Source organism: Trematomus bernacchii, unplaced genomic scaffold, assembly GCF_902827165.1.
Source record: "Trematomus bernacchii unplaced genomic scaffold, fTreBer1.1, whole genome shotgun sequence".
In the NCBI taxonomy this organism is placed as follows: domain Eukaryota; kingdom Metazoa; phylum Chordata; class Actinopteri; order Perciformes; family Nototheniidae; genus Trematomus; species Trematomus bernacchii.
Window position 1 is genome coordinate 3,683,642 of NW_022987778.1, and position 136,350 is coordinate 3,819,991.

A 136,350-nucleotide genomic window follows, 5' to 3' on the forward strand; every position below is an offset into this window, starting at 1 on the left:
GCAGCTTGAGTTGTATATTCAATGCTAATCTCAATGCTAACCAGAGGTGGGAAGTAGTGGAGTACAAATACTTCGTTATTGTACTTAAGTACATTTTTCTGGTATCAGTACTTTACTCCACTACTTATTTTCTGACGACTTTTTACTTCTACTTCTTACATTTTCCAAACAGGCTGGTTCCTTTAGTTTGAATGTGTGTTTGGTGGCGTGATCATTATTATTTAGAGTCATTGCGTGCCTATTGATTTGAACACGATCCGTGTATCCATCATTTCCTGGTCTTCTCTAAAGAAGAGGGACCAATGAAAACGTTGTCATGTTGCCGTTGTTCAGCATGGAAACATTCATTAGCTAACAATGACATTATTGTTCTATTAATATAAAGGGAGGTCAGGTACTCTTTAAAACAGCTGCTAGTTATGGGTACTTTTTACTTAAAGTGGACCTATCATGCTATATTTGAATAATATAGTGTAGGACCATACCTATATAAGGCATATTTATACTTTTTTTTTTTCAAAATACCAAACAGATCATGCATTTTAGCCATGCCTCATTTCGCTCAATTTGAATTTTTTTAGCTCTGTTTTTGCAAGGGCTGATTCTGTGAGAACAGCACCACCTACAGGCCTGGCATATGTACTACAGTGTCTCCAGCGCTTTCGAACGGCAATGGCCGTGGCTGTCTCCTCCTGATTGGTGGAGTTGGCCCAATAGCCGTAGCGCCACTGTCCTGACGTCAGGACAGTGTTCAAATCTGGATCAGTTTTTATCAGATCCGTTGCAGCCCCTTTTTTAGAGATTTGGGTATGGAGGAAAATGGAGAGGGTTGTGTTTTCTGACACTTGGTGAGTTCCCTGGAACACCGGGGACACATATTCATGTATTCAAGACGTACAAAAGTGCATTTTGCACGATAGGTCCCCTTTAAGTACATTTCGAAGCACATAACTCTTTACTTTTACTTGAGTAAAGAAGTGTAGTCAGTACTTCTACTTTTACCAGAGTATTTTTAAACACGAGTATCTGTACTTCTACTTGAGTAAAGGGTGTGTGTACTTTTGCCATCTCTGATGCTAACCCACTTGAAGATCATTGTTGTTTGGAGAAAGGCAGAACAGATTCTAGTGTTGGCGTGATAAAATGTGTCACAGCGCCTGCCTCTCTGGTGACAGTCTGCCCTGGAGCAGCTGATGCATGCAGGCACTAATGGAGATTGATCTGTGTTTCTCTGCTCTTCTCACCTCTGTCCTCCCTGCTGTTACACCGCCGGAACAACCCCAGGATAGATCGTGTTGACAGAGCAGCTTGTAGAGTCCCAATTTGACATTTTTCCTTTTTAGTATTAGCACTGAAAAGCCCGTTATAAGATAGGTAATTGGTTTTGCAGCTTGTATTTGTTGTCCTGTCAACACTAACAAGTACATCTTCATCGTCATGATTCACCTGAGACAGATGGCCTAGTTTAGGACAGCAGCTTGATCCTGTCCTTTCAAGCATGATGGACAGTAAGAAAGGAAAAGGATATAACTGTTAACTTAATAACAAAGTAACTGATGAACAAGTCATTATTGTAAAGCATGAATGGTGAGTAGGGGGAAGCAGCAATAATGTGAAGACCTTACTCTTGTCTTTATATTTTAAATGACAGTTATTCTGTTATGCCTGACATAAAAGATGCAACATATCAAGGTAGAAATATGGACATGATAAAAGCATTATTTTTAAATTAACATTAATGCCTGCAGTGTGAACATTGCTTGGCACAGTTTCAAACAGATAAAGACAAAAGGACCAAAGATGTGCTTTAAATAGCTTCTCAAATACACCCTCTAGGTGTGGAAGAATGTCTAGTCTTAGAAATAGTCAACATTAGTCAACACATGTTATATTTGTACTTTAAGTATGAAAAGGATGCCTCCAGAAGCAGAACATCCCCCAAATCCTTTGAGGATTAAAGTATAAATATTGGCACGGAGCAGAACAACTTGATTTTTACAAGACATGTATTGAAGCCCAAAATAGTCTGCACCTTGCTGTGAGCGCTTTCTTAAAATGAGAAAATGAAATGAAATATTTTTTGTAGAAGATATACTTAGCTCTTGAAGTATTTAGAAGCAGAGTTGTCCTTGAAAGTGCTTTTAGCACCAGGAAAATTGCTACATAAATAACATGTATTATTATTATTATTATTATTGCATAATAAGTGCAACATGTACACTTTTTTGTTAATATTTGACTGCTATTTGAAGTATTAGCCTATTGTAAAAAAATATGAAACCTCAGTAACTACTCTGCAAGATATTCAAACTAACCAATTAACCAAATATCTCGACATCAGTTAGAAAACAACATCACAGCGTAGCATAAATAAACCTGCTCGTAAAATTATTGGAGCAAAAACTGCAAAACACACAAAATCTTTTCAAATGCTTTGGACTGTGACAGAGAAATAAATACTGTATCATTAAACTCCTGAGGGATGTTAAGCCTCTTCATAAAAAAGCGGGCATGAATCATATTTGGAACCAGACAACCTATTTCTCTTGGGACAAACAACTAGAAAACCCAAAACAAACACTGTCTGCATCTGAATCATATCTGTTTCCATAAAGCCTCCAGACAAAGAGACAAAACCAACAATTGCAGAGCTTCAGCCTCAAAGGAGGACTAGCGATCATAAAGCAACGGTCTGATTGTCTGTGGCAGTTCACACTGTAAGTGGGGCACATTTCCATACGATTTGCATGATCCGTTTAATTGGTTTAGTCTGAAAACACTTTAAAGGGCAAAGTCGTGTGGATTTTCTCCGGCTTCATCAGCCTGAAATAAAACGAAAAGATGACGGCACATCAGACGATTGTACTCAGTCATTTAAAGCTTGGTATTGTGGATCTTAAGGGACGCATGATTACGTTATGAAGCAGTTTCTTCTGGTTTCATCATCAACAGTTTGCAGTATGACCTACATTGATGGCCATCCTTTTGACTGTGATGCTATTACACACACATCATAGGATTTCTTTGACATGTTTACATGCCTCATCCTGTGAAAACCATAGACTTCTTTAAAAAGGTGTTTAGAGGGAATTATAAAAGCGCTTAGACTTGTAGGGTCCAGTGTGCTTCAAAAAATCTAGTCTAAATGACATCTAATGGATTGAACGGCCACATACACACCGTCTCGTCTTGCATTTCTTTGAAGCCTTAGCATTATAATTAGTACAATTGAGGACATGGTTTACACACTTTGACAATCTGTACTCAAAGGCATCCATTGCGATTGTTGTAAATGTGTATGTCGGATTATTGGCTCTAGTAGCACAATTTTAGTCCAAAATCAGTCCTCAACCTGTGCTCTTGAAACCTGATACTGGGGGTTTATGTTTGTATGTGTCTGTTACCAGTGAGACAATTCAGGAAGAACAGTTTGAGTAACAGATCTGTCAATTTGGAGGAATTTCAGATACCAACAGGTAGCAACCCTGTGAAGATAACTCTGGGGCAATTGTCTCATGTTTATTTTCTACAATCTTGAGGTACGTTAAAAAAAGTAATTCACCAAGTGCACTTTGGCAAAAATGTAACGCCTGGTTCAAATAAATTATTTGGCCAAAACAGACTGGCTTCAAACCACTACAAAATTAAGATGCACGCAACAAGTACTTGGAGCATGTTAAGGCCTCTGAGACTGACTACAGGTGTTTGTTGAAGATCTCAAACAGCTTGAAGCTAATGAAGCTAATTTAACATTTTCTTTGCCAGCTGGCTGTAATGGCTACTCACTATCATTTATCTAAAATCTACGATTATCTTTTTGTTTCCTGCAGACTTTCGGGGCAGACGATGTAGTTTGCACAAGGATTTATGCCCGGGAATGAAGCTCTGCAACTTCATCAGGCGACGAGAGAGAGACCCGGTTGGACCACAACGCCTCGACTAAACCCAACAACACTCTGTCATGCTAACATGCTAACACATTCGCAACGTATCCTGTGTAATCTCTCAGCATCAGTCTGCATAGTCTCCAAAAACAATAGCAATGTGTCTGGTTATTAATAGTGAGTATTGTGTCTGCAGTAGCAGTGTCCATATCTGCAACCCTGGTGTCGGCTGTGTGTGTAGGCTTTAGTCATGAGATGCCTTCATTAAGTATTCATGTTCAATGACAGGAAACAATAAAAAAAGGAACGAACAGCAGCAGAGCTTCTTTCTTGAAAACATGTATTCCTATTAATGTGCATGACATTGAAGTGCACATCAATCATGCTTAATAAATGCATGAACATTTCCTGGCAGATATTGTTTCCCTAGTTGTTAAGGCATTCAAATATTAGAGTATAAAGAGTAACTGTGTCCAATCTAATAGTCTGCCTTGATCTGCCTTGGTGGTGACAACATGCTATTTCTACATCCTGTACATCGGTAATGAAGCGTGTCATTAAAGTACCGGGTTCTCACCAGATCTCACCCGATAACACACAGCTGTGATGTTGGGTTGGTAAGAGGTTCAATAACTGGAGCAGCTATTGCTAGCTCCTTCCAAATTGTTTAAGTGATAAGAACAAATTGGCATAAGGTGTAAAATCCACTTACAAATACAAATCTTGTTATTTGATTGACAGCTACTTTTTTTTTCAACAAGAAAGTATTCATGCTTTGTGATAAACAACACAGAGAGTTTATCTGCAAACTGCTTAAAGTAGTAAAGATAGACATACAGTATTTATTCATTTAAATATCATCTGTTAATAGAGGACACAACTCAGTGGGTGGGGGGTGGGTGATCAACTCCTGCTTGGGATCAAAACTATCTTAGGCTAAATCGGGTCTTCACAAGTTTCCTGCTTTGGTGGTAATTTCTAGGCTGTAAGATACAATATGGAAAAGGTCATTTGGAAACCTTTTACAGACAGGTATGCTACTGAAATCTCAAAGACAATACTGGTGGTGCATGTTTTGGAGTATCCTGCACATCTCCCAGCTTCTACAGATCTCAGTGACACTTCTTAAAAACCCTAAACTGCCTCTTCAAACGAGCTTTAGCTTTCAAAACCCCACATCCCATCATGCTCCAACCTCACACTCCCTGCTGAAACTCGTCACTTTCTGTGATTTTTCCCAGACACTCCCAAGAGACACGTCTTTGTGTCTGATAGACTTCTGAGCCACAAGATGAAAGACAGAGTGGAACAGCGAGATAAGAAACAGACTGAAGAGAATACAGTTAAAGCTTCTGAGCAGTCGACTAATCACAGAGGCAGGCGACATTAAGAGCTTTCATTCTTCACGGTGAGTTTTAAATCCCAAAAGGCAAGAGGAGACGTTTGCGTGATGTATTTTAGAATTCAAACAGAAGTAAGAAATTAAGAAAGTTGTCCTCATGTGACTTCATCCCTGAGGGCCCTTCATGTGGAGGCAACTTTTATTGGAAGGAGCGGACACAGTAGTGTTGTGGTCACTTCCTCTCTCTGACCTCTTTCGCTTCACTGGTCTTTCCGACCCGATTGCCCAGCGGTCTGTGCTGCCCCTTGTTTCACCAACAAGGTGGTCAGTCAGAGACGAGGCTGCTGAATACAAAGTGCCGGGAACAGGAAGCCAGAGAAGCAGTGATGGGAGCAGAGTTTGTAAAATAAAAAATGAAAGGAAAAAATGCCATTACATCTAAAAATGGTTGGGAAGGTAAAGGATCATATAGAGCACATGTGTCAAACTCAAGGCCCGGGGGCCAAATCAGGCCCTTGGTGGATTTAATTTCGGCCGCAGGATAATTTCTAATTACTATTCGATCTGGCCCTCCGGTATATTGCACGCACACCTTCACTCAATCCTGAGGGTTTCCTCAGCTCAGAGCCTGACCCCAAACATTGATGAACTTGCACCCAAGATGAGATGCCAAGTATCTGGCTTGAACTAGCATCACAGAGCAGCACACTGAGTTTAATGGATGTTTCCTTCTGCACTTTTTTTCTTGCGACAACAGGGCATGTTTGGTTTTTTTCTTTGGGGGAAATAGTTTTTTTGAAGCTGTTGTTGGCCTGTGGAAAAATGTACTCATAATAAATGACTCCGGAAAAGCTGCAGATAGAGCCATAGCCTGATTATTTAAAGGTAGGGTAGGTAAGTTTGAGAAACCGGCTCAAGATACACTTTTTGTTATATTCCATGGAATGCTCTTAACATCCCGATAGCAATGAATATCTTAAGTTCTTTGACAAAAAATCCATAAAAAAATGTCATCTGTGGAAGCCGTAGTACTGTAAAAAGCACGACCAATCATTTTAGCCGGCCCGGCTAAAATAACTGGATGGCCTACCTGCCTGTCAGCCTTCCATCTGTGCACAAATTTATCTCGTTCCCTCATTGGTCATGTGTCGTGTGTGTTGGAGGAGGGGCTCTGTAAGGAAGTAGTAGATTTCTTCCGGTTGTATATTTTCAAATTCTAGCGCACTCGAGCTGGTTTCTCCAAAATTACCAACCCCACCTTTAATGTTTAATGTTGTTTTTATAGGCAATAATTTAAGCTTTGTTAGTTCCAGGTTTAATATGTGAAATACGTTCATTTCAATAAGTTTTGCAATAAACATTGAACCAGTCCGGCCCTCGACTAGTACCGATTTTTTAATTTTGGCCCACTGTGTATTTGAGTTTGACACCCCTGATATATATATAGAGGCAGAGTGATCTAAATGAATGGTTGGATGGGGATGAGTTACACACGTTTAAGTTTTGGTTTTATACAGTGCAATGTTAAAGGTAGGATAGGTAAGGGAGAAAACCAGCTCGAGTGCCTTGTGTTTACCTTGTGGTAAATGCTTGTATGCTGCTCATGCTCTTTCTGCATATCATGTATTTCTGTTTGCCATGTATATAAATGTTATGTTCATGAATGTTGTATGTGACGGGACTACGGATGGAAATTAGCTCAAAGCTCAAATCCGGCTCATTTACATTTCAAAGCATTATCTTGTTTAAAATGTTCATTAATGTGCATTGTCCCGGTTCAAATAAACGATTACATTTTTTTTTTTTTACTGTTTTGGTTCATGAGCCAGGCAGTGCAGTGCTACCATACCAATCTCTCAACTGGAAGACCATTGGGGATCGTATTCAAATCACTTCCCCCGGAGCAGGTGCACGATGCGTGTGATGCTCGGGGCCAACAGAGCCTCGCTGCAGTGAAACGTGTCGCAGCCTCGGTGGCGGTCAGAGGGCTTGGCTCGGACCTCAGTCTGGTCCTCGGGGTGGATATGGCGAGAAAGTGGCACAACATCAAAAACAAAAAGCAAATCTGTCTCTGTCCTCCACGGCTGCCAGGGATTAGAAGGTTTTCCTTTCAGCAAAACAGTGGAGCGGCGACTGTTCCCATTCCTCAACGCCAAGGCTGCTGGGTCGGGTCTATGCCGCCCCTGCTTTTTGACCTGGTATCCCCTGAAAGAATGAGTTTCCTCCTCAGTGCACCACAATGCACCGGGAAGCAAGGGCCAGGGCGCGCGCCTGCTGTGATGTTAATTTAATGACAAGCTGCTGTTCGGATGGCAGGTCCAAACAGCAGAATAAAGGCTTGTTGTGTTTATGCTCCATTTTGTCGAGAAGGGGCCCCTCTGCCTGTCTTACTGCTCTCTTCTGGGCACCAAACAGTGGAGCCTCTGTGACTACAGTGAAGCGCAGCGCTGCAAAAGACAAAAGTCGCCCTACTCGTCTCCACTTGGTGTCCCATTTGATCTCCTTCCTTGAGCTTGAGTGGGTTTTGGAGTTTGGGACGCGTCTCAAAAAGGCCAATTGAGTTTTCTATAAAATAAAACGTTAGACTCATTAGTGAATTCCAGTTTACAAAACAACCTTGGTCTTTATTTTCTTAGTTTTGGCCGCCATTCCTATTGGTAATAATAACATTTGTTTGCACCAAAGTTCCTTGATGACATGTGGGAACGGGGCAAAAACATGAAAAAGAGGTCAGATGCAGCGAAAAACACGAGAAACCTGTTGGTCAGACAAGTTTAAAAAAAACATCCAAGTTAACCAAATGAATTTGGAAGAGAAAATGAGGACGAAAAGTAAAATGACTACTTAAAATTGTCTTCACAGTTTACAGAAATATATAACTTTGAGACACCATACTTAGTTTAGCTGAGCTTACAGTCTTTCTATGCAATAAGAAATTATTATCGACATTTCTGCTCATACTAAGGCTCCAAAATTCAAATCGCAGAAAGCAAAATATCTGGAAAATGCAAAAAAGTGATCTGATTTAAAGGGGCCCTATTATGCTTTTTGGTGGTCATGTAAATGGTCTGCAAAGGTTAAAATCACAAAGTTCCTTCCAGAGGGAGTTTCTCTCCAACACACTCACCATACAACGTCATCTCATACCATAATGGTAAAACCAACTTTGTGTAGTCATGACGCTGCAGCTACAGTCCAGGCTTCAGAAATGTCAGAAAAATGCTAATAAGTGAACCTGTATTTGACCCTGGGCAGATGGTGCTGACTAACCCTCCACTCGGGTGTAGAAGGTGTAACAAGCAGCACATTAACGTACATGTATTGGCTATGAACACCAAGGGAGGATGGAAAAGGTCAAGTTCAGCCAAGTGTGTGTTAAATTACCCAGCATGCTTTGAGCCTCTGACGTCCCCGATGACTTTCTTCTTGTGATATATTTAGTCACGCTTAGGTCTCGATAAATGGCTTCCTCATGAGGGCACATGCACATATTCAGAGCTCTGCACACATGTCGGCTAAGAGGAGAAAAATACAGGACAAATATTATAATTATGAGAGAAAAAAATATTTAACATTTAAGGCTTTTAATATAAAACACATGATTTTGATCTTCATCTCAGTCAGTTGGGCAGAGCCACAGTAAAACAGCTATGTCAATAAATCTAAACATCAGTCACTGGTTAGTTTTTCTAATGTGATTCAGAACACATGCTTATTGGATTATAATTGTATCATGTGAGAACAGTTGGAAAACTCAAACTTTGAATGCTAATGCGGACGTCCATTAGAGTGTGAGGGATATTAACACCAACAGATTGTGTCATACTTTCTCATATATTTTCATGTACTTTAATGACACTAAGGCATTGCTGTTGGCTTAACAATACAAGAACAAGAAAAAAAAGTCTATTGACATGCTGCTGTTTTTGTTAGGCTGCATTCAGCAAGGTGCAATGTCTATCATGTTAGCAAGTTAGCATGCTAACAGCAGCGCCATATAGATAGAATATAGCTCTGGCTAACAGTTGCTAATAAGCGCTAAACAAAGCCATAAAATAAAGCTGAGGCTGATGGGAATGCAATCATTTGAGCAGGGTTTTTGTCATAAATGTATGAGCATATTCGAGCTAGTGTTGGCGCTAGATGAAATCAGCAAATTCATTCTTGGCAATCTATCCAGTAGTTGTTCAGACATTTCCCAGAAAAGAACCCATAAATGTGAACCTCATGGTGGCTCCAGAGGAAAAGTCAGAAGATTACCAAAGTTACAAGGATTTATCATCTGGGAACCATGAATTACTATACCAAATTTCTTGCCAATCCATCCAATAGTTCTCAAGATATTTCAGCAAAAGCAGCTAATACCTCTAGGAAATGTGCAGCCTGTAGGTTAATAAAGATGTAAGCACACAAGATATCCATCCAGAGCTTGGCGGATGACGCCTCAGGAGTGTAAAGCGGCCGTTAAAAGGATAAAAGAGTTGGTGGAGAGTTTTACATTTGACTGTTCAGCACAGGAGCTTGCAGCGGTTATGTAAGAGTGCCAGACTTCACTAATCCTTTTATAGCAGGAGAGGAGCCTGCAGGGTTTCTCATCATCAAGACAAATCAGCCTCTAACACATCTCCGCTGGGCTGTGCATCCAAAAAACATACAGAAACACATCCTCTCAATGAAAGGGGTAATAATCCCCCCTTGAAGTTGTGAAACAGAAGAATTATCAAGAAAGATCAGAGCTTTGTGTTATTTCTAGCTGCTCCAATTCATGCTTCTTATTCTTCTAATCCGCCAGTTTTAAAAACCTTATAACCTTTTCCAAAAATACATCATAATTTTGGATGATCTGCCCTTATTTTAAGCATCCATTGATGTCATGTGCTCACAAAGGAAAACAGTGCCATCATTCAAATGCTGTAAACGTCTAGTCAACGTTGCCAAGATGTTCAACTTCAGCAAGAAGAGCAGGACAAGTTTTGTACGTCATCTGAAAAAGAGCAAAAGCCTGTTGAATTTTGAAATAAAGCAAACACTGTAAAAAAAACCTGCCTACAAGAATAAAGAAGAGAGAGGCAGTGGCCACTCTCAGTGAGTTAATTGCTGTGGACGGTGAGTGCCAAGGCCTCCGAGCTGCAGACAATACGAGCTCTGTGGCGGAGACAATAGATCTGCTCTCTGAGTCAGAAGTTGCGGAAGTGCCGACATTAGAGAGCTGAAAGCTGTCGAAAGTTCAGGAGCGTGCACTCCAAGGAAGAAATCACGCAGAAGAGCTTTGAGAAAATAAAAAAAAAGCTTCCCCTCAGCCGGTGGTGCCTTTGAGGAACTGCTGCCAGTGGGAGGCATGGAGGTTTCTGCTGGCATGTGTCGGCCTCACTCCTCGTCAGGGCCAGCTGGGTAAAGCAGGGGTGTCCAAACCTTTTTCACCGAGGGCCACATACAGAAAAATATACGAAGGGCTGGGCCGCTTACTAGAGGTATATTGCCTCATAAGTTCAGTTATAAGTTAACAAACTCAATCAAATGTAGGTAAAGTATGCTTGTGAGTGTTGGCAGCTCATCCCTTAAAACAGAAGCCTCACATTGATTATAATAAGGAGAAATAGGAAGGGTCTATTTCAAACCAGGGTTACTAGAGGTGCGGCTAGGGGAGACTGCACCATCCCATTTAGGAAAAGTGCATTCAGCCAGGCTGTCTTTTCATTCCACGCATCCCATCAATGGAATTCAATACCACAACCTATAAGAGAATCCTCATCCTACTACACATTCAAGCACAGCATTAACAAGTGGCTAATTAATAATCAACAGTGTCAGCACTGATGTGTGGGTGTAGGTGTTAGTATGAGTGCGTATTGTGAATGTTTTATTTATTATCATGACTTGCTCTTATTTGTATTCAGTGATGTCATCTATTGTAAATATGTACAATGGTATAACAATGTCGTGGTATTTTCATTATTGCTTTTAGGATGTCTATCACCATCTGGCAAAGGGACTGTCGGTGAAAACTAGCCTTTTGGCTAATTCGAGTACTTTTACATGTTTTTAATATGTTGATTAATGTACACTGTCCCTTGTTTTAAATAAATCAATTCAAGCTTGTTATATAAATAAGTCATTGGGCTTTTTTCAACTAAGATATGTTAGAAAATGTTTGATGACTGAATTTATTTGAAAAGTGGTCTTATTAACACGTGAATACTGTATAATATATTTTTACATTTATATTTAGGAAGTACAATATATGACAAGCACAAGTTTCATTTGTGGGCCATATTCCATTATACTTTTTTAATTTGCTGAGGGCCGATTCAAAATGGTCCGCAGTTTGGACACCCTGGGGTAAAGGGTGTGTGTCTTTGGGAGTTTGGATAAGGGGCTGAAAGCTGCAGGTACTCAAAGGGGGAGTGTATGAGAGGGAGACATGTCCAGCCTCTCTCTGTACAGTATGTTGGACCACCCATGGAGGTTCCTTTGGACCCAGGCCAGATTCCCAGTGAAATGTACTTTTTGCATCACAGAGCGGATTGTCCCACACAAAGAGAGATCTGCCTCTTCCATCTGCAGCAAATTATTTTCAGAGCTTGAGTTAACGTGATGACAACAATGTGGTTCCAAATTGAAATACTACCCAATGTGCTTCTGCCATATTCTTATGACTAAAGCACATTTTGGGTAACACTGTTAGTCACATATTGTATAGAAAACCTTTCCAAATGCTAGCATCATATCTAAGCAGAAAATCTTAAATATGTTTTGATGAAAGTCTTTGTTGATTATCAAGCCACAATGTAAAAACAACAACTTGTTGATACTCTGCTTTTTCTCAGGTTAATTTAATTAATTTGGTCGTCCATAGCTTTCTGGATATCACGATGGACCCTGTAACTTTTAATGTTCATATTTTACAGACTACATAATAAAGTAGTGTCCAGGGTATTATAAGAGTATAGAGCCAATGCCTAAAAGTGAAACATTTGTTGTTTTTACACCTCATGATTTGAATCCTCCCAAAAATGATGGTATGTTTGTGTTTGTATCATGTTGCTTTTACCTCTTAGAATATTTAACACATTGTACGGTGTCCTTGGGTGTCATGAAAGGCGCCTTAAATAAAATGTATTATTAATCAAATGTAACAGGTCCTTCCTTGGGTCATGTTGCACCCTTCGACCACCTTTCAGGAAAATGAAGCCAGTAGTCTCTCAGTAATCCTGCTGACAAACAAAGCAAACTCAAAAACACAACCTCTTTGGCAGAGGGAATACATCCATTTAGACTCATGTAAAGAAAACTGAAATTAGTATAATTGCTGATGCCATTTTCCCACTTCTGCCTGGAGTGTACTGCTTCTGGCGTGATGAGACACTGATCCAATAATCATGGAGGGAAGAGACCAGAGGATCAGAAATGATGAAAGTCGAAAGATTACACATAAACATTATCAGCCCATAACCTGTGTAAATAAAGACCATACAGCTGCCATGGATTTAAGTCATCAAGTGTTTTCAATTCATGTTCAAATAAACTTAAAATTCAGCATGGTAAATCAAAAACACAGTATGTGGAAGGTGCTCTTTGTGTTGGTGGACAGTTCAATGACTCCCTCTGCAGGGCTTAAAGGGAATCGATCATTTCATTGCAGGGTTCACCAAGTTAAATTTAAAGGGGACCTATCATGCAAAATGCACTTTTGTACGTCTTTTATACATGAATATGTGTCCCCGGTGTTCCAGGGAACTCACCAAGTGTCAGAAAACACAACCCTCTCTATTTTCCTCCATACCCAAATCTCTAAAAAAGGGGCTGCAACGGATCTGATAAAAACTGATCCAGATTTGAACACTGTCCTGACGTCAGGACAGTCGCGCTACGGCTATTGGGCCAACTCCACCAATCAGGAGGAGACAGCCACGGCCATTGCCGTTCGAAAGCGCTGGAGACGCTGTAGTACATATGCCAGGCCAGTAGATGGTGCTGTTATCACAGAATCTGCCCTTGCAAAAACAGAGCTAAAAAATGTCAAATTGAGCAAAATGAGGCATGGCTAAAATGCATGATCTGTTTGGTATTTTGAAAAGAAAACAGTATAAATATGCCTTATATAGGTATGGTCCTACACTATATTATCCAAATATAGCATGATAGGTCCACTTTAAAGCTCACCTATCATGCTATTTTTAGGCAATAGCATAGGTCTCAGATGTATACAAATATATAAAAAACATGTCTATGAAGTGTTTTGCTCGAATACCAAACAGATCACCCATTCTAGCCATGCCTCATATCCCTCTATTTCACTTCCTGTTTCAAAAGTGCTGATTTTATGTATAAAGCTTGAAAAAAAATAAAGGAGGGGGCTGAGCTCATGCGGGACCCGGCAGCTACAGGCCGTTTCTCAATCGCGAGGATGCTGGCTTGGTAGCACAGCCGAGCCGAGCATCTTGCTTCAGAAGCAAGGCAAGAATACTTCCTGGCATTCGGAAAACAAAGAGTGGAACAGGCTAGCAAGTGTGCAGGTGTGCGTCATATGAGAGGCCCCGCCTTACATCTTCCGCCACAGATTTGGGGAAATTGGTCCGTGCGCAAAGCATTGTGGGGATTTTAAGGACGCAAAGTCTACCCATGTGCAGCCTCGAAATTTCCCCCAAACCAAGGACGCGGCCTCGGTGGAATTCCAAGTATGCTGGAGATTGGAACAGTCCTTCGGCGGCACTTGATGACGTAGCATCCTTGAAATATTGGCTTGGAAGCCAATATCCTCGCGATTGAGAAACGGCCAGTCTAAACTAAATACTGCGGTGATGAAACGCCATATCATGGATTATCATGGATTATTTCTGAAACAGTATGGAGCTCAAAGGCTTTCTCTCTTGCCGGTTATACCACAAGGTGAGTTCCTTTTTATTTCCTGCTTCTTCACACACATGCTCTGTACAGTACAGGTTAGCTCTGAGTGTTAGCGATGCTAATGTAAACACCGACCATATTACGTCCAAAACAGTCGGGCATTGTTTCTGATAGTAACGTTTCTGATAGGGCCGTGGGTGTAAAACCAGCCTACATTTCCGATATTACGTCATATCGGACGCAAATCTGGATCAGCTCCGTTGTAGCCCCGTTTTTAGAGATTTGGGTACGGAGGAAAAGAGAGAGGGTTTTATTTTCCGACGCTGCGTGAGTTCCCTGACACACCGGGGACACATCTTTATGTATAAAAGACATCAACAAGTGCATTTTGCATGATAGGTCCCCTTTAACACTTTTTTTAAAACCACATCGCAAAATTAATTTAAATACCCATTGTATGCTCAACCAAAAGCATAATGGAAAACCAGAAGGTAAACTAAAGCTAAGAATTGCTCATTATTATTAATTGTTTCACTACTTACCTGAAGAATATAGCATTTTATTTGAATAATACATAATACTCAATAAAATGATATGATCAATTCAATTATTTTGACCTGGATCCCGAAAGAGGGCGATATGGAAAGAGGAATTTAACAATTTACAATGGTTAACTCATTTTAATCTGGGCTAAACTCAGCCTAAAATAATAATGGAACAGCCTGCTGAAGCACAATCCACTCGAAACAATCAAACATCACAAAACCATTATATAGCATTATTAGAGAATAATCAAGACCTTTATTATACCTCCAAACGCCTTCTAGAGAAACTTAATTGTATGCAGGAGGCAGTCATTTTTGGACTATTTACCACCGTAAATGAAGGCAGCTTTAAGCTTTGGATACATTGGGGAAAAACACCATGATGCGATGCAGGTGTACGTAGGCTGTAACTGAAGGTTTAAAAGTCAAGTATCGTGTCTTACAAACTTTCAATCATGCATGGGGCTACTCACTTTAAATAGATCCTCTAAATCAGGGGTGTCAAACTCAAATACACAGTGGGCCAAAATAAAAAAATGGGTACTAGTCGAACTTATTGAAATGAACTTATTGCACATATTAAACCTGGAACTAACAAAGCTTAAATGATTGCCTATAAAAACAACATTAAATAATCAGTTGCATTCATTTGTTATGGCTCTATCTGAAGCTTTTCCCCGAGTCATTTCTTAAGATTACATTTTTCCACAGGCCAACAACAGCTTCAAAAAAACAATTTCCCTCAAAGAAAAAACCAAACATGCCCTGTTGTCTCAAGAAAAAAAGTGCAGGAAACATCTATTGAATCTCAGTTTGCTGCTCTGTGATGCTAGTTCAAGCCAGATACTTGGCATCAATGTTTGGGGTCAGGCTGAGCTGAGGAGATCCTCAGGATTGAGTGAAGGTGTGTGTGCAATATACCGGCGGGCCAGATCTAATAGTAGTTTAAAATTATCCTGCGGGCCGAAATTAAATCCACCACGGGCCTGATTTGGCTACCGGGCCATGAGTTTGACACATGTGCTCTAAATGTTTACTTAAAGTGGACCTATCATGCTATATTTGAATAATATAGTGTAGGACCATACCTATATAAAGGCATATTTATACTTTTTTTTTTTTCAAAATACCACAGAACAGATCATGCATTTTAGCCATGCCTCATTTTGCTCAATTTGACAATTTCTAGCTCTGTTTTAGCAAGGGCAGATTCTGTGAGAACAGCACCACCTACAGGCCTGGCATATGTACTACAGCGTCTCCAGCGCTTTCGAACGGCAATGGCCGTGGCTGTCTCCTCCTGATTGGTGGAGTTGGCCCAATAGCCGTAGCGCCACTGTCCTGACGTCAGGACAGTGTTCAAATCTGGATCAGTTTTGATCAGATCCGTTGCAGCCCCTTTTTTAGAGATTTGGGTATGGAGGAAAATAGAGAGGGTTGTGTTTTCTGACACTTGGTGAGTTCCCTGGAACACCGGGGACACATATTCATGTATAAAAGACGTACAAAAGTGCATTTTGCATGATAGGTCCCCTTTAAATGCAAATGAGTCTGGAATGCTTCTGTAGTCTTTAGTAACATAAAGTACAATTTAAAAACTGTTTTTGTATGTATACCCACTCAACTGTATGACAAGAAAACTAAGACTAATCTGCCTATATTTATTGGGCATTTGATCATTCTCCTTCAGCTTTTTTACCAGTTTACCACAACATGAATAACTATGAACAAATAAATCACTCAACAACTCCACCAAGGCTCCGTAGGCTACAAATGTCATTTTTATTATTACTTTAAATAATGTCTAAATAAAGGGACTAAAGACATGCTCGTGAGACTTCTTCCATTATCAAAAATATGGTGTGGGGTGAAGTTTGCAGCAGAAATCTATCCAGGAGGGAAGCGTGCGTCACAAGGTGAGAGTCCCACCATCACCACGGACGGTGTCGGTTGTCAGAAGTGGAGGCAGTGATTTTTTTTAAACCAACCAGTTGTCACATTCAGCAGAAACAGAAAAGTTATTTCTCATATATAAAAAAACCAAAAGACCTGGATACATTTCTACTTTTCCACATGTTTTTACTACAGAAATTAAAAAGAAAATACATAAAAGGAACACACAAAGGGGGGAAAACAGCTATTTTTATAATCAACTCCCTTTGGTAAAAACTGTAATAAATGGTCTTGCATTTGTCTTTTTCATATACATACTAACTTTAGCCATTTATCACTAAAGTCCACAGTAAGCTTGGAAAGTATTACTAGCACAACAACACAGATCTGTCATAAAAAGTCTGAGACTATATACAGTGTATTTACAACGTGAGCGGCATGTGGACAGTCCTCGCAGAATGAGACAAGTGTGTGTGTGAGTGTGTGTGTAGCTGGTGTATTGGCAGAGGGCGTTTTAAAAAAGGTTGACTCCCAGGGCGGCGAGGATTATTTGTGTTAATAGAACTATATATAATATATACACAACACATACACCGGAATACATGTCAGTATCTGACATTCACAAGCGATACCATTTTACAGTCTGAGACCAAACAGTGTTGTGAGGCAAATTTTTCTTTTTTCATTTTCTTTTTCTATATAAACGCAACAGTGCTTTTTGAAGTCAACCCGACAATACTGTTTGGGGCTCAGGCACAGTTTCCAATAATGCTGCCGTGTGTTTAGGAAAGTAACCCTCTTTCCGTCTAGTGATAGGTACATAATTGTGATTTGGCCGTAACGCAGGAATGTCAGAACCAGATCTCTCAGACTTTGTCGTGCTCCCTCCAAACCTTCAATCTGTGAAACAAAACTTTCTGAAACATATTCTTCTTTCTAAATAAGTGCACTTGTCTACCGTTTATTATTCCATGGATACTGTAGAATAACACTATCGTAAAGAAATCCCTGTATGATTGATGGATTTCGATGCTTTTACTCTGATGGCCTCAGTGGAAAATCTGTGGAAAATCGAAACTGAAGCTCAGTTGTGATAAAGTACAAAAAGCACCACTCTATCTCTCCCAGGCTCACCGTTAACGTCTCCAAGCCCCGTGGGAAAAGGCTCAGGGAAGTTTGAGAAGTGGCTCCGAGTGCTGGTAAGAGCTCAGGTCTGGACCGGATCGTGACGATTCCTAAGTTTTGGCACCAAAGGCCCTGCGAAAAAATGGGCCCAGCTAAAAACGCTGGTAAAATCAGTAATCCTGCCGCCCCGGGTTCAACACACGGTCGCTAGCTTAATAGTGCTCCCATGTCGGCCTTAAAAACACATTAAGAAGCCCTCGACCCTACCTCTACTCCTGACCTGTTTGACTTGAGACCCAACACCCCCAGAAATCAGTGTCTCTTCGTTTCCCCGCGGCTACGGCGACTTGCTGCGAGGGCCGTATTTGACGCGGTACTTGTTGATGTTCACATAGTGCAGGATCTCCGGCTGGCGGCTGGTGGTGCAGGGTAAGAGGCCCTCGCGAGCTTCGCCCATCAGCCACTTACTGGTCTCGGCGCCCATGTCGCGGGTCACGTGTTCTTTGGCCCACACGTCCACCCAGTCCTGGAAGCGCTGGTGCAGCCGAGTGCTCACCCTCTCGTGGGACTGCGGAGAGACCAGAGGATGTTAAACACTCAGAGGGTAGACAACTGGACCTGGACTTTAACACCCCCCCACACACACACTCAAATCCAGCACCAGACACTTTTTACGCTGCTATGGACAATCTTGCACTAATGCACATTTCTCAAAGTTATTGAAGTGACTGTTATTTTGTATGTATTGATTGTTGTGCTTAATGTGTGCATATGTATACATCAGGGTTTCCGTTTAGCTGGTCAAATGTATAGAAAAAACGGTAAATTCAAAACCAGCCGGTCAAAATGTCCGGTAATAATTAGGGATGCTCCGATCGATCCGATATTCACGGCCGATATTCACTCTTAATAGTTTGATCTGTGCTCTCTATAAAGGCTGATCAGGAGAGCTGGATCTGATCGATATGGACATAAACGCGAGTGAAGTATAACCGGACGCGAGAGAGAGATCAGATCAGCTGCTTCATAATCACCTGAAGCCCCGCCCACTGTTTAGCGCGCTGCATGAGAAACTGACGGGCTGTCAGGAGAGAGGGAGAGAGAGAGGGGAAAAGAGAGGCTCCGTTTCTCCCGTGTTATTATTCAAAGTTAATGTAAACTTTTGAATAATGTACTTCATCTACTGCAAGTAGTTTGTTTGAATGTAATAATGTTGTTTGTTGTTTGTGGAATCATTTATTGAAAAATGAATCTGAATTTTTCGATCTGTTACGATTATAAACTGAAGCAATATAAAAATGACTCCCATTAACTGAGTTTTAAACATCAGCATCCGGTCATAGTCCGGTAATTACCTGCTAACGGAAACTCTGCTACACAATTCTTATTATTCTTATTATTGAAACATGACCGGTAAGTTTAGAATTTGTCCGGTAAAATTAATTCTTTCCGGACATTTGACCGGTGAGAAAAAATCCTAGCGGAAACCCTGATATACATGCGTCTGTTGATTGTGTATATATAGGATATACATATTTGTATTCGGGATTGTAGGAAACGGTATTTCTCTCTGCCTGTACACACAAACTGAAAGATTGACAATAAAGTTGACTTTGAACAGCAATCATAGATAGGCTTCCTGAGTGACTCATTTTGTTATTGAAAAACAAAATGAGTTTTTTTCCTGACTAAGATAACATGCCTAAACTTTTCAGCAACTAAAACTTATACGACAAAAAAAAAACAGGATGAAGTTGATTTTTTATAATAACAGGGACATTTGAAAGAAGTCTTAAAAGAAAATAAATTAAGAAAATGAACTCTAAGAATACATATTTTCACTAAGCCTTGAACTGAATTTCCTGAATCATCCATTACTGTAACTAGCAGTTGAATAAGAGCGCCCCTCACTGGGGACTCAAAGGATAACACTCAGCTCAGCAGTGATATGTATGCCTTCTTTAAATCAGCCTTCTGAACAGTACAGGCCTTATTTGTAACATGGTTAAACCATACACCCCAGCACGTGCACTCCGCTCTGCATCAGCCAAACGGCTCGCTGCACCCGCACTGCGAGGGGAACCCAAGTTCCCATCAGCAAAAACACGTGGGTTTGCTATCCTGGCTCCAAAATGGTGGAATGAGCTCCCCATTGACATCAGGACAGCAGAAAGCTTACACATCTTCCGGCGCAGACTGATAACTCATCTCTTTCGACTCCACTTCGAGCAATACAATGACTAACAAAGCACTTATATACTAACAAAGGACTGGCTTATCTAAAGCCAGTTGAGTAGCACTTGAAATGTGTTGGCTCTATGAAACCTGATGTACTTATATGATTCGGTTTTCTTCAAGTTTGTATCTTCTTGGTCGAATGCACTCATTGTAAGTCGCTTTGGATAAAAGCGTCAGCTAAATGCAATGTCATATAATGTAATGTTGTACAAAGGATGTGGTCTCGCCATAAAATGATTTTAAAAAGATCGATATCACTATCTGTATGCTAAAAATCCATCCTTTTCCTGGTTTAAATCTTTATGCTAAGCAAAGTTGCTCCTGGCTAAAGCTACATATTTACATAAGACAGCAGTTCTAATCTTCTCCTGCAAGTCTCTAAAAGAAAGGTAATGAGGTTATGTTCCAGGTGCCACAAACCTGAAACCCATAGAACAGCTGTACAAGAGAGCTATTTACATTACATGTCACTTGTTAGACGCTTTTATCCAAAGCGACTTACATACTCAATACTGTGGACAATCCCCACAGGAGCAATTTGGGGTGAAGTGTCTTGCCCAGGGACACAACGACATGCTGACTGCAGTGGGGTTTGAACCTGTGCTCCCCTGATCCGAACACCAACGCACTACCCACTGTGCCACAGCCGCCCAGCTATCAAGGTGTTTGACAGAAAGCCAAATTCATACCACCACTGTACCATCCTTGATAAACACAATTTCTTGAGTTTTGACAATTTTAAGTCTTTTAAAAGTATGTCCTTTTTTTAATAAATGTTTACATGGACTGGCCCCCCCTCCCTCCCTTAGGGGAATTCATCCACAAAAAAGACACTGGACACACTAGGTCAGAAACCAGAGGAGACTGTGAGGCCCACCGTAGACGGACCACTTTCGGTCAAAATGTACTTTCCATTAAAGGCAGCTCATTGTGGAATAGCCTCCCAACTGAGATACGGGATTGTCCCACTCTCAATAGTTTCAAAGGTCAACTCAGAGAATGGTTGAGAAACAAACAGACGTGCGATCACCGCTAAATGCACTTTAACACAGGGGTATCTCCTCTTGCACTTTATATGTCGTAGCTGCTACATTGTACTGCCATGTGGTAAATACTTGTGTGAGCTGCTCATGCTCTTTCTGCACATCATGTATTTATTTTTGCCATGTATATAACTGTCATGTTCATAAATGTTGTATGTGACGGGACTACGGATGGAAATTAGCTCAAAGCAAAAAATCCGGCGCATTTGCACTTGAAAGCATTATTTTGTTTAACATGTTCACCAATGTGCATTGTCCCGGTTCAAACAAACGATTAAATGAAATGAAAATGTCAAACTATTACTTGAACTTATCAGTTTAAATAGGCAACAGCTAGATTGAACTGAAAACACCATAAACAGCTAATAAGGAACGTCGGGGCAATGCTAAATGTTACGTTCAAATACCCCTCGATTGTTTTACTACGACTATCTTATTATTTGATCGGTACAAAATCATAATCATAACTTTGTTGCAAAAATCTCCATTAATATGCACTTTTTCCGATTGTTTCATCAATCGTTATCAATTAACACAAACTCAAAGACACTGCTTCCCTTACAACGTATAAACAGAGTCAGGGAGTAAAGCAGAAATGCATTGAGCAGAGTAACAGAGTCGTTGAAAGGTAGTACCTGGTGAGCTCTCTGCAGCGCCGTGCGTCGGTACATGTAATCCTCCGACTTAAAGACATACACCATCTTGTAGGAGTTGAGTTTGAACATGCACTCCATCTTCTCCTTCTCCATGGACTTCTTGCCTCCCTCGCAGGCCTCCTTGTCCAGCTGCTCCCGGCCCTTCTGGTACTTCCTGATCCGCCTCAGATTCCTGATCACGAGTGCAAAACACAGACGTGATGAGAGTGACTAATGAGAGCCAGCGGAGAGGCAGAACAAATCCATTTGAGGTCATTTAATCAAAAAGGACAAGTGTTTTGCATTCGACTTTCATTAGGGCTGTGTTCAGATTTCTGAGCAAGATGTTATGGAGTAAAAAAGAAAGGTTCCTTACCATTAACATCACCCTATTTGTTCTGAGTCAAAAGAAATAAAACTGCATTCACAATTCAAACAGTTATTTGCAATTTTGACAAATCAAATGTTGTAAAGTGAAAACTCACCTGGTGAGAAACACGGGCTTCTGAGCGAGGTGCTCCCTCAGCTCAGGGGTGGTGGAGTCTGGGTTTAAGTAGCGGCCGACATAATCAGACCAACGCTGCGAACAGAGGACATTCAAAACTAAATTTACAGTACAGATCAGATTTAAAAACACTTACACCAGTATTACCAAAAGGTTGGCAATAGGTGGTCCTTACTAGTTTGTCCACTCCAGCTGGAAAAGTGGACCTTCTTACGAGACAAATTCAAAAACAAACTTTTATTTGCATGTATTCCCTGGATTTGTAGTTCCCTCATATAATATAAAGGTACGTTGAAAGTAGGGCTGAACGATTAATCGATTTGAAATCGAAATTTGAAATGATGCAATTATTAAATCGCAAAGCCTGCGATTCTTTTTTTTCTTGTGTGTCAGTCAGCCACACCAATCAGAAGTGCTGTGCTCCACATGTACCAGTCATTGTTAACCAATCAGAAGTGGCCCATGATAGAAGGTGATAGACAGATTGATCCAATCACCTGCCTAGTATCTTTGAAAGTGCCTGCCCTTTCCAAATGGCTTCCAATGCAGCTTTCCTAGATGGTTTGGTGAAACAAACCATCTGAGTCAGGTTAGTAATGCTCCATCACATGTTATCTATTACAGGGTGAATCTTAAACTGAAGCTTGACTTTAAAGCAACCCAACGGAAGTTTCATGTAAGTTTAGTTCTTTCACTCGTAGCTCGGGCTGCGGGGGTGCTAGAGACGGGAGCACGTCGATACGACCTTCCTAGCCGAATCGAATCGCAATATCTGTCAGAAAAATCGCCATTAGATTATTTCCCCAAATTGTGCAGCCCTAGTTGAAAGATATGACTGATTTTGATATTGAGAGCCAAATAAGAATCACTCACTCTCACTAAATAGCAGTTTGAATGTAAGACCAAATTAAAAGGAAAAAAAAGATTCTAAGTTTTCCTTATTTGGCAGATCACTGACCAGCCGTCCGATTTGTAAAGAAAAGAAAATATATATGTAAAAACATAAATGGTGTGTGGGTGGAGAGTAAAGGAGTCATTTCTTTGTATTCAAACATTTTGCTCACAAGCCAAGCCCTTGAACTGAAAGTCTCCCATTTCTTTGTTACCTCAGCCTCCATGGGCTCGTCTGAGTTGTCCTCCTCCGTGTCGAGCAGCTCCACCAGCAGCTGCACCTGCCCTCTGTTCCTCAAAAACATCACCTGAGAGAGGGACGGAGAACAAGACAGTGTAAGACAACAAGTATGTATTTAACGTGCAACATCAACGTCGTAAGTATTGACATTTGGCAGCAGACATAGGAGTTGTACATCGTAAGTTTTGTCTGTCCGAAATGAGTTTTTCCTTTTTCACCCAAAGATAAAATAAAAACAGTAAAAAGTACGAACAATACGAACATTAGGGAGTGATCAGGACTTCACAGTAAAAGACAAAATCTGACCTATGAGGTTTCAAAAGTAGTTTTTCAAATCATTCTTCAAGTGGAAACATGCAATCTCCCCAGTTTCAAAAACGGGAGGACCTGTGTGAGTTCACCTTGAAGCAGTTCTCGTCGGACCTGATCTGCTCGGCTCTCCGCTGGTACAGGGTCTCTGCAGAGCTCCTTGAAGCCTGAGTGGAGAGCGTTCCTCCGCTGGCGCTGTTAGTGCTCTCTGAGAGGTAGAGGTCCGTTACTTGGACACAGATCTCATCACTGACGATGTGCTGGAGCTGGATGGAGAGAGGGAATCGTTTTAAAAAGTGCCAGGATAATTTTACTGTACTAACGGAGGCTTAATGTGACCTAGAAATGACACACAAAAGGCGCTTTCACACCAAATACTTTTCCCAGGAATAGTTCACCGGAACTTTTCCCCAGAACTTATATTTCCTCTGAACTATTTGGTAAATCGCGTTCACACCGGAATAAATCGGCAGAAGCGCCGACACCTCCTCATCACTACACAGATCCCACGTTTTATTTTGTGTTGCCATAAGTTAGTCTCTCTCCGTTGGTGCGCTGGGCTAATGCTAATGCTAATAATGCTAATGCAAGGAAATAAAATGGCGGCTTTACAAAAACTTTTCAGAGTTTTACGGGGCGTGGTTTGCAATTCGCCCAGCCAATCAGAAATTGGATCCTTTTTCTCCCCAGGAAAGTCCCTGCTCTCTAGCAGGGACTAAAAAGGGGGGAAAGGTTCCCGAAAAAAAATATATTTTTGGTGTGAATGCAACATCCCAGGAACTATCGGAACTATTTCTGGGAAAAGTACTCCGGTGTGAAAGCGCCTAAAGGCTGGAAACTCACCTGCCGGACGATGCTTTGGATGAGCTTGTCCATAGTGAAGGCGATGTAAGCGTGAATGGTGAACATTTCCCTCAGAGAGTCCTCGTACTGAGAAGCCTCCATGTTTCCATCCAGCAGATTCTTCACCATCTCCAGGAAGGATGAGTAGTAATCTTCCACCTCAATGTCCACTGCAGAGAAGAAACAATATTTAAAAAAAGTCATATGGCTGAGTGGATCTATCTGCAAATGAAAAAAGACTAATGGCAATTCAAATCAATTATTTAAATGTGATTTCATTTTAAATCTGAATAGGCGCTTTCACACCGCAGTACTTTTCCCACAAAGGTTCATGAGAACTTAGTTCATGAGAACTCTTTAGTTTTCATGAACTAAGTACAGATCGCGTTCACACCGGAATAAATTCCCTGAGGGAGGATTACGCAAATGAAGCCGCTGACGTCACTTCTTCTTCTTCTGCTTTGGGTTTACTGGCAGGCCGCAAACAACTTCACGGCGTATACTGCCACCCGAAGTCCCCGGCCGGAAGTCCCCGGAGTTGGGGACTGGCTTCAGTAGAAGCTGCTGGGACTCCCAGCAGCTTCTACTGAAGCCTTCAGAGTAAATCGCCAGAACGCCGACACCTCCTCATCTCCACCGCTCCCATGTTTTCTTTTGTGTTGCCATAAGTTAGTCTCTCTGCGTTTCTGCGCTGGGCTAATGCTAATAATGCTAATGCGAGGATAATAAAATGGCGGCTTCACAAAACTTTTGGGGAGTTTTACGGGGCGTGGTTTGCATTCTGCCCAGCCAATCAGAAATAGGAACCTTTTTCTCCCACGAAAGTCCCTGCTCTCTAGCAGGGACGGAAAAGGGGGTCAAGAGGTTCTCATGAACTAATTTTAGTTCCGGATTTTTTTTGGTGTGAACGCGACATTTCGGAACTATATCGGAACTAAAGTGGGAAAAGTACTGTGGTGTGAACGCGCCTAATGACTCCGTGGATAAAAACAAAGTACGTTTTTGTATTTTTATCAATCTTTCGTTTATTTTCTATTAACTTTTTTTGGTTTATTTACGTTATTGTTTAATAATTAAAGACAGACAACTGATTCCCTTCTCTTGCAATATTTGTTTGCAAAAGTAGAATTTCGCAATAGGCCTGCACACATTTTATAAATACTCTTCTCCAGGATAAAAGGGATAGGAATGATGTGTTGGAGAGCAAAAATGTAAAACAAACAAATGCTTTTCTCCTGAATTAAACCAGACAGTATTGTGTTTATTCCCTATGAAGAACTGTGTGTGTGTTGTGACTCACTGGGCTCCTTCAGTCTGAGCTGGATGGCTGGGTTGTCGTTCTTCTCCTTCTTCAGTCCCAGCACCTCCTTCTCCCAGTCTCGTTCTCGCAGCTCGTCCTCGATCTGCCGCTCCGCCTGTCCGTAGAGTTTGAGCAGCCGCGAGCACAGCGTCTGGTGCAGCCGCAAGAAGATGTACCAGTTGTTGTTGACGTAGAAAAGGTTGTAGGCATCGTCGGAGCTGCGTAGCTTCTGCGCCGCCGTGTTGCTGAACAGCAGCTTGGACTTCGACGGGCTCCGGCTGCCGGGGACGCCGTTGTGCTTTTTAGACGCGCCTTCCTCAAGATCCATGTCCTCTTCCTCCTCCTCCTCCTCTTCCTCCTCCTCCACCTCGGAGAGCTCGCCCCTCTGAGAGAACACCATGTCGGGGACGAAGTGGTAGATGATCTGCTTGATCTTGTATTTGTCCTCCTTCTGGATGCCGGCCTGCCTCTTGACGTGGTGGATGATGAGCGCCGCCGCGTCCTCCAGGATCTGACTGTCCTCGTAGGCCAGGGTCAGCTGAGGGCCTGTGGGGGGGGTCGCGTTCTCCTCAGACGCCTGCTCCTGTCGCTGCAGAGCAACAACAAAAAAGTGAGGAAAATGTTTTGTTTACATACAGATCTTTAAAATGATGCATGTCACTGTTCGACTATTCTAGATATTGAAAGTAGAATCATAGAACGTGGAAAAGTGGACCTTCTTACTAGACATATGGTAAGAATAAATTGGTGATCAAATAGATATTAAATGCAACACTGTACCCAAATTCTCCGATGATGATACACTAACAAAATATACGAATACAATTCTAATCGAAGATCTGATCCAGGGTATATGCAGGAATCCTGAAGTCAAATGTAAGACCTTTTAAGACCTTTTTTAAGACCCTTTCTATACATTTTAAGACCTCATCGCCACTTCGAGTTTTAACCGGTTACATTGGCGACACACTTTACCTCACATTGACTATATACAGTATTGATTGTCCTTCCTCCTTATCTTCCAACCATTTGGACGCAAACTTGCATTTCCCCATAACGATGTTGTTTAACAACCGGCGTAAACGGGCCTTCGCGCGCTATCAAGCAGTGAGCGTGTGATGTCCTGTTCAGATGACGTCAAATCCAACGGGATGCCATAAATAAACTACACAGAATCACACTACACACCTACGCAATGATTACATTCAGGCAAACTGTAGAATACAACCTCTTTGGACCATTTATATACTTATTGAAAACAAGCTACAAAATGTAATACCTTGGAAAATGCCGTTTAAAGGTAGGGTAGGTAAGTTTGAGAAACCGGCTCGAGATACACTTTTTGTTATATTCCATGGAATGCTCTTAACATCCCGATAGCAATGAATATCTTAAGTGCTTTGACAAAAAATCCATTAAAAAATGTCATCTGTGGAAGCCGTAGTACTGTAAAAAGCACGACCAATCATCTGAGCCGGCCCGGCTAAAATAACTGGATGGCCTACCTGCCTGTCAGCCTTCCATCTGTGCACAAACTTATCTCGTGCCCTCATTGGTCATGTGCGCGTTCGTGTGTGTTGGAGGAGGGGCTCTGGAAGGAAGTGGCAGATTTCTTCCGGCTGTGTATTTTCAAATTCTAGCGATCTCGAGCCGGTTTCTCCAAAATGACCTACCCCACCTTTAATACTTTTTAATAGCCTTAATTTTCGCTAAATTGATTTATCAACTTTTAATACTTTTTAAGACCCCGCGGACACCCTGTGATCCTAGATAAGCCGGTTGAACATACGCAGAGAACATATGATTTTTAGTGATGCTGAACTCTCCCGTTTATCATTATTTGAGATAGTTTGTGGAAGTTGTTTATGTTATATAAAAACATGACATTATAAACAAAATGCTGACAAATCGGTTTCAATTTCATTTTTTTGTAATGTTCTGAGGTATAGTAGAAAGAAACGCACCTCATCATAAATGCTTTCGATTTCATTCAGCATGGACTTGGATCGAAGCACTTTGGTGTCGTTCTGTTTGAAGTTGACGCCCTGATGGTCGAGAGACTTGAGGTAATACTTCTCGTTCTGCTCCCTCCAGATCTTGTTGAAGCCTCGCTGGGCTTCCCGCCACTCCTCCTCCTTAGTCTTTAACCTGGTCAGAAGAAAAAAGTCAAGTTATTAACTCACACAATGTCTGAATTCATATTTTCAAGAAAAAATGTAGTATGAGTGCAGCGCCTTCAGCGATAGGCTGCTGCATCCCCGCTGTCTCACGGAGAGATACCGCAGGTCTTTCCTTCCTGCAGTGGTCACACACACACACACACACACACACACACACACACACACACACACACACACACACACACACACACCACACACCACACACACACACACACACACACACACACACACACACACACACACACCACACACACACACACACACACACACACACAACACACACACACACACACACACACACACACACACACACACACACACACACACACACACACACACACACACACACACACACACACACACACACACACACACACACCACACACACACACACACACACACACACACACACACACACACACACACACACACACACACACACACACACACACACACACACACACACACACACACACCTTGCTGCTAAATACCAACAAACTATGTGCAATATGTGCTAGATGTGCAATATATATAGATGCCGTTAATAACTGTGTAATATATACCTGGCTGCTAAATCCTTAGAACTGTTACAGGATGTGTATTTTGTTAAATTATGTAACTTTTTATCTTTTATTATATCATAATTTAGTACTTTAAAATAAAATGCATGTCACATATTTTACATTAAGCTGTCAGTGGCTCTTTTTCCTGCTGTAACTACGCAAATTTCCCCTCCGTGGGACTAATAAAGGGATTCTGATTCTGATGAGTGTTGCTTTTGGTGCTTCACATCATAACAATCTGCTGCAACATAATTCATCTCAGGCATCAAAATACTGCTGCAGTCTTTTTTTAAAGTCTATTCCCAGCATCGGGGAATGCAGCTTATAAAAAAGGACACAATAAATCTCAGGAGCCATTTTTAAATCCAGCATTATATTGGCTTTTCCTCCCCTGTGGATGAGTGGATTCATAAGCTGTGGCTCATAACCTCAGCCGGGTCTCTATAAGAAGCTGGTGTCAACACACTTATGGCAATATGTACACAAAGAACGTTGAAAGAAATGTCTGAAAACATGCCCCGGAATACACGATACCTAAAACTCTAGTTAAAGAACATTCGGTACCACTTTACAATAAGACTACCCTTATAAAGGGTTAACGAATAGTTTGTAATTCATTTATTAATTAGGTTGTGAACACTTCATAAATCCTTAATAAGCTTTTATAAGACATGAGATAAACAGGGCACCTGTGACCGGTTGCTTGCCAAATAGTGAGCCCACATTTATCTGTACTGCTAAGCCTTATTAGAAATGGTAGTAACTCATTAATAAATGGTGATTTGTTTTATACTTTACAACAAGGCTCCCTTTTGGCAACTATAAATGTTACTAACTCGTAAATAAATGGTCATAAAGAGATGCCAAGAAACATCAAGATGGATGGGGGGGGAATCAACAATGAAGAAGACGAAGTAGTAGCCAATATAAGGCTTAGTCATCTTGCCTGTGTTGATATTGTCCGGCAGTGTCTCAGTCAGTAGGGGCTTGGACTGGGAGCTGTAGGGTCGCCGGTTCAAGTCCCCGACCAGACCTAAATATGGAGTGTGGACTGCTACTTGGAGAGGTCCCAGTTCACCTCCTGCCCTGCCGTGGTGCCCTTGAGCAAGGCACTGGACATCCCCCTTCCCCCCCCCCACTCCACTCCCATTTCTCCCCGGGCGCTGTACAATAGCTGCCCACTGCTCCTAGTACTAGACTCCTGGTACTAGGATGGGTTAAAAGCAGAGAACACATGTCACTGTGTGTGCTGTGTGCTCTGCATGTGAGACCATTAAAGAGGGTTTCATCCCTCCCAATTCTGTCTATTCTATTCTATGTATGCAAACTATGTTAGAGCTGGTTTATAAATGGTTCTTAATGATTAATAAGGTGTTTACAACCTAATTCATAACCTAATTATAAACCCTTTATGAATCCTTTATAAGGGTAGTCTTATTGTAAAGTGGTACCCAACATTCTATGTGTGCATATGTATAAATGTGTCTGTTGATTGTGTGTATATAGGATAAACATATTTTATCCATATTTTTATATATATATTTGTATTTGGGATTGTGGGAAACGGTATTTTGATCTCTCTGTCTGTACACACAAACTGAATTGAATAAAGTTGACTTTGATTCTCTCAAAATAGCTTTTTCCACATATACAGATAGCCTTGTTACAAAGGAAACTAAACATTAGTCAGGATAAGGTTCACCCCCACCTCTTTAGCACGATGGGCACAGACACAGCCGGGTTCTTCTTGAGGCCATCCAGGATGTCGGGCGCCTTGTCTCCGTATATCCTCTGGATGGCTTTACGGTGCACGACCTCCGAGGAGCCGCCCATCGTGTTGTCCAATCGGAACTTGGCCTGCTCCTCCGCCGACATGCGGGACAACTTCCTCTGCACCGCCTCCAGCACTTTGATGGTGGCCAGGTTGGTCTCCAGCACTACGTCCAACTGTGGGGGAGAAAACACAGGGGTTTTAATATCCATTGCTGTGTGTTGCAAAGTTTCCGTTAGCCGGTAATTACCGGACTTTGACCGGTAAAATATGCTGAAGACCGGCAAATCTAAATCTCTCCGGTCAAAATAATTTCCCTTTAGCGCAATACCACATCAGTTGCGCCACTTATGTGACAGACAAGAAGAGTATGTGACAGACAAGAAGAGTCAATTCTAATGTCTAACACTTAATGTGGAGAAAGAGATGTCCTGTATGGGTTGATTGTGCGTTGATCTGTTGGTAATGCCTCAGGGTTCCGGTGGGCATGTAAACAAATGCATAATGCTGTGCTATACTTTGCGGCCTCACCCGGTTGCATAGCGACGCTTATTGTTTAGGTGTCTTTTGATAAGCAGGTAGTCATATCATTAGCTAGAACTAGCTAGATCTGATCGATATGGACATAAACGCAAGTAAAGTCTAATCTGACGGGAGAGATCAGCTGCTGCTGACGAGTCGACACGCATCTCTGCATGATCACATGCAGCGGTGAGCAGAGCAAAACACACACTTCAGGTTAGAATATCACACGTATCTATTTTAATTACCTCTCAAACTACCTAAACTAGTTATAGATATGTTTAGTTTTACTGTCGGGTCACTCATTACTGGATCAGCGAGCTGCATGATACTGGCGGGCTGTCAGGAGAGAGAGAGAGCGATCCGTTTATTATTCCCGTGTTATTATAAGTTACTGTACACTTTTGAATAATGTAGTTAATCTACTATAATTAGTTTGTTTAATATCGAATCATATCAATTTGTTTTAAAGCTCAATAAATAACAAAGAAGACCTTTGACCGGCACTTTTCTCATTTTGTCCTGAAGATTTAAACTTTAACGGACATTTTGACCGGCAAACAAAAATTCTAACGGAAACTCTGGTGTGTTGATGTGCAGTCTGGAGTTTTTAAATTCAAATGAAGTTACTAAAATGTTCCAACCATGTCTAAATTACCCTACGTCTATCAAATAAAAACAGAAACATACATTTCCCTTTCATCTCAACAACATTTATTGTCAATTTTGGAGCAGAATACTTTTTATATAGAGACACATAAAACTCGTATGGGTCACAAATACTCAGAGATTTAAGAAACTATAATAAATGATAATAATTTAATTTGAAAATGTTGTTTTAGCTCAATGAATGAAAGTAAATAATCTTTATCTTTAGAAAAGCTACAAACAGACCTTTTGCCAGTTAATTTTTTCTTATTCTCTTTATAATACTTTTGCAATACTTATGTTCTACTTTCTTTCCTAGAGACAGATAAGTCATTGCTAGTACTGTTGTTTGAATGTTTTGATATTTGCAATGTTTTGCCATTTCCCCCCCACCTGTGGTGAGATCAACCGACAAGGTGTAAATATTTGATGTCCCTGCTCACCTCAAAGCGCTCGTCCTCACATCTGTAGATATTCTCCTCGTACTGAGTCTTCTTGGAGCTGACAAACGTGGAGTCCTCAGACCAGGAGGGGAAGGAGACCCAGGTGTCATTTAAGACCTGGACACGGCAGAAACAAACACTGTCATCTTAAAGGGTCTTTATCATACGTGTGATTTGTTCAATTGTTTAATCACTAAATTGGATAAGATTGATCAAGAAAAGACAATGGGAGTTTCAGTTTACCTGTCATAGAAGTAATAACAAAACTTGAGTCATTATACAAAAGTATGGCATTAATAAATGTTCCATATTTAACTCTTAACTATAAGTTTCCCCATCAACTGTTGCCGCTCTTACCTCTTTACAAAGTGGAGTTCTGCCGGTGCATTTGGGCTGCTGGTAGCTTTTGGGCAGAGCTCTGTAACTGGAGCCTAGTCTCTTACAGGAAGCATAATCGATCTCCATGGCGATGCCCTCGGTGGCCCGTTCCTTAGGGTACGCTTCGATGTGGGACATTTCCCGATATCCCAGGAAGTTTTTAAACCAGTTGAACAGCTCTGGGAATTTTCTGCATAACATAAAAAAGGGAAAAACAAATGTATGACATATACAGTTGCACAAAATATTTTAAAGTAATATTCCAGGACTGATACTCACCCTAAAAAAGGCAGCACCAGCTGCACGAGTTCAGCCCTGGAGATCACCTCCTGGTTGAAGATGACCAGGCACCGCAGGAAGTTGTCGTAAGCCTCTGCACTTCGCAAGGCTTTGCGCACCTGAAGAGAACAATTAAATATAACAACAGTATGTAACAGAGCCGAGTGGAGGTATACAACAGAAGCTAAATAACTTAGCAAAGCTTAACTGTTGTCATATTGAAAGGTTTTACTTAACCTGTTAAGCCCCAAGCCTGTTTGTCAGGCCTCGGGCTCGAAAATGACATTACCAGAACAAATTACCATATCTTCACTTCTAAAAGGGGTAAATTAATCATCTTTTTTCTCAAAGCAATGATAAACCTGTGAGTTGGATGTAGAAAAGTCAGAATCAATATATAATTGTTTTATTGTAAAGTAAATTCAGATTGAACATAGTAAAAGAAAATGTAAATTATAGTGTCCGTCCAAACATAAACCATGACTTGATAGTGAAAACCACCCTTCAATGATGGGTAGTAGACTAAAAGCTTTAGGAATCCAAACTATAACATATAATAAGTACCATGTATCAAGATTGATGCAAAACAAGTGACATTTGACCTTTTTAGAGAGATTTAGCAACAAAAAAAACACGTCTGGGGTCATTTTGCCGTTTCTCTGGAACCCATTGGTCGATTTTGGTGATTGACATCTCTTTTTAACCGTTAGAGCCAATAGAATCAAGGGGAAGTTCCACATACACACACACACGTTACCAAATAAGGAGTGAGAGTGACGCGTAGCCAGAATACCTAAAACAGGAAGCTGTCATACACTCTGGAAGCTATCATTAGCAGCTAATATGAAAAGTCAGTTTTTGACATAAAAATTATGGATTATCAAAAAAAAAAATTGATTAACCTTCAGCCACATTTTAATGCCATTGAACACAACTTTTGATCAGAATAACAGCTAAAGGTGAGCATATCTCCGTGTTTTGCTACCCAAAGCTACGTCGTGTGTTGTCTGGTTTTGCTTCCCCTGTCGCGAGTTCTGATCGCTCAGTGATGATACTTATATTTCTAGAATCTGTGGAATCTCAGCTTGCTAGCAAAGCTTGTTTGTGCCGATCCGATAAGTAATAAAGTATTTATAACTAGAGTTCTGTGCTAAGTGCGTTAGCATTTTTTCGCTCAGGGCTCATTTAGACGCTTCTTGTGAGACTTGTGTTTGGTTTCGGTAAAAATTGTTCATACCGTCAGTTAGCTGAGTTTCTTCCCGTTAAGTGAGTATGACACATTCATAGTTTATTACATTTTAAGAAGCCCTGAGACACAGTTTCGTGAGGTTAAATCTATAATAGTAAACTGTCAATTCTTGCCAATAGAATACACCTCTCCGTCTCGCTTTTTCAAGCTTGTGCTTTATGTAAAATGCCATCTGCTCAACTTGTGATTTGCTTCCTTCCTTTACAACCTGAGTCAATATCCTATCATTTAATGACTGTTTGCTTCACATAAACAAAATGATGAAACACAGCAAACACAAAAAAGCTCACCTTCTCAAAGAACAGAGATTCTGTCCCGACTCCATGCTTGCTGGCCTCTGCCACCGAGGAATCTTTCAAGTTCAGTAACTTGGGCTTTTTCTGTAGCGTTAGCAAAACAAAAAGCAAGAGGACATTAGTACAGTCATTACAAAAACAAAAAAGGAAATTAAAAAGCAATAGAAGTGCACTATAGCTTCACCAGTAGTTGAGGATGTACCTTGATAGGGGGCGTGGCCACTGGAGTCGGATGCCGGCGGATCGGGCAGCCGTTCTGATTGGGCCGCTGTTTGTTGTTGAGCTGCAGCTTCTTAGCAGTACCGCCATGGTCGTTCCGTACAGCCTCCGCCTTCTCAGCTGTAGTCTTACTCAACAGCTAGGGGGAATAATACACAACACTGTTAAAGACCAAGGTACATGTACATGCTCTCTTACACTCTGGGAAATCTATCTAAGGTGGAATATGGAGAGTTTAATTGGTACAAAAGCTCTAAGTAGGACACCAGTGCCAGCACATCTTCCGTGAAGTAAGAGGTACAGTTCTCCGCTCACCACTGAGCTGTTGGCGTCGGGCAGGAATTGGCCAAACTCTGAGAGCAGGTCCTCTTGGTTCTTGAAGAGCCGGGCCACCTGAGCGTACACCTCCTGCTCCGTCAGCGCCGGGGTGTAGTTCCCACCGGCCTCCTTAGCGTTACGCTGCTCCTTCTGTAGTGGATGAACATAGGTTTAGTGGGATTGATTTACTCTTACTTTTTTAAAGAACTGTTTGTTTGTGTGAAACGTCCTGTATTAATAAAGTTGATCTCTAGAACTATATGAACGTTTACAGATGACTTCTCTCTAAGTTTACAAACGCACTTCCCTGTTACTTATGTCAGGACTGCATCTACAGTGGGTTGAAAAAGGTAACATTTCGGAGATTAGATTTGCCATCATGTCACTGATCCAGCAAGGCCAAACAAAGCTTAGGAAAAGTTCAAGGTAATTAAACAGCAACATTTTAAGTTTCACAAATAAGAGCAGTGTGTTGAGGGCAGCCCTTCTATATTGAGAGCTCTGCATTTTAAGCCCTGAGGAACAGAAACTATAACCATATGAAAACAACACGGTCACAGCTATGTACTGACACTTCTCTACCAAGTGTGTGAGAACCTCTCTTAGTCACAACCACAAGTCTGCAGCTCTCCATATCACTATTGCACCCTTTCATATGAGCAACAATATAATTGTATCTTTTAAAAAAGGGACAAAACACTAAAGCTCCATTTAGTTTCAGTTCAGCCCCTGACCTGGTACGTGTGGAGGATCTCCAGGAAGGCTTTGTAGATGTCGGGCTGGCCCTGAAAGCGGTTCTTGATCTTGTTGACGTAGTTGATGGCGTGGTTGAACTCCACGGGCTGGTTGTTCTGCATGGGTGGCCCGGTGGGGGTCCCGCTGAGTGGAGGGTGGAGCTGCATGGGCGGGGAGCGAGGAGAGGGGAAGGCCGGGATGGACGGATTGCTCTGACTGCTCGGTGTCAGCGCCTGGGGCTGAAGAGGCTGGAAGGACACAACAGTGAAGGTTAGAGTGGTGCAGGAATGAGTCCTAAAACCTGGAAATTAGTTAGCATTTTAGCTATCATGAATGCTTGTCTCAAAGTCAACATATTTTTGATAGTTCTTTTGGTAAGATGCCTGATATAGGGTCTGTGGTTAACACAGGTCTATGAGTTTTCATGTTTGGTTTTACAACATGAAGTATGTCAGTAAACACAGCACTCGTGAATGTCTAAGGCGTCATAAAAAGGTGGTTGTTAACTTGTGAATAAATGGGACTTCTAAACGTCCCCACGCTGGCACGAGTTCGACCTTTAGCTTAGTGCTGGTGAATTTAAGTCATGGGACCAGCTGTAGTTTGTTTATAGCGTTATACCCTCTGGCTTTTGCATTCACACTTTAACTTTTATAAAAGTTGTGTTAAAATGTGGAAATGATCCTGCCAAACAAAATGTGTAATTATCATAAACGTTTGTCTGTCATTGAACTCATTCCAAAAGCCAATGAAAAATTCCCATTGCTTTTTGTCAAGAGACCCCTTGAGATAGATAGATAAGATAGATAGTACTTTATTGATCCCAAATTGGGAAATTGTTGTTGATGCTAACTTCAGGGTCAGCCTACAAAAACACGTCATGCCTGTGAACTGCAAAACATTTGATTTGTATTTGTTTTCAAACAAGATAGTGGAGAAGGGAATAACAATTGATATGTGGGGATTGTTGTGGAAGTCGGCAGGTGTCCACTCAGAGTTTCTCACCTTGCTCATCTTGGCGGGGGTGGGCTGCGTCAGAAGGGGCGGAGCGGTGGTGGTGGCAGCAGACGGGAGCTGGGGCGGATGGAGGGGCGCTGCTCCTGTTAGTGGGATGTTTGAGACTGAAATGCCATGCGGGGTGATGTGGTGGATCTGACCAGGTGTGGTCACGTTGACCAGGTCGTTGCTCTGGACCTCGATCTTGTAGCCCGGCGGCAGGAAGGTGTTGAAGCCCATGATGAGGTCAGGGTGACCTTTGAAGAGCTGTGACACTCTGCTGATGACCCCCGGAGTGTCAATACTGGAACAACAGCAACGAAAAAGACAGAATGAATTTAAATCCACCATATCTGGTATCCTGTGAATCAAGTATTTAACTGAAGCTCCTATGTTTAAAAAAGTACAATAATTTTAAATACTGCAACATCATGAATACATGAATCCTAATAACCCTGACTCAACAAATGTAAGTTTGCAAGTTAAGTTTTGTTGGTTAAGGATCAGATTGTATCTACTAAAAAGTTGAAAGAAACCTGGCTCAATCATACTACAGTGTAGGACAGTTTTTAATGATTTAACCAGTAGGTTGTTGTGGTGTCCATAATCTGTCATTCACTTTTTCCGTTATCAATCTTTTTAACTGATGCATGTGGGATAAAACACAACCCATTAAAACTCAAATAGTTACATTTTTCAGGAAGTGCATGTCAGCTATGGCTGGACAATCTTGCAGCTATGGAGCCTCTGCATGTGAATGTTTGTACACACTCAAATAAGCAAAATGGTGCCTTTAGATCCTTCCATATCTTGTAGTTATCATGCACTCTTAGCAAAAAAATGGCCCCGTATTAATGTGCATTCACAAATGGCAAAATATTGCTATTAGCTCATAAATAGCAAATGACCAAAATAACAGATTTTGATCAATTGTTAGTTAGAGAAAATAGAGAAGTTGTTTCAAAGCGAAACCAATGCTGTCGGGGGTTTTGACTTACAAGTTGTTGTGAAAAATAATGATGTTATATTTAGTCAAAATCTCATCATAATGTATTTTCCTAATCTGACAGATGCAGCAGCGACCGTCATCCTGCTGTACTTGGGATGTGACTCGGGGTGCATTCAAAGGCTGCCAACATCGTGGGGCATTGAGAGTTTTACCAAACAAAGAGCAGAGCATACCCTTTGAACTTCAGATTGTTTTTAAACAAATGCCAGCTTTACCTACCACCTGTGACAGGGACAACAGACCGTGCAATGAGGTCAGTGAAAACATACTAATGGTCTTTGTGGAGGCCACAAAGATGGAAAGATTGAAAGGCTAGAAATTGACGGCACGTTTTTTTGGGGACATGTGAGAATGGTTCTGGTAAAATTGCTATTATGCAAAAAATAACTAGTCTATTTGAGATGTATGGCCCTTTCCTTTGGCTTCTACATTTAAAAGACCTGTTATATTAGGTGCCATGACCCTGTAGTTAAAAAGGTAGGACAGAAAAAGTAAGGACACTTAAAATATAGATTCTGGCTTAATTCCCACTACATTTCTCTCTATATTCAAACATTGGCCTCACCTTTGAGACTTGAACTCTTTCATTATGTCCAGAAAGTCGTTGTAGACCTGAGGATGGTTCCCAAACTGCAGTTTCACTTGATCCAAGTAAGACAGAGCATCTTCCACCTGAGGGACAGAGGGAAGAGGGAAAGTCAATTTCACCAACATCTGCCAATCTGTTTCCTTCTAGATTCACTGATTTTGATATATAACCCAATATTCAAGAAGTAAAAGAGCTATTAGTTCATACAACAAATCAACAGTGACAATTAACCACAGCATTGCATTTTGAAATCTTGAGTAAATAAACTAATATTTTAACCCAGGTCTTAAAGTGTTCATTATTAGCTCCACTAACTATTTCAAACAGCGTTAACCCGTTAAGCCCCAAGCCTATTTTTCAGGCCTCAGGCTCGAAAATGACATTCCCAGAACAAATTACCATAACTTCACTTCTCAAAGCAATGATAAACCTGTGAGTTGGATGTAGAAAAGTCAGAATCAATATGTAATTGTTTTATTTTAAAGTAAATTCAGATTGAACATAGTAAAAAAAAAAAAAAATTATAGTGTACGTCCAAAAAAAAAAACATGACTTATAGTGAAAACCACCCTTGAATGATGGGATAGTAGACTAAAAGCTTTAGGAATCCAAACTATAACATAGAATAAGTACCCTGTATCAAGATTGATGCAAAACTAGATAATCCATCTTCATATAGTTTGAGCCTAGGTTTCAGTTTTCAGAGCGTAACATAGCTTTCGACTGCGTGTGCGTCACTCTCACTCCTCAATGGTAACGTGTGTGTATGTGGAACTTCCCCTTCGATTCTATTGGCTCTAACGGTTCAAAAGATATACGTCACCTCCGTGAAGCTACGTGTTGTGATGTCTGTTTTCGCTTCCCCTGTCGCGAGTTTTGATCGCTCAGTGATGATACTTATATTTCTAGAATCTGTGGAATCTGATTGCTAATCGATATCTTGTTTGTGCAGATCCGATAAGTAATAAGGGTATTTTACCTTGAGTTCTGCGCTAAGTGCGTTAGCATTTTTTCGCTCAGGGCTAATTCAGAGCCTTTGTTATCACCCTTGCGTTTCATTTAGCTAAAAAATTGTTAATATCGTCAGTTAGCTGAGTTTCTTCCCGTTAAGTGGATATGACACATTCATAGTTTATTAAATGTTAAGAAGCCCTCAGACGCTGTTTCTTGCAAGATGTTGCATTTTGTCCCCGCCTGCGGGGGCATGGGGCTTAACAGGTTAAAGAGTAAACCAGCCTTTTTACCAACCATAACATTGGTCCAAAGTAGTAGAATCTAACAAATCAACATACCATTTTATGGGCTAAAAATACACAACGTTCGCTAAATTCCGGGTTTTACATGGAACGTGACAAGTGTGAGAATCTGTAAAAACTAAATGGGCTGACTGACCTTGAGCCTCTGGAACTGCTGGCCCTGTGCCGAGGCCAGGGGAGCAGCTGTGTGGCTGTGCCCTGACATCACTGAGGGCCCGTGGGACTGGACTGCTGGGCTGTGGTGGTGGGACCCCCCGTGGACCGCTGGGCTCGGAGCATGCCCATGCCCGCCACTGTTCTGGGCCACGGTGGGAACCTGGGAGAGCAGAGATACCTATGACAGGAATGGCAAGAAGTTAACTTCAGTATATCAGGTGGGTTACAACAAAAACAAGCATGTAAATCAGGGGCGTCCAAACTACGGCCCGGGGCCAAATGTGGCCCGCGGGCCATTTTGAACCTTCCCTCAGCAAAAAGTATAATGGAATATGGCCCACAAATGAAACTTGTGCTTTTCTTATATTGTACTTCTTAAATACAAATGTACAAATAAATTACAAAGTAGTATTCATGTGTTAATAAGATCACTTTTCAAATAAATTCAGTAAATTAAGTAAACATATCTTAGTTGAGAAGAAAAAAGCCCAATGACTTATTCACATAACAAGCTTGAAATACACCCTTCCTATTTCTCATTAGCCATGCTTTAGTCTCTAACAGGCAGCACAAACTGACAGTCTAATCTATGAGACACAAATGACTTAAAACTGCTGTTTGACCGAGTTTTTAACTCTTAAATCAGGAAGCTTAAAACAGATCTGCAGTGGACGGGCAGAGCCTACCTGGTATCCCTGGGGGACGGAGTACTGGACGCCTGCTGTGGGCTGCATGTTGTCGGGCACTGCCTCATACACAGCCGGGGCAGGGGCAGGTGCCAGGACCCGATGCTGGAAAGCCTCCGCGTTGCCAGCGAGGCGCCGCTGCTGGGACGCAAAAACCGTTTCCTGATCCTCCAGTCGCCGCTTCATTATGAACTCATACTCGTAAGAGCTGAGAGACCTGCGGATAAAAAGCATATGGAGATCATTTAATGCGGGAATCCATTAAATCAGCCACTTGATTTCATTTATTGCTTTTTTGTGGAGCATATGGCAGTTATTATTTGTTTTACTTCAAATGTGAATTTATGGATACACACAGTGCCAGCTAGAGGCTTCTGTTGTTAAGCTTGGGAAGACAAATATTACATAGTCTGTGACCATAAATCCAATGAAACACCCAATGCTTTTAGTGGCCTGAGGGTAAACAGAGGTCAACTACATGGGCGTGTATTGATTGACTGACATGTTATAGCCCATGTCGATGTTGGTGTGGTACTTTGAAGCATTTTCTTTTTGAAAATAGGTTTGTGTGTGTTGTCACTGATTACATTTTTGAATAAGCTAACAGACGTCACATGTTACTCAAAAAGCGTACAGAGTGCTGATCAGCTCCAACCTTGAACTGCATTATGTAAGAAAATGATTGTGGCACAGATATAAACAGTAATAACAGTACACTCAAATTGTTTACAAGTTGACCTACTTTGTCATCTTTTTAAGTTCCTCCTGTCAACTGCAGAGATATCCCTGACGTACAACTCTTGGTTATCCAAGTAATAAATAATGATACTATTCTGCATGACACAAATATTAAACATCATGCAACTTCATCCCCAAGGTCTTTCATGTACTGTACAAAAAGTGAGGCGATCACTGAGGGATAATGCGATGATTAAATGCCTCTAAATGTTACCATGCCTTGAATGTAAAGCTTGCAGTCTCCGTAGCCAATGAAACACAGACAGCCTACGTCACCGATGCAACAAACAGGTGCTCGCTGTGGGAACGTGGGGGAGCCAGCCTGCCATTCACAACTTCCTCAAGACAGCAACAACTGCACAAACACGTCAATGAATTGCGTTAAAACAAAGAGAAAGCTCAGAAACCCGACGGGGAAGAACATAAAGTACGTTTCAAACCCCCAACGTCGAGAAAAAGTCACACTGTCAAGCTAAAGTGGACTCGACAACTATAGAGTCTCGCTCTGAACAGCCGCGGCCAACGAAAACGAGGCTGTGGTGCTCGTAGATACTTCATTTTGACTTGGTTTAATATCGTTAAAGTCACAAAAAGGCAAATGCATATATGATTGCTAGACACATGCTAACAACAGCGCTTCACCATCCCCTTTATGGCCTGGCATCACAAGCACCGACCTCGAGTTACAGCCACGACGCTTTCTTGACGCCCGCCATTTAGAGCGTGGCGCAGGACAGCAGCAAATTACACTCCATTTCAAACAGGTAAGCATGAAAAGTAGCTGAATTGCTCGCCTCCTGGCTGCCTTTCTACGTAGAAGTATACGAAAGCAGTTTTTGTATTAACTACGCGGATAACTTGTTTTGTCGACAGTGGCTGTGAGCTGCCAGTTAGCTAGCTGGCTAATGTAAACAACATGAGTACCCCAGACACCGAGCACCTAGCAGGGAAGCACATGCAGCTAACCATTAGCGGCTGGTTCGCTGTTACTGTAACATCTAAAGCCAGCATTAGTTATCGATTTATTAGAGAACTCATGTCGGGTCTAGTTTGAGGTAATTGAGATTAAAAGCAACATTGATTTCCCATGTGGGGTACTTAAAACGGCTACTAACGGTAGATATAGCTAAAGCTGTGTTAGCTTGCTGAATGAACTCACCCCTCTCCCAAATAGCGAGCTGAAGAACGCAAATGATGCTTTGATTATCCGTTATTTTTCTGGTTACCTGCTTACTCCTCAGGCCGGGGAATATACCACAGTGATGTATATGCTAAAAGCAACTTATCATCGGCGTGTGATTTAAAATAAACAGTTCAAGCTGCAAAGTGAAAATCTCCCCGAGAGAGGAAAACAATCTCCGTTCGGTTGGCTCTGGGAGGAGGCGGGGTTTCCGTGTGTAGCCCCGCCCCGACACTGGCTATTGGTCGGTTCGTTCAGAGGATCCACGGAAGGGCGGAGTGATGTCCCCGGATTTGACAGCTTGAACTGTCAATCAAGGATTTCCTCGCACAGTGTCCATGCACGCCCATTTTGACTTGAAGCGCGACAATATCAGCAGTGAGAGGAGTCCCGCTTGTATGGTCAACTACAAGCTTGTTAATGAAAATAAGTCCTCGTATCTTACTTTTTGTGTTTTTTATGACAAGCCTGTCTCTTTGTCCTGCAGGACTTTCTTATCCTGCACAATATCTGCACACCGGTATTCCTACATGACTCTTCCAAGACTGCAAGTATTCATGATGGACTTGTTGTATTTGTATAATAGTGTTAATAAAAAAAGAATCAGAGGTTGCATTAAGCAATTGTTTTTGAAATGCACATGTTTTAATAAACTTGACTGGAAAAATGATCTTGCATTGCTTGCCCATGTATACACAAGCACACACTCAGTCTCACTCTCATAAATACAAATACTAATAGCTTAGAATTGTTGTCAAGGAGTATTTAGAACATTTATATTGTACATTTTAGGAAATTGTTTATATCCATTCGTCAGTTAATATGTATGTGTATGTATTTGCCTGGTTTACCTATTTTGGAGCATCTCCTTTCAGCCCACGATGGACATGTCAGCTTTATTTTTGCACAAAACTAGTGCAGTAGTAGTACTCCTTTACTAGGATATTATCTAGCCCCAGGGTTTCTGTATGTCAGTTGGTTTGTGGTAAATTGATAAAACAACATGTGAGTATAATTAAACAAAATAAATAATAAAGGTCTCAATACGTTTTTACACATGACCCCTCTGCAGGACAGAGACAGAACATGTTTACCCTGTGTGACCCTTGGTAACCAAGCCTTAAAGTGTATCTTACTATATGTAAATATAGATTCAACATATCAATACTCATTCAATCAAACATCTTGCTTTATATCTAAAATACAACATATCTAGTATTAAAATAACCAGGTAGGACACAAACATTTCATTTTATTATGTATTATTATATTCTGCACAGTGAGTCCTTTCTACATATCTAGCAAGCCTACTTCCTGGACTTTGGTAACACGTGACTCTGTATGAGGGAGTTTGCTTTTGCACTCGAGTCCCGCCTCTTTTTAAACACTTCAGCCAATCACTGCATTCAACCGTCATTACAAATCCCAAAAAGGTGGAACTTCCAAAATAAACCATCGCCCACGACAGGCGGAGCTGCAACACCAGCCCGGGATTCCTCATTCCAGCCTGGCAGGCAGAGGAGTCAGCACCGTAGGCTGCTCACACACACATTCACCACACAATACTCCACTATCCTCCCGACTGGCTTTCCCCACATTACTGCTAGCCTCTTTTGCAAAACGTATGCTCCAGACCGAGAGCAGTTTTGACCAAAAAAACCATATTTGGAAAATTTAAATTTAAATGCACTATTCGAGTATTCTTTGGCAGCTTAGCAAGTATTCTATTTTTAAGTTTTGTGCAAAAGCATGCAAGGCTGTGGAGATCCCTCTCCGAACAACACGGTGCCCACGGAGGAGGATCAGCCCCCCTGCATGCACTCCGCGTCAGTCGACGTGCGTATTTACAGTCTGCACTCTCCAAACAAAAGGCACTAAAATGCATCATCTGGTAATTGACGCTTTTGCATGTACGCTGGTGGGCACGCACGGTGAAGTAGGGCCTATAGGCGACCCGACACTGCATATTTTCAGGGCGGCAAAGATCCGATCCAGTTGCCCTTACTAAACAATGCCAAAGTCAAACGGAACGGGAACTACGGCGTCGCTGCCTGTGTGGAAACATCGGCCATTCTCCGCGATCCCAAATAACACGCAGACGCATTTCTCTGCAGAGAAAGAGGGCGACCGAGCACCAAACAAATCCTATTCTTTGTTTACTTCAATAGTGGGGAGTAAAATGTCTAACCTGCCTCACCACAACAACTCCCTCCCCCCTACGGATCCATTAGCGTTACATGCTCACACATCGCTGCAGACAAAATGTTTCCAGACAGCGAGATGCCTCACATTTACAACACAGCCCGGAAAGAGTGTTTACTAGCCCACAAAATGACGTCCTGCAGATTTGGCCATCTATCGTGTTATGTTTCTGGCTATTTTGTTGTCGTTTACGACCGTAAAAAGCCCCCTTGAATTCATTTAAAGACACAAAGACGCGCGACTGACCCCAAGACGCTTTCCGTCTCGACATAAACATCGTTCACTTGTAATAGCAGCAATAACAATGGTATTATTTAGTTTAACCAGCTGTTACATACCCAGGAAAAAGACTCCTTACTCCGGATTCGTGTTTGTAACAAAATAGTTGGAGACGCCCCCCTCCGTTTGCATTGGCGCATACTGCCATCCACGTCACTTTATTTTGAATATCACCCGCTAAAAGTGAAGCAGCAGCAGGGAAACAACAGAGTCTCCATGGCTATCATCTAACCTCACCATCTCCACAGTGAAGAGAACTCACTGGGAACTGTGGCCTTATGTTGTTAGGCTCATCTAATAAACTGATATAGGTATACTTTATTACTAGTATGCCCTCTTTATTTAGTTTTGAATACTTTACTCCACTAAAGGCTACTTCTTACTCCACTGCATTTTTGACAGAGCAAGATAGTTGACTACATATTTGGCAGATTCAGCTTTTGTTAACGTATGACTTATCTTTACAATCAAAAAGAAAGAAAAGAAAAGAGACACAAACAGTCATGGTTACAAGTGACAATAACGAGGGGCCTATACATTTTCCATTTTCAGCATTATTTTGCCATAAATTGTCATTTTTTCCCCCCAATTAAGTAACATTTCCTCTCACTCTAAGCTAAAGTTAGTTCAATAATATAAATCACCTATCTAATTCAATGAAGCCCTAACAGAACCAGCTACATCATTAACATAGTGCTAATATGTAAATGATCCGTAATGTTAAAGCTAGATCAAATAATACAACAATTTGAAACGGCTTGTATCTGCTTTAAAGCTTTCACTTTAGATACTTCGAATTTCTGTACATTTATTGCACCAGTCAAATATTATATAAATGAAAATACACTGTAAACTTTGCTTTAAATCTTCTTTTTCCAAGGCCTCTAATAAGGTAACAATGCTGTGATTATAAAAAGTATAATGTCAATTGTTTACCTTTTCTTCTGAAGATTGAAATTAAGGAAACAACTAAAATTAGTCTCTCTGGCAAGTTTGAAATGATACTATTCCCTTCTGGCCGGGAATACTATCATTTCAAACTTGCAGCAGCTCCATTCATGTATTGAAGGCTGAGTTATATGCAACAATGTGACACTTCTCCAATTTCTGAAAAACTCACAATATATTCACACAAAACTAGTAAATTATATCTCACATGGTTTACATTTGTAGTTTGTAAGATGTACTCTGCCCTACATTGTTGCAGTAAAAGGCTCAGGAGTGACAAATACAGAAACAGTCATTATTTCTACATCTTAGCTTTAGGTTTTAAATGGGATCATTAGAGGTGATGATCAGAGGTCTTTGATCTAAACGTTTATTATTTTTAGTATATCTCCAGGTGTAGGATTAAGGGCCTGTGATTCAGTGACACTTGTAAAACTGAATTACTGGCATGCCATTTAAAAGTAACTGTCACCGTGATCTTTAAAAGGCGTTCCATCTATACAAAAGGGTTCTAGCATCTGAATGTTAAGACGTGAAAATGCCGGCAACAACAAGCCAAATTAAACATCTACTCAGCTTCAGGGTAAATTAGATCAATACTAAACAAAAGGTTTCTGCTTACACTTAATACTGATCTCAGACAGCTGCTCTGTTATACTGAGCAGAGAGCGGTAATTCTGCCCCGAGGACATCATACCACACCAAAAAATAAGCATTGTTGAGAGAGAAATACCCACACACTGCTCCCAGCATGCTTCACGGCTGCAGTGTTACACAGTACTGGGAGTAGTACACGTCATTTTGTGGGTATTCCTTTTTCAACGCTGATGCTTACACTGCTCACTTTGGTGTGGTTTGAAAACCCCACAGTCTAGCTAAATTCACTGTATTTATTGAGTGTTTGCAGCAGTGTAGGAGTCTTACTGCAACCCCCAGCCCTATGTTTCAAAAGAAAATGTTTGTTTGTCCTTCAGCTGTCAGCTCAAATGAATGGTAATCTTTACCTGCCTTGTAATGAAAGAAGACTTTGGTTTAGGTTTGATTGTATGTAGGAAGTTTAGAAATCTTCAAAACCTATAGACAGGGTTCTTATGGTCATTAAAAACCTGGAAAAGTCATGGAGATTCAAAATGCTAATTCCAGGCCCTGGAAAACAATATTTTTCCCAAAGTTTTGGAAAAGTCATGGAAATGTAACTAAAGTTGCTTCAAATACAATTTATATTTTATCTAATCGCCAAAATAGTAATACTATAATGATAATAAATACTGTATCGTATAGTAATGAAACGTAAAATGGCATTTAACTGACGAGGTATTTTGCTGGTGAGAGATTTTAGTTGCTTTAGCCTGTAGAAGCTAGTAAGCCTATTTGATTTGTTTTAGATAGGCACAACATGTTTCATATGCAGACCTTATTTTCCTGTTCCATGTTAAAATAAACAATTTTCAGTGGTACCGCTGAGAAAGAGTATTTTTTTTGGTCATGGAAAATTAGGTAAAGGTCATGGAAAAGTCATTGAAAATCATTTTGTGAAAAAGTGTATGAACCCTGTATAGACCTACACCCATTAACCTAATTCTTTAAACCTGCAGCTATTGATTCCTTTGTTTGGGAGCAGTTATAATCTCGACATTAACACATGACTTTATAAAGATGTTGCTGAGATCAGTTGCCTTTTCATACAACAAGCAGCCACATTAGCATTCATTACGGTTTTGTTTCTAAAGGCTTGTGAAATGTATTAAACTCCTTTTTTGCTGTTTTGATCTCCACCAAGTCTGAAGGGAAATACGAGGCTCACTAGTGGATATGCTTCTTCTATCCTCGCAAACACTAGATGTGGTTTTCCACCGTTTATTGCCGGGCCGGTTGAGAGCAATTTTGTGAAAGGCAAAACTGAAACAACAACCAGCTGATAGACGCTATAATGCTGCGTTGAGCTAAGGGGAACTGTTCTGCATGTTTGTCATACGAGCATTGTCTTTCACATTACACTGCGTCACTTCAACGATTGTTGATATAAAAATATACATTTGTGCAGCATTAATGTTACTTTTCAACATTTTGAATTGGTTTAACATTTTTTATTTCCTCGATATCTGTGCATGTTTTCTTTTTCTTATCTTCTTTACCAGTAAAAAACGAATGCCAAATTGTAAATACCAATCGCAATATAAAACTCGTGATTCAGCTCTAAATTGTATGGGTTCTTCCTTGGACCTTGCTATGCTTTCCCACAAAGTTTAATGAAAATCTCTGCAGTAATCTTTCCATAATCCTGCTGACAAACTAACAAAACCTTGACTGAGTAAATAATCAACCTTGAAAACACAAAAATCAGTTTACAAATGTTTACGTTGACATAGTTTGTATTTAATACAGTATAGCTTGATTCAATAGTCATACGAATGGTAAAGTAATAGGTTATAATAGAACAAATATAAAATTAATGTAGATAACTGTATATCCTGGGTAATCGTATGAAAACAGTTGTTGAATACAATAGAAAAATAAAATAGGGCACATTTTGCGTCCATCATTGAAAGGAAAAAATAATTCTAAAACAAGAGTGCATGAGGATGGCAGACTTAAAAAGGCTTCACTACAAGCAAATTCAATATGAATTCTGTAGCAAAGAACAGTTTTTTTTTTTCACCCAGCAATGACATAATGCAGCGTATGAAACAGACAGTTTTTGTACATGTACTCTATAATAATGGCAAGATACTGGGACCAAATTAAAGCACTGATTACAACCACAGTCTGTAGAACTTAAAATAACACAAGAATAATGAAATATACTTCAGACAAAACTCAAGAAGGACTCTGTAGGGCGTAGGCACATATTAGTGCATGCTTATTCAGTTCTATCATTATTTTCTGGCTTCCCTGTAACAATTATTTTTGATTCGTCCCAATAAAGCTCTATGCAGACGATTACAGTAAGTCCAAAATGTCACTAAATGTTTTATATTTCAGCATTACTAAGATTAACTATCCCAGCATCACACATAGAGCTACAGAACTAAGTTGTACGCGTCATCACATCCTATCTCCACGATGACTATTCTCAGAGCACATTGGGAACAGTTATTTGAAAGTGCTAAGACATGATTTGTGAGAAGAAAAAAAAAAAGAAGTATTGCACTACTCATGAGGTCTTAACTGATGACTTTGATGGCATAGTCACTGCAGACTGCTCTAAATGTGTGCGTGTGCATGTGCGTGGGCACTTAGCGATACATTCCCACAGTCACTGAAGCATGATGGCACTGCTAGTGAGCGAAGGCGGCCACAGACACTGGTCCCTGGCTGTTTCAGAGTCAGGATATCTCAAAGGTGAGATGGAAGGTCAGTGGATACATTTAGAAAAAAAAGGCATTTAACAAGTGATCACAGGAGGGGGTGTAACGGCCATTTAGGAGTTTACAGCCCGGTCATTTTGGATGTGCTTACCCCTCTTTACTGCTGCTTTTTTCTTTACTAAGGCAAAGGAGAATGCATCATTTAACCTCAAAGGAATACAACGACTTCTTGGAAAAAGACTACATCGTTTTTTTTAAGTTGAGCAGTTTCACCTCCTTGTGTTCAGTGTGACACTCCTGAGACTGGCTCGTACCGTCTATGTGACAAATACCATGTGCTGAAAATGCACTACGCAATATTTCCTGGACATAGGAGGTGTAACGGGTGGTGACAGTGGAGCTCAAGCTCCATAATTCGGAATAGAAAATGGTTTACTTAGTTAAAGGATAGTTTCACCCCAAAATGAAAATTGGATCGTTAACACATAACTTTCCCCATGTCAATGAAAACTCCCCAAAAATCGGTTTGGAAACAAATAAGCTTAAAACTCTTTCCGTCTCAGCTAAAAAAAGTATTTTACTCAGCTTACCTTATTTGTATCACAATTATATTGTATGTGTAATTGAATTATGCAGATGTGAAAAAAAATGGCTTCGGATCAAAATGATATGACTCTTGGCACACAATGGCCATGTTTACTTTAAAGGTCATATTTATTGTTATCATTATCGTACAAACTTCTGAGGAGCTTTAACTGATATGGGAGGTGAGACAGCGTGAATGAGATACATTTTGGGGTGAACTACTCCTTTAAAGGTCCCTTAAACCATTGGTTTTAAATGGCAGATAAATAAAAAAAGGGTGAATGGACATTACCTCAATTACGTCACCCACTATGCCGACCACAGACCACAAAACTGCACAACACAGGAGCAGTTTGTTCACGCTGCCACGTATTGTCTGAGATATGTTGGGCATAAACAAAATGTCACATTGTTATCACATTGAAACATCATAATGTCAACACTCAGGCCTTCTCTTATCACCGTCTTGTCTTGGTCTGGCTTGAAGAATTACCTAGTTACAGAGGACGGATTCTGCGAGGAAGTTAACTTGCCTGGGCTCACAAATTGGTCACACAACACAGCATGGGGTTAACAGACTGACTGCAGAGATCTCAGGGCTCGTGGATTAATTTTGGGAAGTCACGGCTGAAGCTCACTGATTGGCTGGGAGCAGGCCCTGTCTTTGGGCGTGCTCCAGAATGGCATTGTAGCAGAAGTAGTACTGGTCCGGGGTTTGGATGCTGAAGGCTCTCTGTGTTCTCATGCGTCGCACCGTCTGGCAAACATTCAGCGAGCCGACATCCTGTAACTGGGACAGACAGATGTCCAGGGCACAGAAGGTACCTGCAAACAACAGGGCAGGTTAGCAGCGACACTTTTTAGGAGTGGGGTTATTGGTGTTGAAACACAATTGTTATTAATATATATATGAAAAAAAAAAGGAAGCAGATTTTTGTTTTTTAGATTTAGTCTTACCCTTAATGGTATTTTTCACACCTTTTACCTAGGCCTTAAAGATGGGGCCGCAATAAATGTTTAATTGTATTTTCTAGACTAATCGTTTGGGCTTAAAACACTAAGAAAAAGTTTGTACCGGTTTATTTCTGACTATCTTGTTTAGTCAGTCCATACCCCAAGACATTCAATTTAATAAGATATCAAAGGGAAAAGCAGTACATCTGCACATTTAAGAGAATATTCTGCCATTTTTGCATTAAGTATTACTTAAACATGAATCGAACATCAAAAATAAAAGCAGATTTAAAAAAAAAAAATTGATAAATTAATCATTGCGTCTTTTTTTTAAGGCCATAATATCATTCCAAAACTTTGTGTCTTAACATTTTAAAGTCTTGGAAATGTGTTTGTTTTCCAATAAAATCTGAATTTGTAAAACAGTCTGTTAAGGACCCAAAGAAAAAATCTAATAAAATCAGGCATCAAGTTTTTGAGGATCTCACCTGTTCTCCCGATGCCTGCGCTGCAGTGGACCACCATCGGGGGTCCCTGAGGGTGGCCCGCCCACTGAAGTCCCAAAGCGGTCACCATTTTCCTCTGTTGTCTCTTCACAGCTCCCAGGAAGTCAATGAGAGTCACTGCTGAGGTGGGAACGCCGTAATCAGGCCAGCTGAGGTACTGGAAGTGACTCACTTGTCTCTGTTCACACGTCTGAATGGATACAAAATGAGGAACACTTCAATATTTTGAGAAATATGCTTTCTTGCCATGAGTATATCAATGAGGTACAGTTTGGTTGCAGTTAGCTCACCAAATATAAACACTGGAAATAAGCTTGACTGTGTACAAAGTAAAAACAACAACCTTTAATTGTTACTATTCAACACTGTATCTACTTTGTCTTAAAAAGGGACATATAAGAGATACATTCTTTATACTATTTCCATCTGACCCTGTTGAAGAGGAGAAGACGGACCTTACTATAGAATTTTGTAGGCCATACTTCTTCACTGACTCTACGATGCACGTTTGCTAGTACTGAATAATACATTTGTTTATTGCTTTCCTGTTGCAATACATATTATTGATTACTGATATTTGTCTATGTTGATGTTATACTTGGAGCTGCTGTGAAGAAAGTCACATTTCAGACTTGATCTGACCATTAAAGTAATATTTTATTGATCGTATCGCATTAGTCCATGTCTGTACCTCAGTGTTGTGCAGTTCGAGGGTGGTGTGGTTGTAGTGGGTGTGGTTGTCCACCCTTTGGTTAACCACTGCCATGTGGCAATAGACCTCCTGCCCCCCTTCATCAAGAGGCCAATACTGTCCACACTTCCTCCGACTGCCCTCATCTGTCCTGCAGCACAGAGACACGACACACTCGATTAAATCTATTCTGTTGTAATCCTGACCTACTTGAAAAAGGAGAAACTGGCACCTTTTCTGACTAAACAAACAAGTATTAACTTGAATTGGCATTCAAATAAATAACAAGTGCAATTACCTGGTAGTCATGACGATTACAAGCACGTTTTGTTCCCAGACCATTCTCCAGAAATCACTGTAGGTCTTTTCCAGCGGTCCTTCACAAGTTCAAAAGGAGATTCAAAGCAAATTAAAAAGACTTCTTTGTAATGGAGAATGTCTATTTGATTGCATGGAATGGCAGCTTAAAGAGCTTCACTCGACCCAAACACTAATGAAGACAATCATTACTCTTTTTCTACGGTAGTAATAAAACCCTTTTCCTGCTCTAAATCGTCATTTCTATGCACACCCAGTACCTGTAAGCAGTGGCGGCTCCAGAGTATTTTTGTTGGGTAATCTATGGTAGGGCTAACCCATACAGTGGTGGGGCTCAAGTCTGTATTTGCAATGTAATTACATACACGCTACTGTATATCGCCCCCCTTGACAGTGAAACGCCACGCGTGAGGTTTAGATTATTTCCCTGTCTCAATCCAAATTGAACTGTATGAAATAAAAAGGCACATTTGTCTTGTAGTAAATAAAAAGGGCGACCTGGAGCCAATCCTGCAATTTCCCCACAGGTGAAAGAGTTGACATGCTGAAAACCCGACCCCTGCAGGGGGGTCTGGGGGGATTCTCCCCCAGGAGATTTTTTGAAATACTAACATAAAATACACATTCTGGTACTCTCTTGAGAAGAAAAATAAATAAATCTATTACTACACATTTAAAAAAATGAATGCCATTTTTGTTTTGTGTTACTTTGTTCTGAAAGCTGAACCTGCTGCTCCTCACAGAGAGAAGAGCGAAGAGGCTGTGTGAATTACTTTACATTGTGGATAAGGGTGGATAGCCCCCATTGTTCTGTGTGTCAAAATGAAAGACAGCCCACACTATCAATCATCAAACCGTGGGGTCTTATTTCATTACGTGTTGATTTCTATCAACACGTAATGTTGTATCGATGTAGCCAGATGTACTACAGCAAAATTATTCTCCGTCGCGACTTCCTGCAACAACACCACGCCGTTATCGTGATTCTGATTGGCCAGAAGACATTATCAAAGATGTTTTATTGAGAAGACGATCACGACGTGACAAAAGTTTTCAAAACCGTTTCTAGTCTTCGGTATTTCCAGACAAGTGGCTACTGAAATCAATCTTACTAACTGCTGTCTGTGCAATTTACTCCGCGCGAGTTGGCGGACTTTATTTTGCTTACTTTAACATCATTTTTCATGGTGGGGCTAAGGTGGGGCTAAGCCATTTCTTGGTATGGCTGTAGCCTACCCCAGCCATACCCTGGCGCCGCCACTGCCTGTAAGTCTGCCATGTTATTTAGTCAGTTTGAGATCTTAGGAAAATGTGTGTTTATAACATATAAACATCCTGTCTATTTGACCTGCTAGTTTAAAAAAAAAAATCTACTTTTCTGAATGCTCTAAACATTGGTGTCCCACAAGGTTCAGTGTTTGGTCCTCTGTAATTAACTTTTTTTTTACGTTACTCCCTTAGTTTAAATAATGCCTTGAATCTGAATCTAGTTTAATCTTGTGCTGATAAATATTCAGTTTTCAAGCGCAATGCCTCGAACACCGTAACCAGCCCCAACGCTCACCTAGCAAATTAAGTTTTTGAATAATTTACACTTTTGTTTTCCAAATTACCGAATGTACTGTAATGCAACTGTGTCACCCTTATGCAATAATGATTAGGGAATTGTATATTAAAGGTCCCATGTCATGCTTTTCTGGTTATTACCCATCCCCTTGTGTGTTATGTAGCTTTTTATGCATGTAAACGGTCTGCAGAGTCAAAAACCCTCAAAGTACACCCTGTAGCGAGTAAAACTCTAACACAGAAAATACCTGTCTATGCTGCCCCAGAACGCCTCGTTGGAGATTTCTCTTTTTCTTCCTGGGTACAGTGACGTATTTGGGTATAGTGACGTAATGTCCGCGGAGCCGTTACGTTAAGTCCGCGGATTGGTCCAAATGAACCAATCCGCGGACTTCCTCACACACACACACTCTCTCAATCTTTTCTCAGCTGCAGCTCCGCCGATTTCGCCGCCTGAGACAGCGGGACGCGGCGAGGCTGCGAGTCTGTGTGTGAGCACACACACACACAAACTCCCAGCCAGGCTGCGGGTGTGTGTGCTCGGGCTGGTTTCGGGCTGGTTTCGGGCTGGGTTTCGCTGTGTCTCGCTGTCTCGCAGACGGCCACTGGGCTCACAGGGAGTGAATACACATACTATACAGAGATGCTGCATGAGAAACCAATGTGAGTTTGGAAAATTGCACAATATAAATCTATTTTAGTAGACCTCAACAATGGAATTATGATCAGTAGAAATGGCCATGACATGGGACCTTTAAAACACTAGCCATCCAGAAAGCATTAAAAAAGATATGTAACAGTTGTTATACCTTGAGTACCAATGTATGCATTCCTCTGTTTGTAGCCGTCCATGAAGCTTGCATTGATGTAGTCTGTTCGCTGTGGGAACAGAGTTTTGTTATTAAGACAGAGATAACCCTGAAAAATCATGTCAGTTTAAGAAAAACACTAAAATGTGAATAGTAGTGTTCTGACATTCATGTGACAGCAAAGCCTAGTTGTCTACATAAGGCTGAAGGAGTATTCAATTATGTCAGAGGAGTAAACACAACAGAAAAAGAATACTCTGATTACACTTTCTGGATAAACATCAGAGGCAGCGTGGCAGCCTTTCAAAACGTTAAAGCTTGGCACATTTCTTGGCAGCTGAGAGATATCATGAATGGGACTGGCAGTGTTTCTCTTTTCGCATGAATGACAACTATGATATGCATATTTGAAAAGAATAGAAGCACCAACCTCATTCCTTCTGGGTTTCAAACGAACTCTTGTTTGATCAAGGCACAGCACGTCGCCGTAGCGATTCCTCTCCTGATTGTAGGCTGATCTGTAGACAAATGATAACAAAATGTATTAATGACACTATTAACACACATCAATAATACTGTAGCAGCTCACCATCTGGGTTGCTAATGTGTATACAGCAGACTACAAAATCCAAATATATTTTATTTATTTATTATCATGAATGAAAAAGATGACATTCTCATATTTGAGAAGCTGAAATTATTAGCAAATGAGTTATACATTTTCTGTTAATTGAATTATGAATGAATGGGTTTAGCTCCAACAAGAGAGCGACAACCATACACCATAAATAAAGACTGAGATTGAGATTGAACTCACTGTGCGCAGTTGAAGGTCCCGGGCGGCGGTTCTTTGCGGACCTCCTCGTACTCCAGATGGATGCCGGTGCGCTGAAGCCTGCCGAGGTGCGTCAGCAGCTCCTGCGGGCGCATGGCCTCAGCTCCAGGGACGTGGATTGAAGCGTCTTCCACGGGGATTCCCACCAGCTCGTCCACTGGGTCCACTCGGCCGTTCTGACCCGCCAGGAGCTGCTGGTTCCAGCTGAAGGACTCCAGAGGCAGCAGGCCGCCCAGGTGCTGCGGGAGGCAGTCTCTGGGGAGGTGTTGGCGCAGCTCCGCCATTCTCACCATCTGGACCTGAAGGAAGGAGAGAAACAGATCTACAGATGTGAATAAGTTCACATGGTAGTCAACTGATTGTGACGTGCTATATGTGACATGTATGTAGTAATGTGTGTTTGCATTTTATCGTTCTCTTTTATTCTTTCGCCTGTATCTACTTGTCTGTCGTCCTTTTTTTATAACTAATGCTGTTGATGTATTGTGATTGTAAGGGTGTCCATTATCATCTGACCGGGGACAACAGCTGGAAATTAGCCATGTTTGCTAAAGCTGCCCCATTTACTGTTTTTAGTGACAGTCGATCAATGGGGACTGTCCACGACAATATAAACAAATAAACTAAACTCTGGTATCCTCAGGAATTGCTGACAACAATATATTTCATTTTGCAATTTATAATTGTTGTTACTGGCTGCTACTTCTTCAGAGTGTAACACAACTGTTGATAGTAACATAACTATGTGCAGCATATACTAATACATATATAATCTTTTCTGCCCTGAGGCCATGTCTGAGCATACTGGAATTCCTCAACAGAGTGAAGAGGGACTCTGGGGTATTTCATGTAAGAGAGATAAAAGGAAAAATATGTTTTTTTTATTGCACAGCCATTTAAAAAGTGCCTGTAAGTCTACATTGACATCTGAAATGTGCTGACACACAAGTCTACAGCCATGCTAGCAGCACAGTGATGCTGTACTTTGAATTGAATGCTAATATGCTAAAGTTTAGCAGGTATAATGCTAAAACAATGTGCACCATTTCTACAATTATAATACATGATATAACTGGTGGCTGCTTAGCTTCAATTTAGTTATAATCCTGCTACTAAGTTTTATTCTTCTAATAATTACAATTTAGTTTTATCACCGTATTCTTGCCTCTTTATTTGATATTTTAGTCAACATGCCTTTTATCTGCACCGTCTCTGATTAACAATTAAAATGTCCCCGCTGTGGGACGAATAAAGGATACCCGACTCTGAACTAGTATTCAACATTATTTTCCTCTTTTTACGTCAAACTGTATTTGTTTGCATATTATTGATTAAATGAATAATCTTGAAACCGAATTTACTGTAGACCCTGGTGACTGAATAAATCCATACTAATGAAATTCTTCAGGGGCGGTAATGTAGGCAGGGTGATCGACTCCTGTGATTCAAGCATTAACATTTCAGGGATCTATGTGCGGTAAGAGAGAAGCCCCCTAATCAAATGATCACTTGCAGCATCCAATAACACTGAAGTGCTCACTCATTGAACGCCTCTCCAGATAAACTTAACAGGATTTCCCAAAACTCGTAGCTAAGTATATCATCATAAACATGGTGCAAGAATTACAAAAAGAGCGCCTCTATTTACCCTCTCCCTAAGTTTGTCCTTGAGAAGCAGGCTGAGCAGATTGTAGGGCACTCTAAACCAAACGGGGGCCCCGACAATCAGCACCTTCTTCAGCCTGGCAGGGAACGCCCCCTAGTGGAGAGAGAAAGCACAAAAAAACACAATTAATATCAGCTTCAACAGGAAGTATTTAGAAATCCTTAATTTGTCTAACCATAAGCAAAAAGACGTTGCTATAGTAAGGGGGACAGTGCAGATAAAAAAGGCAAACACAATAAGTATATTTAACATATTAAATGTAATCCTAAGAACAGATTAATAGGATAGATAAGTAAACATGCATAGTAGGATTTAAAAAAAAATATTAGCAGCAATACAAGGTATGTGTAAGCAAAGATTTAGACAATAATGTGCTAGTTAGTTTATCATGACTTGCCCTGTCTGTCTATTTTCTCTGAATGTTTTAGCTGAATTGGATGAGGCCAACAGTCCCTTTTTAGATCAACGAGGGCACAAAATACATGCCTTTGATGCAGATGTGGCCACACAAGTGTCTCTGTTATTGACTCAAGATGACATACTACTAGATCGCAAATCACTTAGAGTGGTGCTTAATTTGGCAGGTCTCTGCAAGTCTGCCTACAGCTGAGCACTGCACAGTCACGGTGTGTGGATTAAATCATTCCTATGCTTGTAAACCCAGGCTGTGAGACATGGATTTTGCCCTTTGGATGAGCACTAAATTCTGCGAAGACACCGACCCTGCTTTAATCAATCCGCTTCTCAAACGGATGAAGGACACGACTTTACAGTTATGCGTTAACTCGACCCTGGAGAGGAGTGATTAATGTTCAACAACGACAGATTATTCAACCTACCTTCTTTTACTAAAAGGTAGTAGTCTTTCAATCTTATCCTGTGAATGTTACACTGTCTATTTCTCAGAATCAAGCATCTTGTTTTCTCAGATATTTATTATTTTACTTTTTTTGGCATTTACTGTAAACATTTGATGTGTTTATGTAAAAAGACAGCACTGTAAGTCAAACCTTGAGCAGGTTGAGGATCTTCTTGCTCAGGTCCAGCTCGAAGTTTGTGTAGTTGGAGCCCGCCATGTCGTAGATGAACACCAAGCCATTCCTCTGGGTCTCAAAGCTGTGGGCAAAAAGAGGTTCACACATCACCGTTAAGATATCTAAAACATTAACAAACAGGTCAGGTAACAACTAACTTATGCAGGAACATTTAACAAAGTGTTTTCCATCACAGTAAATAAAGAACAAAGTGATAAAAACCTAAAATGTATAAAAAAAAGATACTTTACTTTGTAATTTAAGATTTTTTCATTTACATGCACAACAACCTATATAACACACATAACATAATCAGGCCTCTTTAATTAAACGTTAAGTATTACATGTAAAGGATTCCCTAAAGAAAAAAAACTAACACTTGCCAATAAATAAGGTTATATTATATCTATTTAGTTGAAGTACAAATGCTTAAATAGTAATTATTTTTCTAAGGAAAGATGGATGCCCACCATTGATCAGATAACCTTTCAATAATAATTCAAAGTGAAATGTAGCTATTATATTACAACTTATTTTTATTATTTATGCAGGGTATCCCAAACCACAGTCCTCACCTTTCCACGGCTCGATCCAGGAGGTAGAAGAGAGCCTGAAGCACCACATGGTTGCCTGTTTTGTTGGGGTGATGGAGCTTGGCAGTGTACAAGGCAATGGACGCCCCCGAAGGATCCCGTACACTCTGGAATACACACATTTATAAACAAACTAAGCATTTTCTTTGATTCCTGAAAGTCTTATTGTCCTCACTTGTCCTGTATCTTCAATAAAAACCACCTGATTTCTCATAAGATGCATGTTGTGCCGTTGTTTATGAGAAAATGTTAAAAGATGTATTTTTCCCTAGAAATCATGTGGTTTAAGGTGTGACTACAAGGCAGACAAACGGCCGCTCTGCTAAAGTGAAGGCTGAACAATGACCACAGGGGGGCACTTAAGTTCATATGCTGCTTTCTGGCACTCTGCCAAAATAAAAGGCCCGTCAACAATTCTTGTTAATAAAGATGCAGGTCTCACAGGTCTCACAGCTCTCCCCCCCCCCCCCCCCCCCACCCCCCCCCCCCCCCCCCCCTCCACCCTCCACCAATGAGAGTGACACAGAACATATTTTTCACGTCAAACCTGATGAGTGTTAAGGCTGCTGGTGTCAGGAGAACTGGAGGCCTCTCACTTGAAGGAAGCCACAGGAGAAAGATTACAGGGAGCCGTCCTTTGTAAGCAAATAAGACCGTGTTCCCGGGCATGGCGGCTAAAAATACCCTCAGGCAGGATATGAAGCCCGCTGCTGAGCAGGAGACCTCCGACGTCACACAGGAGGATGTGCAGCATCAATGCCACTGTGGCACGTCAGCGGGGAAGGAAGAAGGGAAACGCAGGAGTGTGTGTGTGTGGAAAGGGGGCATCATTTACGGTTTTGATTTGGCTGACAAAAGGCTAAATATATCGGATACAGGAAATGCACTTCACTCAATCAATATCTTGCACGCCAAAATACCTCTTAATTTCCCATTATGAGAACTTCAGCTCTCATACTCTGATACACCTTTTTTGGTGAATGGAAAATAGGCTCATAACATTCGGGAACCTTTAAGGTGCCAGTTATTGATTGATTGATTGACCTTCGAGCTTAGCTATTTCATTGACAAGTTTAGAAGAGCTTACATTTCTAAAAAGGTATCACATAAGAAAGAAAGAAGACTACACGGTGAGACCATGCAACTATAAGGGTACTTCTTTTATTAGCTATTTCTAAACCTGAACTATGTTATTCAATACAGAACCAAAGTCCTTCTGTCCGTCTGGAAATCAAGAGCAGAGTAGCAGCATGAATCCCCCAAAAGTGATAAGCATGCAACATCTTCATTTGAACATCAAATTGTAAAGCTTTGTGTTTTTCCATTATTTTTTCTTATCAACAAATTCCATAAAAATACCAAAACCAGCCATGTATGTCTTTTCATTTCTCACTCTATTCCTACTAGAGATGTGAATCCTTTAAAAAGCAGATCACAAGTATCCTTTAAGTTTGAATAGAGGCCTCATTACTTCCACTATATCACTACAACATGTACATTTGTTGAGGACTATTTTCAGTAACACACATTTGGTGCTCTAGTAAGCGTATATGACACCAAGACGGTGTGTGTGGGATCAAGAGGAAAATAGCTAAAGAAGCCATTCAACATAATAATGACAGAACATGTGACAGAGCAGTAATCTGTCTCATTGGTCATGTGTTTTCAATCGTGTTTGAACAACAATGGATGATCATGGGAGGGAGGAGTAAGCTATAGGAGGATACACAGACAGTACTTTTACTTGTAGTAGGATACGCGCTTTCACACTTTGCCGTACTTAGTTTCTGTTATATGATCCGTTTCTCTTAAGGGATACAAAATAGAGGATATTTAAATGACTCTCTTACCAACACTGTGAACTTTCCACTGAGCAGCTCCGAGCGCAGAGGTTCTTCCTGAGGCTGGAGTCGGACGATTCCTTCTTTAAGACGCGTTTCCTGAAGAAAACAGATCACAGCAGGTGAAGTCAGGCTGTACAACAGGCCGTCACTTTGAGGTAAATTCCTCTGCTTGAACAATGGAGCGCTACCCGCCTGACTTTCCTGCAGGAGGATCCCTCTCCACAAGGTTTCCATTCCTTTTTTCCATCCCCCGAGGAGGCGGTGTGGGAGTTTTTTTCAACTTATTCTTACAGGCCAAGAATGGGAGGTGCCATTTTCATTCACCATTTCCTTCTTTTAGAAATGATGTGGGGCCTTAACTTAGTTCACTGGTAAAACGTATTTATATACGTCTTGATAACTGTTATAAATATTGGATTAACTCAATTTAATAAATTCCCTATCATTTCACTGAATAGATATTAACAGAGGGTTTGGTTTTTAAAGAGGCTTTCCTATTTAAAATCTAAATAACTACATTATTTAGGAATGGCATCTCTTGTATTTCTTGTTTTTCTAAGATTATAATTTTTTTCATCAATAATTTGTAATTGTTAAATGGTAGATAATTCACTTTTTTGTTTACAGTATCAAGTATTTATTTTATTGTAAAATATTTAATTATAATATTCTTTCTTATTCACAGATTTTATTTGCAGCATTATATCGCTTTTACTATTTTATGAAATTGTATTTTCTTTCCCAAAGACGACCATCCCTTGTTTGACTGTTTCTATACACCGATTGAATGCATATGTATAGGTGTGTATGGACACATGTATGTGTGTATGTGTATTGTATGTATATATGTATGTTGATATGTATGCATATGTACATGTGTAGACATTTGCCATTTCAAACAACCCCTGTGTACTCTTTCATTTTTATTTTATTTTGACTAATTTTGTTTGCCATTTCATTTGTCATTTTCGGGTCTCTAAAAATATATGATTTGAAAAACTGTACTTTTAATATAATGTGACCCCAAATAAATAAATAAATTGTATGTTCTTGACTTTGAACTACTTTGCATGCCTTGACTATAGTATGTTGGATTGTTTTAAGAACCTGTGACTTAATATTTTCAATGCAAAAACATCACTGAAACCATTGTGCACATGACAATGAAGCATGTGATTGAATCTTGAAAGAGAAACCAACATGTATAGATATACGCAGTTTAAAAACCTCAAGGATATATAAGAGCTTATTGTACTTTATGCAAATTAAATAAAGTAAAAATCCCCATTTGTTGCATTTTCATTGTTTATCTTACTGCTACGATTGATTTAAATACAGCAAATCTGAGCTAATGCTTCTCCCGCGGCAGTTCAAATAGATGCTAAAATAAAAATACCCTGATGTTTCGTGCCAGGCCTAACGACCAGCCTCCTCAGTCTGAATGCCAGCTTGGCCTGTTTGCCCCCCCCCCCCCCCCTTCCCAAACAAACACTTCACTGGAAAGTTTCCCCCTTAGTTTGTTCTGACAAATGACTTGTCCCCAGCTTCTGTCCCGGTGCTGACGCAGCATTAAGCCGAGTTAAATGAACTGTGGCGTGGCGGGGGAGACTAATCCTTCTCAGAGTCACAGTCAAGGCATTCATAAACGAGTCGCGTTCCTGCACGCCAACTATTCATTGCAGGAACAAGAACCCTGGGTGATTGAAGCGACGTTACTGAAAAGGTAGGAGGTAAAACCCTGCCACGTCTCGAAGCTATGCAGAGTCTGTGCGAGACGTTTGAGAACTTTCCGCTTGCTGCGGGGGATAAAACGGATTCGAGCAGATAAACCCCTTTTTACATGTTCACATTTGGCCAGAATTAAACTTACAGCAGTAAAGACCATTTAAGGACAAAACGAGACATTATCCTCAACTCTCTGGTATTTATTACGTGCCTCAGAGGAGAAGCGTTATTATCTAGATGTTATTTTCAGATCATAAAGTAAATGAGACGTGCAGTTTGAGCCCTAGAGGTTTCATCTTCATCATCATTTTCCGGCTTGACGGTAATAATATCACCAAGGTCACCAACTGCTATTTCAGTGATGTATTGTTTATAGAAACAAAGCTAGCTAATAAAGATCCATATATACTCCAACGTGTGGTTGTTAAAGCCATAGCAGAAGATACAATGTTAAATATACATGTACATATTATGCTTCAAAAACATTTTTAAATATTAAAAAAATGTAATTGACCTATTACACACACATCACAAATATTCAAGTCTATTATTGTGTCGAATATTGTTTTGCAAGCTGACACGACACCCTTTCCTGGAGAACATGTTGTTCCTCATTTCATTTAACCTCATAACCTCAGCTGTACCAACCAACACGCTTTTTCTGATGACAGTGCAACCCTTTCTTTTCTGATGGGCTCAAAGCTCTCAGTAAAGTTGAATAAGCCTTCATCTTGAATGATCCCCCCCGGTGTATAATTCAGTGTAAGGGTGTGTGTTTCTGGCTCCGGTATTTGGTGCATCTGTTTAGGCGATCCCTTGCTTGGCTAGAGCTTCTGAAGACATTCATTTAATGAAAAGGGGATTTTGTTACTGGGTTTGGTGAAGATGCTCTACAATGTGACCTCCACCTTCTACCTTTGTGTCAATCTGTGCGTTGTTCGACTGATATCCATCATCTTGAAAAGGCCTTTTAAAAGGGGGCCTATTCTGCTCATTTTCAGGTTCATATTTGTAATTTGTGTCTCTACTGTGACATTGGCTCTGTTGTGATTGGTCAACGGCTCAAATATGTCCCGCCCCTATATAGTGCAATGTGTTGGAGCGCTAGCCCAGTGGTTCTCAAATGGAGGTACGCGGACCCCTAGGGGTACGTTGGAGTACAAGCCCATGTTTCTCACTGTGACATTGGCTCTGTTGTGATTGGTCAACGGCTCAAATATGTCCCGCCCCTATATAGTGCAATGTGTTGGAGCGCTAGCCCAGTGGTTCTCAAATGGAGGTACGCGGACCCCTAGGGGTACGTTGGAGTACAAGCCCATGTTTCTCACTGTGACATTGGCTCTGTTGTGATTGGTCAACGGCTCAAATATGTCCCGCCCCTATATAGTGCAATGTGTTGGAGCGCTAGCCCAGTGGTTCTCAAATGGAGGTACGCGGACCCCTAGGGGTACGTTGGAGTACAAGCCCATGTTTCTCACTAAATTGTAAGTACAACTTATTAAAAAGATCAGTTCAATGCAACTAATGTCGTCTTAGTGTTATTGCATGATATTAAAATTGGTTTGCCATGAATTTAGTGATGGATTGTAAACATTTGAAATGTAGCATTTAAGTGTTTCTCAAGTTACAATGTTGTTGTTTTAATAAATCAGACACTGATGGTGCAAGGCTGTACTATACCTCTTTTTTTCCCTAACAAATTGTTTTTGCACTGATCAGGGCTGCATTTTCTTTTCAAAGGGGGTACATTATTGAAAAAAGTTTGAGAATCACTGCGCTAGCCAATAGAAGCACATGTGCTACAAAGTGATGTCACTAAGAAAAAAAAACCTATATAAAACACACTAAAGCAAAAGGAAAACCCCGAAAAGCATGATAGGGCCTCTTTAATACTTTATCATGACCTGATTTAATGTTGCCCTTTGCAAAATGCCATACATCTGAAATGATCACGAAAGTTAGCAAACTGAATGAGAAGCAACATGTACTCTAGTAACTAACACAAGCCGAAACGAGTTGATCTAACAATAAAGTGGTTCTGTGTTCACTCCCAAGTGTTGCTGGATCTTTGAACTCTTTCCCTTCTCCATGACCCTAGGCTGTTGGAGAAGCTCTTCCCACACCCACTCTGCTTCTTCCGAGAAGACTCGTCACAGACTTTGCAGTTGTGCCTCAAAAGGTTAATATAATGCAAATGACTCTGTGGAAATAATATTTAGTATAATGAGATAAGATGGTTCCAGTGTGGGTGTACTGTAGACTCGTTCGATTATTTTGAAACTGAAAGCTAAGAAATTAAGGTTTTATCAAAACAAGTTAGAGCTTGGGATGACTCAGCATCTCATCTAAAACTATTTACTTCAGGACATTTGCTTTTTCTGGCTCTGTTATGGTTTTGTAATTTGTCAACGATTGGCGCAGTTTAGAATGACAAAACAAGCTAATGTATTTATTTTCTTGCTTTGACTTTAGTATGACAATGGAACTTATTTCAACACAAGAGGTGTTGGTTACATTGGTATATGTACCATTGTGTATGTACCATATTTATGCAATTCAGAGGAATGAAAAAGTAGTTCAAATTGGTAAATTCACACTGAAGAAGTCCAAAAATAGACGCAAACTAAATACTTTCAGACTAAATTGTGTGCATTTCAAAAGGGATGTTATAAGCTGTCCACTTGGTTAGCTAATTATATGCTGACATTCAATATTAATTACAAAATAAACAGTATTATTTGTAGTGCAATACACCCTGTGTCTACTGGATTGTATTAAAATGGACATGTCCAGCTGTTCATAGCCACTGTTGAAAAGAGGAGAATTTGTAATAAGGGTGCTACGTCAGCGCTGCTCCAAAAATAAAACAGTTTTAATCCAAACAATTCTCTCCAGTCTTCTTACCCTGTAGCTGTGGAAAAGCTCGATGGCTCGCAGGACGTCAAACTTTCGAGCCATGAGGAACTTGACGGCCAATTCCCTGGACAGCGGTGACACTCCATGCTGACTGGTCCACTTGTTGATTTCCTCCAGAAACTGCCTTGTAGCCTGAAAACACAAACAGATGTGGTCACAAACGTTGCACTCCCATAATCGAAAGGGTCAAAGAGAAAAGGAAGTGAAACGGCGCTTTAAACTTGATACATCCTCACAGGAAGTGCTATCTACAGTCTCGCAGAAGACACCATTTTTAGGGCTGGTAAGACGTCTATGATAATGATCCATATGCTGTTGTATAGTCTGCTCACTGTGAGTTTACAGAATGTATATACACAGGGCGGTACAAAACTAAATGTGGGAAGTGAACTGCAATTTGTGCAGCCAACCAAAGTGATTGGTTTTACACTCAAATGCTTCTGAGTTTTGCCCGTCCTTCCGGTGTGTTAACCACAGCTATCTTGGGGAAAGCTTTGGCACTTTGTGAAATCCATTAATGGACAAACATTTTTTTTTAAATCCAGTCGCGGATGAGTTCAAGATAAGAGCTTACAATGTCAAAATAGTTTGTATCAAGTGAGTGCAAGAGCTTGAGAGGAGAGGACGCTGGAATCTTGCTAAACTGGTGTTTATGACATGAAGCTGCAATAATGACAGGGTGACACACTTAATAATACTTGGAAGTAAAGCCAGTCATATGTAGTCGTTGAGTGCTGGAAAATCAGTCATCCTTGATAACACTATACTGCCTGATAGGTTTGATTAGTCTTCCAAACTAGGTTTATATTTGTCTCCTACAGGAAGAAGATGATGAATGAACTCAATGACAGTAAAGCTTACACATGTGGATCTAACATTTTCAGGATGGAGATGCTAATTAGTTTCTTGTGAAATCTGGCTTCTACTAAAGTGAAGAACCCCAAGAGAGGATGGAAAAAAGCTCAAAACTGAAGTTATGATGGATTACGTCTCATTAATTACACATAATATATTCAAGGGAAACTTGGTGAGACAACTGAGTGTTTACTCTTTAGTATTTAGTTTCATGTTAAGTCTCAGTAAGATTGAGTAAATGCTATATTTTGTTAGGTTTTTAAGCTCTTTAGGGTTTCCACAAATTCAAGCGCAATGTATATTAAACTACATTAAGCAGATTTTGAGACAAGTCGAATATTCACTGGTCTTTTAGCTCGTTTTTTGTCCCCACCACCTCTCCAAATCTTGCTCTGCAGCCACTTAATGCCCCTCTATGTTCAACAGCTAATTGCTAACTGTGTCTTTCTGCCAGGAAGGCAGCATAAAGTGGGTTTTTAAAAATGTCATCTGCTGAAAACAGCTGTCTTCTATGGCCAAAAATGCACCCTTAGAGCAAAAGGTGAACGACAAAACAGTTACCCTGACATCTTTGGCAAAAAACTAGTCGTTTGAGAAATGTTTAAGATAAAAAGTGATTTTAAGTATTCACACGGAACTAAAGAGCTAGCTAACAAAGCAATGTGGTTATTTTTTTTTAATCAGACACTGGTTCAAATCTAAAAACATCCAATGAAATGTGTATCATACACAGCGCTTGTATTTTGGAAAATGTGTTTACCATAGGCCTTCCACCCATCTTGCAAATAACTTATGCATTTAGCCGGCAGTCTTTCAAGGGCTTCCTGTCCTCCCCCTGCTCTTATTATACACTCCCTCAGGAACCTCCTCCCCCCCCCCACCTCCACCACCCGCAGAGTGAGCGAGTCAGCACCCAGTGAATCGTCAAAAGGCGACACAGGAGGCAATGAAAGCTCACACTTTAAACACAGGCTCCCACTTCTCTGGTGTGGCACAGCGGCGGTGGGGCATGCATGGGAGACAGGAAGTCAAGTTGTGGGGGTCCACGGCTCTTCAGGAATACAAAACGATCACTGAGGAGCGCCGAGCCCAGAGACAGGACGCCACTGTCTCTCCTCAGGAAAGCCAGTGCTTTCACACACAGGAGGGCCTGCAGCTTCTGCTCTGTTCGGGGGTCTTAACATGCAAGGGATGAGGGACGATTGCACCTGACAGCGCTGAGGTCGCTTCATATCCGATTCTCATGGGGAGGGGTGGTATTCTGAGTCCTGAGCTTTTCAGTGGAATAGAGAACGGATATCTGATCATCCTGAGCCATTTCTCTATTATTGGTATGAAATACTGACAATTTTAACATACATTGACTAGTAAATGTTTCAGACCTCACAATTTAACTATAAACTAGACATTGTGGCCCTACAATGAGTTATTTGACTGGGTGCATTGCCCTCACAAAATTGTTCTTATTAGAAAACTCTACCAATATTTTATTGTGTTTGCAAGTTTAAATGTTTTCAGTCCAATTAACTAACATTGACTTCATTATGTGCACACTTCAACTACATTGAACTGTATTTTTTTACCAAACGGGCATTATTACACCATTCATCAGTGTACGAATCACCAAATCCAGTCAGAGCATGTAATGGGAAAGAGCCTTTGAACAGAAGCTAGTCAACAGAGATCAAGAAGGATCAAGGAGGTCAACCACATCCTTTCCCAGAAACCATTTCAACATGTGTTCAATGTCCATCCTGTAGCTGAGCCATCTCCTTCCACTAAAGTAAAAAATAGTGGTGATGAATTTCACAAAATGTATTTAAACATATCTCCCTTTTATTGCATTTTCCCTTGGTCACTGGGTGTTTCGCTATTGTTTTTTAAAAAGTGTATGGAGTTATTGGGTGTGTAATTAGTTGGTGCCATTAATCTGGTGAGAATCACAAAGCAGATGATGAGTCAGACAATTGACAATAGTGGCTGACTTCCTGTCTTAAATCTTTGTCCTCTAAAAGTAGGTTTGATTCAAGCTAGTCTGGGGCAAAATCAATCTGTTTAATTGGTAAACAAAACAAATTGAAAAATAACTAAGAGGGAAGAAACTGTATAATTATCTTAGAGAGAATACTGCAGACAGATATATGAAGTATTAAAAGGTAGGTAGGTAAGAATGGAGAAACCAGCTCGAGTGCGCTAGAATTTGAAACTACGCAGCCGAAAAAAATCTGCCCCTTCCTTCAGACTTCCTTACAGAGCCCCTCCTCCAACACACACGAACGCGCACATGACCACTGAGGGCACGAGATAAGTTTGTGCACAGATGGAAGGCTGACAGGCAGGTAGGCCATCCTCGTGTCGTGCTTTTTACAGCGCTATGGCTTCCACAGATGACATTTTTTTATGTATTTATTGTCAAAGCATTTAATGTATTCATTGCTATCGGGATGTTAAGAGCATTCCATGGAATATAACAAAAAGTGTTTCTGAAGTGAATTACCTACCCTACCTTTAAGAAAATGAAGTTGCAAAATAAGTTAACAAGTATTCCCATCAGTATTCCCATCCTGGTTACAATTTCACTGTTGGTAGTTGTGATTCAAATGTTTTGGACTACGCAGCTTAAAGATGTTATTTTTGCAGTCTTTCAACACGAGGTCCACGAGTTCCTAATAATATGGTGCAATCTGCTCTTGGTTGTTCCATTGTTAAGCGGTAATCCTTCGATGTAGGCCAAAGACAACTTCCTGTCAGATTGCCGTCAGGTACACTCGGCTTTCCAAGATTTCTAATGTTCTGACAGCTGCTCTTTCTCTCTTAGCCTTTTAAGGAGAGCCTGCCAACTCCATGCAGTGACCCTCTGTTCCTGGAGAAGCCAGTATTGTTTGGTTTTTCTGCACTAGGGGCCATATCCGCCAGAGTGGAATTTGAGGATGAACCAGTTTGTTTTCATGAAAGCACAGCAGACTGCACTGGAAGACTAACTGCGGAGGAGTCACTTTCTCAAGTCCTGGAAGATGCATAAATATTTGCTTGACTTGCTCCGGGTCTGATAGGGCAGGAGATACTTCCTCAAAGTTCTTGAAACACTTAATTCTAGCTTAAACTGCCTGACATAAATCTAAACAAACTAAGAAGAAGGTGCAAGTGCAGGAATAGTCCGTTTCTGGTCAAAAATGTTCCAATCTTCACTGGTTCAGCTGTCTTTATGTGTTCAGTTAGTCTTTCTCAAATGCTGAGTTATGAATTTTAAACAATAAACAGCTGACCAGTTTGCTGTCAGGGGGTTGTTCATTGGCAGAGTTGACAATGACTGTCGATAACTAATTGATTAGGTTCACTGTGGTAGGAACAGGATGTGCTGCGAGTTCGTGGATGAAGTTATAGTTGGTTCTTTGCCAAACAGGCATAAAAACAAGTCCATGGGTCCAAAAAGGTTGGAGACACTGACCCAGGGAACTATGACATCAGAGGAAAATTGCTGCCAGAGGGAGACGGCGGCTGAGTCTGTTTTGACGTCCAATAATAAAAAACAAGAACTGCAATGATTAGTTAAAAGATGGGTTACTTGCTTTACAACTTAAACTTAACGTACTTGGGTTTTGGACATCAACTTGGACGTTGAGGTCCAAGGCCGGGAAGACATTTTCTTTGCAATCCTTTGTCAAGAGCAAACAATCAATTGATTAATCCAGAAATGACTAAGTATCTTTGGGTTTTGAGTAGGGCTACAACTGCAACTATACAACTATTAGGTAAACTATGGAAACCAGCACTTATTGGTGTTCAAGGTGTTAAGACCAGTCATATTTGACAAATCATGTCAACTCTACAAGCTTTGTCAAATATTGAAACCACTTTATTGGCAAAAAACTGCCTAGGAAGACTGTTGCCAACCACTAACACAACCCTATAAACCATTCTCACTATGCATATTGTGAGTAGTGAAATGTAAGCATGAAGTATTTTTATAATAGCTGTATCTCATTGAGATGTGTCATAGCCAGGGCAATGTATTACACATGCTGGCTAACTGGCAAACCCTTTTTTTTATTGTTTTACTTGATATCATGATGATGCTTTGTTACTGGAATTGGTCATTACTATCCCAGTATTGACCTACCGCCATTGTTTTCACATTCCTGCCAGAAGGAGTCATATTGTACATAGTGACTGTACTAATGTTTCGCCAGAGGAAACTCTATTTAAGGGCTTTGAAGTAGAGAGGGTTACTGCAGCTTCCTGATCACACCATGATCCTACAGACAGAACTAATGCATCTCTTCATTGTTGGATTTCAAATGGATTCATGGCTGCCCTGACATTGCCCTTCCTGAATCTATACAATAACAGATGCCCTGCTAACCTATTTACAAATGTAGGACTGCTGTTGCCAAGCAGCTTTGCTTCACTTCAGTGAGTCCCATTTGGCACGAGTCAATACCAAAACAGGAAGTCAATGACGTCACTCTCTCCCTATTCCCCAATTTCTCTCACTCCACTGCTTCCTGGGAGTAGACTCAACACACAAACATAGCCACACACACACACACACACACACAACACACATTTTCTCTAGAGCACATGATAGACACACACAAACACACTCTGTAACTCATAAACTCCCCCTTCCCCCGAGTCTAGTGGAAATGCTTTTAACAGCTGCCTTCAGAATGAAGTTCCACTACACCCGTGCATGCTCCCGAGAGAGCCGCACACGCACACAAAACACACACATACACACACAATCCAACCAAACACCCCCCACAAGGCTGGGGATGTAATGAGGGCCTCCGGTACCCTAGCGGGGGCCCGGGCTCACACAGGAAATGGAGTAGCCAGATAAGGCTTTCTGCTGGCCAGATGATGAGAGGAATCAGGAGGAAGAAAAGGCACGCGCGTGACTTGAGCACTAAAGAAAAAGACTAAATTAATCAGTTTCAAAATCTTCATACTGCAAATGATTATTATTATTCCTCCATGGTTACGTTTGATTTTCTTAGTAAAATGATCAATGTGCAAAAACAGTCTTTAGTGCGCATGTTGTTTATATATGGCTTGGTATGATTTATGCCACTATTGCTTTGAGTGGTTATACTTAAACTACAAATCCATAAATGCTTTAATTTACAATACGTTTATTAGGTACATGTATAACATACATATACAATAAGAAGGTTCATGTTCAGTTTTTGCAAAAATGTTCTCATAGATGGGTTGATTCGAATTTAAGGTCCACCCTCATTGATATAAAAGGAGTGGCACAACATATTAGAGACACCTCAGTCAACGATACATTTGAACTACTTCCAAAGCAGCTACAACAATTATAATTTCCATGAAGGTAGGATTTGCTGCAGGGTTGTTTTATGTCAAACAAACAACCCTGAAGTTACATCAAACAAACAACCCTGCAGCAAATCCATCCCAGTCTAAAAAATGATTAGACTGCATTACTTTTAGCTATGGGCTACCTAATACATGTGCAGGTTTAACTGTAAAATGTGAGCTTTGATCTTTAAAATCCAAAGAGTCTAAAGTCATGTCTCCAGGGCCTGAATCCACGAAGCATAACACAAGTACATAATATAAAAGTTTAAATGATTTATGACTTAAATTGGTTCATCTGCAGCAATACTAACAATCAAGGAATCATTTATATATTTTTCCTTATTCCAGGTTTCCAAGTGTGGATATTTGGTGGTTCTTGAATTGACTTTGATAGTAAACTAATGATGGAAAATGTGTCAAAACTAAGCTTTAGTGCCTAACATAAACATTGTACACTATAGAAAGTAATGTCAAATTCATATGCTTTGATATTATCAAAACAAATTAAGGAAAATACATTTCCTATCCTTGAAATGAGATCAAATGAGTGAATGTATGCCAGTTTATCAAAGTCACATTACTAGCCTGTCAATATAAACCAAGTTTCTAATGTAAACACTGCTGAAATAGCCAAGTGTTGAACTAGACGGAGTGTCCAACGCTCTCCAAAAACATTCCCCGGTTTAATATCACACTCTGCCCCCACCAATGAACCCCTAAAACACCCGGAATCAGTATTTTACATATGTGGAGAGAGACTGATAAAGCCGAGCTCGGCCTGTTTCGCATCACATGAGCTCAGCCGCTGGAGAGAGGATCTGACAGTGATGCAACGAGAGCAATAAAGAAATCGATACAATATTTCCGCTTTCACGACCATTTCCCAACAAATGCATTGCGCACTCGCTGCGGTGGGCACACGCAAAGGCCAAAATACCTCCAGGTAGAGCCGAGACTGGAGCGTTTAGGTTAAAGAAACACAGATAGGAAAGAAGCATTAAGGCCTACCTGTTCTTCCTCCGCCGATAGAGTAGCTGCCATCGTCAGTTCTGTGATCACCTTTCACCGAGACGCGTCCTTTTCATGAAGTGGAAGATGACGGAGATGTGTCTGTCCCTCGTGTAAAAAACGGGCTTTAGGGGTTGTCCCTCTTGCTCAAAGTTGAATGCATCTGCTGCAGTGGGAGCTCCTTTCCTCTTTGCGAAACAAGCAGGCTAATTAGCCCACCAAACTACATAGAAAACGCGCTGATGTTCTATCAAAATTCGCCTAAGAGAAGAAAAGGAGGACAGTGAGGAGGAAAAGAGAGGAAAACACTCGACCAGCTAGACGAGGCTTGACTTCGGCTCGGTAATAAGTGGGTTCAGAGCCCGCTGCTCCACCACCTCCTCACCTCTCACAGATCATAGGGCTGCCGCTGCCGCCGCCTCCTCCATGCCATGAATTGCAAGTTTTTAGCCGTGAACGTCGCCTTTATGTTGTGGGGGAAACACACACCCACACACACACTCACACACACAGCTCTGAAAAGTGAGAGAGTTGAGGCTTTTTCTTTCTGCATGTTGCTCTACCCCCTGGTGGTAAACACTAGAAAATGACAAAAGCTCACGACCTCCGCCTTCATTCATAAAAATAGGAAACCAAACAGGAAAATCACCATTTTGAGTGTCAGTTAGTGATGGGAATTCCGGCTCTTCTTGGTGAGCCGGATCATTTGGCTCGGCTCACCAAGAAGAGCCGGCTCTTTCGGCTCCCAAACGGCTCTTCAGTTTACCACATATTATACCTTTTATAATTCAATCAAATGTAGCCCTGTTTTGACTAATGATTTATATGTGTACACATATCACTTAAATTATTCAATACATCCTTTGTACTGAAGTATTCAAAAGTAAAAATTACATGTTTAATATCAATTATTTGCTGTGGCCAATTGTTTTCATTGCATTTACAGACCCTTGTATCTATCTGATACCACCCAATGAATGCACAGACTTGCTTGTAGAACCACGCTACACAAAGCAGATAGCAACACCTATAAAAACTTAAGCATAGACATTTTAAAAAAGGGGCTACTGTATCGACATTTTAAAATTATATTTAAAGAAAAGGCCCTGACAAAACAGCAGGGCTCTATTTCAGTATTAACTATAGAAAAAAAGACAGCAACAGCTGACATCAAATCTTTGCTGAGCCCAAGGATAATCATAAATAAATAACATAGTGAAAATAAATATATTGCAATGCTCAGTACAGCAGCATCCAACCGTCTCTAATCATAAAAAAACATAATACAAATAAATGTATTGCAATGCTCAAAACAGCAGCATCCAACAGTCTCTAATCCTTGGATATTACATGCCACTGCATGCATGCACAGAGCAGCTGTAGCGCGGAGATCATCATATCATTCTGTCTTGTATTACTTAACAAAAAATAACAAAAACAAAAAAACGGCTCGTTCGCGGGCGCGAGCCGGCTCCCGTCGTTCACTTAAAAGAGCCGGCTCTTTGAGCCGGCTCGTTCGCGACCGACACATCACTAGTGTCAGTCTGAATCTGGAGGCGCGAGGAGGACTCACAGCCAGACGCTATCATTACTGTGGAAAATACGCTATTCGCATATACGAAAATAAAGGACATTAAAGTCCTCTCAATAAAAATGTGTTTTGTTTATGTAAACGTTTCTTTACCTAGCCTAAATGATGAATGGCTGTTATGTGGAAATGTGTAATAAGAAGTATTTGTAGGAAATGTCAACGGTTTATTTCCATGAAATTAAAATGAAATTTCATGAGAAGATTAATACATCTTCAATATTTGTGCATTTATATAAGCTATTTGCCGTTTTGGAAGAAGTACTCAGAGTCAGATCCTTTACTTATGTAAAAGAAGAATTGGCCTTAAAGTACTCCATTACAAGTAAAAGTCCTGATTTCAACATTTGACTTAAATAAAAGTACAAACGTATCAGCCTCAAATTGTACTTAAAGTAGACTACTAAAAGTAAAAGTACTCATTCTGACCCATTTCATAATAATGTAAAGTACTGAAGTATTATCAGGTAATTGTACTTCAAGTATCAAAAGTAAAAGTACTTTATTTTAACAGTATTATATTAATATGTTTATTATATCATCCTGTTTTATAAGCAACAGCATTTTAGTGTTGTAGCTTTTCAATGTGGAGCAGAACAGACATAGATACATGAAATACTGTGCAGATTAGTAGTACAGTAGACTACTGCATTATACCATATCAGCATATATTATTTGTATGTACAAAGTAACTGTGTTAGTCTTAGTGTGGTAAAGTACAAATACTACATCAAAAGTACTTAAAGGTGGGGTATGTAATTTATTTCAGAAACACTTATTTTTATTTTCTGAGAGTAGTAAATTCCTGTAGTCTCTTTTAGACTTTCTTTTCTTAATTAAACCAACAATACCTAACTTATTTATTAGAGAGCTTCTTGTGTACAGATTATGTTACCTTTGGAAAGAACTACATAAATATGATTCCCCATTTACAATCTCTATGCTAAGCTAAGCTAACCACCTTCAGCCACTGCAGTCTATATTGAGGTTATTTATCTTTGTGTGCACATCCAGGCATTAGCTATACATCACAAGGGCTGTCTCCAAACCATCAATGCATTAAGATACTGCTGCATTAAATAACGTAAGAGGAAATAACTAATAATAGTAGCAGGTCTTTCCGCAGTAGTAGGTTGCAAGATTAGCAATTTAATTAGAGAACCTCTGGACTCCCTCAGGCTACATTATGATCCAGTACACTTTACAGGAATTGCATGTCATCAGAGGAAGCAGAAAATACCCCACCGTACGATAAAGTCACTGTAATGACCCCCAAAGAAACCTCAGGCCTCTACAGAAATATAATATTCTGCTGATATTTCTCATCAGGATAGTTAAATAGTGCAGTCAGGAGATTGTATTGCCTATTGATGGCCTTCATTTCATACCTTGATGAGATTGTAATGAGGTTGTAAAAGTAATCTGATGCAAAACAGGCACAGTGTGAGAAGTTGTTGAGATTTCTCAATGCTGTGTTAACATCATAGATATATTGTTAGGCCTGTGGTTGAATAAGGGAAAGCCTTTTGAGACAAGTGTTTCATTTCTTCGACTTCAAGTGTTGTTGTAAGAAAAGAAGCTAGAAGTTATAGGTACAATCACATGCTGTTTATATTTTTCTTTCCACAAAAAACAATCCCACAATAGGCGGACTGTAAATAATAAGCCGTGAGAAAGTCTGGCTTGAAAACTGAAGGGAAAAGGGAGTAGACAACAATAGACTTCCTATCAAACTAGCTGACATTTGTGAACATTTGATTGGTAAACTCTTAACCCTGCCCTTGTAATGTCCACCCTGACATAAAAACTCTTAAAGGCCCATTTTCACACACTGGTTAGCAGAGGGTGAAATAAAGGCATTCACAGTCTAAATGAATCTGTTTACTCCAAGATGTTGTCTAAAGTACAGTGTGGTGATGCCAAGCACCAAGTAACAAGTCTGGAGTGACTGCTTTTTATGTAAAGGCTGCTTGAAAATCACATTTAACTGGATTTATCTAAGAATCACAAATTAACTGTGCAATCTGTTGAGGACTCAGGGCCTTAATGCTACTAAATTGATCTGACATTTGGGAATTTACATCAAACCACACACACATTACTGACCCAGATTACACATAGAAGATTGATTCTGATGCATTTTACACAGAACCATTTTAAATAGTTTTTTGTTTTGCACAAAATATGAATTTAAAATGTTATAATATAATATGGTTGCCAATTTAAGAAGTATGCTTATACACTTTCTTGCCAAGAGTTAAATGAGAAAATCAATACAAGTCTCATATCCGCACTTTAAATATTGAGCTACACTCTACCAGTATTTTTTTTTGTATGTGGCTAGTCCAAATGTGTTCATAGGTTGGATTGCAGCTTCTTGGAATTTGGGTTCAGTTTGGAAAAGAACAAGACTATTCATCATGTCTGAGAGTTGCAAGAGAAACACAAATCTGCCTCCTTAAAAGGCATGTGACAGGGTTTTCGTAGTAATCAGAGAAGCCTAAGTAACCGTGTGTGTGTGTGTGTGTGTGTGTGTGTGTGTGTGTGTGTGTGTGTGTGTGTGTGTGTGTGTGTGTGTGTGTGTGTGTGTGTGTGTGTGTGTGTGTGTGTGTAAGGAACTAAGCACACTTTAATAAGTACAACTGTGTACTTACAGGTGCTCAGTTCCTGGAAAGTGATCTGCGCTGCTGACTAATAGCTGAATTCTTGCAGTAACCACATGCCTGACTTTGCTCTTTGACAGGCGTCTAGGTGTAGTGGTGACTGAATGTGGAAGACAAAAACATCCGATTGTACCCGATGTAAAGCATTTTGTCAAAGATATTGTTCTTAAAAATGCTTTGGACCCTTCTGCAGAAATGTGTATTTGCACACTTTTTGACCACATGAAAAAATCAAAGGGAGATCAAACATTATTTATATTGTGTTTCAATCTGATTTGTCACAAACCACATCAACTCTGTTTCATATACTGTTTAAATGATCCTTGTCTACATTTAGGTAGAACTGAAAACTCATTTAAAAGCAGATAACAGTATTTAGTAGTAGAAGGTTCTTGGTTATCTGCTTTGACTGTTCAGATCAGTCTGTGATGTTTAATGCTTTCCAGGAGCAATCACCTGATCAGATTTTGAAATGTGGTATTTAGTTCTTTCAGCTGCATTGTGGACTTTCCTCTACTTAAGTCAGTGATCTCCTATTTCCCAGAATGAGATATATAACAACCCCCCCACACAAGGGTGGTGAACGTGTTATTTTCACCTGTAAATGTTCCGTGTAGGTGGTGAGAGCAATAGCGATACCATCATAAGAACGAGAAGAAAGAAGAAAACAATTTTTTTTCCAGAGTAGAACAAGTGAGTAGTTGTTCGAAACATAAGACGAAACATTTATTTTAAAAATTATTAAAAATAACTGCCTTTCTCCAAATGGAAAAATAAGTCAAAAAAGTATGTGTTAAAATGTTTTAAAATTAGATATAGAGTCTACAGCCAAAGTAGTAGTTCTTTGAGGTTGTTCTCTGGGACAACATTGCTAAAATGTCACCATCTAAGTACCGTTAGCATGCTATCATTTGCCCCTTAAATAAAAGGAAAGCTGAGGTTTAAGTGTGAGAGCATGTGACACAATTGTTTAACATTTGAAAGTGATCACTAAAGTCATTACAGTTAATTCTGAAGGGGACATTAATGTCTTTATTAAACCATCAAACTGTGGAGATATTTCACTTTCATGTTAAACTCATGGTAGCGCCTGAGGAAAAATCTAATTATATAGGATCATATATATCAGTATATATGATTTATGCTCTATAGACCATGAATGTATTCAGGAAATGTCATTACAATGAATCCAACTGTAGTTGAGATATCTTGACCAAAGTGATGGACTGACCGACGACACTATTAGCTGTCGAGCTAACGCTAACTATATGTAGAAATAGAATAATTTGTACAGATAATTCCTTTATGTTACCACTACTACATCAACCACCTGTGAAGTCAAAGTTGCAGTGGAAACAAATTAAACACGTTTTAAAACAATGCACTTGCAGTTAAAACCACAAACAATTTAACTAACTATTCTCACCAAAAACAAGGCAACGAAAAGGAAACAGAGAACCAGGCTGCTTCTGATCCTCAGATATTGTAAACTAGTTCATGCAGCACAGATCTCGTAACCTGAGGCGATGATATTAAGTGTTTTTCTGTCAAAGGATATGCTGGCACAGGTCGGCGAAAACTAAGTTCACGACCCTGCCAGACACTTTCTCGATTCTCGTCTTTTCCTGTTGACAAGTTCCTTCTAGCTTTTCAGTCACGCAAATGGCCGTATGAGCTCACTCAGTGCAGAGGGGAAGAGATGCTCTCGATGAGCTCTCAGCACGATGACTCACATCCTATCATATCCTGGAACATCAGACACTCGCAGGTTTATTGACAGTGCAAGTACAGTCAAGTCAGAGGTGTGTTTGCAGAGGATTTGAAAACCCAATTCATAGGATTTTCTTAAGTTAACATCCACTTAACTTTATTGTTTAAATAAGTTAGGTATATATACACACACACAACTGTTTAAAAGTATTTGATTTTATATAGGAATCTTTGCTTTGTCACAGAGTAACCATTCAGTTATAAGCCTGATACATGTACAACAAATTGTGAATAGTCCAAATAACCAGAATCTAATTAAATGAGCATATTAACAGTTTTCTAATGAAACAAACCAAAACCTTAAATGTAATGTCTCTCCCCAAGAACTAACCTGATCCGATAAAAATACCTTTAAAGAAATAAGTGGGAACACTGTAGGCTGATAAAAAAAACATTTATTAAGAAACTTACTCTTTAAAACATCTTCTAAGCAATTTAACATTAAATTGTAAAAACCCATGTCACTGCTGCCGTCTGACTGTCGGCAAAACCTCATCTAAGAAAACTCTGAGTGCAGCTCTCTATTTCTGTGTTGCACAAAGTAATGATCTGTTTACGAGTTCTGTATTGTTTGGAGGGTAGTCGTTTTAGAAAGTGTGCAAACTTACAGCGGTAATGATGTTTGTAATGCGAAATCCAAAGCAATCAAGCTATAACATTTACCATGCATTATATCTCGCAGAAAAAACATATTTTTTGGCATATGCAACTACCCATGGTGTTATGAAAGGGAGTTGCATATCAAACCATCACTTAGTAGTTATGGTGGGTAAATACTGCCCACTTACTCTCAAAGAAACTCATCTGTTCTAGAGTTCTGCAGCAGGTACAAGATGTGAATGTCAGAGTTTTATCCTTTTAAAAACACATATATAACATAGCTCAACTGATCTGCACTCTGAAGGCGTCCTGAGCAGTGCCGGATTAGAATTAGCCATGCAATGCAATTGGTCAGATCTGGAAAAAGCATTCAGCAGACCTTCTAAAAGGAACATATGGAGGCTTCTCAGAAACACTGAGTTAGCAATCCGCTTGTTTAGCTTAACTCTCAGACCTCCATGTGTGCTTCCTGTATTGGCTTCGTATTTAAAAAGTTCAGAGGGTCCTCACTGTCCCGTAGAGGGGTGGACAGGTACTCTAACTCGTAGCCCCCGCTCCTGTTGGCGGGGCGGACTTCAGTCGATGGTTTTTTGTGCTCCAGGATCTGCTGCAGCTGCTGGCTGGCGTACTCAGGCTTGGTGGTGAGGGGGCCCTCGGGCACCTCGATGCCTAGGATGTCAGTGACCATGTAGGGCCGCAGCCAGCCCACCAGAGGGGTGCTGCCGGGGGTGTAGTGGGTCTGCCGGTGGTAGAAGAGAAGACCATCCACCTGCAGCCAGAAAATTAGATATTGAAGTGACTGTTATTTTGATTGTTGTGCTTTTATTTAGGTCTTAATGTGTGCATATGTATAAATGTGTATATATATATATGTATAAATATATATATTTGCATACATATTTTTATATATATTTGTTTTTGTATTCTAGATTGTTGGTATTTCGATCTCTCTGTCTGTACACACAAGATTGACAATAAAGTTGACTTTGACTTTTGACATGGGAATGAAAGCCTGATGAAGTTCCTCCATTTGTGTTTCATAACCAAATGATGTATAATCCCAAAAATACACCTAGCATTTTAAGCAGTTATTTGACTCTAACTCTACATGCAATGTGCAGCAGATATGTTTTGAATCGAAGGAAGAGAGATCTTTTCTTACGCTGAAGTTGTACTCGGCAGCCAGGGCTTTCTGGATCAGCTCTGCAGTGCAGGCTGCACTTTGAAGACTCACAAACCGGAACTGTTGGACCAAACAAAACCAGAGCACACCACGTTGTTAGTTCAAACACAATTTGTCCTCGTGTCAAATGTGAGAAATTACTTTCCGATGGAGAGTTTACTCTACAAGGACTAAGCCTGATTTAGCTCCTACTGGGCTGTACCACAGGAAGGCTGAAGATTAAAAGGGGAATAGGAATTCAAAGTTCACCCAGGCTTCCTCTAAGCCCCGTAATTATCGAGATTTGTGTGCAATAAACACTTTAGTGCACAATAAGTACCAAAGACGGTAATGGGAGTTCGCTTTTGATTTCCTTTGTCTCCTCTTTCCCTGAGGAGGTTCACATTAAGGACCCATATGTGGAAACGAGGTGCAGCAAGGCACAACATGCAGAACGTGATTGGATAATCATGTAACAGTGTCTCAAATAACAACACTGAAAACTAGACGGGACAAAATGGGGCTTGAAGTGAAGATGCTCTTTTCCTGTTACTCACAGGGTTGCGTTTGGCGATTTCTGAAAGGCCGTCCGTCTCCTCGACTTTGGACTGGAGCCAGAAGAAACGGAACTCGGTCTGTTGATGAGAAAACATGAACTGTAAACAAAAACCTCCTTCTTCAAAATCCAGAGCCAATGAGAGGGGCAAACGTGGCAAAGAAGCACATCTGTGGCCCAGACTCGGCTACTTAAGCAATTAGACGAGCATTCCTGGATTAGAAGCCCGTCTTACCGGGCAGTCGTAGACCGGGTGGCCTCGCCAGCACATGACGTCCAGGATGTAGAACGTTCTGTCCACCTCGCTGTAGATGCAGTCCAGGATCGTGTAGTCTGCTCAAGGCACAGAAAAAAGGGGCAACATGATCAGATATACAGAATACACTATTATACAAAACAATAAGACTACTTTTACAACAAAATGATTCCAACATCTGTATATGCAAAGGGTTTAAAAGCATTATTGACCAATATAGGAGTACAACAGTTATTGGTTCTGATTTATTTGGTTGTTTCTTTTAGGACCCGTTTGATGTGTTGGATAAGATCTAAATCATAAGATGCTAATACAAGACAGAACTGTATGATTGCAACGATATCTAGTAATTGTTGGGTGTTTTAGTTACATCACTGTTCTCATTGACCCCATCCACATTTAGTTTTAAACTATTATTTCCCCTTAAGTAGCTTTAAGATTTTAACCTTTCAATCAAATGGAAACAGTGTGACAATCAAAGCAGAGTTCATTCAAATCCTCTGTTTTCATGTTTCATTGTATACACATTTACAGAATGTTCTTTCATATTATCTACCTTTGGAAAATGCTTTGTCTATAATTATCACATTAAAAGCCGCAGGTGGAGCTTCAAGTTGTTGCACTGCATTTCACTTTTGTGAATATCAACACCTTCTTGTAGAAAGCATCATCCATCAGCCCCCAATCAGTCTCATATTTATTATCAATTACATCCAGGATAGAATAGAATAGAATCATATTTTGTGTGATATGTATTAGGGCTGCACAATATTGGAAAAAACTGACATTGCGATATTTTCTTCCCCTGCGATATATATTGCGATATGAAAAAATACAGGAATTGAAGAAAAGACAGTTTTTTTTGTCCGCAAACCATCCTTTCTTGAACTTTAATGTTATACAATTGGTATTTTTTTTAACGATATTCAACCGGATGGAGGATTTTAGTCACGGACTTCTGGATCTTAAGTTATCAGACAGGGTATATGCAGGAATCCTGAAGTCAGATGTAATACCTTTTAAGACCTTTTTTAAGATCCTTTCCATACATTTTAAGACCTCATCGCCACTTCGAGTTCTAACCGGTTACATTGGCGACACACTTTACCTCACATTGACTATATACAGTATTGATTGTCCTTCCTCCTTATCTTCCAACCATTTGGACGCATTGCATTTCCCCATAACGATGTTGTTTAACAACCGGCGTAAACGGACCTTCGCGCTATCAAGCAGTGAGCGTGTGATGTCCTGTTCAGATGACGTCAAACCCAACGGGATGCCATAAATAAACTACACAGAATCACACTACACACCTACGCAATGATTACATTCAGGCAGACTGTAGAATACAACCTCTTTGGACAATTTATATACTTATTGAAAACAAGCTACAAAATGTAATACCTTGGAAAATGCCGTTAAAAGGTGGGGTAGGTAAGTTTGAGAAACCGGCTCGAGATACACTTTTTGTTATATTCCATGGAATGCTCTTAACATCCCGATAGCAATGAATATCTTTAGTGCTTTGACAAAAAAATCCATACTACACACCTACGCAATGATTACATTCAGGCAAACTGTAGAATACAACCTCTTTGGACAATTTATATACTTATTGAAAACAAGCTACAAAATGTAATACCTTGGAAAATGCCGTTTAATACTTTTTAATAGCCTTCATTTTCGCTAAATTCATTTATCAACTTTTAACACTTTTTAAGACACCGCGGACCCCCTGTCAGAGCAACAAGCTGAGCTAGCTCGGTTATCCTGCTGTGATCTGATCAAGAATGATTGTGATTGGTGGTTTGCTGTGCATGCAGAGCCTGCATGTCACTCACTCAAGTACCCCTGACATGAGTTTTCCTTTTGTAGCAAGCAGCAAAAGAATTGTAACATGACGTGTTTGAGTTAATTCGCTTACTTAATATCGCACGTCCTAAAGAAATATGAATATCGCGCATGCGCACAACGCGATTATCGTCACGACACGATATATCGTGCAGCCCTAATATGTATAAAGATACAATTACATTGAGAACTGTAATTGACGGCATTCACGAACATATTTGTTTATTTTCTTCAGTTATTTGAGGGCCGATGTAAAAATTGCATTCGATTTAGAATATTGCCCTCATTATATCTCTATTTTCTTGTGCTTCATTAATTGTCTAAGTGGTCTCCTATAGTTAACCACTGCACCACATTCAGCAGGCCCACCTACCTTTTCCCATGGCCGAGTTGTGGCGGTTCCCCCCGGGCAGCAGGGAGGGGAAACGGTTCACACAGTATCCGCTTTTAGTGTACGCTGCAGTGGAGCCCTTCAGGAGAGAAAAGACAGAGAGGATACATGAAGGAAGAGTCACCACAACATTAGACATTTTACCTGAGTATAGAAGTATTGTGACAGGTGTTTATGTTATTCATTAAATGAGAAAAGGAACAAAGCGATCAGAACACTGGATCATTTAATTTCTTCTATCACTTTGCTTTATTTACACACTTCTTAATGTTTGACTTTGTGACAGATGTGCAATTAGCTCAAACCAAAAGTCACATTATATCAGCTCAACTGTTGTTGCCCTATTTTGCATTACATGACACATTTGTAAATTAAGACTAACAATGTGTATTCATTTTTTAATGACAATGAACTTTGAATAATTTATTTAAACAACATCATTCAGTAAAAACGTTAACAGTACAATCATATTGTAGAAAGAGCGATTCGATTTGTTAATCGTCAGATCGTTATTGCCTATTGTTTATTGTGAGGAGCTTACTACCTGCACATACAAATACAAATGTGTGCCTTAAATACTCAAGAAAAGTTGATGGTAAGTGGTTGATGAGGAGAGGGGAAATATGGGCCAAACAGTGGGGTCTCAGATGCTAGAAAGTTTACATATTTAAGTTACTGCAGAGGACATAAAAGTGACTACCGATGAGACATGTTCAAGTTTCAACACCATCTGTTTCGTAATGGCCTCTGTATCGCGGTGTCTCAAATATATGGTGTCAATGAGGTCAAGTTCTGAAATACTGAATAAGGAAGCAGATGACAGTCATTCTGATAATATAAGCGGTTGCATCACAGGGTGTGCCGTGTGATCGGAGGGAAACTGTAGCCTCGGGCCAGTGCGACAGGACAGACATGTTGTACGAGAGTTACCAGAGAAATGCTGATGCATGTTTTTATTACTCATAAACCACACAACTGAATACGTGGTAGATGAGGCTATTGTTTTACCTTCACCACTACTGAAGAAACATGCAATTTCGTAAGAAAGTAAAAAGTGGAAAAACACTACAGATTGTTTTAACGAGAAGTTATTGATAGCTAATTTAGTTTCTTATAAGTTATGGTAAATGATGATTACGAAACGAGAGGAAGTCTGCAAGAGGAGACTGTTTTTCTGAATTCACAACATTGTTTTTTCGGGTTGTTTGGGGGCCACGAACAGTCACATTTTTAAAAGGAGCTCTAAAGCAATATTACCCTTTGTCAACATTGTTTGTATGCATGTTAAAAGGTCAAATATAGGTACAATATAATAATACATACATACATAACTCAGGCAGGTTGAGCTAAGAAGGTGAAGTTGATCTAAAATCAGTATCCTTTCAGCTGCCACCATTAGTCGACTGACTGAAAATTAATCGGCACATTTTCATAATCATTTAAAATTAAATGTCAATTATTATATGTTTTAGTTTCTCAGATATGAGAATTTCCCCCCAAACATTTCATTGACTAAACAATAACATTAAATCAATCAAATAAAACAATGATGTCCCTGTGTTGGGCTTGGCAGATCACCACGAGGAAGGTTTCAGAGCAGACAAAGCATGCATAGTTCAAATAAATTGCAGCACACATATGGCATTACTACAGGAAAATGTATTAAATAAAACACAAATTACAACCCACATGTGCCTCTTTTCACCATTGACCTTTACTATCCATGTCTTTTCTGATGGGATCACTTTGTGCACCTGCATTGTAATCTAATGACTGAATGCACGTTCACATGAGGACTTCTCTTATTTCCAAATGAATGGTGAGACACAACGTGGCTCAATACCACAGCTTCTGGTACTTCCTGTTTTGCAAAAGTTCTCATGACTTCTTTGACGTGAGAGCCAATCCCTTTATCTTTTTGCATTACATTCTTGTAGTCATGAACATGCAGCTGTATTATATTTTATTTGATAAAAACTGCCTTACATTACAACTCAGACTCAAAATCTGATGTTACCATTAATATGGTATAATAAACCTACATCTTTACAGTATCATAATGAAATCAATTCTAGTTTACAGGAAAAGTATTCCTAACAGTTCCCCTATGTTGTTTATTGTGTGTAGGATTTCTAAAATAATTTGTCTCATCTTGCTCACAGACATAACTCACCTCAGGCTGTATAATAAACCCACACACACACAAACAATGAAGATTATAAAACGGACAAGTCAAATCAAGCAATCGGATTGGTTCTTAGCCGTGATATAATGAGCGTATATCACGGGTTGAATTGTAGTTACTTTTCACAACAAGTCAGTATCCCTCCGCGTCTGAGAAAAGCTACAACCGTTACAACCGTTACATTACGTCCGTTACGAAACTAATTAACTAACTAACAAAGCTTAAGACGGAAACATGTAAGGGATAATGTGCAGCAAGGACTTATTGACCGTTGTTAAGGACGCTCACATCTGCTTCGCGTCGGGCCGAACCACACCCCTTAACTGTGATATAATGACCATATACCACGGCCTGTCGTGAGCTATTGCTTAACTATAACCCCCCATTTGTGCAATACTACTAATGTGCCATCTCAAAACTGTACTGGTACTGGATGTGTTTTGTGTCATTTGTAAATTGTGTAATTTTCCCTTTTTATTTGTAATATTTCTATGAATGCTTCTTCATTATATTAAGCTATCTTTGTCTCTCTACTTGCTGTAACAATGTACATGTATCCTCTGTGGGACAAATACAGGTATTCTGATACTTCCTGATAAAGGGAATGCAGTATTAAATGTACAATAAATGCACAGTAGGATAATCCTCTCAAAATATTGACTAGGTAGACGCATGACATTGCATTTAAACTAGAAGAGTTTCCTGCAGTTGTTTATCTTGATCAAATGTTGAAGGTGGTTAGGCTGACAATTAGGACCGGAAGATGACTCATTAAAAATAGAAGAGATGGAAACTAGTTGAAAGCCAATAATAAGCCGCCTGCAGGATTTAAATTGAATTTGATTGACAGTTCTACATATGGTGAATGATCAATGCGGTGCCTTAAAACAAGTACCTTCTTCCTGTAGGAAAGGATCATGTGCAACGCTAGAAAGCAGAGACAGGTTTTTACCTTGGAGGCAACAATGAGGGATCTTTTCCCCACAGGACAGACGGCCATCAGCCAATCAGTGTCCAGCTCTGATGGCACATCCACCAGCCACTCTGACAGCATGATCTGAGGAGGAAGAGGAACTTTGTAACATTACATTTCACTTAGCTGATGCTTTCTGTCAAAGCGGTTTACAATAAGTGCAATCAACCATCAAGATACAAACTCAAAACAGCAGGAATCCTGTAAATACATTAGCTTCAAATAAGCCAAACCTTTCTAAGTATTGCATAAAGAACTGTTGTTTTTCTATTGGCTAAGGAGCAGTCCAAGGAGCCGTTGTTAACAGCAATTTTAAAAAAGAACAAAATTATCAAATGTCAAATCTGATAGCTTCAACAAACTTATGATTCTATGAACTCAAGCGCCCTCTGCTGATCGAGATGGTTCATCGTTTTTCTTTTTAGCTAAAGCATAGTTTTGGCATTGAAAATCTTAAGTTAGGGTTACAACTGACCTGGTTTGCATAATGTTTTGGCAGCTTCCTCTTCTCAATGTCCATCCCATCCTCCTCTTCCTCCTGCTGCTCCCGTTCCCCCTCCTCTTTCTTCTCCATGTCCTCCCCTTCATCGCTGTCTGCCCCGGTCCAATCCCCATCAGCCAGATGCCGAGCATGGTTGACGTAGTTTAACCTTTTACTGAGATTAGCGATAAGGGGAAAAAACATTAAACATTAAAACATGTATTTAAATTACGGCCAGAACAGGAACCAGTTCATCTGCAAACCTGCAATCTTAAAGAGACCAATTCTGGCAAGCTGGGAGAAAAATCTGGAAAGGGTTTTCTAGGACTGTGTCCAGGATTTAGATGAAAAGTGTTTCTGTAGTCATAAGTATGCAGCTGGAATAAGGCGGTGTTTACACGAGAACGAAACGGGTTGTATCTGCTACTTTTCTCTCGTTCGTGCACATGAGGCTGTAACAGAACTGCGGAAACGGACCCCGCAAACGATAACGGGTCCCAAGGTGGATAGATCTGCAACCGGAACGCTCTGGGGGGCCAAACGGCTCAGTGTGTACGCCCTCTATACGATCATTTCCTGATAACGATGAAGCCATAGCCCCGCCTCTCCCCACCTCTGCTGCTCACTGCTGTAGCATGGTCAGTAGCTACTGCTAGTTCTACAGATGTTAGTGCAAAATCTACAGCTCCTCTACCACAACCATCAGCAACAAGTGGACATGGAGAACTACATGAATTACATGAACTACATGTTGCTAAATCTAATGCAGGGCATAAACAGAAGGGCAACCATGGCAACCATGCTCGGGGGTCTTCTTCGCTGCTGTTGGTGTATTTTGTGGCGAAAGTACAGCGCCACTTACAGGCCCGGCATATGTACTACAGCGTTTCCAGTGGTCTCGTGTGAACAGACACGTTAATTGAGCCGAATGCGTGTGAACTGAAGACCTTTTTGAAAACAAATTCGGTGCGTAAACGCAAACGTTCCCGTGTAAATGGGGTCTTAGTAGAAGCAGAAGCAAATGCAAAACGGGCTCTGGTGCATTGGCTTTCCCTGTTTAGCAGCAATGGTATTACAAATGTGTTCATGTTGCAATAATGAAACAAGAAAGGCAAATAACATTATTTTAAGTACTAAAACTAGATATAAGTGTGGAGTAGTGACTCTAGTTTGGAGAAACTCCTACTAAGAAGGGACAGGGTCCGTACTGGAAACTTGTAATAACAGGATCTTATCACCTTCGCTCCGAGGACTTGTTTCTTCTAACTGTACCAAAAGTCTGTACTGAACTGGGGAAGAGGGCGTTCAGTTACGCTGCTCCTGTGGCTTGGAACCAGCTGCAAATTGAGCTGAAAGTCAGAGAGCTGGTCTCTTTAAACAAACTCAAAGCTACTCTAACTGACCTTGAATCAGCCGCTGTGCTATAAATGCTTTGGCTAACTGTTGTATGACTGTGTTGTGATTGTGTGTTTTAAAAATTGTCTGTAACTGTGCTATTACCATTCTTGGGCCAGGACTCTCTTGAAAAAGAAAATTTTTAAATCTCAATGAGACCTATCCTGGTTAAATAAAGGTAAAATAAAAAATATATAATTAGAAACTCCAGGGTTAAATACTGATAAAGAAGAGCGTTTACCTTTTCTGCAGCTCAAGGAAGCGCCGCCGCCTCTCGCTCTGCTCCAGCACGCTGAACTTGCTCTTGTACTGGGCCAGCCGAGGGTGGGCGGTGGCGGTGCTGTTGGGCTCCTTGGACACAGCAAAGCTGGCCGAGAGGGCTTGGGTCAGGTCATCCATTGGGATTCTGGAAAGTGGTTAATAAATTCAGTTTAGTAACAATATATCATGCAAAGAAAAAGAAAATAGTGGCCACCAATTATTAATAATCTTTGGGAGCCGCAATGACACTACTTTTGTGCTTGAAACACTTGTAAACCTATAAGAATTATGTGAAATCAACAATATATGATAAAATATACTATGTGGGAAGGAACCAATTACATGGCACTTCCATAGTGGAGTGATCATTGAGTGTGTGATTGAAGCATGCGGATTTGAGATTCATTTGTGATTTTGAGGCAAAATTGTATCTATCAGTTACTGCTAAAATATTCTTTATTTTGGTAGTTCAGCCTGTTGCCAGTTAACCTCTGTTGGACATTTGCATAATGGCACACATGTTCCTGTTGTAGTGCGATTAAACATTTTCCAAAGTCCAAGTTGATGTCTTATACTTTACAACTCAACTGCATTCACTATTACTATAAGAGTAAGCAGCGAAAAGCAGTAGATCGTTGTGATTTAAGATTTTAAACCACAAAAGCTCTCTAAATGAACTTATATCCATTCATCATAATGAAAATAGTTGTTGTAGTTTAGTTTTCTGTTATTAATCCCTCCAGCATTAATACATCATCACATTGTGACACACAGCTTCAGATAGCATTAACAACACACAATTGCCAGTCATTGTAAACACCAAATGATGTGCTAATATTATGAATATACAGTGTTGGAAGAAGTACTCAGATCGTAAAAATACTAAGGTCTTAAAATACTCCATTACAAGTAAAACTCCTGATTTCATAATTCGTCAAATAAATCATATCAAGTACAGAAGTGAAATCTGATAAATATACTTCAAGTATCAACAGTGAAAGTACTCATTACGCAGAAGGGACCTTTAACAGTATTTTATTGCTATGGATATTATATTATCCTGTTTTGATACATGTTAAGAGCATGTTAGTGTTGTAGTGGGCCACATTTAGATACCGTGTATTTCAGCATATGTGTACAAAGTAACTAGTGACTGTGAGTGATGAAACAAATGCTGTGGAGTAAAAAGTACAATATTCATCTCTAAAATAGCATTACATGGAAATACTAAAGTAAAGCACAAATATGTCTACTTAAGTAAATGTACTTAGTTACTTTCCATCCATGTTTATATATCCATTAAGTCTGTACCCTCAACCTCTAAAATGCAGTTCATGCTCCTCAGATGAAGTGTTGAGGAGTTCACATGGTTAGTTAGTTTTGATGCTAAGTTCGATACATCAAAACTGAACAAATAATACGAAAACATGTAGAGTTATGTCCGTTTAAAATAACTTTTTAACCACATTACTGTTATCTTCGAATATGCAATCTACAAGGAAGACAAACCTCTAAACAAACGAGTGATAAAACATGAAAAAAAAGCCCGGGGTATCTTTTTAAAAAACCCACTGCTACAACATTCGTCATGTTAGCAGCAGCAGTTAGCATCGAGCTAAACATGCTGCTGCAAAACAGTCTTTAGCAACACTGATTATACAGCGTTACGTGACTGTTTTAAGTGCACACTATCTACACATACTTATTAGACCCAAAGTAACCATTTGACAAGATAATAGCATTACAAATATCACTAGCTAAGGAGGTACCTTGGAGATGCAGGGAGGAAGCTGCTGTGACGTCGCTCTACCAAAGTTCCCTGCCAGTTGGCCGACAATATACAGAAAACTAACCCGGAGTTTTACAGAGCAAACTTCAAGATAGATAGGTAGATAGATATGTATAGATACTTTATTGATCCTAAATTGGGAAATTCTTGTGTTACAGCAGTAGTGTGTCCATGCAATAACATATGGAATAAGGTATAGACACAAGAAAATAAAAAATAAACAGTGTAACTGGTGCACATCAGGGTTTTTTAAATGCATTTTTGTTGTTCTAACCCAGCAGTCATGCATTCAAAATGCACTTAGGCCTGAGAAAAATTATTTAAATATTAGCATCAACATGTTCTTAAAATAAAAGTATTCATCATGCAGAATGGACCATTTTAGAATAATATAGGCCTACATTATATAATTGGATTTATTATTATCAGATAATTTCAATGCTGCAGCTGATAGGGCTTATTTGAATTAACTTGTGTACTAGTATCTTAAAAATATGAACGTAAGAAATTATTCCAATAGCCTACTGCTTTTACTACTTAATCACCAGCGTTATCATATTTATCTGAAAACTGTGTTTCGTTGTTTCTAGTTGTAATGTGTGTTGCAGGTTGTAAGTAATGTGTTCCTCCTGTAGGGAGCGATGTTGAGCCAGTTTCTCCTCTACAAAGAATATAAAGGATCTGATGAAAAAAAAGAGAACTTGCCTTCAATTGTCCAAGCCTAACGTCATGGAAAGAGTTACTTTGTTGCGGCTCGCACAGGAATAAACCCCAAGAAACAACACCGACCAGAGATGTGTGTTGATACTTTTTAGCAGGACATTGGTTGGTTTCTGATTTTGCTTTATTTTCCAATTTAAAGCATCGACTGAAGATGCGCAGGAACATGTTTGCAAGGGAAACGCTGCAAGTTTCAGTCTGAGGGAATGCGGAGCAGGCTCACAATGCACCGGGATACCATTACTCATCCCTCTGTTTTTCTCCACGCCGGGGCACTTTGTTTTCCGGATGTTTTCATCAAGGAGCGTTTTAGGATCTGTAATGGCAAACAAGGGTCCGACAAGTGAACAAAGCGAGGCTGCAGTACCGTTTCTGAAGGATTAAAACAACCCACGGTGCTTATGGAGGAGCTCTTCGGTGAAACCAGTTTTGTACCTGTTGTATTTGTGATGTAAAGGGGGTAAGAGATTCCTTCTGTTATGAGGAAGTTATTGAGTTATAAAACATTTACAGCCTGACGTTGTTGTTAGACTTTTAAGCACAGGACAATAGAGCCTCAATGGGCTGAGGATGCTAGTGGTCACAGTAGGTATATTTTAGACTTTTTTTGGCGGATAGAAGTAATAGTTTTACATAACTGTTGTCTTCTCCTGTTTATTCTAAGTGTCAGATTATTCAATTTACTAAAGTCATAGACTACTGTGACACCTGATCCAACAGCTGCCATGTAATTTGAGGCGAGTTTAATTATTAAAGTGAGCTAGTGTCAGATGTTTCCAAAACAGTAGCATCATTATATTCTAGGCACTATGTGCATGTAGGTTTTTATTGCTGTTGGACCCACTGGAGAATCAAGATGTCAGCGAAAGCCAAAGCACTCTACACTTTCCAAAGTGAAAACAAAGAGGAGATCAGTATCCAGGAGAATGAGGAGCTGGTTATCTTCGACGAGAACTCGGTGGACGGCTGGTTTCAGGGGGAGAACAGCCGAGGGGAGAAGGGTCTCTTCCCAGCATCCTATGTGGAAGTTATTCGCACTCGCTCAAACTCTAACGTGACAAACTGCTCCATCAGCCCAGCAGGGTCTTTGGGAAATGATTCCTCCTTTTTATCATCATCAACCCCAAACACCTCTTTGACTTTGCAATCGAATATCTACGACAATGATGAAGATGATGATGATGACTGGGACGACTGGGATGACAGGTCGACAGTTGTGGACGATGGTGACCACAGGAGCCCTGGGGCCAATGGACACCCCAATCACAGCCCACTGTCCAACAATCCCAACGTGCACTACCGGGCCAAACCACACATGGAGAGACAGGACAGCATCTCCAGCTCGAGGAAAGGCAGCGTGGTGGGCAGGAACTTGAACAGGTTTTCCAGCTTTGTCCGCTCAGGGGTGGAAGCGTTTGTGTTGGGGGATGTACCCATGATGGCGAAGATAGCTGAGTCATACACCATTGAGATGGGTCAATTGGGGCCCGTTTGGCAGGCGAGCCCAAAGCCTTTCTCCTGCTCTGTCGAAGACCCCACAAAACAGACAAAGTTCAAGGGTATCAAGACGTACATTTCCTACCGTGTCACGCCGAGCCACATAGGGCGTGCCGTGTACAGACGCTACAAACATTTTGACTGGCTGTACAACCGCTTACTGCACAAGTTCACTGTGATCTCCGTGCCTCACCTGCCTGAGAAGCAGGCCACGGGGCGATTTGAGGAAGACTTCATCGAGAAGCGCAAGAGGCGACTGATACTGTGGATGAACCACATGACCAGTCACCCAGTACTCTCCCAGTATGAAGGCTTAGAGCACTTTCTAATGTGTACTGATGACAAGCAGTGGAAACTGGGCAAGAGGCGGCAAGAAAAGGACGAGATGGTTGGTGCTCATTTCATGCTGACCCTTCAGATCCCCAACGAGCACCAGGACCTTCAGGATGTAGAGGAGCGCATCGACACCTTCAAGGCCTTTGCTAAGAAAATGGATGACAGCGTTTTGCAGCTCACACATGTTGCTTCGGAGCTGGTTCGTAAACACCTGGGTGGGTTCAGGAAGGAGTTCCAGCGGCTGGGAAATTCTTTCCAATCTATCAGCCATGCGTTCACGCTGGACCCTCCCAACAGCTCAGAGAATCTCAACAAAGCCATCTCCCATACGGGCCGCACCTACGAGAACATTGGAGAGCTGTTCGCAGAGCAACCTAAGAATGACCTCTTCCTTATGCTGGACAAGCTGTCCCTCTACCAAGGCCTGCTCGCCAACTTCCCGGACATTATTCATCTACAGAAAGGTAAAATCATATATGAGAAGTTTCAGTGTGTGAGAAATGTATTTTATGGCCTTATGTATTAATACCTCATTACAGGGAAACTACAACAAAATGTGAATGGTGATTACTTCCATAATCCACACAGATGTTTGGATGAGTCCTCAGCCTCCCATCTGATTTTATTTCCTGCAGCTTCATTCATGTTTTACTGTCCAAAGACAGATATTTTTCCAGCCATCAGGACACATAATTACATAATTTCATAGCACAGCAATTAGCATTTATCAAAAGGTGTAAATTGATTATCATGAACTCTCAGACACACATACCAATTATAACTCTGTAACAGGCGCCGAAGCACTTTTAAATTGAGACAAGCAGCAGCAAGAAGTGTTGCCAAAGCTTTAGTAATATATCAGTATGTCTGCTAAGTAACAATGACCTTATGGCCAGTGGTCACATTTTGCTCTCAAACTGTCCTATACATTTAGTTACGGATGACAGATTAGGTCATGTTTAGCCTCCAGCATCTCCCCTCCTCACAGGCAAACACATGCAGACGAATGACATTTGAACCCAGGAATGGAACATATTGTTGGATGTGTTGCAGTCAGTCTGGGATGAATATGAGGTCAGAGTGTTCGTCTGTAGCATCTAAGGTCAACTGTTCCACCTCATTGACCCCAACCCAACCTCTCGGTTCAACAAATACTTTCATAATAATGACTGACTTAAACAACCTGGGCAAAGTATTAGAAAAAGATAATCACGAATTTGCTGTACTCCATTATGGAATCACACCTCAAGTGTAATAGTCATAGTAACTTTATTAGTTTCAATAGCTCTTTATAATACTGACATCCAGAGTTGGGTGTAACGCGTTACTGTAATAATATTACTTTTGTCGGTAACGGAGTAGTGTAACGCGTTACTTTTATAATTCAGTAATCACACTACAGTTACTAACATTGCCCCGACACGCGTTACTTCGTTACTTTTATAAAATCAGTCATAATCACACTGACAGACAAGAGGGGTTTCCGCCGCAGGTTTATGTGTACGTAATCTGCGCGACTTGCGCGTCCACATCTCCACGTGCAGTGCTGCATAAACATGGCAGAGTCAGCGATAACTTTCGAGGGGTGGAGGTATGCCCATTATTTTGAGTTCGTCCGAAGAATAGACAGGAATGTGACGGTGAGGTGCAAACTGTGTCCAGGCCAGAAGCTGTTATCCACTGCTGCAAACACCACGTAAAACCTCAACAAACACCTGCAAAGAACACATGCTAAGGTGAAGCTAATAGCTAAGGACCCCCGAACCCAGAGTGAGGATGTTGTGAGTGCGCCGCCGCCGACTCCGAAGCAGCACAAATTAGAATTTGGAGGCCCGGTAACCAAAGCAGAGATGGACAGGCTTGTAGCATCCTTCATAGTAGAGGTAATGTTGCCCATTTGCACAGTGGAATCACCATCGCATCGTTCAGAGATATACTGCGCAAAATACAGATAGCAGGAGACAGAGGACAGCCATAGTCAGAGCTATCTGAATCAGTCTTATGCGACAATGGAAACTGAACTAAAGAGAACATTTGAAACTTTAGCAGTCTGCATGATCTGCCTGCAGGGAGGGGCGGGCCGGCCCTGCGAGTAAAGTAACGAGTAAAGTAACGAGTAAAGTAACGAGTAAAGTAACGAGTAAAGTAACGAGTAAAGTAACTAGTTACTTTATGTAGAGAGTAACGAAGTAGTGTAATATATTACTTTTTTTTAGTAACGACCCCATCTCTGCTGACATCATTCAGCGTGGTTCTACAGTAGCGGCCATAGGAGATTGAAGTGATATTGACAATTGACCTTATGTTTAAATTGAGTGCATTTATTTTGGAAGCTCAACTTTGACTCCTCTTGGCTCTGTTTAAAAATGTATGAGATAAATGGGCAAGAGGTTTGTTGTGGTGTTATTTTACAACTAACTGTCATGATGAGACAACGACACCTGAGTGTAATCGGCAGGGAGTGGCTCATTGATATGTGGTGTAATTTTAACTCATGTGACTACTTTTCAAGAAGTGGTTCAGCTTGTTTCCAGTTGTCAGCACTCAAAACTGTGTGTGAGCATAAATGCCCACATTGAGAACTGTTACTTGTAGCAGCTAATGTTGGAGTTATTCTGTTTATATGTGTTAAAAATTGCCACGCCATCACTGGAATCAATGGCTTGTTTGACTGTCAGGAATTAGCATAACGCTGGTTAGTCAGTAACCCGCAAATCATAAAGCTAACATTTTCCTGTAACAGTAACATAGCAGATTTGAATACTCTGCAACGGTGTTTATGACGGCTGATTTTCATAAACCTCGTGGTGAAATATGCTGCACTACAACTCATGCCTCTCCTCTCGTGACCCTGTTAGACGTGGTCCGAGACAGTGAGAGCTTTAACGTATCAGCGCTCTGTATCAGCTCTCAAACAAATAACTGTATCAGCTGTTGGCGTTAGTTACAGAGGAAGGAAAGGGATGCTGCTGCCAGGAGTAGTTGTGTACAGTAAATATTATTATCCTACTTCAAACAGCTGGCGATCATTATCCCAGAGGTCATCTGTGATACCATTAAGATTAGTTAATCCACCCACGGATACATGAGAAAAACAAAGCCTTCTGAATCATATTAAAGGGTCAGTCCACTCAACTCACAAACTCAGCAATGATATCATTCAACCCTGGTGGGGCAGATCGTTTTCTGTGCAAAAGTCTTTAAAGGTCTGGCTCTAAAATATTCTAAATACTATAAAACCACAGAGGACATTTGATTCACACTTATGTTATCGGGATGACAAAGGTGGATATCCCTAATATCCATAATCTGCTTGTCTACATACCACCAGGGTCAGGAAGACAAATCTGTCCCCCTATAATTTGTCAAATTGATCATTTTAAAATCACTTTCTTTTTCTCACACACACACACACACACACACACACACACACACACACACACACACACACACACACACACACACACACACACGCACACACACACACACACACACACACACACACACACACACACACACACACACACACACACACACACACACACACACACACACACATTGCTGCTCCATTCAGTAGACAAGCTAATGGTTGTAATGCTAGCATGTGTTGGTGAAATGTAGCATTCAATCATTCATTTGGTTCTTTTTTTGGAAGAAAATATGACAACAAAAAATGCCCCCTCTTCTGGCGTACTTACTCTTTAAACAAGTTTTTCTTAATTTAAATGAAACATGTGCAAAGTTTAGACTATTTGACATAATCAAATATCTTGAACCCTGGCTTTATTTAGACAAACTTGGCTTCTTTTTTTTAATAATTTGTATAAAATGGTTATACTCCAAAGCAACGTTTGTTTCTTTTTTAGTAAAAGGTTAACTAAAATTAGGTTTGGTATTGGAAACAGTATTTTACATTTTTTGTACCCAACCTTGACACGAGACAACACATACTGTCCTCGAGGAGGTTGTGTAGCAGCGTGTTTTTGAAGGCAGGGACCTGGTTCTTCCTCCAGATAAATCCCCTTGATGTGACTTGTTCTGCTGAACCAGATACAGCTGTGGCAACACTCAGATCCCACAGAACTGAGGTCAAGCTTTTCCGGTGATCTCCTCCTCCTCCTCAGGTCCTCATTGCTGCTTTTCTTGCCTCACCGAGTTCTATAATAGTTGTTTCTAACTGTTGAGCATGTGAACTACAGGAATGTCAACTCTCTATGAGATGTGATGCGGGGCAGCGACTGCATGTGGCCTTGATAAAAAGGATCCAGGGAAGATTTAGGGGATTGGCGTCAAAATGTCAGGGAGTGCTGCAAACATCTCTTTCTCCACTTTTCTCAGTCCTGTCCTGACTCCTCTGTTGGTCTCTGCTTTTGCTCACTCTAGAAGTCATTCTGTCACTGTTTCGTTATCCACTTCATGTCTGTTTTCTTTTCTTTCTCAAAAGAAACCCATATCAGAGTTATCTGTCTGGGCAGCTGCCCTGGTTTCAATAATGGAGAAAGTAAATCTAGCCTGGTCTGAAGGCGTGGACTCCTAACAGTGCTCTGCTGCACTTTGAATCCCAGCCAAAATGAATCCCAAAGACCTTGATCTTATTTGAACACAATCGAACATCTTGATCTATAGGATTAAATACATTCCATTCTAATAGAATAGAGGGCCCCCGAGGCTTCATTGTGAGGGGCAGATGTGAGCAGGGGTTCATTTGTTATGTAACCCATGGAAATACATTATGCTGTCTCTATTGAATTATTATACATAACCATAAACTAAGCTTGTCTTGTATCAATCATAGACTTTATGTAAGACGTGGACATAGTCAGCGTGACGTCACCCATTGCTTTGTGGACTACAGTTTTGGGGCCTTTGACTGTTTTCATATTGGTTTTTGGACCCAGAATGGACACAATAGGGTGTGCAACTAAATTACATTACATTACATGTCATTTGTTAGATGCTTTTATCCAAAGCGACTTACATACAGTACTGTGGGCAATCCCCACAGGAGCAATTTGGGGTGAAGTGTCTTGCCCAGGAACTGAGGCAACTGAGCCACAGCCACCCAACCAAATAATGAACAGTCATTTTTAGGTCACTCAATTGTGAAAATTAACCTTAATGAACATACAGCATGCTTTGATGGGCTCATGGACGATAACACAGAAAACACGCAGATTGCTTAATTTCAAAGTAGGGGAACATCATCACAAGGTAGACCCAACCTAAAGCATACCCTGCTTTATTGTATATCTTACTCTAAAGGGATCATCATTTACCAAATGAACATCATACTGTGTTGAAAAATACTTTACACTGGTGATTTCACACATAAAGTCATCAGTAAAAGGTGTGCTAAAGTAATAAATCAAGTAGGAAGTAGGGTCATTTCCTTATAGACTTCCATTCAAATCTGTCTTCTCTTTGCTACTAGCTTATTTGCTTCCTGCTGGATATTAGAGGAAATGCTACTGTAGTCACTTCCCTATTGGCTTCACTTTTCAGGCCATCAAACTGGTCTTCAATATGACATTTTCTTCAGCAATTGTAACGTGTAAGGTATTTGTGCAAGAATATATATTATCATGTTCTGTAGGTTTTGTTACCTGGCAAAAACGGAGGTACTTATCTGAGACAAACCACCTCACGAAGCCTTTGAATAAACACAAAAGGGTTCACAATAGAGTGAAACCAACCCGCCCCACGGTGAAGGTATCAGTCCGATCTGATGTGTTTAAAGATGAAATCTGAGGCGTTGGATCTCGATCTGCGTCACCTGTGTCCCTAGAATGACTTGTTGAGGAAAGAAAGGCAAAGTTACAGTTCAATTCCTGTGGATAACAAAAAAAGCGGTGATGAATACATTTGACTTTGTGGGCTGGCTTTTGAATTATAACACTAGAATCCTGAAGTACAAGGTCATACATGGCCTTACACCAAAGCAAAAGCCATGACAAATGTGATGTGGGAATATGCAGCAAATACACCAGGCCTAAGCTGTTCTCATTTGATCTTGACACATTTTTCGGACATTTGGATTGTTCTTAAGAAAAGAAAGAGTGGTGTTTGTGTGATCCACAGCAGTGCAGCAAATTATTCAGTTTGAGAATGAGCCAGCTCCCCTGGGACGCATCCAGCCAGCAAGCCAGCAAGCCAGCAAGCCAGCAAGCCAGCAAGCCAGCAAGCCAGCAAGCCAGCAAGCCAGACTTTAATCTGGACAAGAGTTTAGTTGTCCTCCATATGGCAACACATTACACCACATGCAGGCTCTATCAGTTTCCCCCTTCATCTGCAACAGGGGGTTGTCTTAACTTTGGGATTCTGCCTGCTTTTAAATGCCTTTTTATCTGAACAGTATACAATCAATGTTGTTTAGTTTCCAAAGTGCTAACAAGAGCTCATGCCGTGTTTATATTTTCTGACAAACATGTTACCGATTAACATTCAAGAAAACACACCAGAAAAGAATGCTCTGTCAGCAGATAGAAACCCAGGCTAGGGTTTCAGGAACGTGCCGTGGCCCAGTTATTGCACCTTTTTAAACATTGATTGTATGTTATTTTGTTGGCTACAGTTCACATTGCTGTCTGTGGTGAGTGACTATGGAGAGCAAATGTTTTCTCTCTCCTATTTGCTAACTCATAAATCTTGACAAAGGCTAGGCCTTCGCTTCACATATACTGTCTATCCACATGCTTCTGCATTCCTGCCCGTGTTGGCCCAGTGCACTGCTGTTTCACACTGAAGGAGATTACAGATGTCTCCAAGAACTCAGTCTTTACCACCGCCGCCTCCCTCTTCTCACATTTTGTGGTTAAGTGTCATAAGACTGAAAAAGACATAAAGTAAGAGAGTAAGCTTATATTGAATGACTAGTGCTATAGCTGCTCCACATAACTTTTTTATATATTCTGTCCCACTCATAAAAACAGCAGTAATTTGATAAAACATTTTTACCTTTCAGAGTACAATACAACAACACCACCAATATTCAAAACCTCAATTATAAAAGAGTTGAACACTGTGTCAACAAAAACGATGCTTCACAAAGGAGAATAAATGATAGCTTTCTATCGTAGCTAGCTTCTGTAGTTTCCAGTAGCTATTAAGGCCATGATCAGACAAACAATAGCCCTTGGTTGAGATCAAATGCAGCCTCCTGATTCATTTCAATGGGATCACTGTTTGGCATAGGCAGTGGGGTTGTGCCAATGTCAACCTCTGTCCAACATATGCCTTAAAACAATGCAACATCATTGAATTGGACACAGAATTAGCGAAAACAATGCATGTAAGTGTAGGGTGTGGCAAAATATTGATATTATATCGATATCTTGTAATGAAACTATATCAATTTAGATTTTGTATATATCGTAATATAGCATATCCTGGTTTTAAAGTATGTCTTAGGAAAGTAACTGCTGTTCGGGTTAATCGAAAAAGCATGTAGATATGGATGTGTTTGTCTTTCTGTACGTTTTAGCCTTGTGATTGACTCACACATGTTTCCAATCTTGACATTACCTGTCAAGATTGTACCCATTTATTGCTCAATGCGTGCTGGGAAGGGCTTGAATCTCCATCAAGCCTTAAAGGGACAGTTCACCCCAACATCAAAAGTACATATTTATTTTGACCTGTATTTATCAATCTTGATTTAGGGAAATCAGCCACAGAGTTGTCTGTCTTCTCTCAAAAATAATAGAACAATAGAAAAGGAAACCAGATGGTGCTCAGCTTTTGGTGCTCATAGGGCCCAACCTTTTTTTCTTCCAGATATCATGACCTGATTATTCAAGATAATTCACAGACGTTGTTGTCAGCATTTCAATTGAGAAACAGCACGGAAGGGTTATTAATTTCTGATTTTGGGTGACCTGTCCCTTATTCAATAACAATGGTTTTGGAGATTGAGTGCTTGTATTGTTGTGAATAAATGGAAAATAGAGGTAATGTTAGGCATCTGTATCTGTTTATGCTATGATCAATTCATTCTTTGGCATCACATCCACTAGTTAGGTCATACTTTCATTGTGTATCTGCCGTTGTCCTTTGAGCTTCAGTGCAGCTAAAGTAACCAAAAACTAAAATGTCCTATTCTTTGTCTCCGTTTTGCTACAAGTGTTTAGCTAAAAGGGAGCATTTACCCCAAAAGTATCCTTATATGTTACCTCCACTGACAGCAATAAAGCTTTAAAGGGGCCCTATTATGCTTTTGAGGGTTTTCACTTTTCCTGAAGTGCGTTATATAGGTTTTGTGCCTCTAAATCTGCCTGAAATGATTTGATTGGACTCTTTTGTTTACTTCCGCATCACTACGTAGCAGTCACACTTCTATTAGCTAGGGGCGAGACATCTCTAAGCGGTTGACCAATCGCGACAGAGCCAGCCAACTAACCAATCAGAGCAGACTGGGCTCTGGCCTGCTGCAGCACAGGCAGTAGGAGAAAAATAAAGCGCTTTCTGGACATTAAAGCATGTAAACATGTCACTGTAGTAGAGGCACTAAATACATATAAACCTGAAAATGAGTATAATAGGGCCCCTTTAAGTGTCAGAGAGATTTATCTGCTCAGAGCTGTTGTCATGGTAGCACTGACATGGTAACGATGCCTGTGGTTCACATGGCAACACCATCCCTCAGAGGACAGCATTGTTAGCTATTGCATTCTCTGGTCTTTTCTTGTGTTACGAAAAGAAGCATCATAAAATATAGGACAATGGAAAACTCTTGTCATCAGACCAAGTATTTAATTTCATATGGTATGTAATTTGAAGCTGGATATGCTGATGCTGGAAATAATTTATTGCATTTGAAAGCCCAAATTACATTATGATCAGCCAATTGTCTTTCATCACAGGGATAACTTTGTCTCTCTCAAGTAATTGCAACACTACGCAGTGAACAATAGTTCCATGGCCGACTCAAAGCAATACAAGAAAGACATCTGTTCTTTGACAAAGGTGCAGAAACTGTTATAAATTAATTGCACCATCAGAAAAGGAACAGAAAGCCTTAAGACCCGGAGGGATTTAAGGAATCATTACTCTTGTCTCACAAAGATTAGAGTAAAAGTGATAAGTTATACCAAGGAGTAATGATGTCCCAGTTAATGTTGACACATTTATAGTTATTTATTAGTTCATGTTATCTCATAATATAGTTGTTTTTTGTTCCCGGTCGCAGCTTAAAATCCCATAACATTTCCATATCAAGTCCAACTTTTGATTTCACTGTGACAGCATACAATATAGGAGCTGAAAAAGAATGACATAAATCCCTTTGCTGAGTTATGTTATATAATACAGGGGACTATTAACAGCAGTGATGAATTATATTACCCTTCAAGATCAGTGATGAGCATTTCCCTCTTTAAAATCAAATCCATCTTGATAGGAACATGTCTGACATCGGCCTAGATTTAAAAGAGCATCTGTGTGGAAGTGTAGTATACTATAGTGTTTTAGATCATATTCTCTGAGCGTAATAAGTACAGAACATTCGCTTGCTTTGCATGGATTCAATTAAGAACTTCAATTGGAGCCATTGGAATCTCACTGTCTTATTTATGTAAGCACCGTTGCAGTCACGGTAAAAAAACTAGTAGATGTGCCAAAAGTTATATCATGTGTGCAGAGTAAATTGACTGATCACAGATTAAGCATTTCTGGTAAGTAATTCCCCCTAGAGGGTGGTTGTGTTTCCACATCCCTTGGAGTAATACAAAAAATCAAACGATTGGAAACATTTGTTTCAGTGTCCCATAGCAAATTAATCCCAAAGATAAATTGACAAAGGGTACTTGAGATGGCTAAAAGCGGTTGGAAGCAGATTCCAGCTGGGGACATAAACTGCAGCTCTGTTTTTATCTGTGTATCTGATTTGGTGGGATAAACACTATAACTGTTAGCTTACTCAGCAGTGGGGTTTTCTCATGTTTGTGTATCCGTGAGGCTTTTAAGGCCCACATTAAACGCTGGCAGTACTTTTGACCCTGTCATGCATTCTTGAAGCTGTGTTTCAGTTTCTCTTCTCTTCTAAAGCCTCCCTTTCCAGATGTTCTGCACTTTTGCAATCTTTTGTCCTGTATTTTTTACCTCCCTTCCTTCTGTACTTAAATTGTTCTGTCCCTTTAATTTCAGTATTTACTTAGTTTGTCTTTTTTATGGAAACACCGCCAGTGATTTCACCCATGAGACAGTTCTGACCACAATATGTGTGTCAGCTAGTTAGCTATCTTAGCTTAGCTTTTTTCTCCCACTTTCATTACCCTACTTATTATGTTCACCCATAAGAAGTAAACAGCTATGTGTTTTACCTTTGGAATAACCTTATTGAAATGAATATTGTAAAACTATAAGAGGAACAAAGCCACAGATTACAGATCAAACCAAAATAAGGTTAAAGAGCTAATGCAACTGGTTAGCGTTAGCATGTTTTTTACTTGCAGATCACCAACCCTACAAGTTCTTTGTCAGTAAGCCGTTTGCCCCTATTTCACATGGATTCACCTATAGTTTGCACATGTATGCTGTTACTTTAGCTAAGAAAACATTGTGTAGCAGCAATATTTTAGTAAGAAGCCTTTTTGTTGGGGTTTTCCTTGACTTTATGTGAGGATAAACTGAGAACAAACGCCTTATCAGTCCTCTGTGGTGCTTGACTCGGGCGTCAGCAGCCCCTCCACCCACCCACACACACAATCACACACACACTCACAGCCCTATACTAATGGTCAGTGTTTTGTGGTGACAAGCCTCATTTGTCCTCTGTTGAATTTTTTTTCTGTTTACTCGACTTGTGTGAATAACATCCACTAATCTTAGTCAGTCACGTTAGGTCTTCCTGTGTTTGATATCTTTGGTCCAAAATCACAGATTTGTTTATTTTACAGTACAGAGAGTTCTGGCAGTATTTGGAAATGAAAGCAGATAAAGCGTTTTAGTAAGCAATGTTTTCACAATTGGTGATTGTATCCAACTTAACCTCTTAAAGGAAGGTACAACCTTTGAAGGAGTGTATCTTGATTTTTAAATTCCATTTTCCTAATGTCCAAGTCTTTTGGACAAACAGGTTATAAGTCATTCTATAATTGGTGGCACCGTTGACATAAACACAATAGTACATAAGTAATGGCTTTGTACATAAAGCAAACCATAGTAAACCATCGCAAAGCTTTAAGAATTTGCGTATTTTAAGGGAAACAATATTTACCCAGTGATCCAAGTAGGGTCACATCAACTTGGCCGTACTTTGGGTAACTTAGTTAAACAGGTAAGATAGTTGACATCTTCCCTATTTTTTCAATGCCAGGCCTTGCATGGTATTGCTCGATTTATATTCTCCTTGACAATACACTATTAAAGATCAAATGTTTAAAAAAACGAGAGGACACTAACCAGTATGCATTGAAAATGGCTGCCAGTGCAACCCAGTCTCACGCCATTTCGTGTTATAGTCACGAAATTAATTTAATCTATTGACTCGTGTTCACCAACACGATTTTCGCATTTTTTTCGTGTCACACAGAACGATTTCAAAAGCAATGTATTTCTATTGGTAGTATGTTTCGTGCCTGCACCACGTCTTTTTGTCCGGTCGGGTCTTGGAAGACCGGAAGCTGTGTGGTTCATAAACACATTTTCTTACTCAATATTTTACCCTAAGCCTAACCCTATCCCTTTTATTTTAAATTGTATAATGTCTGAGTTTTTTTGCCGTCCGCGAGGAAAAGAAATGGCTCAGAGCCTCAGAATACTGAAATCTGTATTTTTTGTCATGTCTTTTTCCTTCTAATTTGTTATTATTTGGTGCAGGCACGAAACATACTACCAATAGAAATACATTGCTTCTAAAATCGTTCTGTGTCAGAATACTGAAATCTGTATTTTTTTAAATCTGTTTTTCCTTCTAATTTGTTATTATTTACATTGCTTTTAAAATCGTTCTGTGTGACATGAAAAAAATGGGAAAATCGTGTTGGTGAACACGAATCAATAGATTAATTTCGTGACTATAACACGAAATGCCGTGAGACTGTGTTGGCCAGTGAGATCCATCATGTCACGCAGGTCATATGGTTTCGGAACAAACCATTTTTTTGCTGCAAGGGGATATTCTTTTTGACTTTTTTTGACAAAAAATAGGAACGCCATGGTTTTGTTTATTGCAATGTGTGCAAACATTTAGATTTTATAATATTTTTACCCCTTAACTGCTCAAATATGATCATTTGGAAGACATTTTATCACCTTTTTTCAGTTTACTAGCTGATCTGATGAATCAAGACAGCCATTTCAATAATATTGCATGTCAAAAAGTTGATTCTACGACACCACCTATCAACCAATGTTATTTTTATCCTGTCTGATTAAATACAAATTAAAAGGGGAATGATCATTTATACTAACAAGCCTCAACTTAAACGGCTACACTTCAGTTTAATGACAACTTTATTTTTAAACAGGAAGAATTATTTAAATAGCTGTGACTGGAAACCATGTATGAGAAGGAGTAACTTTAACACACTTAAAGAACTTGAAACTGCTTTCTGCAAATGTTTGGATCTTAGAAGAGCCTTCAGTCTGTGGAGAAAAGTAATGCTTAAGAGAAGGGATTGGGACATTTCGACAGACATTAAAGAACCCAAGCAACACACATAAACAAATACAAATATCTTAGAGAGAGACTTACGTTCTTAGTTTATTGTTTGTGTCAAACGGACAGAAGATAGATGAAGACGTGGAGAAGAAGTGCTGAACTTCCTGAATTCACTCTGCAGTGAGTGAATTCAAAAATCACTCAGGCATCTGCTAAATTCCCCATTCCCACAGCCCGGGCTGTGGGAATGGGGAATTTAGCAGATGCCTGATTTCAATTCCCCAGAGGGTTGTGGCCGTAATTAATCTCCACTGTCCTCATTCTTCTTCTTCTATACACATACTGTATGACTTAAAGGGCCCATGTCATGCTTTTCTGGTTATTACCCGTCCCCTTGTGTGTTATGTAGCTTTTTATGCATGTAAACGGTCTGCAGTCACAAACCCTCAAAGTACACCCTGTAGCGAGTAAAACTCTAACACAGAAAAGACCTGTCTATGCTGCCCCAGAACGCCTCGTTGGAGATTTCTCATTTTCCATTGTTTTCTTCCTGGGTTCTGTGACGTGTGAACACCCAAATCAACAACAAATGACCGGATTGGCCCAAATGGACCAATCCGCAGAGCACCTCACACACCAGGATCCCTTGGCTAACTAACAGGGAGTCCACATTGACTTGCATAGAGCTCCCTGGACACTGGTAATAGACGAGTTGGGATCACGGAGAAATGCTCTCCGCAGACCCATTCTCACAGCGTTATAAACGTTTTTGTTTGTTGACTTATGAAGCCCTCTGAGACAAATAGGATTTGTGATTTTGGGCTATATAAATAAACTTGAATTGAATTGAATTGAATAAACCTTTTTCTTACTCAATATCAAGCCACACTTATTGTTTTTACTTCGGCTGTGAGTTTGTGTGTGCTCAGGATGAGTTTCGCTTGTTCTCGCTGTATCGCCGACCCGGAAGCCTGTCCGCTCCTCGCAGCAGCGAGCCTCGCAACGTCCCGACCAATCAGAGCACACTGGGCTCACAGGGAGGGGGGGGGGGCAGGAGCTCCAACAAGCCGTTTAGGACAGAGAGTGAATACCTGGTGAATACACATACTATACAGAGATGCTGTATGAGAAACCAATGTGAGTTTGGAAAATTGCACAATTTAAATCTATTCTAGTAGACCTCAACAATGGAAATATGATAAGTAGAAATGGCCATGACATGGGACCTTTAAAAAACTAGACAGGGTATCTGCACGTCAGCTTTCTTCTAAAAAGGCATTTACTTTGAAAAATGTGTAAATATTATAGGCATATACAGTCATGTTGTATAACAGGCCTGTAGCTGACACTGTTAATACAGCCAGCTCGTTAGAAAGCCAATTATGTAATGAAGGGCGAGTGTTGAGTGTTGGCAGAAAACTTTATTTTTGAATTGGTTAATCATCCATTCACTTTTACTGCCACTTTCGCAATTCCAGGTTGCATTTATTTAAATAATTATATCATCAGGACCTGCTTTATATACTGCCGGTAAGTAGTAAAATAAAGTTTATCATAATAAATAGTTCTAGGCCATTTTGTCCCCTCTGGTTTAAAAGACACTTTGGAAAGTATGATCATGACATTGAATATTCACTCATGGTGACATTTAACTAAGTGAACCCTGCAGAAACCATGCTAGAAAGCCTTATTTATGTTGTTTCAGCTCACACTGAAGCTGTCATATGTGAAATAGTTAAATCCTCTCTTTGGCCACCACAGCCATAAAGCATGCGGTTGCCAGTCTGGTTGAGCAAGATAAACAAATCTGGTGACTTTCTAGACCACTGGCCATGTATCATAGAGCACAGTGGCGAGCCGTGACTTTTATACCTAGGCCCTCTGGCAGCCTGGGAGAGAAGGATTGGATTTCAGAAAAGAAGGAAACTTAAACAGCTTTGGTTTTTTCCATAATTATTTTCTTTAAGTAGCTATGGTTTTTGGGCTTTAATTGTATTAATTGCTTCGAGTTAGAGAGCAGATTTAGCTGTAAGGAAGCATTATCTGATCCGAACATGTTGAAATAATTGGGTTTAAGAATAAAAGCAAACCAAAACAGCCTGATTTGAAATCCAACCATATTTTTTGGTGACTTGTGTCATGTAACTTAGTTTTGCAATATAGAGAGCAGATTTAGCTGCGAGGAAGAGTGCATCTTTGTGATGAGATTGTGCATTAGCTGATTCAAAAATACACCCCCCATAAATCCCCGCTGCACACACAACCATGAGCTCCTTTCCTTTATGTCCCACAGACATGCTCTCTGGTGATGCACATTCTCCTCTCATGTGGAAAACAGAATTCATGAATGTAGGTCAACGCCACTGACTGTACTCCACACGCCTCCTCGCTGGAACAGATTGAAAGTGCTGTTCATGCTTTCCCAGACTTCTGCCAATAATTTCATACAAAATCTAAGGCGGCATGAACTGACATATAGAGTTAATGCATAACACGTGCAGTGTATACATTAAAGACAGAACAACTAGCCTGTCCAAACTAGTACTGCTAGCTAGCTTATACATGTCTAAAGTCAGTCTTCTTCCTGGTATGGAGATCAGCTCGTATGAGACATGACTCTCTAATCTGGTGGGAAATGCAGCAGAGCGACATGCCATTAGGCTACTATGTTCTTTACTTGGAATTGTACGTCATTCAGTCTGTGTGAATGTGGTTACAACTTTTTCTGCATCAAACTGAAACTAAACATTTAAGTATGCAATGAAACAAAAAGTAATTGTGTGGTTTGTTCCCTGCTTTACCTATAAAGTGTACAGCTTCACTGGAGTATAGGGGAAAAGTTGTTTTTTACTGCTGACTTCCATGACGGAGATATTTGTATAGCATTACTGCAGCATTTTCTTTCCCTTCCATATAGCTAGCACAACGTAAAGTAATCCAGACTCACCCAAAGCCTGAAGAGCAATCAAAATCTGAGACGGTTTTTAACTATAGTTATCTTTTATGACAAAATGTGCTTTACGGTTTTTATTTTTATAGTTTAATCAGAAGCACATTTTACAGCTTTTCACTGCCTCTATCATCGCTGCATTTTATTGGTACGAATGCATTTTTAGATTGTCTGAAAATAGTTTTTGGTGACTTTAAAGGCCAGTCCAACCAAAACACAACCGACCCGCTAAAATGTGCAATAGTCACAATCCAGGACGTACAATGTCATAATAGGCACATGTCACATGTATAGGATTTCTGCTGGTTACAAAAGGAAAGCATTTTCCATAACTAAGTTGCAAGAAAAGTCTGTAGGTAGTCATAATTTACTCCAAATGAAGGGTTGATAAATATGTTGCCAGTGATTGACGCTGCATAAAGGGGACAACCCACCAATCTCAGTCATTCATGATCAATTTAACAAACAACCCAAGCAGGATATAAAACCAAAACGACCTGCATATCGAGGACACAATATTTGTCTGTGGGTGGAGGCAGACATCTAAGAGATGGATATCTCAAAAAGTTGGCAAGTTAAAGAGAAACTAAATCACCACATACCACCTACGATAACCTTTCTGTTTATTAACATTACGATGGCCTTAGCCTATATTCAATGCAATATGTGATGCAAGTCAAATTTCAGACTCGATCTGACCAATAAAGTATTATCGTTATCGTATCGTATCGTAATATACGTCTACCAATATTGACACATAAGTGTTTTGTTTATAATAATAATACTGTTTTTAAAATATATAACCTTTTAACCTTATCCCAGGTGCCTTCGCCAAGGTGAAGGAGAGCCAGCGGATGAGTGACGAGGGGAAGATGGACCAGGGCGAGGCAGATGGCATCAGGAAACGCTGCCGGACGGTTGGCTTTGCCCTGCAGGCGGAGATGAGCCACTTCCACCAGCAGCGAGAGGTGGACTTCAAACAGATGATGCAGGCCTACCTCACGGAGCAGATAGCCTTTTACCAGCGTGTTGTGCAGCAACTGGAGCGCACCCTGCGCATGTACGACTGTCTGTAGAGACACCAAACTGCTGCCTGGTTCAAGATGCCAAAAACTAGAGAAGAGAAGGAAAAAGGAAGATTTTGACTCTTATCAAGGCGTTTTGAGGGGTATTGGAAGAGTTGGAAAAGACTTGCAGATAAATTAAGCAATAATTACTGGAATGACGTACTAAGCCAGTCTTTCACTTTGACGGATATAAAGTCAAAACATTTTGAGACCTACTGTACCTTTATATTTCTGAAATACACATCACATAGGCAATGTTGCAGCATATTGTTTATTTTACATAATTTAAGGTGATTGTAACATTAAAATATGAATATAGGTTACAGATTTATACCTAATCTGTATTTTATTGTACAGTGTAACACCATGAAACGGGTTCTGTTTGTCCCCTTCTCTCCAACATCATGCACTTTGGATTCTCCTGGGACTGATTCATGTAGCTTCCAAAATGTACAATTATCAAGGAAAACTACTATAATATTCTGGTTCATTAACCACCATCAGAAAAACATTCCAGATGCTCTTCAATATAGCATTTTAGGATTTTATTGCAGTCACTGGCAATGAAAAGATATAATTTTTGGCCAAATTACAATTACATTGGGAATGCACCTTCATCTCGCTCAGATGTTCACTGCAATTAAATGCATATCATTTTGTCTGGTATCTCCTAGTAGAAGTCACAAATATATATCTTAACTTTGCACCATGTGGAAGACTTACTGATATGATATTCAGTTTAATAGTTACAGGTTTAGTAATGTCATTTTTCTACGATTTTCATGCAGAAAGTGCCTTTACTTTATCCGAGGCATTCTGATGAAATATTTTTAAATGGACCATTTGTCTGTAGTATGGCTTGTGTTTTATAGGGGGAATTATTTCGAATGAGTTGCATTTAGTAAAACGTTTGCACATGTTTTTATACAGTAGTGGGTTATACTGTGGGGTGTGTGTTTATGTGTGGGTGAGTGAGTGAAATGAAATGAACTACTGTGCTGATCAATTGCCTTTTCCATCGTGTAAAACAAAATGTTTGATATGTAGTCAGAAGGTTTGCCTAGCCTACAAGTATGAACATTATCAGACAGTTGAGGTGGATGAACTGGTTGTGTGACGCAGACGATCGACTTAGCATTTAATTGCAATTTCCTGAGTTGTGTAGTCACAATATATCAGAGAACAGTGTTCCAACAATGATTTTAATTTGTCTGTCAACGAGTGAGGTAACACACAGGTTATTCAGTCTATGGTCCGACTGATTGCCTTTGCATTTCCACTATTAAGAAACTGGGTGCGGTGACATTTCACTGTTTGCTATTACTCAGCAGTGTTTGATATGCCAGAGGTTATAGGCAGAGCTTACACACCAAACACATTTTTCAACTCACCTGTGTGTGTGTGTACCAGCGTTGTGCTTTTTCCCGACTAGTGTTGCGGGTAGACGGTTAATATGGCTGAACAAACACTCATGACAAAAAAAATGAAGCCCAAATTGTTACTTTATCAATAGTTTTACACAGTTTTGCAATAAATGACATGCGAAGATTGATACCACTCGAATGAATGGGCTATAAAGGTTTCAACTAGCAGAGGATTAGCTTAGTTTAGCTTATCATGAGGACTGGAAACAGGCTAGCAGCTAGACTCACTGTGTCCAAAACTTGTCTCACTATTTAAAAAGGTCATATTTTGTATTTATTTAATATGTACGAAACCAAAGTGTAAAGCTTTAATTGGTTGTGTTATGTGTTAAACCACATTCTGGTTTCTGGTAGGCAGAATGAGTCAGCTGTTTCCAGTCTTTATGCTAAGCTAAGCTAACTAGCCACTGACTATAGCATTAAGTTGATCCTGCAGATATCAGGCAAAGTGCTTTCAATCTTTTCATCTTTCAGCAAGGAAAATAACACACATATTACCAAAATGTTGAGCTATTCTTTTAATTATAGCCTATAGATAATATATCTTACTTCACTTCTTACTTCTACGATGTTGAAGTGTCACACTTTACATTTAGTTATCCACACAGGATGAGTTATAGGCTAAGTGACAGTAAGGATTCATTTTCCACTGTTTGTGTTTATTTCTTAATAACAGTTGTTCCACTAACATTACTCATCCTCTTTAGAAACAAGAAAGAAAACAAATCATGGCAACTTGTGGTTGACGAGACTATAGCGTGTCAACCTAAGAGTTTAATGTGGAGTCAGCATTACCTCGAGAAGTGAACGAAGTGTTTTCTTGTGAGCTTGACACGCTTCTCCGAGAGCAATTCCCAGTGTTTATTCCTCAGCTGTGAGACGCTGATTATTCATTTTGATGGAAGAGGTTTTGATCTGTCAGTGGTGTGGATGAAAGGTGAAATGAAAAATGATTTTCTGACATCTCTGCCTGGTGTTTATGAGTGTCAGCATTTGAGTTTCAAGCCTTATTATGGTTCTGCCACAGCAAAGAAGTGCTGATCAGTGCAGGTTTCAGTAAACAAATGTGCCTGTGTGTGAGAGTGTGTGCGTGACTCAGATATGAGTGTCTCAGTTACTGGTACTGTTCAGTCCACATCTGCAGCCTTTAACGCTTTGCTGTCTGAATCGGGTGTTGTTCATGTCTATTTTTGAACAAACATTTCTTACTTCAGCATTTCTATTTTATTTCTGTCTGCAATTGCGCTCAATTGCAGTTTCTCCGAGAGCAAAGAAGTCAGACATGTTCTGCTTCCTATTTTACTTTGTTAGGTTAAAGTGAAATCTAATGTGCTGTCTGGTTTTGTAATTGAATCTGTTCTACTCTGAGGAAAATGTGAAGAGAGAATTTGGAATATCTAACAAAAACACATTCCATGAAGAAACTTTAGGACAGCGCAGAAAAAGAAAGATTTTGGGCAAAAGAAAGAAATGCAAGGTGAAAAAGGAAAAGGGTGAAAATCATTAAAGAAGTGCTTGAAACCCTAATGAGACTTTTCTCTCATGTTCCAGAGCTGCATGATAAGTTAAATGCTAGGTATTTCACAGACGGGACTGTTTCTTAACATGAATGTGTGAGCGGGTGAGGTGCAGGAACTCTATGCTTCAGTTTCAATCTCTGAAATAACAGATGGTGTTTTTCCGTAAGTAATTTGTCACTTGATTTAAGGGAAGGGGACCGAAAAATGTTAATAAAAGCAATGAGGCTGAACTCTCTCTCTTCTTTGTGGATTTGTGCAGCAATGTTGTGAGTTGGTTTCCATGCATACATTATATCTAGACTACTCAAGTATTCTGGTTTATAGCGTGAACATCATATTTTATTAACACCCATATAATGCATTTCTTATAAACAAACACAAGTAATTTACAAAGAGAACATTGAGGAAAAACTGGGACACTAATCCTTGTAGTCACTTAATCCAATGATTCGTTATTTTCTCTGTTGTGGTGTTTTTTCATGCAGTTTTTTCCACCCATGCTCAGGATGAGATGACACACACACAAACAGTTTGTCCTGAATATAACCAAAGCAAGGAAGCCAGGAGCTGTTATCCACATTTCTGTTTAAACGTAAACACACTGATGCAGTCATGTTATACCAAAGATAATTGAGACACAAAGAAATATGCTCAGGTTTTGCTGGAAATGTGAATACTTAAGATTAAATTCAAGTTCAAGAGTCGGCAATCTGTTAGGTCTATTATCTGCAGCAGAAAGCATGTGTTACCGTGTTTTTAACCATGGCAACACTGTGGCTGGCATTATTTTTTCAGACTAATATCTCAACAACTGTTAGATGGATTGCCATACAGTTTTGTGCAGACATTCATGATCCCCACTGGTAGATGGCGACTGATGCTAAGTGATCGTCTGGCTTTTCCTACAGTGCCACCAGAGAGAGGTTACTAGACATAGAAAACTACTGGTGGGATTTTTGTGACTTGAGCTTATATTTTACAAATATTTAAATGGATGAATTAGATTCACTTTTAACTCTCAACTACTCCCTCACAGATATGCGAGTATGACTGTAGTCATGCTTCATATTTATGCTGTTTTAGCCATTTGTGCTAAAAAATAGTTTTTGATGAAAAAATGCCACACTTGTCAGATTGGTATGGACATAGTTTGGGCAACTATCTACTGGTTCAACTTTGCAGGAAAATCGCTTACATTAATTTAATTGTTCAATAATTGAAACCATTTTTTCTTTTTTTAATTCCACATTTTTGGGGTAACTTATGATGAAAGCATCTTCTAAAAAAGACACAATCCCTGTTGTTTAGCTGAATGTCTCTGAATAAGGCCAGTCTGATATTAACTTTTAGTCTAAGAACATTTAATTGTAAGTTTCCTAATATAAGTGAGGCCTTCCTGCTGGGTTAATGCTGGAGACAGTCAGCTGATGAATGCCAAACTGGAACCGTGTACATAATGAGAAACTCCGACCTTCCCCTTTAATGTGATCCAGATGTTTCGGAGGCAAACATTTCATTTGGACAGCTCAAATCAACAGCGCTGTTGTTAAAGTGAATTAGGTGTGCTGGCATAAATCTTAATTATATTGAGCTCCTACTATTTTAACATTGTGATCCTTTAAAGAGACAGTTCCTCTCTTGTGTTGCCATGAAATAGATGCTTAAGGAGGACACATTTTCTCCACTGTTTGTCAAGAACAAAGTACCCAAACCAATGCACTTTCAAACTTTTCAACGGAAAAAAAATAAATGTCCAGATGTTTCTATTAGAGCCCAATGCTGGCGTCAGATGGTAATGTTTCAGACTGTTTAAGGTTTTGGTATGCAACTGGAGCGGCGGGGTGATGTCACCTTCGTGATATGTGCCAGAAGTTGGAGGAGGTGTCATCGAGTTTACTTACAAACTCAAGACTGACAGAGGAGTGTAAATCTACATTCAGGGCATAAATCACGACACTACTTAGAGTGGTGAAAACAGATTTAAACTGTGTTTGCAGACTAATTAGGTTTGCCTGCCATACACTTCTATGATGTACACCACAGGATATTAGAGAAGCAAAAAGGCCTCAATGGCAGTAAAATGACACCTTGGAAAAAGTTTCAAAAGCTTGAGGTATTGCCAAAGTAATGCTAACAGTGCAATTCTCCACACAAGCTAATTTGGGTGAGCCAAGGAAGTGGAGGAGATGAAAAACGGTCAACTCTGCCTCCTTTCAAGCTTTTCCATCAGACACAGCTGAGTGAGCTAACTACCTTTTTTCCTTGAGAAAGGAACAGTTATTGAAACGGCTCCAGCATGGTGCAAAATGTCTCCCATAAAAACTCAAAAATGTCCTGTTGCGACAGGTCTGGTCATGCTCAGGTGTCATGTTACGAGTCACTTTCACATTACTCAACACATCCTTAATTTCTCATGGTATAAACTTCTGAAGTAACTCACCTGGCTACTCTAAAGCGAACGTGTGGATTTCTTCAGTGCTGCTGCAGGGGCAGATGGTAAAAGCGTTAAGGCCTAAAGTGCCAGCAGATGTCTATAAAAGAAAAAAAACACAAGATACTGAAAGAAAGAAAAGAGCAGTTTCTGCATAGCCGAGGAGAAGTGCGCCTCCAGGATACCTCAGAGGACAGGACGTACCCAGAGTCCTCATTTGATTCCCTTAATGAAAAATCAGTCTGCACTTCCAGCACAGCAGCTAATGTGTTTGGTTACCAGCTGTCTGTAACTGTTTGACATGAAGCACACATTACTTTTCCAAACATGTCAAGACTCCAAGTTTTAAACCTCAAATTTCCCAGTCATTTGTAAGTTAAACTCCCTGAAATATGTGGTCTGTACGTCGAGCAGTAAACGGGATGTGTGTGTTAAGAAAATGTCATTGCTCTCACATTCATGGGTGACCAGACAGGATTGTTGTCTCACTCCAGGAGTGACATGGACTTGACCTCCAGAGTGCGGGGGATTACAGCGTCCTCCTCGAGCATTTGCAGGAAACAAAGGCAACAGATGGTCGTATCAACACACACGGTGGGTTTGGTAATCCCTCCTCCTCTCGCTCATGCTGCTGGCAGGGCCAAAAGCCAAAATTCAGACCAGATTTGTGAGTTAGTTTGGGAGAGGATTCCTGGCACTGACTGTCTTTGTGTGCAGTTATTGTCCTTTCATGGGTTTACAGAAATGAACGAATGAAAAAGTATTTTTTTGACCCTCAGAGAGTTGATAAGTATTTCTCTCATTGAAGTCATGCAAAAACACATGATATTATCCACATACCTCCACATTGCAATGTTCCAAATTAAGTGTGAGACCCATATATTGTATTTAGGGTGTAACCCCGTAAAATGAAGTAATATTATGACCGTTAAATCCAAGTTATGAGGCATTTTAATTGAGTTGTTAACAGTCCACCAAATGTTTTCCACATCTTTTTGAATCATATGAAGGATTCAAAGGCCTTTGGAGATAGAAATCTATCACAAGAAAAAACCATCAAACTACATTTCAATAAAAACAAAGATTTGAATGCAAAATGTAATCTTTCTTACCATGAATGTTTGTTCTCTTCCCTACTGGGGGATTTTTTTGAAATAAGAAACGCTTATTAAATGCCAACTCGTCACTTACTGAAACAACTCTGAATTCACTCAATTACATTTATTTATAAACCGGGGAAAGTACATCTCTCAGCAAATGATGAGTCATGTTTCTTCCTAACATGAACAGCTATTCTTCATCCTGAATCAAAGCCTCTAGATAATAAACAGCCCAGAGTACACAGATGTATTCAGTAAATCTCTCCCTCAACCCACTTAGTGTTTGAAATGTCATCTAATAGTTTTATTAATAGACAACAATAACAAGTAGACGGAAGCAAACTGGATTTGAAGCGTCTGTTGAAAACATGGCTACTGTGGAGCTTAGTTGAGGTTTGAAACAAATACATCAATTGCATGTTATCTATAAAGTCAAATATCAGATTTTAAGGATTGTACTGCATACAACAGGGTCCTTAAAGACCCTCGCAGTTCACAATGAAAAATGTCCGTTGTGAATACCTTTCACTGGAGTATTGTAAATGATGTCATGTTATTTAAGTAGTTACAGTTTCCTATATATGTCTTTTTGTCTGTCTGCCCTCCTTCCCATCCCTGTCCCCCACTCATCCTGAGGGGGAGGGGGGACCGAGACGTCAGACTGACTGGTTCCAGATGCATCTTTTTGTCCATCAGAAAAGTGCATTTCTGGATGATGAAGTGCTTTCTTCAATCTAGGTGGAAATCCCCATTGAGGTTATACTTTATAAATGTAAGATATGGGACTTTTTCACCTTGGCTGTGCCATTTAACCTGTTAACCCCTGAGCCTGTTTTTCAGGTCTCAGGCTCGAAAATGACATTCCCAGAACAAATGACCATGTCTTCCCTTCTAAAAGGGGTAAATTAATAATCTTTTTTCTCAAAGCAATGATAAACCTGTGAGTTGGATGTAGAAAAGTAAGAATCAATATAGAATTTTTTTATTTTAAAGTAAATTCAGATTGAACATAGTAAAAAAATGTAAATTATAAAGTCCGTCCAAAAACAAAACATTACTTATAGTGAAAACCAGTGGTGTAGTGGGGATTTTTTTACTGGGTGGACGCTATTTTAATTAGGTCATCCCAAACAATGCCCCAAGTGTACAGGTACAGGTTGTACAAGTTGTACCTGTACAGGTTGTACCTTTCTTCTCGTGAATGATATTCTTTTTAGAAAAGAAGTCAAGTAACGTTGTTTTGCCTGCCATTATAGAGCTGTTTCGTTTGCCTGCCATTATAGAGCTGTTTCGTTTCATTCAAATACACACTTGCAACTGATAACACTGGCAATGATTTTATATTTATTAGACTATTCCAAAAAAATCAAGCTTCAAAAAAGTGGGGGCTCCAAATAAGCGGGGGAACGGCGATCCCCCGCGTCCAACGACCACTACACCACAGGTGAAAACCACCCTTGAATGATGGGATCGGAGACTAAAAGCTTTAGGAATCCAAACTATAACATATAATAAGTACCCTGTATCAAGATTGATGCAAAACAAGTGACATTTTACCTTTTTAGAGAGGTTTAGCTAAAGAAACCCCACCTCTGGGGTCATTTGGCTGGATTTGCCGTTTCTCTGGAACCCATTGGTTGATTTTGATGATTGACACCTCTTTTTAACCGTTAGAGCCAATAGAATCGAAGGGGAAGTTCCACATACACACACGTTACCATGAGGAGTGAGAGTTTGCCCAAACCGAAAGCTATGTTACGCTCTGAAAACTGAAAACTGAAAACTACGCTTTTTGCCATAAATACGAAGATGGATTATCAGTAATCATTTCAAAGTGACACAGAGACATTGGATTAACCTTCAGCAGCGTTTTATGCATTTTGATGCCATTGAACACAACTTTTGATCAGAAAACAGCAACGGTAAGACTTATTTTCCGTTTTGGTCCCGTAAAGCTACGTTGTGTGATGTCTGGGTTTGCTTCCCCTGCCGCTCAGTGATGATACTTATACCCCTAGAATCTGTGGAATCTCAGCTTGCTAGCTGATATCTTGTTTGTGCAGATCCGATAAGTAATAAAGTATTTCTACCGTGAGTTCTGTGCTAAGTACATTAGCATTTTTTCGCTTAGTGCTAATTCAGAGGCTTGGCGTTAGAGTTGTGTTTCGTTTGGCTAAAAATTGTTCATATCGTCAGTTAGCTGAGTTTCTTCCCGTTAAGTGGGTATGACACATTAATAGGTTGTTAAATGTTAAGAAGCCCTGAGACACAGTTTCGTGAAAACAACGCCCGGCTTAACAGGTTAAGCTGCACATAACTCTTAATAATGTGACTTTTTGTGTAGTAAACACACACTATCAATATCCATTTGTTCTGAGCATATCAAAGGTGCCAGCACTCTGAGGTCAAAGGTCACATGTCCACTGGCTCGACTGTTAACATTTGTGTTTGATCAGATGGTCCCGGAGGGCTTGTTTAAAAAAATAAAATGGGTCTCAGGTTCATATTAACACTTGTTTTCTTATACAAATACCAAAAACATCCCAAAGACAGGCTGGTCTCTAACTTTTTCCTGGCTATAAGTGATGCATTTCAATGGGTTGACCAAAAGGCTTTCACATTCTTCACAAAACCAATAAAACATGGTCAGGTTTTTTTGTGTCCTGACAAGTTAATCAGGCCACACAAGCTTCATCATGGTTGTCAACGGAGAGTATGTATCATAAACAACATTATCCTCTGTTCTGCAGGATAAAAACAGACTGTGAGGATCCACAGTGCGGCCTTCCTCTTTTTCTGTCCTGCTCCTCGTCTCCACTCTCTGACCTCCTCGTCCCGGTCTGAACCTCGGTTCCAGGATTCTCCTTCAGCGTCCTCTCCTACTCCTTGACTGTGCCGTGGTCTAAAATAAAGCCCATTTTTGGCACTTCACCACTGTTTCAGTCTTAGTGCTTGCATAGCGGGTTCTCATATCTAGTCATTCCACGTGAAGCCTAACACAGATATTTATATGATGACACATCCATTTGGTTTTAGCATAGTCCGCTCACCATCAACATAAACAGTTATTTGGCAAAAATTAAAAAGGCAGACTGAGGTAAAGCCTTGAGGCGCTTCACAGAAATTGATAGGAAACTGATTTTATGAACTTATTTACTAAATTCATAAGCCAGCATCATAATGTACCTCTGCAGAAGGTCTAAAGCTTAAATCACATATCACCCCTTGTGAGAAAGTATCTTAACGTGACACTGGTGCAAAATAACTAAGTAAATAAAGTAAGGTACTGCATCTAAGTACAATTTTGATTTACTTTTTTGGGGTTTTTCTGCTACTTTACAGTTATATTACTCTCTTATTGTTGTATAATTGTCTTATTTATTGGTTTACTTGAGTTACTAATCACTATGCAGCTTCAGATTGATAATAGTTTAGTTTAGTTTATTTGTTTATAGTGTCGTGGACAGTCCCCAGCTTTAGCCAACATTGCTAATTTCCAGCTGTTGTCCCCTGGGCACCCTTAAAATCACAATATATCAACAGCAATAGTTATAAAAAAAGGATGAAAGACAAATAGATACAGGTGAAACGATAAAAGAGAACAATAAAATGCAAACAACCAACGTTACTACATGTCACATATAGCAATCACATAACATATACAAATCATAATCAATAAATACATGATGATTAAGTATTATTTTAGGAGATAAGGTGTTAATTAGCCCCAGTTGATCAATTCTGAAATGAATGAGTACTTTCACTCTTGATAGTTGATGCTAATTCACATGTTCTTGAGTAACATGTTAAATGCCGAACAAGTTGGAGTATACCTCTCCATCAATGCTGACATCAGAATACCGAGTATGACTAACTCGTCTGACCGGTTTCTGACAGGAAATAATGAACACCCATTACTTCTTGAGTCTCAGTGCTGCCAGTTATTTTGAAGTGCTGAGAAGATATCAAGTCAGAACATGTGATACTATAATCCTGGTACTTTACAGATGTCTTAACCAGTTGTGAACGTACAGTAAACGTGTGTGTGTCTGTGTGATGAAATCTTTTCCCTGCCACAGGCCCGGACAGGTAATTCATTTTTCGCGCCCGACTGATTTCTCTTCTGAGCATTTACAGGACATCACATGCCAACGTTTTGTTGAAGAGTGAAGAGATTGTGAAACTCAAAGATCTCGAGATAGCAGGTGAGTTAAACATGAGGTAGCTGTAAATTGCAGTGGCTGCTGGGTAAATACAGACAATAGCTTTGGCTTAGATCAGACAAATACAAAGCCTGTTAACTATTATGCCAGGAAACTAAATGCTGCATCCGGATCACAGTCTCTAATTGAGAAAGAACAAAGTATTGCTGTGTCATTACATGGAAACTGTAGTGGTGGTACTTCTAATCTTAACAATTCTGTTTCCCTATAAATGTTGGCAGTGCCTGGGTTATATGTCCAAGTCATTTCATAGAGAAAAATCTTGGACCATCTCTGTCTTGTAAGTGTTTTCGAATATTTAACTCAATCTCAACCCTTGGTCCCAGCTTTAAGAGTCTTTCAAATCAAATCAAATCAAGTTTTATTTATATAGCACATTTTTTAACGATTTTTGGTCGAGCCAAAGTGCTGTACATATAATAAAAATACCCTACAGTAAAGACACTTTACAGCAAATACAACAGCACAGTTTGTTCAGAATATCAGTATGAGAAAAACGACACCCACTGTCCTTAGACCCTCACATTGTACAAGGAAAAACTTCCAGAGAAAAACCCACATTTCAAAGGGAAAAATGGGAGAAACCTCGGGGAGAGCAACAGAGGAGGGATCCCTCTCCCAGGACGGACAGAAGTGCAATAGATGCCGTGTGTAAGAGATAATACATTTTACAGCGTAGGTAGACCGAATGTTTGGAAATGCATGTGTCTATAATAGGAAGATGAATCCACGAAGATGTCAACAACAATCCTGTGGGAGCCATCAGGGAAGCAGCATGACGAGACCCAGGCAGGACCGCAGAGACTTGACGTATTCCCTTTGGTTTGACTGATGAACTGTTGTCCGCATCAATTCATTTATTGAATGCTTATTTTCCTTGTGTTCTAAATTTCCTCTTTTCTGCCTCAAAGTTTTAATGGAACATAATATTGTTTTTCTAACATAATAGTTTTTGTAATGCCAATTCTATCTAATTGTGGAAAAAAATAGGTACATTGCTAAACTCTACTGTAAACTTAGATGAACTGAAAGATAGAAGTGAACAAATCTGAATGGACACTGTTTTCATTTTCCAGTCTTGTTGTTGACTATTTGGACTCATCTTACATGCTCATAAATTTGTCTTGGACATGACTTTGACTAAAGCCCGACTGAATGTAAAAATGTGTGTGAATGATGTATCTTCCTGTTCTTTCCATTCCTTCAGAGAGATCTATTTTTGGTACTCAAGCATATAGAAGTGTTTTCATGTTGATTTCAGATGTTCATGTAGTAAAGGGTTTCAACATATAAGAGTAGGAAAAGTTGTTTTTTGTGACTGCTGGCAAAAGAAAAGATTTCAACTTTTGGAAATTTCAGATCACATCCAACAACCTGAAAGCTTCAGAGCGGCTGCCAGGAATGGGCCGTGGAAGTGATGAAGTGTAGCATGATGCCATGTGACTGCCAACCTGAGCTTAAAGTGGCTGTACTAAACTGTGACCCTGGATGACCTGGCAAAGAGAACCCAGAAAGAAAAATAACATATAAGGACAGATATTTGTAAGGATCAAATGGACTACAAGAGGTACATGTGAGATAAGGGCCAAAGGAGAATGATGCATGACACATCTGGTACAGCAGGGAGGGACCGTTATTCATTTTGACTGGAGATAAAGGGTAATTTCACTGTTTCTGAGCCAAGAAGATATCATAAGTAATATCCTGCTTCGTGAAAGTAACATGCAATGTTAGAGTGATGTCTAATAAATGGGCTTTAGGTGCTGTTTACCAAATAAAGACACACTACTGAAAAGAACATTTCAAAAATTGCTACAGGGTGTTTTTGGTGGCAACTGAGATACAAAAAGCACAATAAAACCAACCAAAATAAAATCTGGAACAAATTAAAGCATCCTGTTTGAAAGTAGACCACAATAAAGGGCATCAAGACAACAAGCTTTGTGAGTTTTGGATTGTTTTAAAACGTCTGTATACTTGCAGAGTGAAAGAGAATTCCGATCAGTGAAAAGGACGCCCCCTCATTGTCTTTAGAAAGGTCATATTATGGTCATTTTCAGTTTCATAATTGTATTTTGTGCCTCTACTGTGACTGGTTTCCATGCTTAAATGTTCAAAAAGGTCTTTATTTTTGAATTTCGAACCCCTTTTATTCTCTGTGATTCAGAATTATGATATGAAGCAGCAAACAGGTCTCTCATCCATCAACACAGTGCTTTGTAAGGATCCTCAAGAGGAGCTTGTTGAAATGTGAGCCACTTACTTCCACCACAGAAGCTGGTAGACCACTTCTCACTTCAGATTATTCTGACATAATTCAGGCTGAACAACTCATGATTGACAGTTTTCTTCTTCACTTACAAATAAACAAAAACTACGCTGCTTCAATTTTTCAGGCTGTGAAAACATGTCGCTGGAAATTCCTCGAAACTATCCAGCAAAACCAGTTTCTTATTAGAAATTGTGCTCACATGTTGCTTTAAAGATGGTAATGATGTTTGCAATTTCAGACAACAAGTAATTGTACTATTTCAAGATTCTCCATGGATAGCTAATCTGCTTTGTATCAGAATCAAATTACTCCAAGAGGATGTTTCCCAAACATACATTTCATAATGAAACTTGAACTTGTATTCTGGCTGCGTGAGGCTATAAACAGGTTTGTTTTATCATCACATTGTCAGAAAGGAATAGTACAACATGCTCCCTGCGCTACACATAAAACGTCCCTGTCGTCTTCTCCCCTCCGGGTGTTGAAGTTCCCTCTTGAGACAACAACCATTTCCTCAGAACTCAGTCTGCATTCTTGAGTCGCTGGCCGATCCCTGTAAACAACATTCCTGCTTTGGGAAACAAAAGCCACAAAAAACATTATCTCACTGTCCGATCCAAAAGCCTCCTCTCTGTCCTTTCTCCCTGACAATAATTAATGTTTCAAACACTTTATTGTCAGGCCAGGTTCATGACAATGACTGTGGAGTGTAGACAACTTTCAACACATTTGCATCCTCTTTGTTTTTGACACAGCAAAATTAACCCTAACCCTAACCCTAACCCTAACCCTAACCCTAACCCTAACCCTAATGTTTCTGTATCCCCAAAAACATAAAAACAATACACTTATGACAATATCACAACAGAGACAAGAAGCCTAATGGATAATTTCCTGTACTTTTCAATCTGTTTTATTCTTATACTGTTCGGTATCCAATCTGACAATTGATCCTGACATTTTAGTCTTTACCTTGAAATCCCTGTAGATGTTGTCGAGCAATAAGTCAAATTGGAGTGTCTTTTTAGAAGATGATAACAGCATTGTGCGTCTCTTGGTATTCTTTGTACAGTCTTATTTATCTAGCATGCACCCAAACTCAAATTGAAACTGACAACTTTACCAAAGGAGTGTTGAGACTTGATACAAAGTGAATTTCAGATGCAGAATGAAAGCATATAAAGTCAGTGGAAAGACTTTTACCTAACATATACAAATTAGCTCAAAGCAGCGAAAACTGAAGGCTTGAAAGTTGAGAGTTTTTCCAAAGTTTTCAGGCTTTGTCTTCAGGTATTTATGTGTTCAATGGCTAGTTCGGAGTAATTAGCGTCAGGTGTGCTGGCAGGTAAAGGTCAAGTGACTTTTAACTACACAGACATTTTGACTTGTCATCACAGGTGTAACTGATCAATTTAAAGATGGCTCTGTTCCATTTATTTGTCCCAGGAAGAAAAACCAGGGTCTCAGCATATGGCAATCATAAATGTTATTAATTATACCTGTGCTGTCAAAATGTCCGCTGTGATATAGGACTATGGCGGAGATCGACTGATGTTCTGCCAAGTTTGGATGTCTCCCCCTGAGGCCCTTAGAGAGTTTTCCGCATGTTCCCGCTAAACATGTGGTTTCAGAGATGTCCCACTGTGAAATCTGCAAAGCGTTTAAAAGCTTTCTGGTTGCACACTTTCTGTACATTCATAATTCTGCAGACTTTGCTTAAGGGCATCCCCCAACAATGCATAGCTATCCACCATGATGAGTGGTGGAGTCAAACGAGCAATGACAGTTAGATTGCACATTTAAAAGAGAAAAGTGAACAAAACCTGCAGGAGTCCTTTTAGACATCCATTTAACTATAGACAAACATGTCGCTAACCACCCTTAGTATAGTGTTGGTACAGTATATGTAGTTGTTTGTCTCATGATGGCAGGACTGTGAGGAGACATACTTTGCTTAGAGATGTCTCTATCTAAATTATTTCACATGTTCAGGGCTAACGGTTTTTCGGGAATACATTTGAACTGGGTCATGAACAATTCTGGACAGGCAGGGCAATGACAAGCTCAGAAAGCAATGTTATAATAAAGCTGTCATTATGAAAGTATGAGATCACATTAAAAAAAATCATTATAATAACAAAAGTGAGTGTCTATGCATTGTCAGTAGAATGGTGTGCATTAAATTGGCTGCCTGTCTGTAACAATCTGTTTTGCAACTTCAAGTACTATAAGTGGGAAGAATGTTTTGCTTCGAAACAGAGAAGAGGCACAAAAAAAATAGTTTGAAATACCAAAGTCTAAGAAACTGGCCAACAAAACCATCATGATCAACACACCCAACAATGTTATGGCTGCCCAGGCTGGTCATAATTATCCCCTTTGGTCAAAGAGGGAAACGGCAGTTATGAAACAGACAAGGGAATGACTGCCATCCATCCATACACATGTGGGACACACTGTACACACCAAACACCCAACATCCATCTCATCTCCACTGGGACTGTGTAATCGGTGCGTGAAATGGACAGAGTAAACTGGAACATGAAAAAAAAAACATCAGAATGTAGAAAGCATACAGCCAAGCGTGATTATTCCTAAAAACACAGACATCCATCCGCAATGATTCAACGTTCCCTGATTCGTTTACTGAGTGTGTTGCTTCATATTACCAGAAAATAGGTGATTTTGAGCAGTTTTTCTAACTTTGTTCGACCACAGTGTTTTGGTAAGAGTCTGACTCAGTTTTGAAAATGTTGGATGGAAGACCTGCTTAGCCCTTCATGAGAGAGAAAACTGCAGAGCTCTGATTGTTAGTTTTTTTCTGACAATGCACTCACTTTAAAGGTAGGGTAGGTAAGTTTGAGAAACCGGCTCGAGATACACTTTGTGTTATATTCCATGGAATGCTCTTAACATCTCGATAGCAATGAATATCTTAAGTGCTTTGACAAAAAATCCATAACAAAATGTCATCTGTGGAAGCCGTAGTACTGTAAAAAGTACGACCAATCATTTTAGCCGGCCCGGCTAAAATAACTGGATGGCCTACCTGCCTGTCAGCCTTCCATCTGTGCACAAACTTATCTCGTGCCCTCATTGGTCATGTGCGCGTTCGTGTGTGTTGGAGGAGGGGCTCTGTAAGGAAGTGGCAGATTTTCTCCGGTTGTGTATTTTCAAATTCTACCGATCTCGAGCCGGTTTCTCAAACTTACCTACCCTACCTTTAAAGGGGACCTATCATGCAAAATGCACTTTTGTACGTCTTTTATACATGAATATGTGTCCCCGGTGTTCCAGGGAACTCACCAAGTGTCAGAAAACACAACCCTCTCTATTTTCCTCCATACCCAAATCTCTAAAAAAGGGGCTGCAACGGATCTGATAAAAACTGATCCAGATTTGAACACTGTCCTGACGTCAGGAAAGTGGCGCTACGGCTATTGGGCCAACTCCACCAATCAGGAGGAGACAGCCACGGCCATTGCCGTTCGAAAACGCTGGAGACGCTGTAGTACATATGCCAGGCCAGTAGATGGTGCTGTTCTCACAGAATCAGCCCAGAGCTAGAAATTGTCAAATTGAGCAAAATGAGGCATGGCTAAAATGCATGATCTGTTTGGTATTTTGAAAAAAAAAAAGTATAAATATGCCTTATATAGGTATGGTCCTACACTATATTATTCAAATATAGCATGATAGGTCCACTTTAAGGTAATTCTCCTAAAACAAAGTCAAATACTCCATTATAAATGTTTACCAGAAAAAAGTGACACCCAGACAGGGGTAAAGTGTAACTAAGTACAGTATCAGGTTATGCACTTTGATATTATTTTTGACATAATTGTATTTGACTTGAGTATTTCCATTTTATACTACTTTATCCTTCTACTCCACTATATCTCATAGGCAACTTTTGTATGCTTTACTCCTCTACATTTACTTAACACTCATATTTCCTAGTTACTATGACACATTACTATCAAATGATATACAATTTTACTGATATGATGTGATGCATGACTGTCCTATTAATATAAAGAGTATTTTAAAAAGTCACTTAAACTGTCCCCACATTGACAAACTTAAAAAAATCAAATGATATGACATGTATTTAAAAAACACTAAAAAACAAACAAAAGTATTACACAGAGAGTTGCACAGCAGCTCAGAAATGTAATACCTCCTTATCATTTCACAAGTCACTTTAAAGGGGACATTTAAGTAGGAAAATACAAGCCCAAGATAGGATTACTAATTATTTAACAAGTGAGAACTTGACATACAATTGTTGGGGCTGACGTGGTTAATCTGCCTTCATCACGCCCTGTGCAAATGTCAGAGCTCAAACAGAGCAAGGAGAAAAAGATAAGAGGTTTCTGCTCCGGTCGTTAAGCTGTGGAGGCATGCCAACAATTTGCCTCCAGTCTGCAGATCTGTGATTCTTTCTTCCTCTGACTGTGGTTTTAAGCATTCCTGCACGGTTGGAGACTAAACTGTGAACAGATATTACCAGCAATTAGACAGATCCCAGTGAATCCTTGACGCCAGCAGGGAAAACATCCACCCACTTAGTAAACAAGCGGCATTGTGACACAGATGTTGTTATGTCAAGTACAGTACGAGAAGTGTTGATGAATACTCTCTTCAGAAGAACCACTGTTTCCTTGGAAGCACAATTAGGCAAATCCGCTGCTGGGATTTCATCATATTAGAAAGACAGGAGCCCGAGTAAAGCAAAATAAGCTCTTGGGCATTCCCCATAACAACAAATTGTAGATAATGGGCAAGGCATTAGCTTTTAAGGTGATGCAGAAAATACGTTACACCTCATTTAGGTGAACTTAACTCAGTAATTTCACTACTTACTACAATGCAAAATTGAATAAAGTTGAATTACAAGGAAGCTACTGCAAAATGTTTTTCACCAAACCCATGTTATGTTATTATGTAGTATATGTGTTTGTGGTGATTACTGCATGTTTAAAATATTTGTATTTATGTGGTTCAATATGGTTTAATGTGTGTTTTAAAATGTGGACCACAGGAGGAAGCTGTGATTTACGGACATAGCAAATGGGGATGCTAAACTAAACTAAAAAATGTAACCTAACCTAAAAACACTTCAACTCAACTCCACAAACCTAACCAAAACTAAACTAAACTAAACTTAAACTGACTTTGGCATTTGATAATTAACATAACCTAAACTAACTTAAATTAAACTAACCTAAACTCAATTCCACAAACCTAAACTAAACTAAACTAAAACTCAAACCGACTTTGACAAGTCATTTTGGGGGGAACACATTTTCTTTCCATCCTCTGTATGACTGGATGTTATGCGGTGGGCCTGTGCAGCAACATCTCTGATGAAAAGCAGTGAAGGCAGACAGCTCTGAGGGAATTTCCAGAAGGTCTCTCTCTTAAAATAACTTCCCGGTCAGGTCCTGCATACCACGTCTGTGTGTGTGCTGAACCCTGGCCTGCCCCCATGTGACCACCACCTCTTTATCCTGCTGCTGCACCTTCAGGACCACCGCAGGGACCCTCTGGTCATGTTACAGTTTTGTGCCTCCATTTGTCCAAAATCAACAGGGAGAACTAGCAGAACTTTCCGCCTTAATCAAAAAACCACCTTTGAAATATAACAAGGAGTGAAATTGTAAAAACAGCTGCCTGCCAACATGGAGAACATCAACACTGTGTGGATGTTTTGTTGGAAAAAGACAGCAAACCTCTGCATTCTTCATGCATGTGTGCGATCAAACTAAAGCAATGTGTTTCCGATGCTTCATACAGTGACACAATAAACCCTGGAGGGAGAGCTCCACCCAATCAGCAGCACGGAGCAATGAGGGCATGACCCCCCCCAGCTGTCAGGGAATGGGTCCACCCTGATGGTTTCCTGCCTATTCCAGACTCTTGGTGATTTTTGGAGGGCAATAAGACGGATGAGGGTATGGCAAGGACACAGAGTGGGTGGTGAAGCATGGGAGAAGGATAAGGTGCAGTGGAGGGAAAGATGAAAGGAGGGCAGGCGGCGATATTAGACCAGCGCTGTGTTTTTCTTGGCTCTCTCTGTAGTCTGTCCCACCCCACTGCAGGGTATTACACACACACACACACACGGAAAACACAACAGATATTTCCATGACAATAGTGTTCCAGCCAGTGGGAGTAACAAAGCAGGGTGACCGCAATGAAGTTCTCACAGAGGAGGAGAGGGTGAAAGTCTCAGCGCTGGACCCGAGGAATCATCTGCTCTGATGGGCAGGCCACAAAACCAAATAAGCCGTGCCATGACTACCAGAGGGAAGCTGGCGTCTGGGCGGCCATCGGGGGAAGGTGGCTCTCTGGTGGGGATCTGTGGCGAGCCAAGGAAAGAATTAACTCTCATTCTGTAGAAATCAGTATAGCACAGAAGCCAAAGCCAGATAAACGGTGCTAGAGTTACATAATTGTGTCCCAAACCACAACAACCACCAGAAACCGTAAAAAGGAAAATAGAGCAAACTTAGTTATTTGACTGGAGTTATAATCATCACTCTGGGTGTCTTAGGTTTCAGAAAAGTTGGGAACCCGTATTTTAACCCCGTACCCTTTAAAAGAGAATTTCAGCTTATTATAATGTGGATCTTAAGTTCCAATCATAATAATGGCATGAAACTCACAAAGCTATTTGCTAAGATCTGGGAATGTATCTGGGGAAAGAAATATGAGCAGCAAAACCATCTTGGTATACAGTAGAAGAGCTTAAACAAGCGGTGTCCAAACTACGGCCCGGGGGCCAAATGCGGCCCGCGGACCATTTTGAATCGGCCCTCAGCTAATTCAAAAAGTATAATGGAGTAAGGCCCACGAATGAAACTTGTGCTTGTCTTATATTGTACTTCTTAAATATAAATGTACACATATATTACACATTAGTATTCATGTGTTAATGAAACCACTTTTCAAATAAATTCAGTCAATTAAAGTTGGAAACATTTTCTAACATATCTTAGTTGATAAGAACAAATCCCAATGACTTGTACAAGCTAGAACTACACCCTTCCTATTTCTCCTTATTATAATCAATCTGAGGCTTCTGTTTTAAGGGATGAGCTGCCAACACTCACAAGCATACTTTTCCTACATTTGATTGATTTTGCTAACTAATAACTGAACTTATGAAGCGGCATACCTCTAGTGAGCGGCCCAGCCCTTCGTATATTTTTCTGTATGTGGCCCTCGGTGAAAGAAGTTTGGAAACCCCTGATTTAAACTGTCCAAACATCCATCACAGAGGGGTTCAACTTGCAACACTGCAATGAGCTACATTAGTTGTTGTTTTACGAGATACAACGTTTGAACTAGTGAGCTTTAGAGGTACTGGTATAGCCATATCAAAAAGCTGCTGATTTCCTTTCTCAGTTTTTCTGGACTTGATACTTTAATGTTAACAGAGTATTCCTACACTCTGGTACTTGTCCTTTTATCAAAGTACAACATCTGAGTACTTCTTCCACCTCTGTATGTTACAGTGAAATCATTCACTACATTCAGATTAAGGGGGAAACAATACAAACTGCCTGTGTGAGCTCTTTGCCCCTTTAACAAAAACAAATGTGAGTCCTTTTTTACAAGACATGATAGATAATATTATCCCTCTATACTTCAAGCATCCTATCTCTGTATTCAGGGTTTTGAAGTTGAGATATACCCCAACATTTTTTAGGTGAGCTTGATTTACTAACAATGCTATTTACACCCGGGTGTCTGTAGCTAACAATGCTATTTACACCCGGGTGTCTGTAGCTAACAATGCTATTTACACCCGGGTGTCTGTAGCTAACAATGCTATTTACACCCGGGTGTCTGTAGCTAACAATGCTATTTACACCCGGGTGTCTGTAGCTAACAATGCTATTTACACCCGGGTACTTGTGTACTTTTACTTGATTAACATTTTGAATGCAGGACTTTTACTTGAATGTCCCATGTCATGGCCATTTCTACTGATCATAATTCCATTGTTGAGGTCTACTAAAATAGATTTGTATTGTGCAATTTTCCAAACTCACATTGGTTTCTCATACAGCATCTCTGTAAAGTATGTCTATTCACCAGGTATTCACTCTCTATCCTAAACAGCTTGTTGGAGCTCCTGCCCCCCCCCCTCCCTGTGAGCCCAGTGTGCTCTGATTGGTTGGGACGTTGCGAGGCTCGCTGCTCAGTGAGCTGGCTTACTGGTGTGGAACTTTCCGGGTCGGCGATACAGCGAGACAGCGCGAAACTCATCCTGAGCACACACAAACACTCACAGCCGAAGTAAAAACAATAAGTGTGGCTTGATATTGAGTAAGAAAAAGGTTTATAAACGCTGTGAGAATGGGTCTGCGGAGAGCATTTCTCCGTGATCCCAACTTGTCTATTACCAACCAGGGAGCTCTATGCAAGTCAATGGGACTCCCTGTTAGTTGAAAATGTACGCTAAAGGTCCTGGTGTGTGAGGAGCTCCGTGGATTGGCCCATTTTGGTTCCCGGAAAAGAAACAAATGGAAAATGAGAAATCTCCAACGAGGCGTTCTGGGGCAGCATAGACAGGTATTTTCTGTGTTAGAGTTTTACTCGCTACAGGGTGTACTTTGAGGGTTTGTGACTCTGCAGACCGTTTACATGCATACAAAGCTACATAACACACGGGTAATAACCAGAAAAGCATGACATGGGACCTTTAAGGGACAAAGGTTGGGGATTCTGTGTAAAGACGTTTTACTGCTTTTTCTTTGTTTTTCTTTGTTTCAAGTCAAACTTTTAATCCAACTTGCTGTTAAAAGAGCAAAAATAACATTTGTTTCCCAACATTTTAAACTAATTGTTAAATAAATCGAAAATGAATTTGTAATTAGTTTAATGTTTTCCAGCCTTCGTTTAATGACATTATGTATTTTATTGCAAGCTAAGAGAGCTTTATGTTTAGTTAATGTTTAAGACGTCCTTAAATAACAACCCCCTCTTTTGTTATTTCCGTCAGTGGCTAAACATGTTTCCTTGATTTGAGTGTAAGACCCTTTCTACAAAGAGTTAATGTAAACCTAATTACATGGTATAAGGACCCTGCTGTGAGTGGAATGTGGCTTGGAGACATGGTTAATGTTTTAAAAGGGGAGGCCTACAATCAACAGTATTGCCCAGTTCAGAATAACACAACATGACCTAAAGCATTTACTGTCCCATTAGCTTTGTCATATATACATATATCATCATGACATATCCTCCCTCCATTGTCCCTTTGTTACTTTCCCATGAATATGAAATGTCTGCAGTTGACAAAAGATCAGTGGGATGTTGTTAAACTGTACAATTACTGACAGAAAGTTACTTCCAGAAAGTGTGAGACATCATCGATACTGCTTCTAGACATTTATTACAGCATGCTAATACCCAGGCTTAGGCAGCAGTTCAGCAGAATGAATCATGAGTCTTCATGAGGATTATCCAGATCATTTGTAATCCTACTTACTGAAATATTCAACAGGGTGCAGCTAGATTTGGGCCTCAGTGACTGACTGTATGCAGATCTTCCAATACCTTTTTCTCAAACACTGACAGTAAACTGATACTCCTAAAAAGACATGTTGTGAGTATTATATTCTCATCATCTGCAGACTTGACAGTTGGCTGTAGGACATATTTAATTTTGACAGGCCTATGAATACCTTTGGAAAAAGTGTCATATTGTTACTTCTTTGCTGTCCATATGACTTGTATGTATCGTCATTAGCGATTCATGGTTAGTGCAAAAATGGCTATTTAAGGCTATTAACAGATGTTATCACCATATAAAGTCGATATGGCGAACAAACAGATGCCTATTTATACACCCAACAGGGAAAGAGCAACCTAAGCATTGATTGTGAGTCCTTTTATTATCAATCTGCAAGTCCAATATTTGATCATCTTTGAGACCTGATTTTGGTGATTTGGTGGAGGAAGCTCATGCTCTTTAAATGCTAAATGACACCAGTTACTTCCCCTTTTAGTCTGCCTGTGGTTCAGTACTGCACAGGTAGTTATTTCACTAAAACAGCTTCCTTCTGCATCTGGAAACTATGCTGATGAGATTTCACAATAGCAATCCCATTTCATAAAGTTGCCAGACGGCCGAAACATTGCTAGAATTATCATTGAATGAGAATGCTGAGGTAAACTGCACAGTCGGGAAACAATTATTTGTGGTTTTAACAATGAGCAACCCATTTCTCATAAGAGTAGCCATGTTGTCCATTATTAACATAAAAATATTGATAATAGCCACAATTAAGAGTGGTTAAATACAGCCAAAGAGCAGAAGTAATCTCAGTGACGCAAAAAGAGCATAAATGCTATCTATTGTCTTTCTTAACATCAATATTTGAAAGATGAAGCGCACGCACGCACGCACGCACGCACGCACGCACGCACACACACACACACACACACACACACACACACACACACACACACACACACACACACACACACACACACACACACACACACACACACACACACACACACACACACACACACACACACACACACACACACACACACACACATACACTGAGTGTTGTGGAAAATGGCCTCATGGCAGTGTAGCTTGTGGAATTAAGCGGGATAGAATTGCATGCAACTTTAGCAGATACAGTAATTCATGCACATTACTGTGAAGAAGAGTTTCCTGACAATATAAAAAAGTGTTCTTCAAAATCATTTTTCTTCTTGTATACTTGTACAATACAAGTAGTTAATACAGATATATATAACTCCATTTACATGTAACATAGGATAGTAACAAACAACTGGACAAAAGGGAGACAAAATCAACCTACAAAAAGTCCTCTTTTATCAATATGTTTGGACAAACGTTGATCTTCTTTAATGTCCTAAATATGTTTAGTGAGAAAAGAAGATGGTATATTTTTCTTAGTGTTTGGAAAGTCGACCAACTGTCAGAATCATATTAGTTTTTTATTTCTGACCTTGTTTTGTATGTCTAAGATACAATCGTTAAAAAAAAAACCTATTATTATGTGGCTGCAAACACTAGGTTGAACGAGCGGCAATCCTATCATCAGCACAATGTACAGAGAGCAACAGGCTGTTCACACACATGTTTCTGTCTTCCAGCTGTCTGTGTGTGTCCCTCTGACTGAAAGGCCTCTTGGACCTCAGTGACGGGCCCTGTTTGACCCTCAGCCCCAGCCCGGCACATCACACTGCTCTCCTGACCCCGACATGTGGCCCCGGGGACCCACCTCTAACCTCCTCTGACAGCTGTGTGTGACCAGAGGCCCAATGTTACATGTGGTCGAAATATGAACCTCAGAGGATACTTTTACTCTACATTTTAAATGGAGTAACCTATTTTTAGTTTGGTGCATTTTATTCTCAAACAAAGTAACAGTAACAAGGAAAACATCAACATCTGTTATTTTACTGGTGACCGCTGCATGCAAACCTTTTCTCCTCTGACTTTTGCAATTTGCTCTAATCCAGACTCCAGGAAATAAACATTAAGGACACGTTAATGAACACATAAAAAGTATTTATACCAATATTGTCAACAACAACAATGGTAGCCAATGAGAGCTACTGAAGCAATTTGATCACAGACACGCTAACGTATATGTTTTATGTTAAAAAGTGGACATAAATAGCATCTAATTTGGTTGGATCATGGAATAAACAATATTAACTTACACAACACTGAAATACAGGTTAAAAAGTAATTTAACCAGTTCATTAAATGCAGATGGAAGATTTTGCAGCTCTGGGAAAAACCTTGTAAATTATTAAATTAATTATTTCTTAAAAATCAATGGTTAAATTGGAATGAATACATGCCACCGATAGAAAGTCACCATCTGAAAATGTAAATAATAGTACATCACAATACTGCCAACACCGTCTGGTCATCTCTAAGAATTACACAGCAGCAATTACACAGCTAAACAACAACTATGTTGCCAAAACAACAACAAACAGGAACCTGTGGATCAATAAGAGAGAAGTCTAGACCGTGGAGGATGAGATTTGACAGCAGTGATGCACCAATCACACAAAGATTTTTCTCAGGTCATGACATCTGCACGGACATGACATATGTGTGTGGAAGGTGGGAACAGCATACCCCGAAACACATTCAGGTTTGGATGTTAGTCCATTTTGCATGCCACTTGCTGCATGTGGAGAGTTGATGGAGGATGAAGATAATGCAGCAGAGGAAAGTCCAAAGAAAACATTTATCTTCCTCTGAGGCCGACTCAGAGCCTAAAGCCAACGTCAACACAACCCAGCTCAGACTATATTGAAGGTTAACAAGCAAACGGATGCGTTGGATCTTAAAGAAGCTGGAAATAATTCTAACTTAATTGCTTGATGATTTGCTTGTAAAGTAACTTGGGTTATCTGGAAGATCTTGGTGAATGTTGTGTCAGATGAGGAAAAACAGATGGTTTCTGTTTTTCTTAAAAATGCTTTGCCTAACAGTTATAGCATCTTTTGCAATTCTGACAACGTTTTTTGCACGTGTAATCAACAAACACAACTGGAACATTTACATTTGTTGTGCATGTTAATAGTCTGCAAAGGCTAAAGTTCATGCCACAGGGAGTTTCTCTCAGACACTCCCCCTCCATGCCTGAAAAGCTTTGTTTACCTCTGTAACATAGTGACATCAATAAGTAAGACTTGCGCTTCCATTGGCTAGCTTTCCAACACATTGTACAGGATTGGTTTAGGGGCGGGACATCTCTAAGCAGTTAACCAATCACAACAGAGCTCGCTATAGCTAACTAATCAGAGCAGACTGGGCTCTGGTTTCAGACAGAGGGTGAAAAGAGGTGCTGCAGCACAGGCGGTATGAGAAAAATAAAGAGCTTTTTGAACATTAAAGCAAGGAGACATGTGACAGCCGAGGCACAACATACACATTTGAACCTGAAAATGATAATATGGCCCCTTTATAAGCAGCCTAATGATCGAACATTCAGTTGTAAACAACATTTTTGACTGGTGCTTGATTTCAGTAGTTAAAGAGTTCAAGCATCTTAAGAATGGTTCCTCCTCCCTGCCTTGTGTGTTCATTCCTGTTGGTCTTAAGGGATTGAGGAGGAGTGGTTTTGCACCAAGCTGACGCTGGATAACATCCGCCAATCAGCAGCTCAATCTTTCTAACCAGGCCAAACATATATAAACAGGAGGTGCTTTGCGTTTCCTTCCAAAACTAGAATCGAAAGCAGATTTGGGGGATTCATAGAGAGTGGGAGTGGACAGAGGGAGGTGTCTATGCAGTATCAGGAGAAGTAAATAACTTCTTCCTGAAACAGACTGTCTCTACACAGAGCTGACATTTACAACGCCAATTTGCCAATAACTCTCTCTTGTAGATTTTCAATTTTTGATGATGTTAAGGAAAACAGAAAGTTGGATTCAGGCTATTACATTAAATGTCACTTGTTAGATGCTTTTATCCAAAGCGACTTACATACTCAATACTGTGGACAATCCCCACAGGAGCAATTTTGGGTGACGTGTCTTGCCCAGGGACACAACGACATGCTGACTGTAGTGGGGTTTGAACCTGTGACCCCCTGATCCGAACACCAACGCACAACCCACTGCACCATACGCCACTATGATACTGTATACTCATTGTGTCCACATAGATATTGAACTGAAACCTAGATCACATGTGAGATTTTTGTAATGAAATTTCAATTTCAGCTAGGGTTAGGGTTTAAAGTTAAATTGCTAGTTTCCGCTTAGTTTCAGTTTAAATGTAAGTTAAAAGAAGGATATTGTTTGCAAATGACACAATCAACATTGCTGTGAATGAGACTTTCATTTTTACACTTAAGAATATTTCATTTCTTTTTTTGCGAACTGATTTGATTAGGTTTGACAGTTGACTAGTTAAGCAAAGTGAAATACACTATCTTATTGTTTTCATTTAAAGAAAAACACATTGAACTTGAGACTTGACACCCACTGCTCCATGACATAAGCAGACACATGTGGAGCAACAGCTGTGCTGAGCAGCTTGTGAAAGCAGCAGGATGAGCGGCTCGGAGGAAAGCAAAGCATGGGCAGCCAGTGACAGAAAGAGTACAGGAGAGCAGGAAAATATAAAAAAACCGAGAGAAACACCGAAAGCAAAGGCCATTCCCTGGAAAGAATGACGGATGAAGGAAAGCTTGTTAAATGCTAACGAATGGCTGCAAGAACTGTCATGGTCTCTTTGGGGCTGTTTGCACCCTAACACCACCTGGTGGTCAAAAGCACTTGCAGCATCAATAGAAAGCAGACAACAAAGGGTTGACAAAAATAGGTTTCCCTGAGAACGATGCAAAACTTTCTTTTATTATAAAACATTGACACTAGTGTTTCTGTGTCTGTATTTAAATATATCTATTTTAATAAAGGGACACTCTGATTTGC

General features: G+C 40.1%; 5 protein-coding genes across 10 annotated transcripts in view; 2 read left to right on the forward strand and 3 right to left on the reverse strand.

Annotated features, from left to right (window-relative positions):
- crabp1a (cellular retinoic acid binding protein 1a) overlaps positions 1–4,200 on the forward strand; it is an 18,654-nt gene extending 14,454 nt beyond the window's left edge. Inside the window, exon 4 of the mRNA XM_034149191.1 lies at positions 3,831–4,200. Coding sequence (XP_034005082.1) covers positions 3,831–3,881 — 51 coding nt within the window. The 3' untranslated portion in view covers positions 3,882–4,200. The remainder of the gene's footprint in view (positions 1–3,830) is intronic.
- Positions 4,201–16,372: 12,172 nt separating this feature from the next.
- On the reverse strand, positions 16,373–44,444 carry sin3aa (SIN3 transcription regulator family member Aa). 6 transcript variants are annotated; one of them, XM_034149284.1, is made up of 22 exons: positions 41,899–42,069; positions 40,892–41,027; positions 39,935–40,151; positions 39,229–39,426; positions 37,813–37,919; positions 36,248–36,542; positions 35,242–35,490; positions 34,505–34,657; positions 34,173–34,328; positions 33,965–34,054; positions 32,426–32,544; positions 32,126–32,336; positions 31,769–31,885; positions 30,093–30,331; positions 27,606–27,789; positions 25,642–26,230; positions 24,342–24,511; positions 23,591–23,764; positions 23,164–23,256; positions 22,038–22,132; positions 21,553–21,745; positions 16,373–18,204 (listed from the first exon to the last, which is right to left on the reverse strand). In XM_034149284.1, the coding sequence occupies exons 3-22, from the start codon at positions 40,118–40,120 to the stop codon at positions 17,974–17,976; spliced, it is 3,849 nt and encodes a 1,282-aa protein (XP_034005175.1). In that variant the 5' UTR covers positions 40,121–40,151; positions 40,892–41,027; positions 41,899–42,069; the 3' UTR covers positions 16,373–17,973. The 6 variants fall into 6 exon arrangements, with proteins under 6 accessions (XP_034005175.1, XP_034005171.1, XP_034005173.1 ...); XM_034149280.1 differs by having other exon boundaries at positions 41,832–42,069; XM_034149285.1 differs by lacking the exon at positions 40,892–41,027 and adding an exon at positions 21,929–21,950 and having other exon boundaries at positions 17,920–18,204; positions 41,832–42,070.
- Positions 44,445–47,635: 3,191 nt separating this feature from the next.
- Positions 47,636–72,332, reverse strand: ptpn9a (protein tyrosine phosphatase non-receptor type 9a). The gene is made up of 13 exons (XM_034149286.1): positions 71,823–72,332; positions 64,620–64,763; positions 59,997–60,086; positions 58,129–58,253; positions 57,530–57,635; positions 56,502–56,612; positions 54,836–55,152; positions 54,449–54,536; positions 54,019–54,088; positions 51,624–51,702; positions 51,326–51,476; positions 50,617–50,824; positions 47,636–49,999 (listed from the first exon to the last, which is right to left on the reverse strand). Exons 1-13 carry the CDS (start codon positions 71,853–71,855, stop codon positions 49,809–49,811), a joined length of 1,713 nt encoding a protein of 570 aa, XP_034005177.1. The 5' UTR covers positions 71,856–72,332; the 3' UTR covers positions 47,636–49,808.
- A 5,539-nt stretch (positions 72,333–77,871) lies between these two features.
- Positions 77,872–89,806, reverse strand: snupn (snurportin 1). Its single transcript, XM_034149305.1, has 9 exons — positions 89,727–89,806; positions 87,938–88,102; positions 86,296–86,476; positions 85,800–85,904; positions 82,645–82,741; positions 80,397–80,494; positions 80,163–80,240; positions 79,606–79,686; positions 77,872–79,212 (listed from the first exon to the last, which is right to left on the reverse strand). Exons 2-9 carry the CDS (start codon positions 88,093–88,095, stop codon positions 78,892–78,894), a joined length of 1,119 nt encoding a protein of 372 aa, XP_034005196.1. The 5' UTR covers positions 88,096–88,102; positions 89,727–89,806; the 3' UTR covers positions 77,872–78,891.
- Positions 89,807–90,440: 634 nt separating this feature from the next.
- Positions 90,441–112,093, forward strand: snx33 (sorting nexin 33). Its single transcript, XM_034149125.1, has 2 exons — positions 90,441–92,763; positions 108,670–112,093. The coding sequence occupies exons 1-2, from the start codon at positions 91,323–91,325 to the stop codon at positions 108,921–108,923; spliced, it is 1,695 nt and encodes a 564-aa protein (XP_034005016.1). The 5' UTR covers positions 90,441–91,322; the 3' UTR covers positions 108,924–112,093.
- Positions 112,094–136,350: the final 24,257 nt, after the last annotated feature.

Bases quoted from the DNA above. Each gene is read 5' to 3' on its own strand.
- sin3aa (XM_034149282.1), bottom strand. From the start codon at position 40,120: ATGAAGCGGCGACTGGAGGATCAGGAAACGGTTTTTGCGTCCCAGCAG. The intron at 30,332-31,768 runs GTGAGCAGGGAC...TCTCCCCCACAG, and splicing joins GTGAGGACGAGCGCTTTGAG to TTGGACGTAGTGCTGGAGAC. The intron at 26,231-27,605 runs GTGCGTTTCTTT...GTTGCTCTGCAG, and splicing joins TCGAAAGCATTTATGATGAG to CGACAGGAGCAGGCGTCTGA.
- ptpn9a (XM_034149286.1), bottom strand. From the start codon at position 71,855: ATGGCAGCTACTCTATCGGCGGAGGAAGAACAG. The intron at 54,537-54,835 runs GTGAGTTCAATC...ATTTGTCTACAG, and splicing joins GGGACCTTCAACTGCGCACA to ATCAGCCTACAATCAGGAGA. The intron at 51,703-54,018 runs GTATAACAACTG...GAACTTGTGAAG, and splicing joins TGCATACATTGGTACTCAAG to GACCGCTGGAAAAGACCTAC.
- snupn (XM_034149305.1), bottom strand. From the start codon at position 88,095: ATGGATGACCTGACCCAAGCCCTCTCGGCCAGCTTTGCTGTGTCCAAG. The intron at 85,905-86,295 runs GTCAGTTGTAAC...CTTCCTCCTCAG, and splicing joins CAAAACATTATGCAAACCAG to ATCATGCTGTCAGAGTGGCT. The intron at 80,241-80,396 runs GTAAGACGGGCT...TCTCATCAACAG, and splicing joins ACCCGGTCTACGACTGCCCG to ACCGAGTTCCGTTTCTTCTG.
- snx33 (XM_034149125.1), top strand. From the start codon at position 91,323: ATGTCAGCGAAAGCCAAAGCACTCTACACTTTCCAAAGTGAAAACAAA. The intron at 92,764-108,669 runs GTAAAATCATAT...ACCTTATCCCAG, and splicing joins CATTATTCATCTACAGAAAG to GTGCCTTCGCCAAGGTGAAG.